This window comes from Myotis nattereri, assembly GCF_964212035.1.
Source record: "Myotis nattereri genome assembly, chromosome: 16".
NCBI lineage: Eukaryota > Metazoa > Chordata > Mammalia > Chiroptera > Vespertilionidae > Myotis > Myotis nattereri.
Genome location: NC_138091.1, coordinates 38,279,300 through 38,384,510, shown reverse-complemented (window position 1 = coordinate 38,384,510; position 105,211 = coordinate 38,279,300). Strand labels below are relative to the sequence as shown.

At 42.3% G+C, this 105,211-nt stretch overlaps 4 protein-coding genes across 6 annotated transcripts; 2 read left to right on the top strand and 2 right to left on the bottom strand.

Annotated features, from left to right (window-relative positions):
• Nucleotides 1–6,143: 6,143 nt before the first annotated feature.
• CEP95 (centrosomal protein 95) lies at nucleotides 6,144–44,374 on the bottom strand. The gene is made up of 20 exons (XM_081109060.1): nucleotides 43,995–44,374; nucleotides 42,433–42,561; nucleotides 40,934–41,041; nucleotides 36,972–37,082; nucleotides 35,117–35,222; nucleotides 33,777–33,892; nucleotides 28,072–28,203; nucleotides 23,613–23,806; nucleotides 21,774–21,886; nucleotides 21,449–21,581; nucleotides 20,428–20,578; nucleotides 16,742–16,881; nucleotides 15,041–15,127; nucleotides 13,864–13,993; nucleotides 12,647–12,816; nucleotides 12,461–12,535; nucleotides 11,217–11,369; nucleotides 9,283–9,429; nucleotides 8,927–8,998; nucleotides 6,144–6,479 (listed from the first exon to the last, which is right to left on the bottom strand). The coding sequence occupies exons 1-20, from the start codon at nucleotides 44,011–44,013 to the stop codon at nucleotides 6,303–6,305; spliced, it is 2,463 nt and encodes an 820-aa protein (XP_080965186.1). The 5' UTR covers nucleotides 44,014–44,374; the 3' UTR covers nucleotides 6,144–6,302.
• Nucleotides 44,093–51,523, top strand: DDX5 (DEAD-box helicase 5). Of its 3 annotated transcripts, none has more exons than XM_081109067.1 (14): nucleotides 44,093–44,267; nucleotides 44,903–45,089; nucleotides 46,328–46,493; nucleotides 46,842–46,938; nucleotides 47,023–47,156; nucleotides 47,262–47,327; nucleotides 47,543–47,684; nucleotides 47,768–47,928; nucleotides 48,032–48,204; nucleotides 48,561–48,671; nucleotides 48,915–48,976; nucleotides 49,069–49,128; nucleotides 50,379–50,603; nucleotides 50,818–51,523. In XM_081109067.1, the coding sequence occupies exons 2-14, from the start codon at nucleotides 45,046–45,048 to the stop codon at nucleotides 51,219–51,221; spliced, it is 1,845 nt and encodes a 614-aa protein (XP_080965193.1). In that variant the 5' UTR covers nucleotides 44,093–44,267; nucleotides 44,903–45,045; the 3' UTR covers nucleotides 51,222–51,523. The 3 variants fall into 3 exon arrangements, with proteins under 3 accessions (XP_080965193.1, XP_080965191.1, XP_080965192.1); XM_081109065.1 differs by lacking the exon at nucleotides 44,093–44,267 and adding an exon at nucleotides 44,479–44,622; XM_081109066.1 differs by lacking the exon at nucleotides 44,093–44,267 and having other exon boundaries at nucleotides 44,825–45,089.
• Nucleotides 51,524–54,161: 2,638 nt separating this feature from the next.
• On the top strand, nucleotides 54,162–68,800 carry POLG2 (DNA polymerase gamma 2, accessory subunit). The gene is made up of 8 exons (XM_081109068.1): nucleotides 54,162–54,810; nucleotides 61,333–61,459; nucleotides 61,570–61,675; nucleotides 62,414–62,587; nucleotides 63,463–63,603; nucleotides 65,143–65,223; nucleotides 66,400–66,500; nucleotides 68,599–68,800. Exons 1-8 carry the CDS (start codon nucleotides 54,249–54,251, stop codon nucleotides 68,762–68,764), a joined length of 1,458 nt encoding a protein of 485 aa, XP_080965194.1. The 5' UTR covers nucleotides 54,162–54,248; the 3' UTR covers nucleotides 68,765–68,800.
• Nucleotides 68,801–73,747: 4,947 nt separating this feature from the next.
• On the bottom strand, nucleotides 73,748–86,324 carry MILR1 (mast cell immunoglobulin like receptor 1). Its single transcript, XM_081109083.1, has 9 exons — nucleotides 85,986–86,324; nucleotides 84,243–84,512; nucleotides 82,699–82,977; nucleotides 81,036–81,143; nucleotides 78,140–78,229; nucleotides 77,173–77,226; nucleotides 76,986–77,045; nucleotides 76,284–76,364; nucleotides 73,748–74,689 (listed from the first exon to the last, which is right to left on the bottom strand). The coding sequence occupies exons 1-8, from the start codon at nucleotides 86,071–86,073 to the stop codon at nucleotides 76,312–76,314; spliced, it is 1,002 nt and encodes a 333-aa protein (XP_080965209.1). The 5' UTR covers nucleotides 86,074–86,324; the 3' UTR covers nucleotides 73,748–74,689; nucleotides 76,284–76,311.
• Between the last annotated feature and the right edge of the window lie 18,887 nt (nucleotides 86,325–105,211).

Below are 105,211 nucleotides of genomic sequence, written 5' to 3'. Positions count from 1 at the left end.
TAACTCCCCACCCCCTTTACTCAGAGCAGCTCCAGATTTTCTCCCTCATATATTGGAATTCCAAGTAAGCTTTCACAGGGGTAGGGGGAGGATAAAAGAAATAGAAACCTGCTTTTTAAAAAAAGTTGAAAACTACTTGTGTAGTTTCTAAAAATTTAAATTCATTGTATTCAGCCAAATTTGACTGCTACATGCAAACCTAGTCATAATCGTAACTGTGCTTTTGCTGGCCTTTTTCTTCCCACTTCGTGCTTTCCCTCTGCATTCTTGGCAGAACGGAAGGACATCCTGAAAGGCACAGAAAAGGTGTGTGTATTATTTGATAATCAGTCGCAGGTCCATCTCTCTCATATTACAGCACTAGTGCAGTGTCATTGTGCCTACTCTTAGAATCTTTCGGTAAAAGTTAAGTACATGAATACTTTAGAGAAATCATAGCTGATGGAGGCAGTGCTAATGAAATGCTACTGTCATAAAGTACAATATCAAGGAGGCAAACACCATCGCTTTCTCAGTGCCTTTTAAAATTTTATAAAAATGACTTAATAGAGCTTTAAATAAATAAATTACCCTAATAGTCTGTGGTATCACCAATGTAATTTATAAAAACATGATTTAGATTTCATTTTCAAAAGTATGTTACCTAATTATTTCCAAATAGGTGCTAAGCAAACAAAACCCTCCAATGTGTCCTTGAACCTTAGACTTGCACCTCATGTTTAATGTGAATATTTATTTCCACATGTCCCTCTTAACTGGGGTTTTTCCTAATCCTCTAGTGTTATTTCAGATATGTGCTGTTGTGTATCCGTGCATTGCCTTTCCATCATGAATTCTTAATTACGAACAGTGGTTACTTTGTAGAGCTCATATGCAGTACAGAGGTGAGTTTTATTTCAGAGGGTCTTATTTCTTGGTGTAAAGAGTTTTTAAATAGTGCTGTGTATAATGTACATCTTGTTTTGCACATAGTTTGTTGCCCTGAATGAGTTTTATTTTTATCGTCATTTTTTTCTTGTATTTACAATCCAGAGCACAAGTTTCCTTTCTTTTAAATACAATTTAATTTGCTTTATTTTACAACACTAAGTCTGCTTTGAACTTCTGGTGCATTGAGCTGATTGCATTGATGGGAGTTAGAGGTTGTCCAGCCATCTTTTCATTGACAGAGCAGCCTCCGCTTCTGTTTGTAAGCTGCAGCACCACACATGGGTGCCGTTTGTGGTGTTTAACCTTCTTCTGTTAGGGTGATGATTGTACCAAATGCTGAGTTGTTTTGTTTCTTGATGTAATTAGTTCACTTAATGTAATATTCTTCCTTCTCCCAAACTGACTTTAAAAACAAAGTTTTATCATTTTCATTGTATTTATTACAGAGTGTTTTAGCTTTGATATTCTTTGTATTTTCACTCAGTTGTTACATGAGCTTTATCAATAACATCTGTATAAATGGTTTTTAAAAATTAACTATGTATGTGCCCATGCCGAAGTTGAGCAATAAAATGAATGCTGTTTGCACTGTCACAGCATCAAAGTTTTTAAAGAAGATTGAGTTTATAATGAGTTGTTTTGAAAAAACTTGATTGGCTCTATGAAAGGTGACAGCATGTGAACCATAAAGTGAGAAGTTTAGGAAGTTTCACACACCTTCCTTAGTTGATGCCTCTGTCACTTTGGAGAGCTGGAGCTTCAGAGCGCTCAGGACCTCCTTTCCAGGTAAAGCAGGGAATGTGCCAATGGCATTTCTGCTGCCGTGGCCAATGGATTGGTCAGTAGTGGCTGTTGGGGGCAGGGTCATGTAGAGATGGATTTCTGAGGCCAATACAAGCTTATTGGGGAAGTGTTCCAGTCCAGCACCAATGTGCCAGGGCTCTGGAGGGCAGAGCTACAGTAGGGGCTTCACTTCCTACCCTGGTGTTGATCAGTAGAATCCTCAGAATGAAAAGAAGCCATGACTTTAAGGGTAATTATTCACAACTCTACATGGTAGTGGATGAAAGTCCAGCTTAAATATATGGGTGAGAAAAAGAATGGAGATGATGCTTTTTCATCCACAATGTAGTCTGTGTTGTCTCTCCACAGTAAAGGTCTGGGAAATACCGTGAAGTAGCAGCAGTATATTAAAGTTCCAAGAGTGGGCGTGCTGTCCATTTTTATCCTTTTGAAATTTATTTTTTGCTTTGACTCATATTACCACGTTTACTGTTTATTATCTAAAATTTGTAAAATTCATCCTAACCAAATTGGCTCAGTGGATAGAGCATTGGCCTGAGGAATGAAGGGTCCCAGGTTCGATTCTGGTTAAAAGCATATGCTCGGGTTGTGGGCTTGATCTCCTTTCCTCTCTGAAAGCAATAAAATACACACACACACACACACACATGTATGTGTGTATATATATATAAAATTTTAGTACATTAAGGAATTTAGTAGTATTATCTATACTAGAGACCCGGTGCATGAATTCGTGCATGGGTGGGGTCCCTTTGCCTGGCTGGCGTTCAGAGCTGATAGAGGCCATCTTGCCCAGTCCCCATGGGGGCTGGCCGGCGGGGGGAGGGACCGTGAGAGGTTGGCTGGCTGCAGCAGGTTGGCTGTGGGAGTGCACTGAGCACCAGAGGGCAGCTCCTGCGTTGAGTGTCTGCCCCCTGGTGGTCTGTGTGTGTCATAGAGACCCTTCAACTGGTTGACGGGTCGCTATGATGTGCACTGACCACCAGGGGGCAGACGCTCAACGCAGGAGCTGCCCCCTGGTGGTCGGTGCACTCCCACAGCGGGAGTGCCGCTCAGCTGACTGACGGGCACCAGACGCAGGGCTCACGGCTGGCTGCCACAGCCCGGAGACAGCAGCGGAGCTGCAGCGAGCCTACCAAACGGCAGCGGCAGCAGGTGCAGCGGGGCCAGGATGAGCAGGAGTGGCAGGCAGGAGCGGCAGGCGGCGTTGGACTGCTGGTTTCGGCCTGATCCCCGCAAGTCACGCCGAGGGACCACACCAGTGCACAAATCCGTGCATTAGGCTTCTTAGTCAGCTATAGATTACCCAAAAGTTTGATTTGACTAATATGTGATGTTTTTCTGTGTGGTGACCTGAAAGGTTTGTCCTTTCATTATAATGAAGGTTAACCTTGGCACCCACTGCATTTATTTGTCCTAAATACTTATAGTAGGAAATATACAACAGAACAAGAGCCTACTGACAGGATAGTTATACAGAAAAAGGGTTACAGTCCTACATTAATATTCTTAGCTAAATAGACAAAGCAGATTTTAAAGTTACATTGTATTAAAAGGTATTTGCCCTAAATGTGACTTGTTCTTCGTTCATTCAGCAGATAACTACTATGCTACTACTATGTGTCAAGCTCTGTACTAGCTTAGGATGGTTGTTAGAAGCTGAAGTTCAAACTTAGGTACTCACAAGTGTACAGCAAAGAAGTCCGACATGATAGGAGCACAGGATTAAATACCTTTCTTCAGCAAGGGCTCGAGTCCCAGGCTTGGTATTAAAACTGTTTTTGTTCTCCTACCTCCTGCCCTCATGATACTTCAGATCCTAGAGACACTGGTCTCCAGGACAGGTAGCTCCTTCCTTGTGTTCATGTTCATCATACAGTTGGCTGCATTTCCAAGGTAATGTGCTCAACTCTTGAATAGCATACCTCTTATGAATGTTTGGGTTGGGGTTTATCTAGGTTATCAATTAGTCTCTAATATGAGCTGTAAACCCTACTTCTGTCTCCCTTATGGTGAGTGTTTTATAAGTAAAAGAAGTGGAGAGGCAAATGCAGCAGCCCGTGGGGTAGGCAAGGGACCCTTCCAAGATGTTTTTCCTGCCTAAAGTGTTCATGAAGTTGTCTCACTTTCAGCCCCGGAATTGGGAGTGAAGATGGAGAGCACATCAGATTCAACCTTTCAGACCACTCACTCCCTCAAAGACAATGCTGGCATGGCCAGGTGGTGGAGAACCATCGAGACCAAAAAGGTATTTCTTTTAATTGAAGTGTAATTGAGATATTAGTGTCAGGTGTACAACATAATGTTTTGTATATATTCTGAAATGATCATCACAATAAGTCTAGTTAACACCCATCACCATACATAGTTGCAAATTTTTTTTGTGAAGGGAACTTTTATGCCATACAGTATTGTTAACAATGGTCTCCATTCTGTACATCACATAACTGGAAGTTTGGACCTTTTGATCTCTTTCACTAACCTCCCCAGCCCCTTCTGGCAACCATCAATCTGTTATTTGTATCTATGAGCTCAGTTTTTTTGTTTTCCACCTATATGTGAGATCATATGGTATTTGTCTTCTCTGACTTACTTCATTTAGCATAATGCCCTCAAGGTCCACCTTGTTATCATAAATGACAAAATTTCCTTTTTTCAAGGCTGCATAATATTCCATTGTATACATATACACCAGTTCTTCATTCATCTGCTGATGGACACTTGTTCCCATCTTGACTATTGTAAGTAATACTGCAGGGAACATGAGTGGGGTGTGTAGATATCTTTTCCAGTTAGTGTTTGTTTTCTTTAGATAAATACCCAGAGTGGAATTGCTAGGTAGTTCTATTTTGAATATTTTGAGGAACTTAATGTTTTCCATCCATTTACATTCCCACTAGTAGTGCACAGGGCTCCTTTTCCTCAATGCCCTCAACATTTATTTCTTATCTTTTTGGTAGCAGCCATTCTAATAATTGTGAGGTGATATCTCCTTGTGGCTTTGATTTGCATTTCCCAGATGAGTAGTGATGTTGAGCATCTTTTCATATACCTTTGGTCATCTTTATGTCTTCTTTGGAAAAATGTTAAGTTCCTCTGCCCATTTTTTAATAGGATTGATTTTTTGCTATTGAGTTGCATGAGTTCTCTATTATTTTGGATAGTAACCCCTTATCAGATATCTGATTTGCAAAATAACATTCTCTATTCCATAGGTGCCTTTTCATTTTGTTGGGTTTCCTTTGTTTTGCAGAAGCTGTTTAGTTTGATATAGTTCAACTTTTTCATTATGTTTTTGCGTCAAATCCAAAAAATCATTGTCAAGGAGTTTACCGCCTATGTTTTCTTTTAGTTTTATGTTCAAGTCTTTAACCCACTTTGAGTTAATTTTTGTGTATAGTGTAAGCTCTGCTGGTCCAGTGTCCTTCTTTCCCATTTTGCTATCCAGTTTGCCCAACATTTAAAGACTCTGTCCTTTCCCCATATTCTGGCTCACTTGTTATAAATTAATCGACCATATATGTGCGGGCTGTTCTGTTCCACTGACCATTGTTCATATGCTCATCACCTTATTTTTATTGATTTCAGAGGGGGAGAGATAGAAACATCAATGAGAAGAGAGAATCATTGATTGTCTGCCTCCTGCATGCCCCCTATTGGGGAATCGAGCTCACAACCCCAGCATGTGCCTTGACTGGAATCAAACCCAGGACCCTATAGTCTGCAGGCCAACGCTCTATCTACTGAGCCAAACCAGCTAGGGCGCCATGCTACTTTCTACATGCCCTAATGGGAATCTCTCTTCTCCCTTCCACTCCTTTCCTTATGTCCTCTGCCATTCCATGGCTTTGATCAGCAAAAGTCCCCACATCCTCAACTGCTCTGAAGCCTTCCTCCAGTTCTTGGCCTTCATTGAAGCCCTCTTCTCCATGAAAGACATCACCACAACTGGGTTCTTTTTTCTCATGTCCCCCACACTAGGGTTGGTGTACTCTGCTTGCTTCAAGTCCATTATGCCTCTTTCCTACCTGCCATCACTGATTTGCTTTTGAGACACACACGAGTTGGCCTTCCGCCTTGGCCTCTCCTCATGCTATCCTCTACCAACTGCTAGAAACCATATGCATAAATTCTCATCTTTTAGCCACCATGTGAAAAAGAATTGAACCTGTCTTTAAGGTTTACTCCTATGTCCCATCTCTGATGACAAGCTCACACTTCTCTTTTTTGAATTGGAGAGTTTTTTGGTCCTCAAGCACTTTTCCCCCCCTTTCTATTTTTGTTGACCCACAATAGGCTTCAGGAGCTGGCTGCTTAATCAAGGCTTGTTGATTGCTTTAGTACAAATGACTAATGAAGAATGTGTGCCTTTAAGGTTTTAGGTCATAAATTCAAGAGCAATATATTTTAAGAAAACAATTTTTATTTAAAACGTTACTTCATTAAAAGTATTGGAATGAATATGTAGACAAGACATTTAGAAATGATTCTTTTGGTTTAGTTTACTTACTCAATTCTAAGTCTGCCCTGGTCAAGTCTTCCAGACTTGGCCACTTATGGAAGTAGCCTCAGGGGAAGGGCCTTTTACTGTACTGAAAGGAAGCCAGGTGAAGCCGAGATTTGAAGCGCTCAGCTTCTAATTCCCGGAAGAAAGCATCTTCGTCGTTCTGCGTGATCATGTACTGCAGTTGTTGAATTTCCTTCTCCATCTTAGATCTCAGCTCCCTCTTCACCTTATATAATGTCTAAAAGAGAATTCATGTCATCCTGCTATTCAGAACATATAGCCAGGCCACCCTCGTCTATCTATTTTTATTCCCTCTCCAACTTCCACCTGATCAAACTCCTGCAATAATTTTAATAATTTAATATACAGAGGCCTTAGTAGGTAAAGTTAAAATCACAGGATAAATGTTTTGGACCATAGATGAACCTTCTTACTAGTATTCTCTCTGTTCCCCTTAAGGTGTAATATAATTTTTTTTTTACTTCTTAAAAGTGTAAATAAATGGGAGAAACTAAGATGGCGGCATAGATAAACACCGGGAAATAGTTGCCCCACACAACAATTGAAAATTAGCCCAAAGGACGGAGCAAACATCGTCCAAAACAACAGGAAGGCTGGCTGAGTGTAATTTCTACAACTAGAAGAAAAGAAAAGCACGCTGAGAGCCAGAGGAGCTGCGGAGGCTGAGTGCAGAGGTACGGCGGCGGCACCTGAGGACGCGGCTGTCTTTTTGAATCACAAGCTCCCGACTGCTCTGATCTCCGGTTCTGGGAAGTCTCTGGGGACTTAGGACTCATACTGGGAGAGGCGGCTCTCTCAGGCGGCAGCGGGCGAACTTGAGGGCCGCTTTCCCTCAGAGGTGCTTGCAGCCGTTACCGGGACACTGAGACGCGCGACTCCGGGCGCGGAGAATCAGCCATTGCTTCTTTCTCTGCCCTTTGTCTCCCTGAGACCCCGCCCCACCCAGGCTGCGGCAGAGGCTTTTGCATGTGAATGCCCCAGAACTTTGCAACCTGATAATTACCTAACTGCAGCCGGGCCAGCCAGACCCGGAACTTCCAAGAGAAGGCCCAAGGCCCCGCAGCGGCTTGCATTGCTTCACAGCTGAGCCTCTTCGTGGAGGCTCCGGCTGTGTGGCCTCAGGCAGGGGCTGAATTAGCACCTCCTTAGATCCAGGAGCCACTGTACCCAGTGGTCAGAGGGGGACCATTCTCCCACTTCAGACACAGCTGCTTCCCACAGCCAATTGGCCTGGAGGTCAATTCCTCCCAGTGATCCTACAACAACCGAGGCACCAAGAGTGCACCAAGAGTGTCCACCCCAGGTAACTGGGGAGGCTGAGCCACTGGGCCCTACAGGACACCTGGCGCGCAGGGCCACTCTATCAACACAGGGAAGCAGCCAAAATGCGGAGACAGAGAAACAGGTCACAATTGGCAGAAACGGAGGAGGCCAGACGACTGGATATAGAGTTCAAGGCCACGTTTATAAGGTTTGTCAAGAATTTTATGGAAACCGCCGATAACTTTAATGAATCCCTCAAGGAGTATGGTGAGACCATGGAGGTCATGAAAAAGGACCAATTAGAAATTATGCATACACTGACTGAAATAAAGAATACTTTACAGAGATCCAACAGCAGACAAGAGGATCCCAAGAATCAAGTCAAAGATTTGAAATGCAAAGAAACAAAAAATACCCAACCGAAAAAGAAAAAAGAAAAGAGATTCAAAAAATATGAAGATAGTGTAAGGAACCTCTGGGACAACTTCAAGCGTACCAACATCAGAATTATAGGGGTACCAGAAGGAGAGAGAGGGCAAGATATTGAAAACCTTTTTGAAGAAATAATGACAGAAAACTTCCCCCACCTGGTGAAAGAAATGGACTTACAAGTCCAGGAAGCGCAGAGAACCCCAAACAAAAGGAATCCAAAGAGGACCACACCAAGACACATCATAATTAAAATGCCAAGAGCAAAAGATAAAGAGAGAATCTTAAAAGCAGCAAGAGAAAGACAGTTACCTACAAGGGAGTACCCATCCGACTGTCAGCTGATTTCTCAACAGAAACCATGCAGGCCAGAAGAGAGTGGCAAGAAATATTCAAAGAGATGAATAGCAAGAACCTGCAACCAAGATTACTTTATCCAGCAAAGCTATCATTCAGAATGGAAGGTCAGATAAAGAGCTTCACGGATAAGAAAAAGCTAAAGGAGTTCATCACCACCAAACCAGCATTATATGAAATGCTGAAAGGTATTCTTTAAGAAGAGGAAGAAGAAAAAGGAACTCTCACCATTTGCCACAACATGGATGGAACTGGAGAGCGGATAAATACCACAAGATCTCACTTATTTGTGGAATATAATGAACAACATAAACTGATGAACAAGGACTGATCCAGAGACGGAGAGGCATTGATTGGACTGTCGGGCCTTGGAGGGAAGGTAGGGGAGGGTGGGGGCAAGGGGGAAAGATCAACCAAAGGACTTATATGCAAGCATATAGGCCTAACCAATGGACACAGACAACGGGGGGGGGGGGGGGGGGGGTGAGGGGGTGAGCGGGGAGAGGGGGGGTAGAGGGTACACATATGTAATATCTTAATCAATAAAAAATATTAAAAAAATATATATTAAAAAAAAAAGTGTAAATAAATGATTTCTATCCTGTTAATCATTACCTGGGTCTGGGATTTTTCTCTGGCTTTGAGTTCTTGATGTTCCTGTGATATGGCTTCTGCCAGCAATGAAAACTGTTTACAGGGAAGGAAAAAAAAATCAAATACTTTATTTGTAGTCTAAATATAACAGTTCTATATTTTTATTTTAATAGAAATAGGGCAATATAGAACCTGTACTTTAGTTAAGCACTAGCTTATTTAATCTTAAATTTCAATCTTGAAAATGGGTTAGTCTAACCTGTACAGTCACAAGTTGTGAATTAATACGTAGAGTCACTGTTCAGCAGACAGCAGACTTCTGACAGGGCAGTCAGTACTAAGCACGTGAGAGCGTAAGCAGGCAGCAGGAAGCCCACCTGGTCTTTGTAGTAGTTCTCCATCGAGTGCAGTTCATCCTGGTGCTGCTTCTTCTGTTCCTCTCGCTTTTCTCTGGCATAGTTTCTTAAGTCTCGTAATCTTTGCTTTTGAATTTGTAAGCCTTCTTCAAACAGTTTCTTAAATATCTGTCAGTTATTTAATCAGAAAAATTAAGTTATGCTGAACTTTTCATGGAGGAATATAATCATTTTACCCAAATAGAGGTATATACTCATTGTATTTCACACAGGTTTTTAAAAAAATATATTTTTATTGATTTCAGAGAGGAAGAGGAGGTAGAGAGAGAGAGAAACATAAATGATGAGAGAGAATCATGGATTGGCTGTCTCTTGCACACCTCCCACTGGGGATCAAGCCCTCAACTGAGATGTGCCCCTGCCCAGAATCAAACCCGGGACCCTTCAGCCCACAGGCCGACGCTCTATCCACTGAGCCAAACTAGCTAGGGCACAAATATTTTTTTAAGTAACAGATTTATTGAGACAATTCACATACCATAAAGTTCACCTTCTGAAGATGTATAATTCAGTAAGGTTTTTTATTATATTCATAGTTGTGCAACCATTAATTTCAGAACATTTTCGTCACTACAAAAAGAAACCCTACTCCCCATTCTGCCCTCCCCAGGCAACCACTAATCTACTTTCTATGTCTACAGATTGCCTACAGATTTGCCTATTTTGGGCATTTCATATAAATGGAATCATATACTATGTGACCTTTTGTATCTGGCTTCTTTCACTTAGCATGTCTTCAGGGTTCATCTAGATCATAGCATGTATCAATGTGTTACTCCTTTTTATTGCCAAAGTTTATTCTACTGTATGAATATCATATTCTGTTTAACCACTCATCAGCTGATAGCATTTAGGTTATTTCCTTTTTTTGGCTACTATAAGTAGTGCTTCTGCAAACACTTGTATATAAGTTATCTTTGTGGATAGATACCTAGGAGTGAAATTGCTGAGTGATTTGGTATGTCTATGTTAACCTTTTGAGGAATCCCCAGCCTGTTCCAAAGTCATTGTACCATTTTATAGCCCCACCAGCACTGCATGAGGGTTCCAAGTTCACATCCTTGCCAACACTTGTCTTTTTTATTTCAGCCATCTTAGTGGGTGTGCTGGTATGTCAGTGTGGTTTTGATTTATATTTCTGTTTTGACTAATGATGTTTCAGCATCTTTTCCTGGAGCCCAAAGATTCTTTATTGCTTTTAGAAAAGATATCTAAAGCAGCCATGTATATAGGGCATGAACTCCAAAGCAGAAACAAATGTTGCATCTACACTTGTGAATAACTGAGGGTGATGTTGATTAGCACATAACAGGCCACAGGAAAACAAATTGTTCAACAGATTTGAATATGCCCACTTTTCCTCCATTGATTAAAGAATTCTTGATCAAGAACTGGTTCTTAGAGCCATGTATGCATTAGCCAGCCATATTACCTTACTCAAGTCACTCAACCTCTCAAAGCCTTAATAGTATCTTCTAGAGCATTTTAGCTTGATTTGGATGAGACAGCAAATACTTTGTGGAAACATCTCAAAGCATATCTGCCCTATGTCTTTTCCTGATTTTATGTGCAAACCTAGGTCATCTAATCACATCTTAAGTTCCTGTCTTTGATAACATGCCCCCAAGCCCCTAAAGCCGTTTTATGGGAGAAGTACCTGTGTGCACAAGGTCAAAGGGAATTTGGATGAGGGCAGTGGAGACTGAGAAGAGACTGGGAGGTACTATTGGGTAATAACATGAGGTATGGCCAAGTCTGAACTCTCACAGCCAGCAGTTTAGGACTTGTATTTGAACGTTGGATTCAAACTGGGACAAGAGTTACAAACAAAGACGGTGGTCCTGAAAGGTAACAAAATTCACCTTAACAGGGTTAGCTAGAAAAGCCATACTTACCATTTCTTCTCGGGTCCTCATTCTCATCATTTTTGCACGCAACTGAACTCGATAATCATCATAATATTTTCGGGCTCGAACAATCTGCTGTCGACTTTCTTTTATTTTTGATTGGGTCAACTTCTGCCTATGAATGCAGTCCTTGAAGTCTTGCTGGGAAAGGGAGGGAAAGGGAAAGAGAAGTAAGGATAAGAGGAATACAGACTCCAGCATTCCCATCTGTCCCTCTCCGCACCACAGTGCCTTCCACCAGGCAGCCGGGGATGGAGGACCAGTGGCCTACTGCCTGAGCACAGTGTGAAAGACTCAGCCCCAGACGTCTTCTAGCCTTTGGCGGTTCATCACCTCAGTCCTGAGAACCGCCTCAGTGAGCCCCCTCCGCTGCAGAGAGGAGCAGAGACCTGGTGGAGCTGAGGATCCCATCTTCCCATTCCACACCCACATGCCAGCTTAGGAGCAGAAAAATGGCTCTCTTTCAAGCAAAATTTGAGTCACCAAGAGTATTTACATCAATACTAAGGAAATTAGGCAGTATCTTCTTACGAAGTAGTGAGGATGGAATGAGGTCATGTACATAAGCCCTTTAACTAGGTGTTCAGGTATCTGCTTCCTTTCCCTCATATCAAAGTACTACATGCAGTTCCTAAGATGGCTTCCCCTTCTTTTGAAATGTCTGGGATTATGGTTCTCATTGCTTATCTCTACATTCAGCCAGTGGTTTTTAAATCTTTCTCTGGCATATTGTCTCTGACCTCTGTCCTTTCCCTTCATTATACTCAACAGAGGATGATGTGCTGTGTACGATTCTCTATCCAAATTATAATGGAGGCTGATAAACTACCTCATCTCTATCTAGGACCTGAGAAGATGGGAGTAGACTAAAGAACTAGTTACAACGACGTGGTACCTCTAAGGGGCCGTGAAGGTAGGGACAGACCTGGATTAAAATCTCCACCTTGCTCCTTACTGATTATGGTGGGATCCAGGGCAAGTTAACATCTCAAAGCCTTGGGCTTTTCATTTCATAGAAAATGTGTCCATCTTGTTACAATAAAGACTAAATGAAACTATATTAGAAAGCACCTAGCAACTTCCCCACTATTCAGTTTTGGTTCAAGCCCCAGATGCTTCCACAGGCAAGTGTTCAAGGTAACAATCTGTGGGGCTACTGCCCAGCTGGTACAAATAAAGTAATTAATATAAGTTATAAATTCAAAGTTATACCCAACTTGCTCTTGACATACCAATCTCTTGTCATGTTCATATTCTTTCTTGACAAGTGCAGTAAGCAGGTCATGCCTTCTTAAGGCTTCTTCTATCTTTAAGTGAAACCAAAGGGAAGGAGGTTAATAATTCTGTTCACTAAATTTTCAGGGATAAGCTCTTTCCCTTTTTTGGTTATATTCCTACACTTAAAATTGACAGCTTACTTCATCCTGGAGTTTCTTCTTTGATCGATCTTCTCTATATGCATCTTTTTTGAGCTGTTCAATCTGTGCAATTTGCTGTTTCCACATTTTGCTTAGTGTTTGGCCAGAAACATGGAGAAATGGAAACTGCTCAAGCATCAGGGGCAGGAGACTGTGTTCATTTACTTTCACTGCAAGGTAAAAAGAAAACAAAACGACTCAATCTGAGAGACTTGCTGACAGCTTTTAATAAGAACTCTCATCCCACCTTCCTGATAGATCATGGTTCTCAACCTTCTGGCCCTTTAAATACAGTTCATGTTATGACCCAACTATAAAATTATTTTCGTTGCTACTTCATAACTGTAATGTTGCTACTGTTATGAATCGTAATGTAATTATCTGATATGCAGGATGGTCTTAGGCGACTCCTGTGAAAGGGTCGTTTGACCGCCAAAGGGGTCGCGACCCACAGGTTGAGAACCGCTATGATAGATCAAAGCTTACCTAAATGATGTGGTTCTGATCCTGAAAAGAACAATTCTAAAAGTATGTTATTACTTTTGCATCCCTTCTTTGATCAGAGTAAGCCAACTACTAGTACAAATGAAAATAAGCTCAACAGATCTGATTGATGACAAGCTGGTCTTGTGAAGTCCATCCTAACTGCTCAGCTGACTCGGCTGCCTTGGGTGGATGCTCTGTGTGTGGTCACACAGACTCCTCAGCCCTACTGGGAGGCAAAGAGTGTGTCTGATGGGATGTAGTTAGGCCAGCCGTCTTTGAAACCGCACCTTGGCATTTCATATAACCTCATTTTCCTTGTAACAGAACTCTAGCACTCACTGGCAGCAACTGTCAATATAACAGGAGCTGGACAGGCCATCTGCTTGCCTTGGCGCATCCCTCTGAGTCTACCAACTTCCCAGAAACAAAGAAAAGGCAGCCAGGATGAATGAGCAGAATAAAGCTAAAGCCGGAGCAGCAGGTAGTGAGTGGCCCTAGTATTCCTTAGAGTGGTTTATATCCTGGCACCAAAGATATTATTGAAGAGTTTTAAATAAATGCCTTATTGAAGAGTTTTATCTCTTTACAGAAATCTAGTGCATGGCAGTGATAAAAGAGGAAACTTTCTCCAACTAACTTGTGGATGTCAGTTTCAGTGCGTGTCCCTGAGATGTAGCACACACTTTTAAAGGATGCCAGTGTTCCACAAAGTACAATTTTGTGGTTCTTACTTGGAACTACTTTATTTGCTTTTGGCAAGCCACCTCTTGGACTTGGAGTTATGGTGTTTCTAGAGTAAATCTTCCAGGGTTGACTGTGTTTTGGAGTTCTTTTATGACCAGCTTCTCTGTATATTTTTTCCTTAAAAGCAGATACAAAACAGAATAGAAATAAGACAGAAGTCTAATAACTTGTTAATACATCATCTTAAATATTACATATTGACAAAAATAGCTAACTAATCTTGAGCCAAACCATTTTACTTTAGATTTCTAAAATCTGCTTAGTATTTATCTACTCTAAGTATAAAGAATCTTTTGACTTCCAGCATCCTCTGGAATTTGAAAAAGGATTGAATTTTTTTAAAATTTCAGTCGCCATATTCCCACACACTAAATACAACTAATAATGTTTTGATGTACTTGTTTCTTTTTAAATCTACATGGAAAAAGTTATCAAAGTTCCCAATGTTTAGTTGTAACCATATTGTATTTTATATCCTGTTTTATTTATTGAACATTTTAGCATAAGCATTTTTTCCATGCTTTCAGTTTCTATAACCATCCTTTTGAAAGGCGATGGAAACTGATGCTTTGGGTTTCTTCCCACCAGGTGTATAACAACTGAGATTTCCTGTCTTTTCTTACGTCCCTTTAACTTGTCAGCCTAGACCCGTGGTCGGCAAACTGCGGCTCACAAGCCACAAGCGGCTCTTTGGCCCCTTGAGTGTGGCTCTTCCTAAGCCTTAGGAGTACCCTAATAAAGTTAATAACAATGTACCTACCTATATAGTTTAAGTTTAAAAAATTTGGCTCTCAAAAGAAATTTCAATCGTCGTACTGTTGATATTTGGCTCTGTTGACTAATGAGTTTGCCGACCACTGGCCTAGACTATCTATTAGACCTTTGGTGAACTGCTAAGCAATAGGACCCCTTAAAAACTGAGGGAAGTTTTAGGCAGGAAGGAAAAATGCTCGTGTTCTCTGGTACCATGTCTTGCTATATTCAGCAACTTGGATACCCTATAAATAAGAGAAAAATCCCACATCATGAAATGAAATCCTGCCTTTTTCTAAGTAGAAGAGCTAATGCCCTGCTGGTTCTTTTTTCATATTAAAAAGTTCCTTTCTCTGTACTTTCCACTGATCTGATCAAATGGCATTTATTACAGTAGAGACTTTTACCCACTGTTTCCTCCTCATTTGTTTCTGGAGGTCCAATATTCTCTTGAACTTTATTTCTTCTTAGTTCCCTTTCAAATGCCTCAGTTAGTGCCTACACAGGAAAAGGCCATATGACATTTAGTTATAAAAAGACATACAAATGAAAATGAAGGAAGAAAATTCATCTAAGATCCTGCCATTGTATTCACTTCTTTAAAAAGTTCTTTTCATGATCTATATCACAAATATACATTATTTAATAGACATGTACTTGAGACATAAAATGAAATTCTACGTAATGTATTTTTTTGTTCTAATAGTTCTTGAAATTATTTTGATACTCCCTTGAGTGGAATTTACATGTTGAATTGAAGTTACATGCTATTGTAACTCATCTATATATCTATATAAAAGCCTAAGCCAGCAGTCGCCATCGGTGGTACATGAGGTCCGAAAGGTTGGCGACCACTGGCCTAAATGACCGTTACCACTGGACGGTAGGTATGATGCGCACTGACCACCAGGGGGTAGACGCTCAATGCAGGAGCTGCCCCCTGGTGGTCAGTGCCAATCTCTCCCGGCTGGCCAGCCCCCACTGGGACTGAGCAAGATAGCCCCGATCGTCGGCCAGGCTGAGGGACCCCACTGTGCACGAATTTGTGCACTGGGCCTCTAGTATGAATTATAAAATACCAGAGGCCTGGTGCACGAAATACATGCATGGATTTGGTCCCTAGGCCTGGCCAGCGATCAAAGCATGAGCGTCTGGCGTGGAAGGGCAGGTCTCAGCTGACCTCTGGGTCCTGGGCAAAACCTGGGCCCCCGGGCCTCCATGTGCCCTTCTCTGCCTTAGTTACAGCACCCAAGTCCCCATGGGGTGGGCAGCACACTCTCTCCCAGCTGGCCTTGCAGACTGGCTCCTGCGCAAACCCACGAGGTGCCCGATGGGCCCCTGCGGTCCTGGTGGCTATGGCCCAGCTCACCCAAAAGAGGCCGTGCGGGTGTGAGGTGTGAGAGTGAGAGTGAGCTCGGTGAACATCCGCATTCTTACTGCACCTCTGTCCCCGTCACCCCTGCCCCCAGGTAGCCTGCAAGAGGTCGCGGTGGGTCGCCAACTCCCACCATTTTCCACGCTGTCCCCTGGTGGTCAATGCACATCATAGCGAACGGTCAAACTCCCGGTAGGATGACCGCCCGAGGGGACAATTTGCATATTAGGCTTTCATTATATAGGAAACTATAGAAAACAACTTAAGCGTTCTAAATTTATATTACATTTCAAAATACCTACTCCATAGCAGAAAGTCTTCCTTGGTAATCATACATTCTCCTTGTTGAATCCTAACCACCTCCTCTCATTTCTGTCTTGGTTACTTTCATCCTATCTGTACCTCAAATGGCCTGTCACATTTAATCTACCTCAAATTCCGTTAATCTCTAAAGGTCTCTCTGAAACTATCAATCCTTACTGACCTACTCTTTCTTAATTTCCTTCAGTACTGGTCTATATCTGACAAGGTTAGTCTTCTTAAAATTTTGTGAGTACAAGTTTTATGCTCCCTAATGAGGGACATAAAAGCCATGTCACATAATTTCCTATCATCTACTTAGCTCAAGAATATTAAATGCATTTTAGCCTTTAATCAACAGCATGTTCACTGTAGCATCTGGCTGAGGGTAAATGGTACTGCCTGCTGTTCAATGGTAGTCAAGAGATGGAATATACCTTAGCTTGGAATCGGCGGATATCTGTTTCTTTTGGCTTTCTCTGCTTTTTTCTTTCCATATGGAACTGTTTGTTTTTGTTAACTGGAGATGGAGAGAGCGAATGAGATCTGTAGGGTGGCTTTCTAGGTGTGGAAAGTCCTACAACACAGAAGACATATACCATTAGTTCCTGACAATCAGAAATGTTAAATTGGAGACCAAATAGTTGATTTTCACCAAATTCAAAGGGAGTGGCTGTGACTGCTAAATGTACTCTAAGTGGACTCTCTCCTATGACTAATTTGTATTTGTATCTTTAGTCCTACCAAATAAACAGACAACTGCACATAAATGTGCACTGTCTCAAAGTACTTAGGTTCTCTACTCAACTTGGGGTTGAACATGGAGCAAAATGTGGGATGCCAGCTGTACACAAAAGCCGATAAAGCGCTCTTAGTGGTAGAGGAAGAAAGAAAATGTTTAGCCATCTGAGTTATGTCTGCTATCCTTTTACTTACCCAAATCTTATCCTTATAAAGCAGTGCACTTATCAGCAAAAGTTAACATATTTTAGCTTTTTCTAAGCAGTCCTGGTATTTCCTACTTAGCCATCTAGCCATCCTAATTCCACACTACCTACGATCTAACAAATCACTTCTCTTCACAAACCGTTTTATGTTCCATTGTTTATAGCTGTGCTTGGACATCTAACAGTTGTGAAGAGGGGGACTCTGTGCCTTTTTGGAAAAGGATCTCTTGGAATAATTCAATATAGTTCTAAGGTCAAGGAAATTAGTTTAATATATTTCTAAATAAAATTTCCCAGAGAAATCAAACTTCCCTGAACTTTTATTTTTCCTTTCACTCTTATTTCAAATCTTCTTAATTCATTTTGAATTCTGAGATATTAAGAAAAATTGAATTGCACAATCTATTTAAAATGATACTTTTAGGACATTTTACTACAGCCATAATGTAGTCTCCTTTAGAAACTGAACATCTAGCTAAAATAATATTTTAGCTTATAATGTTTTGAAAACTGACTACCATATGGATGTGTATAGTAAGAGAACATGTAGGTTACTGGGTTAGGGTTCTAGAGATTACCTGAGCCAAGTGTGAAGGAAGAGATACAATAATCACGAGAAGGAAAAAATATTCTTGGAGTAAAAAAAAAAAAAACCACACACATCAAAAAACAACAACTGAAAATGTTCAGGAAGTTTTAGATGAGAAGTACTGTTTCTAGAGAAAAAAGGATGGCCAAAGTAGATAAAAGGGAATGGAAAATATGCAGAATTCTAGTTGGTGGAAGACAATATAATTACTTGAATTTGAACAAACAGTAGGAAATATCTGCAAAAATGTGGCAAACTAGAAACTGTCATGCATTGCTGAGATGAATATAAACTGGTGCAATCACTTTGGAGGGAAATCTGGTAATGGTGCAAAAGTGTAAACCCCATGATCCAGTAATTCTAACAGATGTAGATCCTAGAGAAACTTGTTAAGGTTGTTCCCAGCAGAACTGTTTGTAGTTATGGAAACAATCCACATGTCCTACAATAGGGGAAATCGTGAGAAATATATACACAAACCCAAATGGGATAAATTGTATGACCTTAGTTACATAATAGTTAAAGTGAATTAACTGAATGTATAAGTATCAACATTGATTTCCAAAACAATGTTAACCAAAAAGGCAAGTTTCCAAATAATATATACAGTATCTATGTAAACTGTTTTAAAAAAATAAAACAATAACATATTTAGACAGGTAACACAGGCTATTAAAGTATAAACACAGGGTTAAAAGGGTTCCTGTTGAAGATGGCAGTATAGGAGTGACGTCAGCATCATTGTGGAGTAGGAAGACCCCTATGTATCTACCCTTAAATTTACAACTAATCAGACATCTATAACCCAACAAAGGTACTGTTTAACACTACCATGCCTGAGAGATCCACACATTGGTACATCTGAAGGTGGGTGTATTAGATAGAATGTATAGGGGAGGTAGAGTGGGGGTAAGGACAAGGATGATGCCTGCAGATGCAGTTCCCTGCTGCTGTGGCTTGCTAGACCCATGGCTCCAGCTAACACAACAGTGGTGACAGTGGTGTAGTAGGGGTGCCGCCCACACATTACAGCCTGGCAGAGGGTAAGAGGGCCAGAAGCAGTGTCTGTACCTGAGAATCTGCTCCCTCCCCCGACTGCAGTGGGCCGTGTAGCAGCAGTGGAGACATGTCTACAGCCTCTTGGCTACAGCACAATGGTGCCAAGCAGCCACAGGGAACCAGGTAGCGGTGTAGCAGGCTCGAAAACCCAGCCTATCCCCTCATGTCACATCTCCCCACCATGATGGCGATGTCTGGAGATCCAGGTGACTAAGACACAGCAGGGACACACACACAGTCACCCAGGTGGAGACTCCTACAACCACACAACCCCACAAACCACAACCCCAGAGGGTGCAAAGTAGCACACCTAAGAGAAAACAAAAACTTGTGCTATAGCACCACCTACTGGGGGGGAAAAAGAAAGATCTAATTATCAACCTGCTGAATTGTTAAAATCAAGACTGTACCTAAATAAAGGTGTTCACTACTTCAAATATGCCAGCAGAGGAATAACCCATCAAATACCATGAATAACCAAGGTCACAGGTAGCAGAAAGAAAATGGCAATTCTCCAGAAACCACAAAGTGATGGAACATTGTCATTTAAATGAGAGTTCAAGACAGTGTGGGTGCTGAGGACTTGGGGCCACAGTGCTGGGGGCTGGTTTGTTTGCTACTTTCACACATGTAGTAATGTAAAAGATATCTATATCTCCACGTGAAAAGTAGTAGTATTACAACAGCCAAGACATGCAAACAACCTAAGTGTCCACTGACAGATAAATGGATGAGGAATGCATATAAATGCAATGCAATGCTATATTATTCAACCATAAAAAAGAAGGAAATCCTGCCATTGTGGCAACATAGATGGGCATTGAGGGCATTATGCTGAATGAAATATGTCAGACAAAAAAGATAAATGCTGTATTTTCTCACTCGTATGTATAATCTAAAAAAACCCCACTCAGATACGGAGAACAGATTTGCAGGTGACAAAGGTGGGGGTTAGGAGTGGGCGAAATGTGTGGTGGAGGACAAAAGGTACAAACTTCCTGTTGTAAGTTCTGCGGATGTAATGTTCTTCATGGAGACTTTAGTTAAAAATACTGTATTGCATATTTGAAAGTTGCTAAGAGATTAGATCTTAAAGGTTATATATTAACTAAACTTGTGGAAATCATTTTGCAGTATATACACATATCAAATCATCAAGATGTACATCTTAAATTAATACAATGATATATGTCAATTATATCTCAATAAAACTGGAAAGAAAAAATAAAAACAGGAATAAGAAAAAAATATGCCAATTTTGAGAGTGGTTTCTTTGAGGGAAGGAAAAAGAATTGACTGTGGGAAGGACAGATAATGTATTTCAATTCTTACTTCAATGCAGAGGTGTAAAGTATAACTATTAACATCTGCTACTTCTAGATGGTGAAGATACAGGTATTTGATATTATTTTTTATCCTTTTTATATTTATGAACTATTTAAAACAAGAAAGCCAGTCATTATAAACCCATAGAAGTGCCTATGTGGTTCCCTAGCCTGTCCTCATCCTGCCCCTCTGGGATAGGTACCTGGCTTTCGCTTCTTTGGCCCACACTCAATGACGCCGTCACTGTGCTGGGACAGTGTCTCAAAATTTCCACTCTTCACCTCTTCATTTCCAGTATCTTCTTTGTGATGAGTCTTTTCTTTAATTCGATCACCCAGGGCACTTTTTAACATCTACCAATGAAATTCAACAGCTTTTCATTGATTTTAGCAGAAAGTAAGTTGGAAGGACAGGACAAACGCAACCTTTAGAAAGCTTCCTCTGATAATCAGGCACTAATAACAAGTTTTCAGATGTTTATGCATGTTTAATTTCTAAAGAGTGTATACCAGTGCTTTGGACTATTCAGTTTCAATAAACTTTAGAGTAATTCAATAAGGATTTAATACATTTATTCAATGATACCCCCAAACTATTATATTGTATTTTGTGAGAATCAGAGATCCATATAATTTTATTGACAAAAGGAAACTATATTACAGATGTATCAAAAGATAAATGATTTAGCTCAGCCAGTGTGGCTCAGTGGTTGAGTGTGGAGCTATGAACCAGGTCATGCACGGTTCAATTCCTGGTCAGGGCACATGCCCAGGTTGTGGGCTGGATCCCCGTTTGGGGCGGGGGAGGGGGGGATGGGGAGGGAGGGGGTGAGGGGGGGGCGGGGCGTGCAGGAGGCAGCCAATCAATGGTTCTCTCTCATCACTGATGTTTCTCTCTCTTTCCCTTTCCCTTCCTCTCTGACATCAATACAAATGTATTTAAAAACAAAGAAGATAAATGATTTCATGTAATTACTTATGTTAAGTGATTCGTTTTCATCAGAATTCAATAAAAATTTGGGTAAATCTGTACCAAATTTGGTTATATCATGAAAGGCTAGATTGTTTTTCATCTTATGTTCTGTCTTATTTAAGAACATTTTCACAGCAACTAAAACACAAGTAGCTTTCCAGCTTTTTAGCTTAGCTTTCACTTTCAATTATAAAATGACTTAAATGCTCACCAACTATGGCAATATCAATATAGATAAAAACAAGACTTGCCCAATCTAGTTCAGAGAGCCGTTGAGAGAGTTTCTCTGATACTGCATGTAATTCTTGTCCTGTTAACCTATCTTCTGGCTTCTGAGAGAAAGGTGAATCCCAGGATGATGAGACTGCAGCTTTGTTTTCATATCTGTAATAAAAATGACCATGGATATTTAGGTAGCCAAGTGTACATTACTTAGTTTAAAATAACTGTAATGTGTGCTTTAACAAATATTTCATACCGGTCTTCACAGCTAAATTTGGAGAGTATAGCCCTAACTTCAAACCCCTTTACCAGACTGTTTACAATCTGTGAACAATGAAGCTGCAGTAAGGTCACCTTTTTCCTTTAGGAAGCTTCCTGGTCCTAGGGCTTTGGACTTGAGTTGGACATGTTTCCTGTTTGTTATCTTCAGGCAATTTGGAAGTTAAGAAAACTCTATTATCTGGTTCCTATTAAAAACAAAAGAGAGTTGATTTGAAAAGCTATAAAGAAGACACACAAAAATAACATTTTGAGTGTGGGGGAAGGGGAGGATCTATTTCACAAAACTAGGTCCCTTTATTCTCCATGTTTTGCTTTTTTTAAAAAATTGAGATCCTCAATACTAAAAGAATGGAGCAATGTCTGTAAACTTGTACTCAGAGAAAAAGTGTGGCTCAGGGTGCCATTCAACTATAAAGGCAGGTGAGGTATTCGCAAATATGAAAATTCAGGGATTATGGCTAAACCTGAACAATGAAAAATGATCAAATCACAAGTGGAAAGTATTAAAGTCATTATCTTTCATATCAAGAAGTCAATATAAATTGTCCAAAATTGAAACAGTTAAAGACAAAACCTCTTAAAATATGAATGTAAATTCCTAGTATTTTAACAAGTTATTTCTTAACCTCAGAGGGAATCTTATGGAAAATATTTCTTGCGGTAAAGGAATATTTGATATTTAACAATGTCTTTAGTTTCACTTCAGTATCTTTTTCTTCTATTGAAGTTAAATTTAGTATTTTTTAGTAAATAACTATAATATTTTTATTTTAAAAACTTTTCTTTTTTAATGTATTTTATTGATTTTTTACAGAGAGGAAAGGAGAGGGATAGAGAGTTAAAAACATCGATGAGAGAGAAACATCCATCAGCTGCCTCCTGCACACTCCCTACTGGGGATGTGTCTGCAACCAAGGTACATGCCCTTGACTAGAATCGAACCTGGGACCCTTGAGTCCGCAGGCCGACCCTCTATCCACTGAGCCAAACCAGTTAGGGCTAAAAAACTTTTTAATTGAAGTTTAAGTGTCCCGCTCAACTGCCACTCAGGTCAAGAAATGGAGTATTACCAGCAACTCATAAGTCCTTTCACCACCACCCCCAAGCCTCTTCCAAATGCAATCATTGTCCTATGATTCCTTTTTTCTCTCTTTTCTTTCATCCACCCTCCTCTCTGAATAGATACATAGAATGTTTAAAATGATGGTTACCTAATGCTAATGATGGTCATTTTGTCTCTGTACTTTTTCTGTATTGTTTGACTTTTTCAAAATGAGAATATATCATTATTTATAAATTTACTCTTTGCATATACTTACCTGTTCTTATTTCTAGGAAGATAAAGGACAGGTTAACTCTTATGAAGAATTTTTTTTTTTTTAAAAATAAGAGTGGAAGCAAATAGGCCAAGATATTAATAGTAGTGCATGCTGGATAAAAGGACTATGGATAAAAGGTTTTTTTCACACCTTTTATACTTTTAAACATTTTAATTTACTTAATCAGGGACATACAATGTGGGTTCTGAAGCCAGAATACCTGAGTTCAAATCTTGGCTCTACAATTGCTGTGTGCCTGGGACAAGATACTAAAGCTCTATCAGCTTCCCCATGGGAAATAAAAATAATATCTACTCCCAGAGCTGTGTTGGGAAGAGTAAATTATTCACTATTTGTAAAAGTACCTAGAACTGTGCCTGGTACAAAGTAAAAGTGTTGGCTCTTATTATTTCCCTTTTTATACATTCATCCTGCCCCTATATTCCTAAAATAAGACCATTAGGAGTATGCAGAGGTAAAGTTTAAGAAGTACAGTGCTCTGATTAGTGTAATATCTTTGACTACTATTCTAGCAGAGACTTCTTTAAATCTATAGACATCTAACCAATTGAAAGCAAGCTTTTCTACTTACCACAAAAAATTCTGTGCCCTCTCCAGTAGAATTCATGGCAGGGGAGCAATGACTTGAATGCAAGTATTCTTTTCCTATGGGATAGGGTGCTCGAGGCTCTGAAGGCTGATAAGGTGGATGTAAAGGAATAGCTGATCGGATAGGCTCCCCTAGCTTCCTAGCACTTGGAGTCATTTCCACAGAAGGAATTTCTGCTAGTTGGATGAATTTAAGTGGATGTTAAAATGAAACTCTAAGAAATAAATCATCTTATATATACATATACCTATGTAAACATATTCATAATACTACTTAGAAATATATTTTAACTTGATTTTTTTAAAAAAGCACACAAAAAAACAAATCAGGGACTCATCCTCAGTAAACAAGTAGGGATCTAATTAAATTAGGAAGAATATAATTTTAATTATTATGATAAAAGTTTCCTGAAAAGTTATTTAAAAGCAATGAAAAACCAACTAAAAACCCTAAATAGCTTGAAGAATAATTATATAAATTATGGTTGTCCACATGTTATTAAGGCAGTCATTAACAATGGTTTTATGCAGTGGTTCTCAACCTTCCTAATGCCACGACCCTTTAATACAGTTCCTCATGTTGTGGTGACCCCCAACCATAAAATTATTATTTTTTAAATTTTTTATTTTATTTTAATTTTGTTTTATTTCTTAAAGTATTACAAAGAGTATTACACATGTCTCCTTTTTTTCCCCTCCTTGACATTTCCCCGGCCTCCCCTACCCCCCAGTGTCTTCTGTCCATTGGTTATTCTTATATGCATGAATACAAGTCCTTCGGTTGATCTCTTACCCCCCACAACCCTCTCCAGGCTTCCCACTGTAGTTTGACAGTCTGTTCAATGCTGCTCTGCCTTTGTATCTATTTTTGTTCATCAGTTTTTTTTGTTTTTGTTTTTTTGTTTTGTTTTGTTTTCTTTTTAAAATATATTTTATTGATTTTTTACAGAGAGGAAGGGAGAGAGATAGAGAGTTAGAAACATCGATGAGAGAGAAACATCGATCAGCTGCCTCCTGCACATCTCCTACTGGGGATGTGCCCGCAACCCAGGTACATGCCCTTGACTGGAATCGAACCTGGGACCCTTCAGTCCGCAGACCGACGCTCTATCCACTGAGCCAAACCGGTTTTGGCTGTTCATCAGTTTATAATGGTTTTTATTATCCATAAATGAGTGAGATCATGTGGTATTTTTCTCGGCTTCCCAGGGGCTGTTGCAGCCTCGCAGGGGCTGTCTCTGTCTCACAGGGGCCGTCTCGGCCTCACGGGGGCCGTCATGGCCTCACAGGGACTGTCTCAGTCTCATGGGGGCCGTCTCAGCAACACGAAGTTTGGCGTTCTGTCTTTTGTTGGGCAGCTCCTTGCTGGACAAAATCTCCAGGCGTTCTTGCTGGCTGAATTTCTGGTATGCTTGCTTGGATTTTGTTTTCTACTAAGTGCACAGACTGCTTGTCTGCCGTCTCCCGGCGTCCCATGTGAGACTGGATCTGGTGGACCTGTTTGTGCGTTTGCTGGTATAGCGGTTCCATGTTGCCGGCCCAGCCGGGTCCGGTTCCGGCTTCCTCCGAACCTGATTCTGCTTCTTGAGTGTGTCCCTTATAGGTGCGAGGAGTTGAAATCTGCAGTTTGTTGGGTTAAACTGCAAAAGCGCATGTGGTTCCTTTTGTGCCACTGGCACAGTTTGGGCGGTGATGTAAATTGAGTAGGGCAGGGTCTCAGGGAAATCACCAGGGTGGAGCAAACAGCAATGGCGTTTCCGCTACTCCTTGCCTCTCTGCGACTCCACGTCTCCGAGTCCCTGAGTGCTGGCGAGCAGCTCTGTGAGAAAGCCGCCCTTGCTTTCTGACCCACTGCAAGGCCGTTCCGCCTCTCCCCGTAGGGGTCTGAGACCTCAGAATCCCGCCCCAAACAAGCTCAGTGGATTCGAGAGTTTGTAACCCCTTCCGATTGAAAAAAAGCTGCTTCTTGAGTGTGTCCCTTATGGATGCGAGGAGTTGAAATCTGCAGTTTGTTGGGTTATGCTGTAAAAGCGCCAGTGGTTCCTTTTGTGCCTCTGGCACAGCTTGGCAGGGATGTAAATTGAGTAGGGCGGGGTCTCAGGGAGTCACCAGGGCAGAGCAAACAGCAAAGGAGTCTCTGCGACTCCTCGCCTCTTCGCGACTCATGTCTCCATGTCCCTGCCGGCAAGCAGCTCCGCGAGAAAGCCACTCTTGCTTTCCGACCCACTGCAAGGCCGTCCCGCCTCTCCCCATAGGGGTCTGGGACCTCAGAATCCCGCCCCAAACAAGCTCATTGGATTCAAGAGTTTGTAACCCCTTTTGATTGAAAAAAACCGCGCATCCAGTTGCAGCCCGCCTGGCGCGCGACTCCGTACCTCTGTTCTTGGCGCCTCTGCATATCCTACTCAGTCTCAATGCTCTTCTTTCTTTCCTTCCAGTTGTAGAACTTCCACTGGGCCAGCTTTCCCATGGTTCTGAATGATAGCTGTTTTGTCTTATAGTTGGTATTTTCAATGTTGTGGGAGGCAGCACGCACAGGTCTGTACTTTACGCCGCCATCTTGGTTCTACTCCATAAAATTATTTTCATTGCTAAGTGTAATTTTGCTACTGTTATGAATCGTTATGTAAATATCTGATATGCAGGATGTATTTTCATTGTTACAAATTGAACATAATTAAAGCATAGTGATTAATCACAAAAACAATATGTAATTATCTATGTGTTTTCCGATGGTCTTAGGCGACTCTGTGAAAGGGTCATTCGACCCCCAAAGGGGTTGCAACCCACAGGTTGAGAACCACTCGTTTTATGTAATATTAACCACATGAAAATCCCAGATATAACAATAAGAAACACTATTTTTCAAGTTACTATATTTTGTCATTCACTAATAATTTGAAGACTACCACCTGATAAACTAATATATCAGGGACTCTTACTGTCTTAAAGTCTTTGAGAAGAGAGGACTTAGATTATAAAATAGTGGATGCAAAATGTATGCCCAAAGACCATCTTAAAAAGAAATCAGAGCTCATACTTAATAGCGAACATTCTATATAATAATCTATATAATAAAAGGCTAATATGCAAATAGACCGAATGGCGAAACAACCGAACAACCAGTCGCTATGATGTGTGCTGACCATCAGGGGGCATGTGTGGAAGATGGCGGGCAACAGCTGCGGTGGGATAGTGGAGCAGATGAGCAGGGGCATCAGACCAAGGCAGGGCACCGGTTGCTGTCATTGGAGTGAACCTCTAGTGGTTACTGAAAATTCTTTGCTCCCACGTGCCATAGTCCTGCCTGGTGCTTGCACCTGCTGCCGGCGCCTGGCGCCGGTCCCGATTGCTTGGCGCTGTCAGCAGGTGTGAGCGGCAGCTGGCGGCCCCGCTCACCCCTCAGGACTTCTCCACCTCCCCCTGCTCCCGAGGGGCAATCGGGGCTAGCAGCTGCCTCTTGCACCCGCTGCCAGCAACAGCCCTGCTCGCACCCACTGCCGGTCCCCAGCACCGGTCCCAATCGCTCAGCGCCATCAGCAGGTATGAGCAGCTGCTGCCGGCCCTGATTGCCCCTTAGGGCTTCTCCACCTCCCCCTGTTCCTGAGGGGCAATTGGGGCAGCAGGCACTGCTCGCACTCATTGACGGCGCCGGCCCCCCATGCTCACACCGCTGCTGGCGCTGGCCCCAATCACTCTGTGCTGTCAGTGGATATGAGTGGGGCTGGCACCATCAGCACATGGGAATGGCAGCAGCGGGACCGAGGCTGCTGGCAGAGAGGGGACTGGAGCCTGTGGCAGGAGGGGCCAGGCAGCGATGCGGAGGATGGGCTGAGACCCACCCCTGTGCTCACTGTAGCCTCACGGCCCATAGTTCCTTTCAAGGTGGACGAATTTGTGCACTGGTCCCCTAGTCCTATATAATAAAAGGCTAATGTGAAAATAGACTGAAGGACGGAATGACCGGTCACTATGATGCACACTGACCACTAAGGGGCAGACGCTCAATGTAAGAGCTGCCCCCTGGTGGTCAGTATGCTCCCCCGGGGGGCGGGGGGGGGGGCGGAGGGGGCACCGCTCAACCAGAAGCTGGGCTCATGGCTGGCGAGCGCAGAGGCAGTGGCAGGAGCCTCTCCCTCCTCTGTGGCAGTGCTAAGGATGTCCAAATGCCAAGCGGGCCTAAGCCATCAGTTGGACATCCCCCGAGGGCTCCCAGACTGCAAGAGGGCACAGACCAGGCTGAAGGACCCCCCCGAGTGCACGATTTTCATGCACCAGGCCTCTAATTTACAAATAAGATCATGTAAAACCCAAAAGAACTGCATGCATAACGTGTAGAGCAACAAAAGTAAAAGGGCTAATAGCAACAGCATTGTCCCAGGAACTAATTATTATCTCCAACTCATAGAAATTGTCCAAGAACTAATAACATTACTACTCACTGTCTTTAAGAAAGTATGTCTTACTCTTGGACAAAAAACTGGGTGAGAGAGGGTTGAACACTTCTTCACGTGACTTAGAACATGGTACAGTTGAGGACTGTTCAGAATGCATTCTGTTAGGACCTTGGGTACCTAGAAAATATTAAAGGTACATTTTTAAAATTGTGAATGTCATACTGAAACAAGCATTTTGTACCCAGAAGATAAAAAAAATCTCAGGAATGACATAATCATCATAGAACCATGTTGGTGTGATTGCTCAAAATAACGATTACTTTTAATGACTATCAGATAGCAAGAAGTAGTTCTGTAGCCCAGAATCATGTATACAACTTGAAAGGTAAGTTTTACACAATGTTTCATTAGTTTGCTTTATAAAAATATATGCCAGAGTTGTAGAAATGCTGACTGTTGTGTAGGTATAGCTCTGAGCTACGAGTCTTGGCTGATACCATTATCAAAGATTTATAGATCAAGCAAATTATCCACTTTGCTCCTTTATAAATCTTCCATACACAAACTTTGCATAAATGAAGTGGATTCATGACTTCTCCTCTCCTGACTTTTTAATCCCTTTTTCAATTTTTATTTTTAAAATTATTTAAATTTTTAATGTTGACACTATTGTAGTTATCTCCTTTCCCCCCTTATTTGTTCCACTTATTTATGCATTCATTGGCTGATCCATGTATGTGCCCTGACTGGGATTGAAGCCAAAACCTTGGTTCCAAGTTACTGAGCTACCCGGCCAGGGTCTCTGTGCATTTAAAAAATATATATATTTTTTATTGATTTCAGAGAGGGAGAAACATCAATGATGAGAATCATTGATTGGCTGCCTCTTGCATGCCCCTCACTGGGGATCGAGCCCCACCACCTGGGCATGTGCCCTTGACCAGAAATGAACCCAGGACCCTTCAGTCTGCAGGGTGACGATCTACTCACTGAGCCAAACTGGCTAGAGCTGTGCATTTTTTAAAAAAATATTTTTTAAATTAATTTCAGAGAGAAAGGGAGAGAGAGATAGAAACACCAATGATGAGAATCATTGATCAGCTGCTTCCTGCACGCCCACACTTGGGATCGAGCCTGCACCTGGGCATGTGCCCTTGACCAGAATCAAACCTGGGACCCTTTAGTTCACAGGCTGATGCTCTATCCACACTGAACCAAACCAACTGGGGCAGCTGTGCATTTTTTAATTGGAATTTTGTTGTTACGTTGTAGTAGTTCTTTGTATATTTTGAATTTTTTTTGTTAATTCTCATCTGAGGATATACTTCCATTGATTTTTAGGGAGAGTGGAAGAGATAGGGAAAGACAAAGAGAAGCATCCAATTTGAGAGACACACATTGATTGGTTGCCTTCTGCATGAGCCCTGACCAGGGCCCGGGCCAGGGAGGAGCCTGCAACCAATGTACATGTCCTTGACTGGAATTGAAACCGGACCCTTCAGTTGGCAACCCGACACTCTATCCACTGAGTCAAACTGGCGAAGGCTGTATATTTTGAATATTAATTCTTATTGGATCTGCCATTGGTGAATATATTCTCATATTCAGTAGGTTATCTTTTCGTTTTGTAGGTGGTTTCCTTTACTGTTCAAAAATTTAGTTTGATGTAGTCTCACTTTTTTTTCTTTTATTTCCCTTGTTTAAGGAGAGGTATACAAAAAAATATTACTAAGAGCATTATCAGTTACTGCTTGTTTACTTCTAGGAGTTTTAGTTTCAGGTCTTAGATTTAAGTCTTTAATTCATTTTGAGTTTATATTCTGGTATATGGTGTAAGTAAGTGGTCTAGTTTGTTTTTGCTTGTCCAGTTTTCCCAATGCCATTCATTGAAGACACTGTCATTGTATATTCTTGCCTCCTTTTTCATAGATTAATTGATGATATAGGTGCGGGTTTATTTCTGGGCTCTTTATTTTTCCATTGATCTATGTGTCTGTTTTTATGTGAGTACTATATTGTTTTACTATGGCCTTGTAGTATAGTTTGTTATCAGGGAGCATGATATGATACCTCCAACTTTTCTTTTTCAAGATTGCTGTGGTGCCCTAACCAGTTTGGCTCAGCAGATAGAGCATCGGCCTGTGAACTTAAGGGTCCCAGGTTCGATTCCGGTCAGGGGCATGTGCCTTGGTTGCAGGCGCATCCCCGGGGGGGGGGGGGGTGCAAGAGGCAGCTGATCGATGTTTCTTTCTCATCGATGTTTCTAGCTCTCTATCCCTCTCCCCTCCTCTCTGTAGAGAATCAATAAAATATATTTAAAAAAAAAAAAGGTTGCTGTGGTTATTTTGAGGTCTTTAGTGGTTCCTTATAAATTTTAGGATTATTTGTTCTAGTTCTGTGAAAAATGCCATTGGTATTTTGATAGGGATTGTAGTGAATCTATAGATTGCTTTGGGTAGTGTGGACATTTAAACAATCTTAATTCTTCCTATCCATGAGCATAGTATATCCTTCATTTATTTGTATCTCCTTTAACAGATAACAAGCGAAATCTTATAATTTTCTAAGTACAGGTCTTTTACCTTGGTTGAATTTATTCCTAGGGTTCTCATTTTATTTTATGCAATTATAAATGGGATTGTTTTCTCTCTCTGGTAGTTCGTTATTAGTAAATAAAAATGCAACTAATCCCCTGGCTGGGTGGCTCAGTTGGTTGGGGATCCTCCCATACATGAAAGGGTTGTGGGTTTGACCCCCAGTTTGGATGTGTATAGGAGGCAACTTACCCATGTTTCTCTTTCACATTGATGTTTTTCTTTCTCTCGCTCTTCTACTCTCTCTAAAAAGATCAATAAATATATCCTTGGCAAGGATTTAAAAAAATGCAACTTATTTCTGATTATTAATTTTGTAACATGCTACTTTATTGAATTCATTTATCAAATCTAATAGGTGTTTTGTTTAAATATTTAGGGTTCTCTAGATATAGTATCCTATCATCTACAGATCATGAGTTTTACTTCTCCTGTCCTATTTCGATGCCTTTTATTCCTTTTTCTTGTCTGACTGCTATGGCTAGGATTTCCAAAACAAAGGAAAATGCTGTTAACTTTTCACCATTGAGTATGATGTTAGCTGTGACTCTGTCATGGCTCTTATAATGTTGAGGTATGTTCTCTCTATTCTCACTTTGCTGAGTTTTTAACACAAATGCTTTATGTTGTCAAATGCTTAATCTGAATCTATTGATTTGATCATGATTTTTATCCTTTGTTTACATGGCATATCACTTTAATAGATTTATGGTATCACAGGAAAAAATCCCATTTGATCATGGTGTATCTTATTAACATAATGATGAATTCATTTTGCTGATATTTTGTTAGGGATTTTTGCATTATGTTCACAGTAATACTGTGATATCTATATACATACATATTTTATAATGTCTTTATCTAGTTTTGGAATTAGAGTAATAGTGGTCTTGTAAAATGAGCTTGAGAGCCTTTTTTTTTTTATTCCAAAAACTCCTTTTCAATTTTTTGGAATAGTTTGTGAAGGATAATGGTTAATAGTTTGAATGTTTGGTAAATTCACCTGTGATACCATCTGGTTCAGAACTTTTGTTTGTTGGGAGTTTTTGATTACTGATTTGATTTTATTGGTAATTAGTCTGTTCAGATTTTCTGTTTCTTCTCATTTTAGTCTTAAAAAGTGGAATGTCTCTAAAAATTTACCCATTTCTCCCAGTTGTCCAATTTGTTGGCATATAACTAATTATTCTAGTATTTTCTTATAATCCTTTGTATTTCTGTGCTGCCAGGTATCACTTCTCTTGCATTTCAGATTTTATTTATTTGGGTTCTCTCCTTTTCTTGATGAGTTTGCTTAAAGGTTTATTGTTTTTATCTTTTCAAACAATCAGCTCTTGGTTTCACTGATTGTTTGTACTGTTTTTTTAGACTCTATTTTATTTGCACTATGATCTTTATTATTTCCTTCCTCCTACTCACTTTGGTTTTGTTTGCTCTCCTTTTTCTAGTTTCTTTAGGTGTAAGGAATTAAGATTGTTTATTTGAGATTTTTCTTGTTTGTTGAGGTAGCCCTGTATTACTATGAATTTCCCTCTCGGAACTGCTTTGGCTGCATCCCATAGATTTTTGGGTCACGTTTTCATGTCGTAAGGTATCTTTTGATGTTTTCCTCAATCTTATTGTTAACCCATTCATTTAGTAGCATGCTATTTTGCCTTCATCCATTTGTTTTTCAGTTTTCTTCTTGTAGTTGATTTCTAGTTTCATACCATCATGATTGGAGAAGATGGCTGATAGGATTTGAATTTTCTTAAATTGAGATTTGTTTTGTGGCTTAACATGCGGTCTATCCTGGGAAATGTTCCATATGCATTTTAAAAGAATATATATTCTGCTGGTTTTGACTGAAATGTTCTAAAAATATCATTTAAATCTATCTGTTTTAATGTGTACTTTAAGGCCAGTTTCCTTGTTAATTTTCTGTTTAGATGATCTACTCATTGATGTTAACGTGATGTTAAAGTTTCTTATACTATAACTGTATTACTGCCTATGTCTCCTTTTATGTCTGTCAATATTTGCTTTATATATTTAGATGCTCCTATGTTGGGTATGTAAATGTTTACAAGGATTATATCCCCTTGTTGGATTTATCCCTTTATCATTATGAAATGTCCTTCTTTACTGAGTGAATGTGATATGGCTACTGTTCTTGGAACTTACAGTTAATATAATAGAAAAACTCAAAGTTAATATGCAAAGTGAAAATGGTGTTACCACCAAGCCTGGCCTGTGTTGCTTAGTGGTTGAGCATCAACTTATGAACCTGGAGGTCATGGTTTGATTCCTGATCAGGGCACTTGCCCGGTTGTGGGCTTGATCCCCAGTAGGGAGCATGCAGGAGGCAGACAATTAATGATTCTCTCTAATAATTTGTGTTTCTCTCTCTCTCTCTCTCTCCCTCTCTCCCTCTCTCCCTCTCTCTCTCTCTAAAATGAATAAAAACACATTTAAAAAAATTATAAAATGGTGTTACCAAAATAAGGTGGGAGCTATACTGAGGGTTAAAAAGCCTCAGAGCCTGAGGCAGGTCAGGGAGAGACTCAATTTTGTATGGTGAGTTTTCCAGGAATAGAAAGGAAGAGCATCTCTGCAGGAGAAACAATATAATGTCAGAGAAGAGCATGGCAATCAAGTGGACAGCACAGGGAATTGGGATGGTTGGAGGAGAGTAAGGAGAAAGGCTCAAAATGGGCTTGAAAGATATTCAGGTTTATTGTATATAAGCAGTAGATTGTAGGATATGTGTGGCCTGAAGCCTGAGAGAAAAACTGCCACTGGATGTACAGTCCTGTTGGTTGAAACCATGAAAAAAAAGAGTCACCCAGTTCAGGAAACTATACTTAAGGGGTATCCTGAGTGTGACTAGATTGTTAAGCTGCATCTATAATTCCATTCCCATGGCATCAAGTCCCACATATTACAGGACAAACTTGCATTCACCTTATTTGCCCATGTGCCTATGATTCCCACTTCATTAATTTCAGAGAACTGTTCATATTTAGTGGGTAATCGTGGTATTCAGGGATTTCAATTCTTAAGTCCAGTTAGGGCTCTCTATATTCTCAACTTTAAACACTTCTAAATATAATTATTTACATTTTAACAGTTGTATGCTGAATAACAATAACTTATATTTAAAGTTTAACTACTCACCATTACTTCTTAGAGAAAAGGTGTGTGCTGTGTCTCCAAGTCTAATTATTTCACCAGTTGATTCTACTTCATCTCCATCCCAAGAAGGGTCCAAAGCCTCAGATGACCAGGAACACCTGAAAGAGTTCCCTTAATTACTCAGGGCCCAGCCTGACCATAGAGGGCCCCTCCCATGAGAACCCCAAGAGCTGCTTCAAGCAGCCTTGCCTGTGAGTATTCAGATTGCTTATTGCTATATACAGAAAGAGAAAGACACTCCCTTCTATCACTTATCACTTCTTGATATTTATCTGAGAATCAGATATTTAAAAGAAAGTAATATTATAATGTTCAACATCTAGTTAGCAGAAGTACAATCAAGCCTGTAATAATTATTTTCTCTATGAAAGTAGCACAAATTTTAAACTCTAATATTGGTCAGTGATATTGGTACACGAGGGTTCAGTAACCCAGCACTTTCATCCTGCTAGTGGGTGTATAATCAGTCATGACCTTTTGGGAAAGCAATTTAACAACTTTTGACAGCCTTGTAGCATTTATACTCTTTGACTCTGAATGCAACTTAAAGATATTGGGAGGGAAGGGGAAGAAAGAATAAACAAAGGTACAGATCACATTTAAAAAATATAAACACATGCCTGGGTTGCGGGCTCCATCCTTGGTTGGTGCGTGGGGGGCAGTCAATCAATGTTGCACTCTCACATCAATGTTTTTTTCCTCTCCCCCCCACACCCAATCAATCGACTATTCTTTAAAATATATATATAAAATTAAAAAGAAAAGACACACAGTAACAGCCACCTCCACTTTAGAGAAGTGGTTTAGTAAATTATGATACACCCGTAAGAATGGTATGTTATCACAGTGATTAAACATGATTATAAAGAGTTTAATAACTTGGAAAAAGACTTGATATGCTAATTTTAAAATGCAGGAAACAAAATTATATAAACAATATAACTAAATAAAAAAACATAATAAGGAAGACTGAAGTATAACAAAATGTTAAAGTAGCTATTTATTCTAAATGGTAGATTTCTTTCTTTTTTTTTATTTCTCTTCTTTTTGCAAGGGATGTAAGCTACTTTGAAGGTGGTGGAAAAATTAAAAATTAAGTAGGTAGTTAATGCTGAGAATTAAGCACTGTATATAGCTCAAGGTTCTTAAAACTCCCTCAGAGAGGTTTAAAAGTTAGTAAAATTTTCACATTAGCTTTGTGTGTGTGTGTGTGTGTATGTTTTTTGTTGTTTTTTTTTTCTGGTATACTGTGTACAATTTTAATTCTTAGGAGAAGGAAAAAGTGTAACTTGTAATGATTAAATTCAGACATTGAGTGGTACCTCCCAGAAGAAACTCTTTTCCATGATGATTTGGATTCTTTGATACTTTCTGACTCTTCCAAAGGTTCTTCTCCATGGGATTCTTTAAAACCCTCTCCAGTTTCACCTGTTTAGAATAGATAAAAACAATACCAAAAACCCCACACACAAAACCCCAAGTTAATATACTACTGTTTCTATACAGGAGTGGGTAAAGGTAAGAACAGTAAGGCACCCTCAACTCTTCCTGGTAAACTGGGCTCTTGCAAAAGGGGAATTTGAAAGCACCAAATCATCACCTATAATGAGAATGTATTATCTGGGTAACAAAGAAACAATACAAGTATTGTTGGTTTTTGTGTTGTTGTTTTTTTTTTTAATTTTCACTGATTTCAGAGAGGAAGGGAAAAGGAGAGAGAGAAAGAAACATCAATGATGAGAGAGAATCAATGATAGGATGCATCCTGCACACCCGCTACTGAGTATCAAGCCTACAACCTGGGCATGTGCCTTTGACCGGAATTGAACTTGGGACCCCTCAGTCCAAAGGCTGACACTCCATCCACTGAACCAAATCAGCTAGGGCACAAGTAGTGTTTTAAAGCAGGGTCTAGCCAGTCGTGGGCAAACTTCGGCTGTTCTATCTGGCCCGCGGAGCCGAAAGAGCGGAGGGTTCTCTTGCTCTCCCCTCCGCTCCTTCACCAGCAGCAGTGTTAACATGGCAACGTCGGGAAACACGGCCGCAGCTCCTTCTTCTGAGTCCAGTTTAAGAACCCATTGTGGCCCTCGAGTCAAAAAGTTTGCCGACCCCTGCTGGTCTGGCTTAGTGAATAGAGCGTCAGCCCTTGGACTGAAGGGTCCTGGGTTTGATTTCGGTTCAGGGCACGTACCTTAGTTGCAGGTTTCCTGGCCCTGGATGGGGTGTGTGCAGGAGGCAACTAATCGATGTGTCTCTCTCACACAGATGTTTTTCTTTCCTTCTCCCTTGCGCTTTTTCTAAAAATCAATGGAAAAATATCCTTGGGTGAGGATTAACAACAACAAAAAAAGGTGGGTCTACAGTTGTATTAGCAATGTTCTATTATTTAAGTTAGGTAGCAGATTTATTTATTATTATTATTATTATACTTCTCTATCTGTAAGGGATGTCTGAGGCAAGATGACTAGGGTGTGGCTTCAGAAAAAAAATGACTGTGTCAGCCTACCTTAAGCTCTAAGAGTGAGACCACATCAAGTCTTGGATAATATTTTCCTTAGGACTATCAACCTTTTTTCTACCCCAACATACATGAGGAATACACTTTCACTAAAGGCATTAACTCACCAGGGGAGGGATTCAGGAGGTACGTGGGTGAAACGTCCTATGATTCAGATCTACCCCTCTGTATTTACCAAGCAACATTTTAATAACATTACGTAACAATCATTGTGCATTTATTCTGAGCTAGGCTTGGTGCTAAACCATTTATGCATATCTATTTACTTAACCTTCTTTACAACTGTAAGTGAATTTCAGATGAGAAAACAGGCTTAGAGAGCTTCAGTCATACAGTGAATGGCACTTAGCCCATGGTCTGCCTTCAAATACCTTTTTAATCATTGGTAAGTGAAATGCTAGCTCAGGTACCGAAGAAGCTGCTCTGCACACCAGATGTGACTAATGTTAATAAAGACTTATTTCCCATCATTAACTGGTGTTTTGAGGAATCTGGTCAGCTATAGATAATACTGCCATATAAACCTAGACCTGCAAAGGTAACAAATCAGACTTTAGAAAACACTGTCCAACTAAGGTACTACTACATGGGGAGGCCCAAATATAAAAGGCAAAAAGGGACATAATAAAACTAAACCAAATTTCTGTTCTTAAACTTACTTTTCTCGTGAGATGCTTCGCTGATGTGTTCTGTAAGATACTCCAGCAATCCATCAAATATTTCTAGGAGATTCTTAATAGATTCTTTATCTCCTTTCATTATATTTTCTCCTGGACACAGAATACAGAGCTATTACAAAATTTAACCAAGAAATCAAAAGCCTCATAATTTTGAAATGGATATACCACTATGAAAATATTGTTCAAGATACAAGGGTTATAAACCAAATCTGGAGGAACAATGTAATACTATTGGCCCTGAACAACACAGATTTGAACTGCATGGATCCACTTACACAGATTTTTTTCCCCCAATAAATATACAGTCAGCCCGCTGTATCCTCGGGTTTTGCATCTGTGAATTTAACCAAACCCAGTTTGAAAACAGTATTTTCTATCTGTGGTTGGGAATCTGCATATGTGGAGTGCTAACTTAAGTTACATCTGAATTTTTGACTGCGCAAGGATTGGCACTCCTAACCCCTGTGTTGCTCAAGGATTACTGTATTAAAAACATCAATTTCCTGATACCTGATTATATCTGAAGAAACAAAGAGGGTAGGTTTCAATATGGTGTTTGATAATTCATTGGCATATTCCCTCCTTTATCAAGAAGCAAAAAATGCACTTAAGAAAACATGCTCAGATAACATTTATACCAAAGTATAAAACAGCTAAGCAGAACTTTATTTAGCTGGTGAAAAAAAAAAATGACAGAACACTGTTTCAGATTGTGGAATCCTTCCAGATAGCAGTTTTTTTGGAAGATAATAGCAATAAAGAAATATAAAAAGAAAACAATAAAAAAAATGTGTTGGGATACTTTAATCAGATTTCCTAATTTTTTCAAATATGTTAATTCCTATTCATTGTATATAGATCATATCTTTTTTTTTTAATTAAAAACTGTAAATGGGCCCTGGCTGGTGTGGCTCAGTGGTAGAGAGTTGGCATGCACACCACTGAAGGGCGGAGGGTTCAATTCAGGGTCAAATGTATATACCTGGGTTGCCGATTTATCCCAGGCCCCAGTCAGGATGCTTGCTGGAGGCGATTGATTGATGTGTCTGTCTCACATCAATGCTTCTCTCTCTCTTTCTCTACCCCACCCCTTCCACTCTCTAAAAATCAATGGAAAAAATATCCTCAGGTGGGAATTACCAAAAAAACAAAACAAAAACAAACTATCAATGGACCCTGGTAGTGTGGCTCAGTTGGTTTGAGCCTCATCTCCGTACAACATAAACCAAAGGTGGTAGGTTTGATTACTGGTTAGGGTTGATGTTGCTCTTTCTGAAATCAATAAAAACAAACAACAAACCGCCAATGGCTCCCAACATATAAAACACTTTTTAAAATCAATCAATCTATCTATCTATCTATCTATCTATCTATCTATCTATCTATCTATCATTCTATCTATCTATCTATCTATCTATCTATCTATCTATCTACACACACACACACACATATATATTAGAAGCCTGGTGCACGAAAATCAGTGCACTGGGCGGGGTGGGGGGTCCTCCGCCTGGCCTGCCCCCTCTCATAGTCTGGGAGCCCTCAGGGGTTGTCCCATGGGGAGTGGGCCTAAACTGCAGTCTGGCCTCCCTCTGCGGGAGGCAACCAGCCGATCAGGGGAAGGCCATGCCCCCATCATGCCTCTGCTACAGCCACTGCCAGCTAACGTGGCTTGCCTGAACCTTGGCCCGGCCCTCGTTGTCTGAGCCTCGGGCCCGCAGTGGCAGCCGCCATCCGCAGCCTGCCTGAGCCTTGGACCAGCCTTGGCAGCAGCAGCTGCCATCTGCAGCTTGCCTGAGCCTCGGGCCCTCCCAGCGGCAGCCGCTATCCGTGGCCTGCCTGAGCCTTGGGCAGCCGCTGCAGCTTTGTCGGGAAGGATGTCCGGAAGAAGTCTGCCTTAATTAGCATATTACCTTTTTATTAGTGTGTGTGTGTGTGTGTGTGTGTGTATTGCTTTCAGAGAGAGGGATCATTGATTGGCTGCCTCCTGCACGCCCCCTACTGGAGATCAAACCTGCAACCCAGGCATGTGCACTTTACCGGAATCGAACCCAGGGCCCTTCAGTCCGCAGACTGGCGCTCTATCCACTGAGCCAAACCAGCTAGGACTGTAAAACCCTTTTTAATCTCACCTCTCCAGCTTCATCTCCCACCACATCCACTTTATGCCCAGAAGTTAATCTTGAAATAGTACCTAGCACACCACCTGGCCCATAATAGATTTTTAATAAAAGTTAAATTGGAAATGTTGACAAGAAACGGGTTTCTTAAAGCATGGAAACTTGGACGTGTTAAATGTCCCCTAAGATAGACTCCGGTCAACATCAGGTATGGACAGACTTAACTCTTGAGACACTCAAGAGGGAGATCAAGCCTGGCCTTCTCATGCGCTCACAGCAGCATGAAGAAGCAGAGTGGAAATTTGATATTTGAGAGAATCTATCTGTTTATAACTTTTGTTATGATGCAAAACAAACCAGAAACTTAATGTTTTGCAATACTGCTAGTCAAACAATGTTTGACAGATTTTTGTGTGTTTAAAACAACTAAACAGAAATCTTACAGCTTTATGTTTTTCTGGCTTAACAAGATACACAGGTATACCCAAGGGCATACTTAGGACTTCACAGTTTCCAGGAAGGGGAGTATACTCTGCCAACCCAGCAACTACGACTGCCTGCCAGAATCCAGTAATTCATGGAAACTGATTTAAACAAAACCCAAGGAGTAAAAAGCTGCTTTGCAGTCTACTGGAGGAGGTAAGCAGTTCTGCAACTTTTCATGGGGTGGGTATGAGTTATCAGGGGAAGTTCTACAATAAAAAAAGTTCTGTAAGCGACACAGCTTTGCTATATAGTATGTTTAAAAAGCACAAATACTAGAAATTGCCCTGCTCTAGTGATAAAGCAATTCTGAGTTGCAAAAGAACAGGGAAACAAACCCCAGGATTATCCCTCAAAATATAATAAATTATTTCCAAACTAATTTACCACATTTACTCACCTGTATTCAAAAACTTTAGTATTTTTACAAAAATTTGTTCTTGTCAATATCAAATTAAGAGATGTAAATGACATAACCTGATTACCATTTATCTCCTTTAACTACTGTCAAAGAATAGATCAACAATATAAACCTTCTCTTAGCACTTTAAATATAGTTTCAAGTCTCCAAGATACCCTGTTTGTTAGCTGGAAATAATTTACTCTATTTAAGAGAAAGGTTCAAGAACAACTTACAATTTCATTTATTTTGAATAGGTAACATATTCACGCTTCAAAATTTAAAAAATATAAAAAACACACAATGAAAAGTTTCATTCCTCCCTTGTCCTGGAGCCCTTTAGTTCCTCTTATTGGAGGCAAACAGTATCATGGGTTTCTTGTATATGCTTCTAGAGAGTCCTTCTGCATGAAATCAACTGCATATACGTATGTTGTCCCTACCTTTGTATTTACAAATAACAGCATACTCTATATATTGTCATTGTAACTACACCACATTTTTCTCACACTCTACTGGAGATTATTTCACTAACATGGAACACTGTACATAGAGAGCATAATAATTACCTGCAAAGTAGTTCCCTCTATGGAGCTACCATAATTTACTTAACCTGTTGCCATTAATGGACATCTAAGGGTTTCTTAGCTACTACAAACAAGCAGCATTGGAAGCTTTAAAATAAAAAAATTAAAAAATAACACTTCAAACTACCAGCTAGGACTATGGACCCAGATAAATTATAAACTCAATGTCTGACTGTCCTGGAAAAGCTCTCAAGGGTGGCTGCCTTAACTATACCCAGTCAGCTGTCTTGGCTCATTCTTGCTGTCTGGTATATATCATAAGCTTACTCATTTTGCTAAACAATGTCTAGGGTTCTAAACAAGTTATGTTAGTAGAATGCAAAATTATCTGATGGTTAAGTATACACCAACCTGTTATATGAGACAAGCTGACCTGCAGGTAATCCAAGGCCAAAGAATCAATTACTGCTTGTACATTGTGAGCTTCATCCTCTTGACTCCTGGGACAAGTTATGACGTCTGGGGGGAGGAGAGGGGAGAGGGAGAAAGCTACATGACTTTGCATCTATGAAGGTCCACATTTTCATCTGTCTCTGATTAGGCTTCTAAATAAGCTCACCTACCACAAAAGTAAGCTCTGCCCCAAATAAAACAGGTTTTTAAAAGTACAGGTAAAGTTAATAGAGCATACGTCAATTCCACACAGAATCTTTATTGGTTGATTATTTATTGATTGAATATAGTTTAGTAAATATATGAACACAAGAGGCCCAGGGCATGAAATTCGTGCATGGGTAGGGTCCCTAGGCCTGGCTGGCAATCAGGGCCAATTGGGGCCTTCCTTCTCCTGGCTGCTGGCTGGGCCTTCCTTCGTTCCGCGCCACCCCCTGGTGGTCAGTGCACATCATAGTGAGCAGTTGAACTCCCAAGGGAACAATTTGCATATTAGCCTTATATTATATAGGATGCTCTACGTTAAGCACCATGCTAAAAAAAGATAAAGAGGTCCCTAAATTCAAGGAGATGCTATAATCTATAATAATAAAAGGATAATATGCTAATTAGACTGGGCGTCCTTCCTGACGAAGCTGGGCTGGAGGGAAGCTGGATCGGGTCCCAGGTGCCTGCCGGCGGCCGGAGGAGAGAGCCCGGGTCCTGGAGGGAAGCCAGTGCTGGCAGCTGGGGGAAGGAAGGCCTACTCTTGCACGAATTTTCATGCATCGGGCCTCTAGTATGATAATAAGCGAGGCAATACATGAGGGTGAGACTTGAACCAATAATCATAGGCTCCTTTCAACGAGAGAAAAAAACCCCACAACAGGTGTGAAAGGAGGCTTACTGAATGTCCAAGGATATAGTACAAATACCAATTCTTATCCATAATATTGGTTAAGAGAGAACCTGACAAATATCTAAGTTCCACTCAATTTTAGAATCTCTTAAGGTACATTTACAGAAAAGGTGTGACTTTCACAGAGCATTTAGCATAATTAAACAGATCTGAACAAGGCTGTTATTATGGCTTGGTCTCATAAGGTATCATTACAGAAATAAATGCAATAATTTAGAAGAAATAACATGTACACAAAGAGAAAACTCAAGGTTTTATAAATACTATAGGCTCTAACCAAAGGCACTAGAAACTTCTGGCTCAAAATACAAACATTATTACTTCCACTTTTTAAAAAAATATATGTTATTGATTTTTTACAAAGAGGAAAGGAGAGGGATAGAGAGTTAGAAACATCGATCAGCTGCCTCCTGAACACCCCCTATTGGGGATGTGTCCACAACCAAGGTACATGCCCTTGACGGGAATTGAACCTGGGACCCTTCAGTCAGCAGGCCGATGGTCTATCCACTGAGCCAAACCAGTGAGGGCTATTACTCCCACTTTTTAGTATCCTTACCTGGTACCTTTTCTCCCAAAATGGATTGATAAAGAGCAATAAAGACATTAGCATCACAATCTTCTAGTTCATGTATCCTCAGATGTATGTGACATTTCAGGAGAAGGTTATTGGCAACTGTTACCCACTCTGTTGGGAAAGATAAGGGAAAGTTCAGCTTTAAATACCACTAGAAAAAGTCATACATTTTTAAAACACTAATCTTCACAAAACTGTCAAAGAATAGGAATTGAACTCTGTATAAGAAATTTGATTATGACAGAATTTCAAAGACCCTCCAAGGCATTATTTTTTAATGCTTTGGAATGTCTTCCAGACTGCTATAATTTCAGTGCAGTCAAAAATATGATGCAAATCCAATATTCACTGTTTGGAACCTAAAATCTTGTTATTTACAGTAGTTCCTATTTTACAAGCCATACTTCAGTGTGTTTTTTTTATTTAGAACATGTTTACAAGTAAATAGGAATATTATGTCCCAAACAAGACGGGTTAATGATATTGAGGCTACTAGAAACTAATTAATGGATGTTGTTTCAAATTCCCAATAGCATTAGTCATAGTTTTATCCAATTATCTTGTGCAAGACAGAATTTCTCTGGTGCCCAAATAGGTAGTGATTAACTTAGGCTAAGTACTGGAGTAACGACACCAATATTAGTGCATTTGTTAGTTTTTCTTATATTTGGTTATATTAAATAAAATATGGAAAATACACACCCAAAGTCCGTAAATTCAGAATTAGCATATTGCCAATACTGTTTACATTTCCTGTGCACCCCCCTCTCCCCCCACTCATATTGTTGGAATTTGCAAAGTTATTTCAAAGGTTTCTCGACCAAGGTAGTTTAAAAACCTTGAAATGTGTTCCCTGAAGTGATTGGTGATTAAAGGGAAAGTTGTTTTATTCTGTATTCGATTACCTTCAGTATGTTCCAGACATGTGTGTGACTGTGTGTTAGACACACATTATCTCCCTCCCTCCCGTGCCCGTTTCTCACATAGGACCAACCATGGCAACTGGTTTGAACGCTGTCCGGGAGAAAAGGATGAAAGCGTCCTAGACAACCGAACCAAGTCGCTTTCCAGAGCGGTGCCAGACAGAGACGGTAATCCCATAGGGCACGAAAGAGAAAACCCACAACCATCCACGTTGGCAGGGGCGCCTACAGATCTGTCTTGTACGTGCCATTCCTTGTAAGCTCAGACGCAGGCACGACCTCTGTCCGCACAATCAAGAGCAGAGGTGCTTGACAGCGGCCAGATTCCGCAGAGAAATACGAGTCCGGGGCAGAAACTTTCCGCCTGCTTTTTGCAGCCAGGATGCGGGTGTACCACGGGTCTCCTCTCCCCCGATCCCCAAATCGCACTCCCCGGCCTTCCCTCGGACAGAGAGCTGGGCTGAGAGACCCTATGCAGAGAACACGCCCACCACGACGGGAGATCGTCCCGAGCCAGACCCAGTAGAGCTGGCCGGAGGTGTCCATAGAAAGCGGGCAGGGGCGTCCGGGGCCTGGGAAGGCTTTAGTCCACACAAACCCGGACTCCAGACCGAGACTCACCAGCCTCTGAGCCCGCCATGTCGCGGAGGCCGGTCGCCGCCGGGATCCGAGCTGGGCGCGCGAGGGACGGTGTCCGGGAAGGGTCGCACGGCGCCCACACAGAAACGAGAGGAGGGGAAGGAGAGGAGGGGTGAGAGAGGGAGGAACGGTAAAACGACTTCTCGCTGCTGATTGGTCTTCAAAGCACTTCCTCTCGCCGCGCGCGCCGAGGCGGCGGTTTGGGGGCCTTAGATACTATTCTCCTCGGACGAGATCGAGCTGAGGGATTCTCAGGTGGGTGGGTTTGACGGGGCGGGTCACCAACAGCCCCTGGTGGTCTCCCCGCGGCATTAGCGCGGCTTTAGCTCTGCATTAGCGGGAACTTCCGGTCAGCTTTTCGTTTTGTATTCCTCCGCCGACTCCAACTGAGGAAATAGTGCGGCCCTCTCACCCGGTGGGCGGGGCATCCACGTGACAATACGGGCTCCGCCTTCTCGTCGCATTTGGTTCTGGGCGTCAAGGCTCTTTGGAGACGTAAACAACTCCGAGGAGGCGGAGTGGGTTGTCTTGCGTTGGCCATTTTATCGCCTGGGTTGGACCTGAAAAAGGGTGGTGTGGCGTCCTCGAGGTGTGGAAAGACGAGAAAAAGGTGCAGTCAAGAGAGTGCCGACTGAGGCATCGCGGTGGTGGGTGGGCCCAGGCAAGAAGGGGCAAAAAAACGGGCGAATCTGAGGGAGGGGCTGCGGGGGGAGGGGCGAGAACATGGCGGATTCCGGAACGCCGGCGGGCGTTGCGGCCTCTGCGCAGGGGCGGGGTGATTAGGTCATAGAGCGGTTCCCAGCATCCTCTGCGGCCGAGGAGGCGGTCCAGCCTATAAAACCGGCTGCCGGGACGCGGCCGGCACCTCATTCATTTCCACCGGCCTGTAGGCGAGCAGCTCCGGCTCCTATCATCGCCGTCCTTCCGCCGCTGCCGCCCCCGCAAGGCTTCGCTATCGCCGAAGCCGCCTCCAGCGACTCGTCGCACCCGATTCTCTCCACTTCGTTCCCCGCCAACCGCAATCATTGACGCCATGTCGGGCTATTCGAGTGACCGGGACCGCGGCCGGGATCGAGGGTGAGTGTGGGAACAGATCTGTCAGGCCCGGCGGGTGGGGGATGGGAGACCGATGAGGTAATGAGGGGTGGGCAGCGACGGGAACCTATTTTTCAACCTAATTTTTGGGCCTCATCCGTCGAAGGATTGCGCCATTTCGATATTTGCCCAAAGCTGACTGAAAAATTTTTCTGTTAACGGCCGTCGACTTCGCCTTTAGTTTGGGAGGGGCCTTTGGGGCCTCGGCGATGAGGCCGCTGTGGAGAGAATTCGGAGGAACGTATTGCAAAGGGAGGGAGACGCGACGCTTCGAGGCGGGCGAAGTCGCCGCTGCTAGGTGCTACTTTCGAGAGACGTTTTAGGGGCCCCGGGAATTCTGTGGGAGCGGAGAGGGCCGCCTCCGAAGCCATGAGTGCGGCGGGGGCAGGACGGGGGCCAGCGCCACGGGATTCGGCCATGTGGCGGGGCCGCGGGTACAAAATGCCGCTGCCGGACATGGCGGCGCCTTTGTTACCCCGCCCGGCGGAGGAGCTCAAAATGGCAGCGGCGAGAAAATGTGGCGCAGAGAGAAATGCGAGACAAAGGGGGAAGCGCCGCCCCAGCGGGAACGCCGCCCGGCCGACTCCGCCCGGGCCGCGACTCCTCCCCCGGTAGTCGCCGGCTCCTCCTTCTCTCTCTCTCTCTCTCTCTTTTTTTTTTTTTGTTATATAATTTTGCTACCGGGATCGGGAGCCCTTCCGCGGGATTCCCCTAGTCGATTGGCTTCCCCAAGTGTCCCAGAGACCCCCGCCGTCCACGTTCTGCTGTCCTTGACTGTTCTGGCCCGTTATTCATGAAAACCAAGGCTTCTTGGCTTGAAAACAGCTGGTAAAGAATATCACCGCTAAGCTCTTCCCGTCTTGTATTGTCTCCCAGATACTTAATTCTCGAGCTCGTGGGAAAGACTGGTAGCCACAAGCTGTAGTCTATCCGTGTAATCTAAGCTTTTGGCCTTTGGGCAGCCAGTTTCCGACCTGAGAAATCCTGGGCTATTGACTTGGCTTCTGTAGTGTGTACTTCAGACAAGGGGAAATGAAACCTGGGGTGCTAATTGTTTGCAGAATGGTCATCACTAACGACAGGGCTCTCTCACACGACTACAAGTCTTTTATTGATCTTTAGGGTGTGCCGAGCGGATGGTAGGTTGGTGTGTATACACATTGCTATGTAGACATTTGAAAGCATTAGGTTTTCTTGGTTTGTTTTGTTTTTAATTTCAGGTTTGGTGCACCTCGATTTGGAGGAAGTAGGGCAGGGCCTCTATCAGGAAAGAAGTTTGGAAACCCTGGGGAGAAACTAGTTAAAAAGAAGTGGAATCTTGATGAGCTGCCTAAATTTGAGAAGAATTTTTACCAAGAACACCCTGATTTGGCCAGGCGCACAGCGGTGAGTAATTTCATGTAGCTTCATCAAGCTTACCTAAAAAATAACATAGTAAATCAAAATCAGTAAAGAAATGTCTTCCAAATGACCAAATTGTTGGAAATTCATGCTAATTTGTTGGGGAAGAAGTGTTACTCACTTTTGGAAACAGATGGCTTTGAATTTTTTCTACTTAGGATGATTGAGTATAACATAATAGGTGCTTTGTGTGTCAAATGAGGTTTTCATATGTGGATCCAGATTTAAAATGGCCCTGTTGAAGTATCTAATTTATATACTTAGGGGTTTACTAGTTGCATATTTAAGTTAGGGGAACTGTCATAAGATTTAACTAAATTGTTTGTTTTGTAGCAAGAGGTAGAGACATACAGAAGAAGCAAGGAAATTACAGTTAGAGGACACAACTGCCCAAAGCCAGTTCTGAATTTTTATGAAGCAAACTTCCCTGGTAAGTGCTAGTTTTGAGTTTTCTTCCTTTTTAAAAACCTTTCTCTTGGCAATACTAACTTTTCTAAATTGCTACTAATTGCAGCAAACATCATGGATGTGATTGCAAGACAGAACTTTACTGAACCCACTGCTATTCAAGCTCAGGGATGGCCAGTTGCCCTAAGTGGATTGGATATGGTTGGAGTAGCACAGACTGGATCTGGGAAAACATTGTCTGTAAGTTTGGAGAACTTTTGAGATATTTGGAAGGAATGGATTGGGAATCAAAAGAAACCAGAAGTATTTTAACATACCTTCTGTTCTCTGTTACCCCTTAAATAGTATTTGCTGCCTGCCATTGTCCACATCAATCATCAGCCGTTCCTAGAGAGAGGTGATGGGCCTATTGTAAGTATATTTTTTTCTTTCAATTTTTGGCCAGAAGTTTAGTGTGGAGATCTTGTAGAATATATAACAAAGGACACAATTTGTGGTTTTATGTACAGATACTAATTATCTTACTTGATTTAGTTGGATATTGTCATCTGTTGGTATAACAATTAGTTTAAAAGTAGGCTCCAGGATTCTGCTAAAAGCTGCTTTTACTTCTTGTTCCTCTTCAGTGCTTGGTGCTGGCACCAACTCGGGAACTGGCCCAGCAGGTGCAGCAAGTGGCTGCTGAATACTGTAGAGCATGCCGATTGAAGTCTACTTGCATCTATGGTGGTGCTCCCAAGGGACCACAAATACGAGATTTGGAGAGAGGCACGTAACAAAAAACAAGATTCTTTTTGTCACTTGATGCTATGAAAAGTTCTAGATGTCTTAGTCTCTGTGTTTCATTGAAGGTGTGGAAATCTGTATTGCAACACCTGGAAGACTGATTGACTTTTTAGAGTGTGGAAAAACAAATCTGAGAAGAACCACCTACCTTGTCCTTGATGAAGCAGATAGAATGCTTGATATGGGTTTCGAACCCCAAATAAGAAAGATTGTGGATCAGATAAGAGTAAGTGCCCAAACATATATTTCTTCAAACTTAGCTCTAAGTTTATTCTTAGAGTACAAGATTGGTTTTTGTTTGTTTGTTCTTCTAATTCAAAATTCTTTAGCCTGACAGGCAAACCCTAATGTGGAGTGCAACTTGGCCAAAAGAAGTAAGACAGCTTGCTGAAGATTTCCTGAAAGACTATATTCATATAAACATTGGTGCACTGGAACTGAGTGCAAACCACAACATTCTTCAGATTGTGGATGTGTGTCATGATGTAGAAAAGGATGAAAAGTAAGTTATGTCTTACATAAAAACAAATGCTGTGTAAATTTAGTTCCTGTTTTATAGGTTATCTTAAAGTGACTTTCAGGTGGGTGTAACCTGGATATGTTAATTTAAAACTAGCCTGTCAGTCTTTCTAAAAATCATTGCTTGCTTTATTCAGATAATTGGCAATCACTACAGAATTCCTGTAGGACATGGAACTCAAGTGTCCTGTGGTTTATTTAAGGGCAAAGGGTATAATTGCTTGATAAGTGATTACTAATCAGGTGTCTCCCTTTTTATTTGTAGCGATTTACATTGACCATAAATTCATGGTCACACCATGGACTTTTAAAATTGACCACTTTTTTTTTTCTTTCAAGACTTATTCGTCTGATGGAAGAGATCATGAGTGAGAAGGAGAATAAAACCATTGTCTTTGTTGAAACCAAAAGAAGATGTGATGAACTGACTAGAAAAATGAGGAGAGACGGGTATGTGGGCTTCCTCCATTGGAGCAGATGTATTAGAGCTGAGTTTAGGGGAAGGACAAACTTAGATCAGGAGTGATGGATTTGAGTTTTGTGGATGGGAATCATCTTGTAGGTAAAACTATAACGTTATTTCAGGTGAAATTGGAGGGATCTGTGACCCCCAAAATGGCTAGGTGTTAAACTAAAATCTATCAGGTTTTACTGTATATGTGAGTCCACTAATATAATTTCTCTCTAATTTAGGTGGCCTGCCATGGGTATTCATGGTGACAAGAGTCAACAGGAACGTGATTGGGTTCTAAATGGTAAGGATTTCAAATGAAGGTCCCCTCCCCACACCTAGGATTTTTCTCAGATTAATGATCATATATATATATATATATACCTTGTTTTGCAGAATTCAAACATGGAAAAGCTCCTATTCTGATTGCTACAGATGTGGCTTCCAGAGGGCTAGGTTAGTACAAACTCGAATTCATGGCTTAGTTTTCTGGAAGATCTCCATACAATTTTTAAAGAAAGTTTATTGCTTTCTTTAACCTCTGCATTTTTCTAAGTTTTTTTTTCATATAAAGGTGCAGTCTTTGTGGCAAGGCCTAGGCATGACAATCGGAGGACTCGAGGGGGATGGAGGACTAGTGATCGGCTGGCTGCTTCCAGTCGATTAGAGAGGTGAAAACTGAAAGTGTGCCAGTAATCTTCAAAAGGCAGAACATACCACCTCTGCCGCATAAACTGTTCTCTCCGGGGGAAAAAAAATGGAAGTTATCCTCACAGTTCACTGCCGTGGTATTTCTTCTGTCCCATGCTTTGCATGACTGCCATGGTACTGCATTGTTTCAGACTGTTTACTGTGATCTGTGAGTCTTTGAGTTTCAGTGAGTTTGCTGAAATGTCGAAGAAATATTTCCAAACTTCAATGTTCAATGACATTTTTGTTCAAGTTTGAAATGGAGAGAGCAGCTTTAAAAGGTACTAAAAGCCTTTTACAAATTGGTGAGTACTGGCACATGAGCCTCTAGAGCAGGAACAACTTCCCACACTTAGTCAGTGGGAAAATAAAACAATGCTTTGAAAGTTCCTCCCTCACCTACACAGTAGTCGTCATGTCGAGACCTGCCAGAGAGAGAGACATTCTCAAGTGAATCCTGGCTTCTTGGAAGTGCTTGCCTAGACGAGACACAGTGCATAAAAACAACTTTTTGGGGACAGGTATGTTTTTCTTGCAGCTGCAGTTGTAAGGTCTTGGCAAGACAAGCAGTGTGGCCAGAATTTTGAACTTCTGATGAGTGTGTAATGCAAAGGACCATGTACATTTTTGTTTAAAGGTCCTCAAAATGAGCACATGAAGAGGTTGCTGTGAACCTTTAAGTGGCCCTACTGCACAGAAGCATTCAGATGTCACTTGATGACCTATACGGGGACTTACTGATTTGGGGATGTGTTAGGGAATACACATCCTTTTGACAGGTGCTATCATTGGGTGGGCAATAACACACAGATGAAGTGTGCTTTTTTTTTTTCTCCTTTTTTCCCCCTGCCCAACCTCAATGGTATTCCTTCAGGGAACGGATAACCATTTTAACTATTTTTTGCAGCCCGTACCTTCTTGGGAATACAAATGTCTAACTTTTTATTTTTGGTCTGGCTGTTGTGGTGTGCAAAACTCCATACATTGCTATTTTGCCACACTGCAACACCTTACAGATGTGGAAGATGTGAAATTTGTCATCAATTATGACTACCCTAACTCCTCAGAGGATTATATTCATCGAATTGGAAGAACTGCTCGCAGTACCAAAACAGGCACAGCATACACTTTCTTTACACCTAATAATATAAAGCAAGTGAGCGACCTTATCTCTGTGCTTCGTGAAGCTAATCAAGCAATTAATCCCAAGTTGCTTCAGTTGGTTGAAGACAGAGGTTCAGGTAAGACTATAATCTTCAATAAGAAATGTTGGTGGTTTTGTATTTCATAATTGTCTACAAACCCATTTTTAAAAGGGATTGGCAGGTGAGTGAAACGGGTATGACACAAGTAGAAAGTGATCCTCATCTATAGTGAGAGGTACCTAATTCCTTCTGTGTTAGAAATTATTTGTGCCATAGAAATAATCAGCTTGCAATTATTTTTTCTTAACAGGTCGTTCCAGGGGTAGAGGAGGCATGAAGGATGACCGTCGGGACAGATACTCTGCAGGCAAAAGGGGTGGATTTAATACCTTTAGAGACAGGGAAAATTATGACAGGGGTTACTCTAGTCTGCTTAAGAGAGATTTTGGGGCAAAGACCCAGAATGGTGTTTACAGTGCTGCAAATTACACCAATGGGAGCTTTGGAAGTAATTTTGTGTCTGCTGGTATACAGACCAGTTTTAGGACTGGTAATCCAACAGGGACTTACCAGAATGGTTATGATAGCACTCAGCAATATGGAAGTAATGTTCCAAATATGCACAATGGTATGAACCAACAGGCATATGCATATCCTGCTACTGCAGCTGCACCTATGATTGGTTATCCAATGCCAACAGGATATTCTCAATAAGACTTTAGAAGTATATGTAAATGTCTGTTTTTCATAATTGCTCTTTATATTGTGTGTTATCAGACAAGATAGTTATTTAAGAAACATGGGAAATGCAGAAATGACTGCAGTGCAGCAGTAATTATGGTGCACTTTTTCGCTATTTAAGTTGGATATTTCTCTACATTCCTGAAACAATTTTTAGGTTTTTTTTGTACTAGAAAATGCAGGCAGTGTTTTCACAAAGTAAATGTACAGTGATTTGAAATACAATGAATGAAGGCAATGCATGGCCTTCCAATAAAAAATATTTGAAGACTGAATTAAGTGGAAATTGTACTTTATTTTACATATATAATGTCATGTAAAACTGCTTAGGTGGTCTGTTGGTTTTGTGTTGTTTTTTGTTTTTTTAAATAAAAAACTATCAATTTAGTTTGGGGAAGTGGGGAGATCAGAAAGCCTTTGAAGTCATCTATTTATATTGCAAGAATTAAAATGAGATTTAGGTTAATTTATAATTATAGGCTAAATTGTGTAATGGCATTCTGTCAGTACCTCCCAACATAATAAGGTGAGTCATTTAGTAGCCTAATTGTTTGAATGGTGAAATGAGATATTAAAGTAGATAGGAAATAATCAACTAACTGTATTGCCCCACCTTCACACTGGTTAGTGTGGGAACATAGATGACTGTTCCTTTGGCAAAATTTATTTAATAGCTCCAAAAACTTAACTTTTTTGAAGATCATATTCATGCTCTTGTCTATTGTGAATTACTAGAATGTTGAGCAAAGCTAAGACCACCTTTAAAGATAAGGTTGGCAGGAGCTGTTTTAATTTGTTTTCTTAGTGCAGATTCTAGTCTTCACAGGCTCCCAGGGACTCTTAATTGCAGTCACACTGGGGAGTCATTGAATGTCTTTCCAATAATCCAGGGAACTCTACAGCACTTCAAACTAAGGTCTATTCATCTTTGAACACACAAAAAAAATCCTTATCAAAATTAATGGTTAACCAAGAGGAAGTAACATAACCAAAAGCACAGTGACTATAGTACAAGTCTTGTTAGTGTCAACATGGGTTTATTGCTAGAAAGATCCAGGAACTAGCTCTAGATTTAACTTCAGCTCACCAATATTTGTTTCACTAATAACTAGAAGTAGGTCTGATTGTCTACCCAGAAAGTGGTATATATGTTCTTTTTGCCAGGAGAGAAGTCTTAAGACATTTAAATTCTGATAATTAAACTGAGGCTTTAATTGGTGTTAATGCCTTATCTCTGAAATAGTTTGTGGAGGGGGAGGGAAGTATTTTTAGGACTAATACATTGAAAACTGATAAACCTTTAACAGTTTTCAATAGCATGGTAGGTCAAATTTGTAATGACAATTCATAAGCTTTCAGGGTAGGTTGGAATTAACATATTTTACTGTTTAATGTCTACTGTGGGCCTTTAAATTTGTAAACACTTAATTGAAATGATTGTGGGGCTGTGGGAAACATTTATCTATTTACCTTTGAAGTAAATTTTAAAAGACAGTCCACTTTTTAGCATGTGTGTTGTGTCCAGCCTGTGGTTGTCTTTAATAAATGTTTTTTTTTTCTCCCCATTCTCTCTCTGATTTATTTGCGTATAGGCCTCTTTGGTGCGTTTCTTGAGTGTGGGAAACGTACATTAATAGTGCCCAGCTTTGCAGTTAATGTAATTGCTTCCTACCAATCGTTTTCATTTTCTAGTTTCTCTTTTTATAAACTTGCACACTTACTGTATGGAATGATAGTCTGAGGTCCTACAACACTATTGCGATGAAAAATTTTAGCTGTTCTATATTACTGTTAATTGCTAAGCTGTTACCCTTCTCCACAAACTGCCCCTCCTGGTTAGCTTAGTGGAACCTAGTAAATTTTACATGAATTCATTTTTCAAGGTTTTCCTAACCAAACTTGAAGGGAACCTGGAGGACGGGAATCATGGGTTTGGGGATGAGCCATTTTCACCTTTTACACTTTTTGGGCAATTTTCTTAAGGGCTTTTACTGTTAAAATGGAGATTGTAAAATTAACAGGCCTGCTAGGCAATCCTGGATCTCTGTTTTAAACTGGTGGTCAAGTTTTATTTATTGCATGTTTTGATGAAACCTAAAAGGAACTTCTGGAAGAGCAACTTATTATAGGTTCTCAGCTGTAGGAACACATTCACATGCAGACTTACTTAAAACATTGCGGAGTCCCTCAGCAGGTTAAGGTTCCCAAGTGGTGCAGATGGTACTAGCCCGGCACTGCCCTTTGAGACAGTAAAGTGACCCCACCTCTTCCAAGTTACAACCCCATTCACATCCAGGAGAGAACTGCTCTGACGGGTAGGCACGCTGGTAGTGCATTTGGAAGACCTGGGTTTCTAAACCACCATAAAGGACTAAGACTTAAAAAATGGGAACCAACGTATATTTTCGTTAGCACTTAGATGTTCTTCACATAACCTCAATCTTAAGTATTTTTACGTCTGATGCGCAAGAGAATGGAGAAGGAAAGTGAAGCTGATGGTAGCAGTGGCTACCGCACGACAGTGAAAAGCAGATGGGAATGCCCTTTATCTGTGATGAGGACATGAAAACACTGGCTGGGCCCTAACTGGTTTGGCTCAGTGGATAGAGCATCGGCCTGCAGACTGAAGGGTCCCAGGTTCGATTCTGGTCAAGGGCATGTACTTTGGTTGCGGGCACATCCCCAGTAGGGAGTGTGCAGGAGGCGGCTGAATCGATGTTTCTAGCGCTCTACCCCTCTACCTTCCTCTCCTTAAAAAATCAATAAAATACATTAAAAAAAGCACTGGCTGGGGGACCTGGCTTGACGAGGGGAGAAGGGCCTGTCGCCCTGGGCGGCTGCGGCTGCGGCCGCGGCCGGGACCCTGACGTGCTTCCGTGGGCGGGGCCAGCTGCACGCAAGCTCACTTCCGACGCGGCTGCGAAGTTCCGGGTTCTTATGGTTGCGGCTGTTTGTAGGGGTTGCTAGCTAATAGACTGTGTACTTTAACTGCCGAGGGCGATGCGCTCTGGGGCAGTCGTCAGGGCCGGCCAGAAAGCCTGCAGATGCCTGTTGTCTGGTTTTGGGGGTCGAGTAGATGGGGGCCAGCCAGAGCGGTTGACGGAAGGGAGTAGCCTCCTTGGAGAGCCCCCGAGGTCGCCCGCGGAGCTGCCTGGGGGGAGCGAACCAAGAGAAGCCCCCGAGTCTGGAGAGGGGAGCGAAGCGCTGGTAGAGATCTGTCAGAGAAGGCATTTCCTCAATGGCACCCAGCGGCGGGTTAGCCGAGATTCTCTCCTGAGCGGGTGCCACGCCGGCTTTGGCCCCTTGGGCTTAGAGTTGCGGAAGAACTTGGTGGCAGAATGGTGGTCCTCCGTGGTGGTGTTCAGGGAACAGGTCTTTCCGGTAGACGCCCTCCACCATGAATCGGGCCCTTCGCTGCCCGGGGACAATGCCTTCAGGTTAGTTTCCGCAGAAACTCTACGCGAAATCCTGCAAGACAAAGAACTGAGTAAGGAACAGCTAGTAGCATTTCTTGAGAACTTATTAAAAACTTCTGGGAAACTACGGGAGAACCTCCTTCACGGTATGCTTCATGATTTCATGCTTCAAAATAGGTGTCGGGGTGGAAAGGCAATCTCGCGCGACTCTGCGAATTGCAGCTGGCCCTTTACTCACGTGGAAAGGAGATTATGTGGTTCTCACTTTTTGAGGTAGTTGGGTGTATTGACAGTGCTTCTGCGCTGGAGAAAACTGGCCATGTAATCTTTACTGTTACTTAAAGAATCTGACCGAAGGACCAACCTGGTAATGCTCTTCATTTCACAGAGCAACCCCTATAATTTTAGAGTTAATTGAGCAGCCCTAGAATTAGGACCTAAATTAAAGCCTGTATTTCAATCATTTGTTCATCGTTACTAAAATGCTTGTAGATACGTCCACAGTCACCCTTCAGTTTCACACAAAATCAAAACTCATTTTTCTAGAGCAAAAAGAAAATGCCCTTCCCTGGTTTTTCTGATCTACAATCTGTTGTTTCGAGAGTCATGTAGGCAAAACAGGGCTAATCAAGCTTTACAAGTGACTTTTGAGTGGATACACAAACTTTTAGAGGACCATTTGCCTTTAAAGTCAAACAGAACGTGATTGCAGAGATGCTGAAAACAAAACAACTCGGGTTCTTTATAGGACCAACTTGCAGCCACAGCATCTCATCTTTGCAAAATGCTATCCTTGCCATTTTTCATTAAGTGGTACTATAAAGTAATTTAAAATAACCAATGTCCATGGTTCTCTGAAAATCAGTACCTACATTATAAATTGTTAAAGATTTCCTTAAGGGAATGAATCAAATGGAAACAAACGAATAAGTGTGATAATTTTTATTTACACTACTTTATTCCATGGTTTTATTTTGGGGGAGTTAAACCACTGCTCATTACCATGCCCTCTCCCCCAATCAATCTTTTCTTCCTTATTAGAAAATGAAACTTAGCTCTCTTAGATGCCCACCCATCAAAGCATCTATGTTGTGTCAGACTTTTTGTTGCCTGTAGGAAACTTAATCCATCTATTTGCCAAATCCTTTGGTTATCTAGTGTTAGAGTTACCCGGTTTGCCCTTGCTTTCTATTTCCAATAACCTTTTTGTTTTGTTTTCTTTTAATATATTGATTTCAGAGAAGGAGAGAGAGAGAGAGAGAGACAGAAACATCAATGATGAGAGAGAATCATTGATTGGCTGCCTCCTGCATGTCCCCCACTGGGGATCCAGCCGGCAACCCTGGAATTGCCCTGTGCATGGGCCCTGACCAGGAATTGAACCTTGACCTTCTGGTTCATAGGTCGATGCTCAACCACTGAGTCACACTGGCTGGGCACCCTTTCTTACTTTATGATTGGTTTTTTAAAATTCTTGGCCATTGTGTCTTCAAATATTTTTACTCATTCTCTTCTGCCTTTCTGTGATAATTACCATATTTTAGTTAAACACAATCCCATTTTAAAGTCCATGTCCAGTAACTCACAATTTTCTGTTTCTACTATCTGTTTTTCTCTGGGCTTTTGGTCATTTGGACTTTCCTGATATTCTAGGTTAAGTTGTGAAAAATGGTAGAGATAAATTGAAGCTTTGAGTGGTGTTTTCTTCCTTCTGGAAGGTTTTACTTCTTTTTCTTTTGGCAGGCAGCTAGAGTGGGAACATATCCTCTTAATAACAATCCAGGATTAAGTTTATTTGGAGGCTGGGCTGTCTTTTCAGTCATCTCTACCTCTAGAGCAGCGGTTCTCAACCTTCCTAATGCCACGACCCTTTAATACAGTTCCTCATGTTGTGGTGACCTCCAACCATAAAATTATTTTCGTTGCTACTTCATAACTGTAATTTTGCTACTGTTATGAATCGTAATGTAAATATCTGATATGCAGGATGTATTTTCATTGTTACAAATTGAACATAATTAAAGCATAGTGATTAATCACAAAAACAATAATTATATATGTGTTTTCCGATGGTCTTAGACAACCCCTGTGAAAGGGTTGTTCGATCCCCAAAGGGGTCGCAACCCACAGATTGGTGACTCACAGGTTGAGAACCGCTGCTTTAGAGTGTAGTGTCCCTAGTGAAAGTTGTGGGTATTTACCAGGGCCCCTCCTTGATGAACCAGGAACTATAATTTTCTATATATACTAGAGGCCCGGTGCACAAAAATTTGTGCACCCCTCAGCCCGGCCTGTGCCCTCTCGCAGTCTGGGACCCCTCGGGAGATAACGACCTGCTGGCTTAGGCCTGCTCCCAGGTGGCAGAGGGCAGGCCCAATCCCTAGGTGCAGCCCCTGGTCGGGCTCAGAGCAGGGCCGATTGGGGAATTGGGGCATCGCCCCCTGTCATGCACAGAGCAGGGCGGATTGGGAGGTTGCGATGCCACCCCCAGTCACGCTCAGGGTAGGGCCGATTGGGGGGTTGGGGCACCGCCCCCTGTCACACTCAAGGCAGGGTCGATAGGGAGGTTGCAGCGCCACCCCCTGACATGCACAGAGCAGGGCCAATCCGGGGGTTGGGGCACTGCCCCCTGTCATGAACAGAGCAGGGTGGATAGGGAGGTTGTGGCCCCACCCCCTGTCACACACAGAGCCGCAGGGCAATCAGGGGGTTTGGGCGCTGCCCCCTGTCACGCTGATCCCGTTGCCGGGAGGCCACTCGGCTCTGCTGATCCCGGTGCTGGGAGGCATATTACCCTTTTACTATATAGGATAGAGGCCTGGTGCATGGGTGCGGCTGGCTGGTTTGCCCTGAAGGATGTTCTGGATCAGGGTGGGGGTCCCCACTGGGGTGCCTGGCCAGCCTGGGTGAGGGGATGATGGCTGTTTGCAGCTGGTCACACACCATTCAGGGTGGGGTCCCCACTGGGGTGCTTGGCCAACCTGGGTGAGGGGATGATGGCTGTTTGCAGCTGGTCACACACCCTTCAGTGTTGGGGTCCCCACTGGGGTGCCTGGCCAGCCTGGGTGAGAGGCTGAGGGCTGTTTTCAGGCTGGCGGGTGACGGAAGCTCCCAACCGCTCCTTTCTTTTTTTTAAAATTCTGGGCCAGCTTTAGCTCTGAGGCTCCAGCTCTTAGGCCTCCTCTGCTAAAAGTAGGTAATCGGAACAGTGTATAACTCCAGCTCTGAATCCAGTTCTGAGATCCCAGCTCACTGAAAGCTGGTTTCTGGGGGTTTTTTTTAGCTTCTATATTTGTTAAAATGTTTCAAACTGCAGGCTCAGAGGCCAGCAAGGCAGGCGGGAAACGTTGCAGTCCTCCGTCACTGAAGCAAGGAAGCCTTATATTAGTTTCAAGCTGCCTGGCTGCCGGCCGCCATCTTGGCTGACAGTTAATTTGCATATCACCCTGATTAGCCAATGGGAAGGGTAGCGGTCGTACGCCAATTACCATGTTTCTCTTTTATTAGATTAGATTAGAGGCCTGGTGCATGACATTCATGCACTGGGGGGTGGGGGTGGGGGTTTCCCAGCCTGGCCTGCGCCCTCTCACAGTCCAGGACCCCTCTGGGGATGTCCACCTACCGGCTTAGGCCCGCTCCTTGGCTTAGTGGTCCTTAGCGCTGCTGCAGAGGTGGGAGAGGCTCCCACCACCACCTCTGCGTTTGCCAGCTGTGAGCCTGGTTTTGGCTGAGCAGAGCTACCCCTGTGGGAGCGCACTGACCACTAGGGGGCAGCGCCTGCGTTGAGTGTCTGCTCCCTGGTGGTCAGTGCGCATCATAGCAACTGGTCATTCTGCTGTTTGGTTGATTTGCATGTTACCCTTTTATTATATAGGATATATATATATATTTCAGAGAGGAAGGGAGAGGGAGAGAGAGAGAAACATCAGTGATGAGGGAGAATCATTGACCGGCTGCCTCCTGCACATCCCCTATTGGGATTGAGCCCACAACCTGGGCATGTGCCCTTGACCAGAATTGAACCCGGGACCCTTGAGTTTACTCTATCCACTGAACCAAACTGGCTAGGGCAGGAACTGTAATTTTTGTACTTTCCAATCACATAAAATGTCAGGAAGTTTTGCTCAGCTCTGCTACTTGAGAATTGGAAAAGTAGCACTGAAAGGGAAAATATGCCCTTCCCTTTTCTCCAAAATTTGGACCCTCACGTCCTTACTGCCTTGATAGTTCTCCTGTGTCTTTTTAAAAATATGTATATTTTTATTGATTTCAAAGAGGAAGGGAGAGGGAGAGAGATAGAAACATCAATAATGAGAGAAAATCATTGATCGGTTGCCTCTTGCATGCCCCTCACTGGGGATTGAGCCTGCAACCTGGGCATGTGCCCTTGACTGGAATCAAACCCGGGACCCTTCAATCCACAGGTCAATGCTCTAGCCACTGAGCCAAACCACCTAAGGTGTTCTCCCGTGTCTTTAAACAGATTTTTTTTTAAATATATTTTACTGATTTTTTACAGAGAGGAAGGGAGAGAGATACAGAGTTAGAAACATCGATGAGAGAGGAACATCGATCAGCTGCCTCCTGCACATCTCCCACTGGGGATGTGCCCACAACCCAGGTACATGCCCTTGACCGGAATCGAACCTGGGACCCTTCAGTCTGCAGGCCAATGCTCTATCCACTGAGCCAAACCGGTTTCGGCCAGATTTCTTTTTTTTTTTTAAGTTTCTGGACCAGCTATCAACAAGCTAGTGGGAATCTCAAGTAACTTTTGAACACATTCCTGTCATTTAGTGGGATATAACCTTTTATATAACTAGCATAGACAACTACAAAGAAATTTTGAACTTAGGTTTACTCTAAATAGGAATGTTGGAATTGTAACTGAGGATATTTCATATATATTATGGGATAAAGCAAATAGATTAATGTTCTTAGAAACCAGGATTTTCTCAGTAATAGAAAAGAGATGCAAATATAAAAGAAAAAAAAGGAAAAAATATAAGACGAATACATTTTTTAATGTTAAATTTGAATTGGCAATATCAGTATGAACTCAGGATAAAAAAAAAATTTCCTAACTTTCTTCATTGAAAGGGCCTAGAAGCAATGACAATAGCAATGAGTACACCTAGTACCCAACGTTTGGTTTCTAAAGGAAACCAGTGCTTGGAGAAATGGCTGATTCCAGGTCCAGGGCAGGGAAAATACAAGGTGAGTTTGGGACATTTTATGGTGCTAGAAAGCAAGGCATTACTTGAAGACTTGTGGGATCATGTCAAAAGGACACATGCTGGCTTGAAGGAGACTCTCTCCCACTGGCTAAATTTGGGACAAATTGAACATGAAAGTAAATATTGATGGTAATGGATCATAACACATTAAATAAAATTTAAAATAATTAAACCATAGTGTTAACGAAAGAAATAAATGATTGAGGTTGCTGTTGGAGGGAAAAGTAGAGAAAATTAATGTTTTTACTAGTACACAAACTGTGCAATAAATGTAGAAGGAAAGATTGATTAGAAAAATCACCATGTGCCCTAACTGGTTTGGCTCAGTGGATAGAGCGTCAGCCTGCGGACTGAAAGGTCCCAGGTTCGATTCCGGTCAAGGGCATGTGCCTTGGTTGCAGGCACATCCCCAGTAGGAGTTGTGCAAGAGGCACCTGATCGATGTTTCTCTCTCATCGATGTTTCTAACTCTCTATCCCCTCTCCCTTCTTCTCTGTAAAAAAAATCAATAAAATATATAAAAATAAAATAACAAATAAATGAGTTATTTTTTTTAAAAAAAGAAAAATCACCATGGTATGATTTTATAATCCCTAAAGGTATAATTGATTCAAGCAAGGATCATTAGTGGATTCTAAAATATAGGTGGAAGATTGTGGGGGAGCAGGGTTTTGTTAGGAAATGGATTACCTTAATCAAGTAATCACATTTGTTTCATTAATAGGATAATTTGATATTTTGTTCCTCCTGTTAAGATGCACTAAGACATTCACATCGACTACGTAGTATTATTTCTGCTAAAAATAATTAACCCAAATTAAATCATAAGGAAGCAGTCAGACAAATCTCTAATGTGAGATAATCTATGACTGGCTTGGACTCAAAAGTCAATGTCATTAAAAGCAAAGTTAGAGAGGGAGGAGTCAGGGGAAATGTTCTAGATTCAAAGAGATTAAAGAGATGTGGTCAAAATGGTGTTTGAACCTTACGGAGAAAGAGAACAGCAATAAATGACATGGGTGATAATTGGACAAAATAAGGATATTGACCATATGTTAGATGAAATTATGGTATGATTAATTTTATGGTGTAATGGTAACAGAAAATTAGGAGATGAATGCTGAAATGTTTTTGGGGTGAACAAAAAAAGTGGCAAAATGTTGGTAATGGGTGAATGTCAGTAAAAAGTTTACAGATATTTGTTTATTGTACTATTTCAACTTCCTTGTAGACTTGAAAATCTTCAAACTGAAAAGTTGGGGGAAAGCTACCTAAAATTAAGTGGTAATTAAGATCTGCCTTAATAAATAGCTCCATGCTACTTGTACTGTTGTGTTAGCATTAATATATTATTAATTTGCCTGTGAATTGACCAAAATGATTTGGGTTTATAGAATAATTTTATATGATGATTGATTTACCTTTTGACAGGGGCCTTGGAGCACTATGTTAATTGCCTGGATCTGGTAAACAAGAGGCTGCCTTATGGCCTCGCTCAGATTGGAGTGTGTTTTCATCCTGCTTCTGATACTAAGCAGACATCTAATGGTGTTAAAAGGTACAGAAAAATGACTTGTGTTTAAATAGTCAAGAATCAGTCATTTTCACTTTGAGATAGATTATATAATTTTCAAATAAGTAACTATTTGATATTTCTGATATTCAAAGAATCGGTGAGACGACGGAAGCTTCACTGGTATGGTTTACTTCAGCAAGAACTGCCAGCCAGTGGCTTGATTTCTGGTTACGTCATCGACTCCTATGGTGGAGAAAGGTACTACAGTAATCACCCTTAATTCAATAGTTAATAAGTATGTTGTCTTAATGTGTCAGAGGTAATATTTCTCTTTAATAAATGAAAAATTTTGATGGAGCTATATTATATTTATAAGATACAGCTATACTAAATCAACAAATACAAATAAAAAACTCTAATGATTTTCATTGTTCCATATAACAAAGTTACTTTGGTAAAGACATCTGTTAATATTTCTCTCTTGCTCAGAAGCCTTTGTTGATAAGCTTTTACATTCAAGGTAAAGTTCACATTCCTCACCTGGCATTCCTGGCTGGTATGAATTTGACCCTTGTCTGCTCATACGGCTTTAACTTTTGTTCCCTATCTCCACGAACTCTCCATATTAGTCAAAATGGTTCTATAAATTTGTAATCAAGTTTTAGTATACGCTGAAGACGAAAGAGTTGAAGTAAGCATTTTTGTCTCCCCATTTCTCCAACTCTTAAAATCCCCAAACACCTACCTAAATTAAGTGGAATAATCACAAACAGTCAAGCTCTTTACAAAAGGATAAGTATAGTATGTGATACTTCTTCATCTCAGTTCTTGGTTGCCTTCCAACATGAACATATATATGATCATCAACAGTTTTTCTCTGTAGTTTTGATTTGAGCTTGACCATTTTTATTCAGCTGCTGCATAATAGCCTTAAGCAACTTACTTTTCAACACTTACTGTAATAAGTTAATAAGACAAATGAACTTTCTTTTTCAGTTTGCTGTGAGTCCATCTAACTTCAGCAGCAGTGACTGTCAGGATGAAGAGGGACGAAAAGGAAACAAACTTTACTACAATTTTCCCTGGGGAAAGGAGTCAATAGAAACCCTGTGGAATCTAGGAGATCAGGAACTTTTACACATGTATCCTGGAAACGTGTCTCAATTACATGTATGTATTACCTTGAACTCGTAATGTATCCTTTACCCAGATTCTCTGTGATCATTTTTGGACCATTTGAATGAAAATAAGCTGCAGACATGTGCACATGATCTCTTAATACTTCAGTATGTATTTCTCGAGTGGAAGGACACTCGCCTATGTAACCACAGTGCAACCATCAAAATGAGGAAAGTACTGGTAAGAGTAATTCAGGATTACCATCCCATCAGAGAACCCTTCAAATGTAACCGATTATTCCAGTATGCCCTTTATAGGTCCTGGACCTTATCAAGTCACATACTTCATACAGTTGTGTATCTTTATAGTCTTCAAATGAATAACTCCTTGTGTCTTTCCTTATCTCTCATGATCTTGATGTTCTTGAAGAGTACAGGCCAGTTCCTTTGTAGGATGTTCTTTAGTTTGAGTTTTTTTCATGTTTCTTCAGCCACAGAAATGGTGCTGCCCAGCCCATTCATTATATCATAGAAGGCTTGTGATATAAATTGGTTATTGGCGATATTAACTTTTATCACTTGGTTAACATGTTGCTAGATGTTGCTATGCATGCTGGGTTTCTCCAATGTAAAGTTGTATTTATTAATTGATAAGTAATTAATAAGTCTTTTGTGGGCAGGTACTTAAAGACTATTTGCTTTTCACAAAATTTTGACCAACCAGTTGCAGCTTCTATTGATGATTCTTGCCCAAATCAATTATTACCACAAAGGATTGCCAAATGGTGATTTTAAAATAATTAATGTTATCATTTTTTCTAGATTTATTGGTCAATTTATGTTCTGATTTTGTAAGTCTAAAATGTGTAATTTTAAAAGATAGCTCTGCTAAATGATACTTTGGTTTTGTTCTACTTTTCTGTGAAGGGCCGAGATGGACGAAAAAATGTGGTTCCTTCTGTCTTATCTATAAATGGAGATCTGGACCGAGGCATGCTGGCTTACCTCTACGATTCTTTCCAGCTAACAGAGAACTCCTTTACAAGAAAGAAAAATCTTCATAGAAAGGTGCTTTTGATATTTCAGAGATAGACTTGGGAAACAAAAAAATATATGTTTCCCTCCTTTTTTCAAGGTTAATGTGCTTGGTTTCTAACATAAAGTCTGAAAAATAAAATTTTCTTTAGTGCAAGTAATTTGAGTATTTTTCAGTGTTGTTGTTTTTTTATTTTTATTTTTTTTAAATCTGGCTGCAGGAATAATAAGCAGGTGCTCACAGAATAGAACAAGACATTTCTATTGGGTAATTCCAAAGGCATTTCTGTTTCATCTTAGGGAACTAGACAGCTATCTCTGATTTTTAGCCTCTAAGCCTTTCCATTGGTAGCTCCCATTTGCCTCAGAAGCTGAGTGTTAAGTAAGAGTAAATAAGACAGACAAGGTCAAAACTGTGGTGTTCACCTCTGCTTCTGGTCTGATCCCGAGTGGCTGATCACTGCATCATAGGGATTAGATATGGGCCTGGGTTAAGGGAAAGGCTTATTTTAGGACAAACAATTTTTTTTTTTGGGGGGGGGGAGGTGAGGGAATCAAATCAAGAGGCAGGAGGGGTTAATGCTATAGGAAAGAAATTACTATGTAGGAAAGGAAAGAAATTACTAAAGAGTAAGATTTGGGGAGTCAGTGGGGGAAAAAAGAACATCTGTAATACTTTCAATAATAAAGATGAATTTTTTTTTAAGAAGTAAAATTTTGGAACAGGAAGAATCAAGACAGAATCAAGAGTATAGGTGGAGGGATTTGAAAAGGAGTTATTTGAAACAGGGAGGAAAGAAATGATGGTATAGATATAAATAGGCTACCAGGACTGGTTAGCCTTTGCAGGAAGTTTTATTCATACACTGTATTTTCTTAGGGAATTAGGAGGCAAGTATTTGCTTAAAATGTGGAGGAGTAGGGATTTAAGTGGCAAGAGTTTAGAATAGTCATATTCTCCTTGAATGTGAAAGGCAGCTGTCCCAAATCAAAAGTTTTAACATGTTGAGTGTTCAACTGGATTTGGAAACTGAGTTTGTAGCACCACTCTGTGTAGTTAAGTGATTGATTATGCAGTGCTCGGTTAACCTATGGCCATAAGTCAAATTATGAAACTGCTCTGGGGGATGGGATTTATAGGGTGTCTGTAGCATACAAACAAGGTGGATCCTTTTTCTTATACCCCACATCAAACCACCAGCAAAACCTATTTGACTTTGCCTTCAAAATATATCCTGAATCTGACCATTTCTTCCCACCTCCACTCTTTCTAAGTGGTAAGTCCATATGGCCCCAGCTGAGTGGGAAAACGATGCCAGGAGGCATTTTGACTGACAAAAAATAGAGTTGTCAGGAAAATGGGAGAGTATCAGGCGAACTCATTTCTGCAGAACATCTGGAGAAATCCATGAGCAGCTGGATATACACAAATGAAGACATTGTTACAGGTTTTTGTGCGGCCCCAGCTAGCTTCCATTTTCACACAGAAAATTTTACTGTTTAAGAAGCCCATGTTTGTTAGTGCTTGTATTTTAAGATGTATTGTTCTCCCACCCCTTTCATTTGCTTTAGGTACTTAAGCTTCACCCTTGTCTAGCCCCTATTAAGGTTGCTTTGGATATGGGAAAAGGCCCAACAGTGGAACTAAGACAGGTGGGTTAAATGAGTTCTGATGTCATTATTTTAATTATAACCATTATTTCAAGTAAATGAGTTTGCCATTTAGAATTTTATTTTGATCTACTTTTTAAAAAATTATTTTTCTTCAAGTAGGACACTTTTGATTGTCACAGTGGGGAAGGGGTGCTACTGGAATCGATCTAATGGAGGCCAGGGTTGCTTCTAAACATATTATGTCAGCAGAGCCAAATGGGAGAAATCCTACTCTAATGTTTTAGCTCTAGATTGTTAAGGGTGTTTAAAAAGCACACATACAAAAACAACACTTTTTTTTTGTTAATCCTCATGGGAGGATATTTTTTTCCCCGTTTTTTTTTTTCAGGGAGGGTGAAAGGGAGAGAGGAAGAAAGAAACATTGATGTGAGAGAGAGACATTGACTGGTTGCCTCCTGAACCCACAACCCAGGTATATGCCCTTGACCGGAAATTGAACAGGAGACCTTTGGGTGCTTGGCCGACGCTCCAACCACTAAATAACACTGGCCAGGGCAGGGGCGTTTAAAATTTTGCTTCATTTTGCTTCACCATTGCTTGTTAAGAAAACAGTAAATTTACTATGTCATTGACTCATTATTATGTGTGTATTTTCAGTCAGGCTTTTGTCTCCAGCATTCCACTGTAACTAATCAATCCTCTTTTCTTTTCGAAGCATTTTCTTTAGTTTGCTCCAAGAATACTGCTCTCGAAGTTGTTCTCATTCTTCTCTGGTGGCTTCTCCTTAGTTTCCCTCTCCTGGCTCTTTTTTCTCTTGCTGACATGATAGTAAAAACTTTCGGACTCAGTTTCTCAACTCAAATGACTTTAGAGTGGACATAGATAGCCCTTTGGACTTATGTTTTTCTCTGACAAAACCTGTTTTGGTTTTATTTGTGTTTTGAATGATGATGATAAAAATTCTTATATTTGGTATAAAATTTTCTCTCAGAAGATTTGCATTTAATATTCATCTTTGCAGTGCTTAATTTCTTTATTTTCAGAGAAAGTATACAATTTTAAGTGTACAATATGTAAATTATAAGCAATATTATCACATAATTAAAGGAATTTATGCCCATTTTTAAGATTGAAAAAGGTGACTTGTGGTTTCAAAAAAATAGAGTAATCACTCTAGCTACTTTTATTTCTTTCATATTTGAATTTTTTTTCCAGGTTTGTCAAGGGCTGTTTAATGAATTACTAGAAAGTGGAATTTCTGTGTGGCCTGGTTATTTGGAAACTGCACAATCCTCATTGGAACAACTTTATTCAAAGTAAGAATTGTCTTCCTTTCGATAAAACAGTATTTTTTTCAGAGTTGTTTTTTTTAGATGTTTCTTCTTTATTTTATGAGTAACAGATCTCTCTTCTAAACATTTCTTTATATAATGTAACTTGAAAGTATTCCTAATTTTCCCATTTACCGAACCACATGCCCATAGTTAATTGCTACAGCAGGAAACACTCTTCATCAGGCATACTTGAGTACATACCATGTGCAACTTCAAGACTTAATGTCATGAAGTATGTATACCTGAGTTTATCAATTTACCAGGATTGGAATTATGTACATTGGATGCATTTATTGAATAGAGTGCCTTTCCCTTACTGGAGTTGTGGTTTATTTTGAGGTTGAGTGGAAAATAATTCCATCCCGGAGGACAGAAAACTAGTCTCCTCAGTGATTGGCATCTCTGTTTACCTGGTCGCTCAAGATTAAAACCCGGGTGTCATCCTTAGCTCCTCCCCCTTCCTTATTCTCCACATCCATTTTGTCACTAAATGTTGCTCCCTGCTTCTTTTTTTTTTCTTTTTAAATATATTTTATTGATTTTTTACAGAGAGGAAGGGAGAGAGATAGAGAGTTAGAAACATCGATGAGAGAGAAACATCGATCAGCCGCCTCCTGCACATCTCCTACCGGGGATGTGCCCGCAACCCAGGTACATGCCCTTGACCGGAATCGAACCTAGGACCTTTCAGTCCCCAGGCCGACGCTCTATCCACTGAGCCAAACCGGTTTCGGCCTCCCTGCTTCTTAGATACATTTCAAATCCACATCTCTCCATCTTCACTGCTACTACCCAAGTGAAGGTCACCAATATCTCTTGCCTGGATTATTGAAGTAATATCCTAATTGACCTTCCTGTCTCTAGTTTTAAAACTTCTGTTTTTTAATAAAGGAATTCATTCTTTCTTCTGGATTTATTTTGTGATTTTATGTAGCTTTTTTTTTTTTTTAAATATATATTTTATTAATTTTTTACAGAGAGGAAGGGAGAGAGATAGAGAGTTAGAAACATCGATGAGAGAGAAACATCGATCAGCTGCCTCCTGCACATCTCCTACTGGGGATGTGTCCCCAACCCAGGTATATGCCCTTGGCCGGAATCGAACCTGGGATCTCGCAGTCCGCAGGCCGACGCTCTATCCATTGAGCCAAACCGGTTTCGGCTATGTAGCTTTTTGTGTTGAATACATACCTTTTGGGTGAAAAGTTGTCAAACTTTGTGTTTTTCTCCTTAGTTCTCTAATAATTGGTTAAAATACACCTTTCAGATGATGTAAAAAGAAAAGTAGGTTGTTATGGGTAAGATAAACCAAAGCGAAGGGATGGTATTTAAACTTTTCAGCCCTCTCGGTTCTAGAATCATATCCTTTGAGTCATGTGGACGTTATCAAATTATAGTTTTTCTTGATACAGTAAAGGCTTTATTGTTTTAGGATATTTTTATCCAAATATTTATTAAGCACTTAGTGTGTTTTCTGTACTTTGATATAGCAATAAAAAAGGCAGAGAAGTTTCCTGTTCTTATGCAGCTTATATTCTAGTGGGATAAAATAGACAGTAAACAAGTAAATAGATAAATAAGGTAATGTTGATAAGAGTCTAACAGAGCAAAGAAACAGTGAGATAGTGTGACTGGCTAAAAAGCTACTAGCCTACAAAGTTACATATCAAGCATTATTTTGGTATGATATATTGTGCACTGGACTTTTATTATGGTAGCATTATAAGAGACTTTCATCTAAAACAATTTTCTTGGACTGCATTAAAGTACCAAAAGGCGGAGGTTATTCTGAGGTTTACCCATAATATCACCCCAAATGGTATTTTGATTATTTCTCAGATTTTCTTTTCTTTTCATGACTTTTCAGCTATTACAATAAGTCAGAAACTTTCTGAAAATTTTACTTTGAATGCAGTTCAGAAACTTGAAAAAGGTGGTTTTGGTCTAGCCCTCCAGCCTTGCTTTGAGTTTCGTGACCCTGAAAGTAGCATGGGTTCTAAAGTATTTAAAGCTGCTAATGTGGTACACTTACAATTTATGTTTGTGTGCATGTATTTTGTTTAACTACCTTTTTTCTTAGATATGATGAAATGAGTATCCTCTTCACAGTTTTGATTACTGATGCTACTTTGGAGAATGGATTAATACATCTGAGAAGTAGAGACACCACTATGAAGGAAATGATGCATATATCCAAAGTAAAAGACTTTTTAACCAAGTATATATCATCAGCTAAGAATGTATAAATTTCAATATTGGTGTAATAAATGTTTGTGTTTTTTAATTTGGGTGTCATATTAATTTATTGAAATTGGTTGTTAGCTCTCTTATCCTATAGATTCATTCTCTCTCTCTCTCTCTCTCTCTCTCTCTCTCTCTCTCTCTCTCTTTCTCTCTCTCAGAATTGGATTATTATCGGGTTTTTTACTGTTTCGATTTTATTTATTACATCCCCAGGATGTAGTTTATTTAACCTGTTCCTCTAGGTTGGAAATTGAATCCAGCGGCTTGATTAGCTTTTAAGTTCAATTTTTGTGGCAAGATTATTTAGGTTGTTGTGATCGCCCATCAGGAGTCATTAATGTCTGGTTGTTTCTTTTTTTCTTTTTTTTTTAATTGATTTTTTTTACTGAGAGGAAGAGAGAGGGATAGCGAGTTAGAAACATCGATGAGAAACATCGATTCAGCTGCCTCTTGCACATCCCCTACTGGGGATGTGCCCGCACCCAGGTACATGCCCTTGACCGGAATCGAACCTGGGACCCTTGAATCTGCAGGCCGGCGCTCTATCTGCTGAGCCAAACCAGTTAGGGCTGGTTGTTTCTTTTGAGGGGATGCTAGCAGTCATTGATCAATGTCTAGATCAGTCAGTTCATTAGAGATGGCAAAGTGGTGATATTCTGATTCTGTCTTCTTCTTTTGTTGGCTAGAATCCTATTTAATAAAAGGCTGTTATGCAAATTGACCGAATGGCGGAATGACTGGTCATTCTGACATGCACTGATCACCAGGGGGCAGATGCTCAATGCAGGAGCTGCCCCCTGGTGATCAGTGTGCTCCCACAGGGGGAGCGCTGCTCAGCCAGAAGCCCTGAGCCAGGCTCACAGCTGGCGAGTGCAGTGGCGGTGGCGGGAGCCTCTCCCGCTTCTGCAGCAGCACCAAGGACATCCCCCAAGGGCTCCTGAACTGCGATAGGGTGCAGGACGCAGGCCAGGCTGAGGAACCTCCCAAGTGCACGAATCCCGTGTACCGGGCCTCTAGTCCTATATAATAAAAGGCTAATATGCAAATTGTCCCTACGGGTGGGAGTTCATCCTTCCTGGGAGTTAGATGTGTGGTGACCACCAGGGGGCAGTGCGGAACATGGTGGATGTCGGCAACACAGTGCTGGCAGTGGAGGTGCTGCCGCCCCGATGAGAGCGGGACTGGGGCAGATCGGTGGAGCAGGTGAGCGGGTGGTGCCAGGCCAAGGTTGGTGCGAAGGGAGGCCCCGGCTGGCAGGCAGCAGCGGCAGCTGCTAGGGACCGTAACCATGCACGAATTTTGTGCACTGGGCCTCTAGTAATTCTATAAAGGAGAATGTTTCATCTACTGTTTGCTTAGACTGCAGCGGTTCTCAACCTGTGGGTCGCAACCCCTTTGGGGGTTGAATGACCCTTTCACAGGGGTCGCCTAAGACCATCAGAAAACACATATATAATTACATATTGTTTTTGTGATTAATCACTATGCTTTAATTATGTTCAATTTGTAACAATGAAATTGGGGGTCACCCCAACATGAGGAACTGTAATAAAGGGTCGCGGCATTAGGAAGGTTGAGAACCACTGGCTTAGAGGTATGGAAAAGGTTTGGGATAAATGCTGGATTCATCACCTTTAAAGTTAATTTCTTGGATGCTAAATTGGATGCCTTTTCAGTGTTTAGAGCTAGCAAACACATTGTGTGTGTGTGTGTGTGTGTGTGTGTGTGTATTTCCCCACAAATGAAAAAATTAATGAATTCACACTGATATTTTCTTTCTTTTTTTTTTTAATCCTCACCCAAGGATATTTTTCCATTGATTTTTAGAGAGAGTTGAAGAGAGAAGGAAAGACAGAAATATCGATGTGAGAGAAACACCTTGATTGGTTGCCTCCTGCACATGCCCCAACCAGGGAGGAGCCTGCAACCACAGTATGTGCTCTTGACCGGAATCGAACCCGGGACCCTTTGGTCCACAGGCCGGCGCTCTATCCACTGAGCCAAAACGGCTAAGGCCACACTGATATTTTCAATTTAAATTCAGGATTGCAAAATGTGTGTGTTTTTTAATCAACTTTATTAATATAATTTACATAGAATAAATTGACCTATTTTAAAGGTACAAATACAGGTTTTGAGAAATGTGTATCCACCACCATAATGACAATATAGAACATTTTCATCACTGAGAAAAAGTCCCTTCGTGCCCCTTTAGCACTTTAGGGTTTTTACTTAACTCTTCTATCATACGTTGTATCTCCTCTCATGACAAGAATCCCAGTTCTCAAGAATGTTGAGGATACTGGAATGCCATGCCATGCTCATTTGCTTTGTCTCATAGTAATCACAGCAGTCTCAGAATTGAAAGACCAATATTACCATCATATGTCTATCTAAAATTTTCAATTTTATTTTTGTAGTTTGAGGTTCAATACTTTGTTTTAATGTAACTATGAGAAACTTAAAAGTTTATTTTTTACAAGTGATTTTTCTGAAGAAAATCTTAGTTCTCCCCAAAGGTACTTTTATTCAGATACTTTGTCTTAGGGACTTTAGCCTTCACAGGAGGATTGTATTCATGGTGTCTGATCATAGAATGCTATATCAGGCAACATAGAACCCCTTTGGAAAATAGTGTGGCTCTAGTCAGTTTGGCTCAGTGGCGAGCATCGGCCTGCAAACTGAAAGGTCCCAGGTTTGATTCCAGTCAAGGGCACATGCCCGGGTTGTGGGCTCGATCCCCAGTAGGGGACTTGCAGGAGGCAGCCAATTCAATTCATGATTCTTTCTCATCATGGATGTTTCTATCTCTCTCTCCCTCTTCTTCCTCTCTGAAATCAATACAAATATTTTTTTTTAAAAAAAAGAAAAATCTGTCTCTATCATTTTATTTGCATTCCAAATAAAATTAATAAAGATGAATATTAAAATCCAACAATGCTCTAATTAAAAGTTAAAAAAAAAGAAAGAAAATAGTGTGGCTTTGTCTGCTTATACTGGAGATAAACATACCTCATGACCCATTCGTATGTATATTCAACATGATTGCATGCACATGGGAACCAGGAGACATGCAATAAGAGTAGTCATAGCCTCATTTTTTATCTTTTTTAAAAAATATATCTTTTTATTGATTTCAGAGAGGGGAGAGGGAGAGAGAGAGAGAAACATCAATGATGAGAGAGAATCATTGATCAGCTGCCTTCTGCACGCCCCCTACTGGGGATTGAACCCGAAACCCAGGCATGTACCCTGATGAGGAATCAAACTGTGACTTCCTGATTCACAGGTCAACGCTCAACCACTGAGCCACGCCAAGCAGGCATAGCCCCATTATTTGTAACAGCCTCAAACTCACAATCACCTAAATATCCCATAAAAGAGTAGTAGTTAAGTTGGGGAGGTGAGGTTGTGATTGGGAAGAGACCTGCCAAGGGTTTCTGGGATGCTGGGGACATTTCATCACTAGTATTCACTTGATATAATTTATTAAACTGCATATATATTTTTATTCATCTCCTTATAATGTGTGCTGTAATTCACAACAAAAAATATTGAAAAGATTGGTGGATTTGTAAAAGAATCAAAGTGAAACTTCTGGACATGGAAAAAAGTAGGTACTGAAATGAAAATCCAGTAGGTTCTCCTCTTCCTTTTCTTCTTCACTTCCTACACAATTCAATCCAGAAGCCATGGTGGGTGGCACATGGCAGGGGTTGCTGATGTCTGTGCAGGGCTGAGGTGGAGCTGGGGGAGGAGAGGGTTTTGAGGATTACATGAGGATAAGTACAGGAAGCACTGAAGTACCTGGAACCTGCTACATGCTCAACACATGATCGTTATTGTCCTTATAGTTGTTTGAGAGATGGCATAACAGCCGCCTCTGTGCCCTGTGTCACATCCTCTGGGCCTCACCTCTTACTCCAGCTGCATCTGCGACTTCACTCACTTTGTGTTTCATGCTTCAAATGTATAACACATACCACTCATTTTCTGCCCTGGGGCTTCCCAGTGTCCTGGGTGAGACACTAATGGAAGACTGCTTGGAATGCCCACATGCATAGCCCAGAAGTCAGGCCGGGGGGCGGGGGTAGTGGGTGCCTCACCTCCTGGGGTGGCCCTCAGCCAATGGATACATGCTTCTCACTATGTTCCTCAAGTGGACAATTCTGAGAGACACCTTTTTCATTCCTCAGCAGGTTCCAGTGGGATCAAGCCCCAGTGGCCCACAGCAGTGCTCAACACATCAATACATCCTTGGACTGGCTTTTCCTCCAGTCCCTCATGCCTGTTTCCTCACAAATAAATTATTTGCCCGAAAGGTCTTTTTAAAAAATATATTTTTATTGATTTTTATAGATCAAGGAAGGGAGAGAAACATTGATACGAGAGGGAAACATCGATTACATGCCTCCTACACACCCCCTACCGAGGATTGAGCCCACAACTGGGGCATGTGCCCTGACTGGGAATCGAACCAGCAACCTCTTCATCCTTGGGATAATGCTTAAGCAACTGAGCAATACTGGCCAGGGCTTGCCAGAAGATCTTATCTCAGGCTCTGCCTTCAGGGCTAGCCCAGGATAAGACAGGGTATTAGAAGGTCCTAGAAATCAGCCCTGGGAAAGGGAATTACTTCCTGGATGGAAGTAAGGGGAGTGGTGATAACCCTTATACACCATAGCTTCATACTTACTAAGATTTTCCACTGCAGAAGTAGATAGTGAGCACTAGGTTATGCAATAGTTCTAGCACTTGGAAGACACAGGGCAATGATAATTATATGGATGGTGGTGTTGGTTGGCTTTACTAACTGCTTTAGAAGCTTTGCAAGGAGAAAATGAGAGGCTATTGATAGTTTGAGGGCAAGCTGTGGAACCCAGCAGCATTCTGCACTTCAAGACCTTGGGAGGTCTAGATAGGACCAAATCCAGTTACCAGTATGGTCACTCATTTGCTAGTCCCTCCCTACCCTTTTTTTTATTGTCTAAAGTTTTAGATATGTCTCCTCCTCCCCCGATTGACTCCCCCCCCACCCCAAGCCATTCCCACCCAGGGCAAGCCCCCACCGCCCCAGTGTCTGTCCATTGGTTATGTTAATAATATGCATGCATCCAAGTCCTTTTGTTGCTCTCTAACTCCCCACCTCCCCTGCCATTTGTCTCTGGATTTATTTTTGTTCATCACATTATGTTGATCATTATATCCCACATATAAGTGAGATCATGTGATATTTATCTTTCTCTGACTGGCTTATTTCGCTTAGCATAATGCTCTCCAGTTCCATCCATGCTGTTGCAAATGGTAAAAGTTCCTTCTTTTTTATAGTGGCATAGTATTCCATTGTGTAGATGTAGCCCCTCCCTACCCTTTGTGTTGCCTTCTTTTCCTTCCCTGTTTCTCTCTCCCTGAACTCTCCTGCTTCCTGGGATCACCTCCCATATAAACAACTTGCACCCAAGCCTTGTCTCAGCTCTGCTTCAGGAAGGAGCTCAGGTTAAGACGTGAAGAAGCCTGAATTGACTCTCACAGAAGCTCCATGACATAGGTGTTATTTCTCTCTCATTTGTCCCCTATAGTGGGCTGAATAGTGACTCCCCAAAAACATATGTCCAAGTCCTAACTCCTGGAACCTGTGAATGTCACCTTATTTGGAAAAAGTGTTTGCAGATGAAATTAGGTTAAGGATTTTAAGATGAGGTCATTCTGGATTATCCAAGTGGTTCCTAAATCTTGTGACCAGTTTTTCTATAAGAGAATCGCAGAGGCCACGTGAAGACAGAGGAAGAGATTGGAGTGATGCTGCCACGAACCAAGAACCACCAGGAACCACCAGATACGGAGAGGCAGGCAAGGATTCTCCCGTACAGCTTTGGAGGGAGTGTGGGCCTGCTGACACCTTGATTTTGGATTTCTGGCCTCCAGAACTGTGAGAAAAAAATTTCTGTTTTAATTCACCAGTTAATGATAATTGGTTACCACAGTCCTAGAAAACTAATCCATTCTTCTCCACCAACTCAACTCTGGGCTGTTCTCTCCACAGAGCACTGATTGGATATGCAACACATATAGGCATGCCTTTGACATTAGCTCAGTCTTGAGGACTGAGAAAATCCCTGAAAAATCAATATAAATATTTTTTCAGCCTAACCGGGTGTGGCTCAGCGGTTGAGCCTTGACCCAAGAACCAAGAGGTCACTGGTTTGATTTTGGTCAGGGCATATGTCCGGATGGGGGCTCAATCCCCAGTAAGGGCATGTAGGAGGCAGCTAATCAATGATTTTCTCTCATCACTGATGTTTCTATCTCTCCCTCTCTGAAATAAATAAAAATATAAATAAAAATTTTTGCAGCCTCTGAGAATTTGAGAACAAGTTTCAATGGCAGTGAGTAACAAGCGCGTACTTGTTAAGTAATCTTGCCTGCCTCTCATGGTGACTGCAGGCACTGTTTTCCTCAGACACATTTTCAAGGTCACTGTTTTTTGTTTTAGAATTCAGACCTTTGTGTTTTTGCTATAATGGGCACGGGGCCAGGGAATCCAGAAGGATGACCATAATGTTTTCAGGATGCATTTATGAAAAGCACAGTGGCCTAACAGTTATTCTTTTTTAAGTGATGTGGAAATGGGGAGAACAGTTCATGCCTAAAAATAGCAAAAGCATTTAAGAACTGTCACCAGTCAGGATCCCACCTGACAAAGCTGTTGTCTGATGACAAGATTGGCAGTACCTGAATGTGCCACAGGGATAGTGTTTAATCATAAAAATCAGTGATTCACTGTAGGTAACCAGGAGAGACATTTTTTTTTTTGTCCATGGGCCATGCCTATATGCATACAGGGTCCTTGGTTGATTACCTCCCACCCACTCCCCCTCCCCCACCTTCCCTCCGAGATTCCGCACTCTGTTCCAGTCTTGGAGTCTCTGGATCCACTCCGTGCATCAGTTTATTTTGTTACTGAGATTCCACATATGAGTGAGATCATGGGATATCTTTCTCTGACTGACTTATTTCACTTAGCATAATACTCCAGGAGAGACATTTAAAAAAAAAATTGATTTCAGAGAGGGAGAGATAGAAATATCAATGAGAGAGAATCATTAATCGGCTGTCTCCTACATGCCCTCTACTGGGGATCGAGCCCACAACCTGGTCATGTGCTCTGACTGGAATTAAACCGTGACCTCCTGATTCATAGGTGGAGGCTCATTTGCTGAGCCACACCAGCTGGGCAAGAGAGATGTTTTAAAGTGTCAATCAAGCCCAGCCGGTGTGGCTCAGTGGTTGAACATCAACCTATTAACTAGAGGTCATGGTTCAATTCCTGGTCAGGGCAAATGCCTGGATTGTGGGCTCAATCCCCAGTGCGGAGGCAGCTGATCAATGATTCTCTCTCATCATTGATGTTTCTATATGTCTCCCTCTCCTTTCCTCTCTGAAACCAATACAAACATATTTAAAGTGTCAATCAAGTTTGCTTTTTCTTCATGTAAATCAGCTTTGTAAAAATTATCTTACCCTGAGATGTCGTTTGTATCTTTAAATTTCATAAGCTGAGTTTAGCATAGACACATCCAGTTTTATTATCATTATGGGCTTCTGAAATATCAAAGAAGAAATGATTTAGTAAAATTAGAATATACACCCATAGAGTCGCTTAAATTTTTTTATTTTAGTAGCAAGGTGAAATGACAAACAAGTATTAACTTTTTTTCCTGGACTATATCAAGTAAATTTTTATTTAAAAATAAAATTATTTTTCAATTACAGTTTACATTTAATATTATTTTGTACTAAGTTCAGGTATATAGCACAGTGGTTAGATAATCATATACTTTACATCATGTTCTCCTGATATTTCTAGTAGCCACCTGACACCAGACATAGTTATTATAATATTACTGTCTCTATTCTCTATGCTGTACTTTACATCTGCATGACTATTTTGTAACTACCAATCTGTACTTCTTAATCCCTTCACCTTTTTCAAGTAATTTGTTATTGAAAATGGGTTGGAAGTGCCCCTGCATCCTCCTCTCGATGTTTATGTGATACTCTCCCTGTCCCATCGTTCCCTGATACTGATTACTCTTGGTCTCCTGGGCGTGCATGTGGTCCCCACCCACCCCGTTTTTGGGCTCCTAGAGTCCTGGAATATGGTGGCCTCACAGGGACCATTGTCTCATTCAATAGTATCTCTTATCCCAAACTGTGGCTCACCTGGTGTCACCTCCAGGAACATGGGGGTGGCATAATGCATCTCATGAGAATGTTCAGTTTCTGGGCAAAAGACAAGAAACAGAGTTATTGGGCCTACAAATGGAGTCTCTGGTCACCTGAGGGCAGTGGCTCAGCTAGCTGACCTCGCAATGGCATGTAGCCTCTGGACTTTGCAGAGCATGCTTACCATCTTGGGCTGTGGACACACACTGTCTTGGTTCTAAGCCTGGCACAGGCCCATCTGTAAAATGGGAACGACATAAATTGGGAGTTAGGGCTGTTTATGTTGCACAGGGCAGGTACATTGCTTAGCACTGTGCCTGGAACATGGCTGGCGCTCAGTCAGTGTTGACTGGATTTGTTCTTGTTGGCCAAGGCTGTGGGTCTTTTTACCGTAAAGCAGTGTATGATGGCTGCTTTGAGAGGTGATCATAGCCCAGTCAGTGTGGCTCAATTGGTTGACCATCGCCCCATGCACCAAGAGGTACCAGTTCAATTCCAGGTCAGGGCTAAGTTCCCAGTAGGGGGCCTACAGGAGGCAGCAAATCAATGTTTCTATCTCTCTCCCTCTCCCTTCCTCTCTCTCTAAAATCAATTAAAAAAAAAAAAGTGCCTAGCCACGTGGCTCAGTGGTTGAGCATTGACCTGTGAAACAGGAGGTAATGGTTTGATTCCCGGTTGGGGCACCTGCCTGGGTTGCAGGCTCAATCCCCAGTGTGGGGGCGTGCAGAAGGCAGCCAATCAATGATTCATTCTCATCCTTGATGTTTTTTTTTCTCTCTCTCTCTCCCTCTCCTTCCCTTTCTGAAATATGTATATATTTAAAAAGTGATCATAAAGGGATTTGGGGCACAGTGAAGATCATTCCAAACTATATAAAAAAATTTCCGAGGTATGTTGTTAAGTGGAAAAAAAATCAAGATGTAGAATAGCCTCTGTGTGACATGCTGCCATTTCTGCCATGTGTTTAGATGTCAGCATACGCATAGACTATCTGTAGAAAGATTTTAAAAACTGGTTATTGTCCCTGGAAAGTGGGACTGGGCATCAGGGGTGGGAAGGAAACATTGTACCTGTGTGTCTGTATGACCTTAAAAATATAAGATGAAAACCAAACAATCAAACCAATGAAAATACCCCAAAAGTTATCTTACCTGCTTGATTTTCATGGACATTTGCATATATTCCAACTTCTATGGGTGTATTTCCATAGTCTCTGGGTGCCTTATCTCTCATAGCTTTTCCTGTGTAAATTGTGCAGAATTAATTAAATTAAACCAATTCAGCCACATTTTTCTGATCTCCTCTGCCAAGGAGTAGAATTCCCCAAAGTTCTGAAACAAAGAATGAGCTGCTCCAATGGCCTTGTTATCTATTAAAGGAAAAATGTGGACTCAGCAAGGTGTCCATTGTACCTGCTTTCCCAAGCCAAGAACCCTCCTGATTTATTCTCCCAGCTCAGCAAGTGACATCCTTTGCCTATCAGATTATGCTTGAGATGGCCAGAGACACATTTTCTTACTTTTTAAAAAAATATATATATTTTATTGATTTTTTTACAGAGAGGAAGGGAGAGGGATAGAGAGTTAGAAACTCTAACTTCCAGAGAGAAACATCGATTAGCTGCCTCCTGCACACCCCCTACTGGGAATGTGCCTGCAACCAAGGTACATGCCCTTGACCCGAATCGAACCTGGGACCCCTCAGTCCTCAGGCCGACGCTCTATCCACTGAGTCAAACCAGTTAGGGCCACATTTTCTTTCCTTCGCTGAAAAGCACAGTCTGTCAAAAGCTTTGTAATATCTGCAGGAGATAGTAAATTACCCAGCTGAGTTCTCTTTAGCTGAGGCCAGTACTCAAAGAATATTAATTCCACTTTTGCAAATCTCTAGGCTTTTTTGTAAGAAGGGAGACAGGTTTTAAAAATGTATGAGATGTCTGCCTTGGCTGGATGGTTCAGTTGGTTGGAGTGTCGTGTATGGGAGGCAACTGATCGATATTTCTCTCTCACATCAGTGTTTTTTTCCCCTCTCTCTCTCCCTAAAAAAACATATCCTCCGGTGAGGAGAAAACACACACATATGAGATGTGTGTGTAAAAAAGAAAAAAAAATGTATGAGGTGTATACATTTTGACATCTGTTTGTTAATATGTATATATTTTTAAAATATATATATTTTTCATTGATTTCAGAGAGGAAAGGAGAGAGAGAGAGATAGAAACATCAATGATGAGAGAGAGTCATTGATAAGCTGCCTCCTGTACACCCCCTATTGGGGATCGAGCCCGTAACCCGGGCATGTGCCCTTGACCAGAATTGAACCAGGGGCCCTTCAGTCCACAGGCCGACGCTCTATCCACTGAGCCAAACCGGCTGGGGCTTGACATCTATTTTCAAGTTTCATACCAACTGAGTCCCTGACTTCTCTGAATTATAATCCAGAGGTGGAGGAGGCGCTGGAGCCTAACATTTATTGCTTAGTTCTCTCCCCAGTTGTGACAGTTTCTCCCGTGACCCCATTCTACAGGTCAGAATGCTGGGGCTCAGGCAGGTTCACTGGTGGGTGCCAGTGCTGAGACACAAAGTGTCTTTTGTGCAGATCTCCATATTCCTCTACACTTGTGTGCCCAATGAAAAGGCCATTTTGAAATCTTAACTAGAGTTAGCCATAAGGCGAGGGATTGACACAGCACTTAAGGTGGAGCAGAGAGGAAGGCTGCTCGTGTTTGTCTTCATGTACTGGGTGTCCTCCGAGCGGCTGAAAAATACAGGACAAAGCTTTTGCCTTTGAGGAGCTGGCAATCAGGACCGCTCCATCATTTGCAGGGCTCAGGGCAAAGTAAAAATGTGAGGCCTCTTGTTAAAAATTATTAATATTTATATACTTATGTTCATAGCACACTATTCATGATAGCCCAAAGGTGGAATAACCCAAGAGCACAACCTGGATGAGCCTTGAGGACATTATGCTAAGTGACATAAACTAGTGATAAAAGGACAGATTCTCTATGATTCCATTTATATATAAGGTCCTCCCTAGAGTAGACAAGCAGAATGGTAGTGGCCCAGGACTAGGAGGAGGGGGAAGTGACTGGTGAGTTAGTGTTTGATGGGGGCAGAGTTTCAATTTTACAAGATGAGAAAAGTGCGGGGGATAGATGGTGGTGATGGTTGCACAACAATGAGAATACTCGATGCCTCTGAACTGTATACTTAACCTGATTAAGATGGTACATTTTATGGTCTTATATATTTTACCACAATTTAAAAAGTAATTTTGTTGAGCTGGTGTCCCTCAGTGGTTGAGTGTCGACCTATGAACCAGGTCACAGTTTGATTCCCGGTCAGGACATATGACTGGGTTACAGATTTGATCCCCAATAGTGGGTGTGCAGGAGGCAGCCAATTAATGATTCTGTATCATCACTGTTGTTTCTATCTCTCTCTTCCTCTCTGAAATCAATAAAAATACATATTTTAAAATATATTTTATTGACTTTTTACAGAGAGGAAGGGAGAGGGATAGAATTAGAAACATCGATGAGAGACAAACATCTGATCAGCTGCCTCCTGCACACCACCCCCGCCCCCCCCCCCCCCACCACCACTGGGGATGTGCCCACAACCAAGGTACATGCCCTTGACTGGAATCAAACCTGGGACTTTTCAGTCTGCAGGCCAACGCTCTAGCCACTAAGCCAAACCGGTTAAGGCAAAAATACATATATTTTTAAAAAGTAATTTTAAAAAGTAAAAAGAAAAGTATTAAGTATTTCAATCCAGTGACAGCCAAGGAGCATTAAACCAAGTGTGGGGCTCTTCTTAGCCCAGACCTTGTGTGACTACACAGGGCCCACACGGGTGAGCAATCTAAATAAGAAAAGCGCTTACCCAATAACCACAGCAAGTCTGTTTCATTTGCCTTTCCCCTTTCTCAGCTTTTTCTTCTCTTTTTATTTCTTCACATCCATTTCTGGTTCCTCTTTCCCTTCCTCCTCACCTTCTCCCCTGCGGCCTGTATCCAGAACCCATGGAAAACAGAACTTACTGGCTTTGTATTTCTGTTGTATCCAAAATGCCAGAAGTAGGATTATGATTAGCATCAGTAATAACAGCGGAAGCAGTAGCGGCAGGCAGAGTGGACAGCTTTCTCCACCTGGAGGAAGACAGCATTCACCAGTCAGTGCACAGCTTTCTTTCCCAATGACAGTGGACTGTGAATTGTTCTGGAAAGGGCGATCGCGGCTGTCTCCCGTGGTAACCCATGTATTGTGCACCTTATCCCTGCACTGCTGTGGACACCTGCAACTCCCAGTGAAGTTCTTAAAGTCATGACCAAGTGCATTTTCCACAGGGGTCACACAAGGAGACAACACAGTATTTAACAGACCAAATCGTGGCTACAATGTTAGGGTCATAAGCTTCAGAATGGCCTGGTCACTTATTGGACAAAGCCCTTAGTCATGTTGGCGTAATTTACAGCACCCAAACAGCTACCATTTATTATTAACTACATGTCAGACACTGAGTTAAGCACTTTACAGGCATTGCCTTATTTGTCTTATTAGTATCACTCCCATTTTACAAATGAGTAGAGTAAGGCTCAGAAAGGGTTAAGTGACTTTCTAAGGTCACACAGCTAGTAGACAGAAATGCTGTGATTTGTGGGCAAAAGCCTGCTTCTGGGTTCTGACTCCCACAGTCTGCCTCACATTTTAGGACTTAAGGCTACTAGCGTGTGGGCTCTTCTGAGGATGAGGCTGCGTGGAGTGTTAATGCCCAAGTGTGCCTATTGCCTTTGCTAACCTAACTTTTGGCCGGGTTTGAATCTAGAATAATCAGGCTCCTTGGAGTTCTGTACTGGAACATGGCAGCATGGGTGAGAGCCAGCCCCAGTTCCAGCCTAACCCCCTTCCCACCCAGGCTCTGACCTGCACCCTAAGGGACCTAGCATGCATGTGGACCCCGGCCTGCATGTCCAAAAGCCATTCACACCCCCCACAAGCTGCTCCCTTAGCTTGCGTCCAGGAATGCTCACATCCTCACTGTGGCCCACCCTTGGGAGACTGAACTGGGAAAGAGACTTGCGCGGGCCCTGTGGGTGGGTTCTGATCTGATTGGGTAGGGAATTTGGACCCAGGTACTAAGAGTGTGGTGTAAAAAAGTGGGGATAGAGGGTCCAGGTGGGCATATTCCCATGGCCCCCTGGACTCCTCAGCCTGTGGGAATGTGCATGGCCAAGATGCACCAGAGCAGTACCCTCCAAAACCCAGGGAAGGGACAGGAGCCCCTCTTGCCCCAAGCCAAGGGTGGCACTGAAAGTCTAGACTCATCAAGTGTTAGCAGTGGGGCAATAAACAGCCAAGTAGGCGTTAGAAGTCACTGAAAAAGCAAAAGAAAAGAGACCTGGCAGCTCCAAGAGAGATGCAAATTCTAGTGTGATTGCTCAGAACCTGGGCAGTGGAAGGTCAAGGCAAGAAGCAGGGTCCAGTCAGGAAGTCTCATTGCAAGGTCCCTTCCTGCTACAGTGTCTAGGCTTTTCTATGACTTTTTTTGTTGTGTTTTTATGGCAGAAAGCAATCCCATTACAGTTCATATGGACCCTACCAAAGGAAAAGCACTTGGAAGCAGGTGGCCAAAGTGGGAAATGGACAGGCAGAAGTTTCTGGAAGCAAATCCAGACCTGTTGAAAGAGCTCAGGTAGTCCTTACTTGTTGAAGGCATGGTGGCGGGAACACTGTATCTTGTGTTGTCAGGCAGGCTGTTTTTAGCTTCACAACGATACTCTTTCCCTTCTCCAGTGTTGCTCTTGGTTAAATTAAATTCAGCAGGCTCCCTTACATGCTTGGAAATAACTGGTGATAGGGCAATGCCTTCTTCAAAGAAAGTATAATTGATGGGCAGAGAACCGTTGAAGGAGATGCAGTGTAGTGTTATATAAAGGTTTGTCTGTTTTTGAACAATTTTCAGCACTGGAGTGGTCACTGGGTCTAGAAAAATGAAAGTGCATGTTACAGGGGTAAGCAGATTGGGTTCACTCACTCAGTCCACAAATGTGGATCGAACCCCTACGCTATTCCCCAATGTGGTCCCAGGGATGAATGACACCCTTCTTGAGAAGTCAAGAAGCTTGCAACCAGTGGGAAAGGCCAATGACCACTCTATCATTAGATGGTTAAAACGGTTATAATCTAAGAAGCTAAGAACCACTGGCCGAGAGCAGAAGCGTCCAGTAGAACTTTCAGTAATGATGGAAATGTTCTATGTCTGTATTGTCTAATATGGCAGCCACCTGTGGCTACTGAACACTTGAAATGTGACTAAGGAGACTGAGGAACTAAGTTTTTTATTCCATATAATTTTAATTAATTAGAATTTAAATTTGAATAGCCATGTGTGACTAATGGCTACCATAATGGAGAGCATAGATCTAGAGAACCACTCAAAGATTTGACCAGTATCAGGGCATCTATGTTTAGAAGAATCCAGGTTCACTGTACATGTATTACCTGGAAACCCTCTCTCCAAGGAGTTTATTATCAAGGTCACCTTCATAGAGGAGCCCATTAATGCTAGGTTGTGAGAGGCTTAGGGTGGGAAGATGGGAGAGAAAAATATAGAAGTAGTAAGATGTAGTTGGGCAGGAAGAACATGGGCTGATGGGGCACCTGGTGGTTGGTCATTGCAAAGGGAAGAGGTGGGCCAAGCCTAGGGCTTTGGAGACCCTTGTTACCAGGCCCAACACTGATTCTCAGACTTCTCACTCGAATCTGCAGAGAAAAAGCATTTTTGCCTACCGGATGGGAATCTGAGAGTAAAGCCTCTAGAAAAGATTTCAACAATTTTCCAAATTGTTGAAGTAAGGCTTTTTGTCTTAGATAACCAGCCTATTATTATCTGAAATAGCCCAAAAGTCTTTGGGAGGAAAGTGAAATGGAATTGTCCTATTTAATAGAAGGCTAATATGCATATTGTCCCCTCTACTGGGAGTTCAATTGGGAGGCGGGGCCAGCTGGCCAACCGCCTATGGCCCCTCCTCTCTCCAGCCCTGCCCAATTGCCCCAATTGGGGAGGGCCGGCCAGACCCCACCTGTGCATGAATTCATGCACCAGGCCTCTAGTTAAGAATAAAGATCTCAGTGACATACTTTTCAGGCTCTCGAGTGAGTGCTTGCAAGGGGAACAGAGAGTCCATTGTAGAATAGGAAAGGGTCCTACATGTCACAGGGTCCCATGGAATGAGTGCTCTACTTACCCATAATTGTGAAGTTGAACTTGCGACTGTATGTTGAACAGTTGGAAACTTTGGCTTTGCATTGGTAGGGCCCCGAATCACGGGCTTCTGAGATGCTTAGGTTAAAAATCACAGGTTTTCCTTTGCTATCCTGGGTTCCCATGTGATCCTTATCCCGAAACAAAGAATAGGTGATTTGTAGTGATTTGTTCTGGTGGGAACAACTTAGAGATACATTTTGACCCTTCCTGACTATATTCGTTTTTGATTGCAAACGAGGAGAAATGAATTCTGGAAAACAAAATAACACAAGAGAAAGTTCTTGTTAATGTCCCTTGGTAATAATCGTCTGGCCACATTTTGTGGATCAAAGTGGTGAAGATAATGTTCTTGGCAAACTTTCCTAAGGGGGCGTTTCTTGCCTACACAGCCTGGCTGATCAGTGTGTGAGGAAGCCTCAGGGCCTACAGAGGCCCCTTTTTGTGCTTGCTATCTCTCTGGCCAGTATGAGCCTGAAGTGGACCCGCTAAAGCAGCGGTTCTCAACCTGTGGGTCGCGACCCACTTGGCGGTCGAACGACCCTTTCACAGGGGTCGCCTAAGACCATCCTGCATATCAGATATTTACATTACGATTCATACCAGTAGCAACATTACAGTTATGAAGTAGCAACGAAAATAATTTTATGGTTGGTTCACAACATTAGGAACTGTATTTAAAGGGCCAGAAGGTTGAGAACCACTGCAGAGACTGGCTATGCTGACTTAGGAATATTAAAGTTCTAGGTTCTATGACCAACCATTATGTCTGGTAGCTTGTTTTGTCCATTATTTATTTTATTTTATTTTTTATTTTTTTTCCATTATTTATTTTAAAGTTCTTATTTTGGGAAATAAGGACTTTAAAATAATAGTAGAGAAGAGAGTACAATGATCCCCCATGGGCCTGTCACCCAGCTTCAATAATGATCAACTCATGGTCCATCCTGTTTCATCTGCCTCTCACCCCTTTCCATTATTTTAAAGAAAATCCCAGACCGCATGTTATTGCACCCATACATTTCAGTATTGAGAAAGAGAAAAACAGCCCCTGACAGTAGGGGACTGGCTTGGCTAGGAACTGACCTGTCACTCACAGCTAGAATACCAATACCAAACAAGGCCACTCACTCTATGACCATGCTGGATTAAGACAAAAACAAGACAACACTATAACCATGTCTGGACACAGATCAGAATTATTAACATACCCAATTATATCATTATTCCCACTTTCTAATTGGATCCAATCCAGAGTAGAGGCTGCTGCTTTGAATCTTCCTCCAAACCACCTAACACAGATCTAAATCTTATCATAAGACCTTTCTATCACCCTCCTGCTGAGCCATCCCATGATTTTATTGGTATACATTTTCTCCCAAAACCCAGCTTTGTTCAACTACATGTGTATCCTTGGTGATCTTTGGCTAGAGGATGTTGGTAGTTTGTATGGCTAAAAGATAAGGACTCTTTTGTTAACATAACAATTACCGTTATCACTCCTAACAATTCACAATAATTTATCTCTGCGTCTCAGAAAAGATACTCCAACCCCCTCCCTAAAATCACTTCATTTTAAACAGCAGGTAATAGAAAAGACTTTGCTCTGGTTATTCATCTAAAAGCATAGAAAAACTTATTCATGAAAGATCATGTTTAAAGCTGACCATCCACTGTTTTGGTGAAGACGGTTTTAGTACAAGAGAGAGAAGTAAATGAAACTTACTGTTTGTTTTTTTCATTGTCTCACAATCCAGTTCTGCTTTTAGAGTCAAAAGAGAGAAAAGAAACACAAAAAAACTCTTTTTCCACATCACAGTTTGGTTTTGAGATGCAGGCCTTAGATGTGACAGAAGAAAAATGCCCTAGTCTTCATATGGCTCCGAATTCTCCCGAATGAAATTGAAGAAGAGGCCAAAGGAGGTGTGGTGGCACCATAGTGGTGAGTCACTTAGAGAACTTCCTTCTTTTAGACCAAGTTATAGAGATCGCAGTTGTCTGCATAAGCTTGGCGTAATACGACTGGTTGGCTTGTCCAACATGTGTTCCTCAATGATTCTTGTAAGAAGAGAGAGATGTAGGAGGTTGCGCTAACTCAGGTTGGACGGGAAGTTGAACTGTGTGTGTGTGTGTGTGTGTGTGTGTGTGTGGCGGGGGTGGGGGGCGGGTGGTGGTGGTGGTAAAAATATGACTACTGTGTTGTCTTTGTGAAAACCCACCTGATCATCTCTCTGTGGATTTGGCCTGTATCAAAAGGAACTTAATGGAAGTTTGCTTTAGTCTTGGGAAACAAGTATTGACTATCTAGAGCAGACATACACAAGCATGGCATGATTTTGTGAAATGTAGATTCCTAGGCCCTATTCCACACTTACTGGGGATGAAACCTGGGACTCTGAATTTTAACAAGGACCCCAGCGGTCTCAGAGTCTCTAACTTACATCCCAGAATGCACTGTGGTTCACTTCTACCTGATCCAGAATTCTCCGGGCTCTGTGAAGTGTACACAGATAAAACCACATATTCCGGTGTCCCCACTCTGAAGCGAGGCCTGGGAAGTGCTGAGGGGCTTCCCAAGTGGAGGGAACTGTGCCGGGGCCGCTTGGGTTTCTGATTCTTGTTGCCACCCTGGGTTGGCCTTGTAGGTCTCGCACGTTCCTGTGGCCAGGTGGCCTCTCTGTGGGGAAACCGGGCCCCTGCCCGGGCATGGGTTGTTCTAGGACAGGGGTGGGGAACGTCCAGCCCGAGGGCTACATAAGACCCGCAAAATCATTTGGTCTGGCCCTTCCGAGGTATTAGGGGTAAGTTAATTACATGTTTGACCAAATATAGCAGGCTAATGTTTAAGTTGATCATTTTGTATGGCTTGTGAATGATGTTATAAATATCCAAATGACCCTTGGCAGAAAAAAGGTTTCCCACCCCTGCTCTAGGACATTATCCAACCTCTACTATCAACTATGGTGATCATTCATTCCCAGTCCCGCACCTAGCCACCACTGGGGTCTGAACGGAGCCAGGGCCAGCTGCTGCCACTCCTACTTCTTCCCTAGCTGCCACTACTGTCTGGAAGCAGATCCTCTTATGTAGCCCTCAGTTTGCAAAAGGCCCTAATTCCCTTCTGACAGTCAACTCTCCTACTGGGCACCAACTCTCCTAAGAAAGACGGCACTCAGTGGCTGATGGTGATTTCCACATTGTGATATTATTGGCAATTTCTTTCACTAAAGGAAGGGAAAGAACCCCACAAATTTGATCTCCGGTAAGATGACCCTGGGAATGCCAGAGTTTCTGCTAAGGGAGTTGGAGGTTTTGTTCTTGAGACTTTACCAACCCGCATCTCATCCATCCGTGCCTGGGCAGAGCGTGGGGCTGGGCCCCTGAGAGCCATGGTGCCTGGGAAGACTGGGGGCCTTTCAGAAAAGCTGACGTGGCTGGGGCCTTTGTGTATGTGGAACATTTCAGCTGGGGCAGGAAGCTTGCAGACCACAACTTAGACACAAGTATAGCAGCAGAAACCAGAGGAAGTGCTACTTACAGCTGTTAGTAAACGTTGCTAGGAGCACTGTAGTGAGGCCCCAGGAAAAGGGACATACCTTGTCAGAAGTTACACAATAAACCAGAAGTGACAGCTGAAATGGAAAAAAACAAAGTTCGTAAATGGACGGGGCACATTCCTGGAGGCCCATATCATACCAAATCCACATTGTCGTGGTCCATTGTAACTCACCATATTGGTAAGATTGGTAATAACAATAAATATAGTCATACAAACAGGAAAGGTACTATATTCCTTCCTGTTGTGTAAGCCTTACACTGATCTTGCATTGTCTTTCTGTAATACCTATCATTTTAATCCCTGTAAAACTGCTATGAGGTATTATTATTATTATTATTATTTTAAAATATATTTTTATTGATTTCAGAGGGGAAAGGAGAGGGAGAGAAAGAGAGATAGAAACATCAATGATGAGAGAGAATCATTGATTGGCTGCTCCGGCACGCCCCCCACTGGGGATCAAGCCCACAACCCGGGCAAGTGCCCTTGACCAGAATCTAACTCAGGACCTTTCAGTCCGCAGGACAACGCTCTATCCACTCCAGTGGTTGGCAAACTGCGGCTTGGCAAACCACGGCTCGCGAGCCACATGCGGCTCTTTGGCCCCTTGAGCGTGGCTCTTCCACAAAATACTGAGTTCTGCGCATGGGCCACAAAGTTTCAATCGCACTGTATGTGTGTGCCCGCACGTGGTATTTTGTGGAAGAGCCACACTCAAGGGGCCAAAGAGCCGCATGTGGCTCGCGAGCCGCGTTTTGCCGACCACGGCAAACCAAACCAGCTAGGGCCAGAGGTATTAAAATATTTAACAACCAGTATATATATATATATATATATATATATGTGTGTGTGTGTGTGTGTGTGTATATGTGTATATATATATATATAACTTAATGCATGGATCAAAAAAATTTTAATATATTCCATCACCACTCCTTGTCTTTAGAAAACTAAACCATCTTTCTCTCCTCCCCTATCCATGGTCACTGAGGGGGACACGGGTCCATTTGCAACAGAAAATGTACTTTAGCACATTACAACCTTTATATTCTTGGAAGAAATTTGAAGTGGCTTCTACCACACCAGTGAACACCCAAATCCCTGCATTCATATCCAGAGCTGGCTTGTGTAGACCTAGAATCTTCCCTCTACAGCAGTGGTTCTCAACCTTCTGGCCCTTTAAATACAGTTCCTCATGTTGTGACCCAACCATAAAATTATTTTCGTTGCTACTTCATAACTGTAATGTTGCTACTGTTATGAATCATAATGTAAATATCTGATATGCAGGATGGTCTTAGGCGACCCCTGTGAAAGGGTCGTTCGACCGCCAAAGGGGTCGTGACCCACAGGTTGAGAACCGCTGCTCTATATCGACAGAGGTGCAAAGATAGGCATAAGCCATCCATGCAGCTTTGCTTATAATCATGAAAAACTGCAAAGTGCCCATCAATTGGGAACTAGTAATTTGAATTATGGGAGCCCTTACAATGGGACATTTTTTGACATCTGTGCTTTTTGATAAAAAGCTTTTTTGAGATATAATTCATATGCCATAAAATTTAAAGTATATAGTTCAGTGTTTTTTAGTAACCATTAACACAATCTAGTTTTAGAACAATTTTATTTACCCGAAAAGAAATTCCACACATGATGAGATATTTTGAAGCCATTTAAAAAAAAATGAGGAAGCCCAGCTGGTGTGGCTCAGTGGTTGAGCATCAAACTATGAACCAGGGGGTCACTGTTCAATTCCTGGTCAAGGCACATGCCTGGGTTGCAGGTTCGATCCCCAGTGTGGGTTGTGCAGGAGGCAGTGATCAATGATTCTCTCTCATCATTGATGTTTCTATCTCTTCCTCTCCCTTCCTCTCTGAAATCAATAAAAAAAATTTTTTTAAGAATAAAAACACAAAAAAATGAAGTGGTTCTCTGTATTTAAGTGAAAATATACTATGATATGCAAAAAACAAAAAACAAAAACATAGCCCTAGCCGGTTTGGCTCAGTGGATAGAACGTCGGCCTGCAGACTGAAAAGTCCCGGGTTCGATTCCAGTCAGGGGCGTGTATCTTGGTTGCAGGCACATCCCCAGTAGGAGGTGTGCAGGAGGCAGCTGATTGATGTTTCTCTCTCACTGATGTTTCTAACTCTCTATGTCTCTCCCTTCCTCTCTGTAAAAAATCAATAAAATATATTAAAAAAAACACAGCATGTTGCTGAAAATATATAATACACAGCCCATTTATTTATAAAGTGTGTGTATACACACATAAATATATAGAGATGTTTATGTATTTGTTCATTTATTTGTGTATGTATATATATCTGGAGAAATAAATGGGGAAGTTTTCAATATTTTATACTATTTTCATATACTTTTTTTTACATTGATAGTATGTTCCTGCTGTAAATTATAACTTCAAGGTGACGTAAATAATGGGGACATCCAAAGCTGATAAAGAGGTGTTTAAAAGAAGCTGCTGTTGCTAAAACAAATTTTAAAGAAAAAATGGTTTTTAACCTTCTAACCTTCCATTAGATGGCGCTGTTGCTGTATTTCTGTAGTTTCAAATGAGCTTGAAAAGGAACCCACCAGCCCATTTTTTCTGCCTGTAAAGACTTTATTTTTGCTTGCTTTTTTTTTTTTTAAGTCACTTAAAAAAAAAAAAGATGAAAGCTTTTTGGGGATCTGCAGTCTGTCTCTATAGAGTTGAGGAAGGCTGCATTTTTAAGCAGAGAGATTCAGCTGTTATACAACTTAGTTTATTTATTTTTTAAAATATATTTTGTATTGATTTCAGAGAGGAAGGGAGAGGGAGAGGGAGATAGAAACATCAGTGATGAGAGAGAGTCATTGATAGGCTGCCTCCTGCAGGCCCCACACTGGGGATCGAGCCTGCAATCTGGGCCTGTGCCTAGACGGGGAATTGAACCGTGACCTCCTGGTTCATAGGTTGATGCTCAACCACTGAGCCACAATTTAGTTTAAAATCAAGGTATTTACATAAAGAGTTTGGTTTCACTTTTTCAAGCGAAACCACAGAGGAGACTGGCTGCCTAGGGTGGTGTGGTTTGTCTTCTGCCATTGGAGTGGCGTTGGTTTTGCAGGTATGTGGAATATTTGAATCTCTTGGTGTTTACAGCCCACAGGGATAACCCAGCTGGGGCCTAGCAGTGAGGGTGGGGACCCTTTCCAGGCCCAGCCAGGGCAAGGCAGCAGGCTGGGAGGTGCTCTCAGGAGATCAGAAGGGCCCATTCAAGTACGCTGCTGCGTGCTCCACTGGCAAAATGCTGGTTCTTAGCTACCTGGGTTCAGTCTTGAAATATTTAGTGAAGTGTCAAGGTGCCTAGCCCTGTGTCTGTTGTATAAATGGTAGCTGTTGAAAACAGCTGTCCATGAATTCAGAGTTCATTTGACGTGTTCATTCAGTGTTCATATTGCTGAACACTCGCAGAGGGCTGAAGCATCTCCATCTGAAGATATGCATGGAAGATGGCCCTGCTTTAGGAAAATTAATTCATTAGCAGCTGATGTTTACTGACCACTAACCATGTGCTAGAGTTTTCTAAGTGCTTTATGTGTGTTAACATCTAATCCTCGCAAATGCAATAAGGCAGATACTACCACTCTCCCCATCTTGCCTATGAGAAAGCGGAGGCCCAGAGAGGTTAAGTCAGTCCCTCAAGGGCACACAGCTAGGGTGGGCCTAGAGGAGCCTTTTCTTACCACTACTCTGTGCTCACCGTATGGTGTGGCAAGGTGCCTGAACCACTGGGAAGGAGGGGCCAGGCATCTCCCTCGGGGAGTTAACGGATCAAAGAGTCAGGGAACAGTATTCCAAACAGAGGGAACAGCATATGAAAAGACATGAGAACATGGCACGATGAAGAGTGACCAATGCGGCTTAGAACAAATAACATTTCAGAGCATTAAAAAAAATATCCTGGAATTTTCCTTAGGAAAAAAGTCTGATTTTGGCAAGAGAGAGTCTCAGATGAGAGCCCTGAAGACCTTCAGTAGTGGCTTGTGGCAACCATCTCTACTTGATGAGTTGTTTCTGGCCAATCACTGTCCCTCACCTGGTCAGTTCTGCCATTAAATACCCATGCTGTGGAGCACAATGTAAGTTAATGAAATGGAATAATGTAGGTGGCATACACTGTATAAGAGCTTTAAAGTCAGCAGATGGCCACCCAAGTATGACACAGTGCTGGGCCCACCCAGACGCCCAGGCACCTGTGCCCGATTTATACCTTTAAGAGTAGCCGGAACCCCTCTCCTCCCGCTCTCAGTGGCCAGGGATTTTCAGTATTGATTTCCATCTGGCAGAGGCCTCCTCGTTCTTCCTCTACCTGTGGTTCTGGAGGGTCAGCCTGGAGAGGTGCCAGGCGCCTAACCAGCTCTGGAGTGAGGAATGTGTTTGCAGCAGAGGGAAAAGTCCTCCTGCCGACGCTCTGCTCTGTCGCTGGCTTCCTGCGGATTGATCACCATGGAAACCCAGCTCCCTTCCTCTCTGCCGCTGGCTGGTTGGGGGCACACATTGTCATTGTTGATGCCTTTGCTGCACAGATCAGAAGTTCCTTCCTCTTTCCTGTTGCAGAAATGCCACAGTCACTACTGTCGTCTGTCCTGGAACTGCAGCTCACACCTGAAGAGCCTGAGCTTGGGAAAAACAGTCTCATTTGATTCCCCAGGGGCCCTGGAGGCCTTCAGGGAAGCGGGAGGCCTGAGAACAATGCTGGTGTGAGAACAATGGCTGAACTGGGGGCCGCTCTTCCCCTTCCCTGGGCTCTCCTCGCCACATTTTTAAAATGGCTTTCTAGGCAGGCGCAGGTAATACTGTGTTAGCTTTTGTGGCCAAAGCCTTCCATGCAGGCAGGGCAGATGCGATTCCAGGCAGGGCATCACAGAGCCCCCTTCCTCCGCGTGTGCCTACCCCCCTGTGGAGCCCCCAAGAGAAATCCCTTCTTGGAGCGTCAGCCTTACAGATGGAGGGCACGTGTGGATACGGGAGAGGGGAGCTGCAGGTGGAATTGAGATGCCAGTGGAAGGGAGATTGGTGTTCGGAGCACAGTGCACTCCTGCATCATCAGTCACTTCCTCATTCACAGGAGTTTCAGGTGTTCTCAGCTGGAGGCAGGAGAGAGCTGAGGCTGCTGGATTTGGTGCTGGATTTGGCCCAGCATTCAGGACATTCTTTAGAGGCCAGTGCCTGCATCAGATACCTGTCCTGACTAGGTATCAAACCTGCAACCTTGGTGCATCAGGATGATGCTCTAACCAGCTGAGCTACCTGGCCCTCCTTTGTCCTGTTATAGCCATACCCACTTCCTTCCCTGTCCTCATTCCCAACCTCTGGAAACTGCTAATCTGTCCTCCATGTCTAAAATGTTGTTATTTCCAAAATGTGTTGTAAATAGAATCATATTTGGGGGGTTGGCCTTTTTGCTCAGCAAGCATATTTCCCTGGAGTCTCACCAAGATGTTGCATGCATCTGTTGCTCCTTCCTTTTTATTGCTGAGGAATATTCCATGGCATGGATGAACCACAGTGTGCTGAACCATTCGGCCATTGGAGGACATCTGGGCTGCTTCCCTTCCAGTTTTCCAAGAAAGCTGGAAGGACAAATAAAGCCTTGTCACCATTCAGATCCAGATTTTAGTGTGAACATAACGTTTTGTGAGTGTTTTTTTAAAAATTTATTTGGGGGAACTGGTCCAATTTTACAAACAGCTCTAATTAAAGCAGATCCTTGAGGTTTGTGAGGGATTCATTTGGAGACCTCCATGTGTTCTCACATCCTCAATATTAGAAACTAGTAGCCCGGTGCATGAAATTCGTGCACTGGGGTGTGTGTGTGTGGGGGAAGGGGCCCCTCAGTCTGGCCTTCACCCTCTCCAATCTGAGACCCCTCAGGGAATGTCCAACTACCTGTTTGTGCCCACACTTTTAACAGATAACAGCTCCATTGTTGTTTCTTTCTTATGCTTAAAACCATTGGAATTAGTAGGTATTCAAAGTGTGTATACATTTTGGGGGGACACCCTGTATATCTCTAGTCAGTGGTAAAAGAAACCAACAGCAGATTTGGAACCCCCAGACAGGGAACCTCACTCACTCCCCACATGTCTCCCCACTTCACTTTCCATCTTCGTGGGCAGCAGGAGAATCAACATTTTCTCTCATTAATTCGGAAAAGCACGTTCTGTCACCTGCTGCCTGGCAGGAGTGCGCTAGGCCCCCCCCAAGCAAGCGAGGCTCAGTCAGGGCAGCCTTCGCTCATGGGTGCTGGCACCCAAAGTGCACATTCCTCCTCTACAGTCGCCCCGACTATCCCACTGTTTCACTGAGAGGACGGAATTCCTCTCCACCTCTGGGTTCTTGTTCTTGAACGCTGACCGAAGGCACCTCAGCGAGGGCCGCCCGTGCCCACCAGGTGTGTCTGTCTGCACCTGCTCCTGCCTCAGCACCTGCATTAACCCCCCAGAGGTGATCTCATAGCTGCACTGGCCTCCGTGGGAACAGGGCATCACCACTCTGCCCTCTCACTGTCATCTCACAGGCGCCCACCCTCAGCACCCAGAACACCCAGACACTCTCCAAAGGACGTGAGCGCATCAGAGGGGATGTGTGCACATCCTGTGGGGGTGTTAGGCATGCTGGGTTGATAGAAGTGCGGTGGACAGGCGGGGGGAACTTGTGCACGCCTTGGTTTGCAACTGTTGCAGGTGTGGGTGACAGTGTGCTGGGGGATATTCGCACGCCAGGGGGGTATATGCACACCAGAGGCCTCTGGCTTTGCAGATCCGCAAACCCCTGTGGTGCGGCCAGGAGGATGTCAGTCTGGCCCACCACAGTGGCTGTCCCTGCGATCCTGCACCTTCTGGGCCAGGAGGCGGATCTTGCACAGCCACTCCTGGGCACTGATGGCCTGCAGGCACTACTTCAGCTCAGCCTGCAAGCTCCGCTTGGCGCACTCACAGCTGTCACCACCGCCATGTGGGGAGTACAGGCCACCCTCCGCCGGCCTGCCTCCCCTGTCCAGAGACTCTCTGTGCTGCTCACCTACCCAGAGTGACTGGGGCTGGGCGGAAGCCAGGCATCCTGCCCTGCCCAACCCTGGCCGATCTGCCCCTGTGCGAGCTGCCGCCCCGCCGGGAAGGGTCATGGATCCAGGTCCCGGGACCGCGGACAGCCTCAAGCACTGCCCCCCCACCTGGCAGGGTCACAGATCCGGGTCCCAGACCGCGGACAGCCTTGCCTGCTGCCGCCTGCCTTCAGTATGCAAATTAGCTGCCATCTTGTTGCTTCAAGGGTGGGGGTCCCCATTGGGGTGCCTGGCCAGCCTGGATGAGGGAATGATGGCTGTTTGCAATTGGTCACACCCCCTTCAGGGTGGGAGTCCCCACTGGGGTGCCTGGCCAGTCTGGGTGAGGGGCTGAGGGCCATTTTCAGGCTGGCAGGCGACTGAAGCTCCCAACCTCTCCTTTTTTTCTTTTTTTTTTTAATTCTGGGATTTATTTACCTTCTATGGCTGTCACTGGAGCTGAGAGCCGGCTTTAGCTCTGAGGCTCGGCTCCAGCTCTGAGACCTCGGCTGCTGAAAGCAGGCACTGGGTTTGCTTGGGTTCTATAATTGAAACACTGTTGCGGTCCTGCTGGCTGAAGCCCGGCTGGCTGAAAACAGGTTTCTGGAGTTTGTTTAGGTTCTATAATTGCAACATTGTTTCTTAGAGTGCAAGCTCCCAGCCCAGCAGCGGCAGGCGGGGAACCTTGGCTTCCTCCATCACTGGAGCAAGCAAGGCTCCTGTTCACTTCAGCTGCCTGGCTGCCGGCCGCCATCTTGGTTGGTAGTTAATTTGCATATCCTGCTGATTAGCCAATGGGAAGGGTGATGGGGTTATGGTCAATTTGCATCTTTCTCTTTTATTAGATAGGATGTTTGTACAGATTCTTGGCTTGGTCCTAACTCACACAAATCTCAGGTCTGCTAGAAGCACCATTTCCTGTGCATATTCTCATGACCAGCTTGGCTGCTTTTCATATTTGGATGTATCTAGTGCAGCAGTTCTCAACCTGTGGGTTGCAACCCCTTTGGGGGTCAAACGACCCTTTCACAGGGGTCGCCTAAGACCATTGGAAAACACATATATAATTACATATTGTTTTTGTGATTAATCACTATGCTTTAATTATGTTCAATTTGTAACAATGAAATTGGGAATCACCACAACATGAGGAACTGTATTAAAGGGTCACAACATTAGGAAGGTTGAGAAACACTGATCTAGTCATTCTAATTGTGTTTAAATCAGATAATGAAGCTGTAAAGAACAGGAAACATTAAGACAGTTGTATAGAACAAATTGAAGGATGACGTCCGAGAATAACCTTGGTGAATAAATACTTCATATTCTGTGTACTTCAACTTTTTCAGATTTTGACCCCGTCAGTCTTTGTTCTGAGCCAAAGATTTTCCTATTGTGGGGCAATCAAAATGTTTTTCTTCTAGAGATGCTGTGCAAAAACTTAAGGGCTCAGCGCTAGAGTTGGGCAGCCAGGGCTCCAATGAACTTACCACTGAAACTAGCTGTGGGGCCTGGGGCAAGTGTACTAACCTCTCTGAGGGTCTTGTTTCTCTCCTGTACAATGAGGATACATGTGGTTCCTAGGATCCAATGAGGCATTGGAAAACACTGAATGCTCCATCCACATGGGAAACACTGAATGCTCCATACATTTCAGCAGCAACCCCACTGAGACAACACAGCCCTTCGAGGAAGGTGGTTTGAGGGGGGCTGCGAGGGAAGCATTGTATCACACTTTCCAGAGAAAATCAAGTTCCCGCTGACCCTTACAACGTCAGCCAGTATGTCTCACTCTGTCACGCTCACTCCCAGATGGGCTCCTTTCTTCCTCTGTTCTGTGTCCCATCCGTGGCGTGTATCATTCTTCTGCCCTTGAGTCCCCGGGATGAAGACTGTGAGCACTTGGGCCGCATTTTGTTTTCCTTCTCGTTTTCTTGGTCCCTGTCACACTTGCTATTCGGTTGGTCAGTGGATGTGCTCAGGCTTCCACGAAGGGGAATGCCATCTGGTTGGTCCTTCATGAGCTCCACAAACAAAGTCATGGCTCTTCTCAGCATCAAACCAGAACCGTGATCCCAGCCCACAATAAACAGGGCTACTAATTACCTCTGCAATGACTGATGACAACGGTCTCTTTCCCTTTTCTTTTAAAAATATATTTTATTGATTTTAGAGAGGGAGAGAGAGATAGAAACATCAATGATAAGAATCATTCATTGGCTGCCTCCTGCACACCCCCTACTGGGGATCGAGCCCACAACCCAGGCATGTGCCCTTGGTCGGAATCGAACCTGGGTCCCTTCAGTCCATAGGCTGATGCTCTATCCATTGAGCCAAACCAGCTAAGGCCCCCTTTTCTTTTATCTTCAACTCTGGCGATCACTTCATCCCCAGGAACATTTCTCTGACTCATGGCTTTGGTTTAGACTAAGATTTGCCTCCTTAGCAGCTTCATCAATAAGGTGAAGAGATGTTCGGTAGCCACAGGTTTCCCCTGGAGAGAGAAGGAGTGGCCTGTGTGGGGCTGGCATCCTCAGGAACTGGCGTGTCCACTCGCCTCTTGCCAACATTGGCTCAAAGGAGACGCCACAGATGTTTCTGGAAACATCTCCCTCTCCCTTGGCTGCCTTTAAAAACCTTCACAGAACTTTGCCTCACCTGCTGTGTTGCAAAGTTCTAACTGAAATATAGGGTGTCCCCCCCAAAATGTATACACACACTTTGAATAATTATAAAGGCAGTATTTAATAAAATATATTTAATTTTCAAAATTGAGCTATCCCCTATTAAAGTGTGTATACATTTTTGGGACACCCTGTATACCTCTCTATCATTTCTCCCCCAAAATAGAAAAAAAATGTCCAATTCCTCTTTCACATAAAAACAACTGTGGCTCAGTTGGATGAGCATCGTCCTATGAACCATGAGGTGCTGGTTCAATTCCTGGTCAGGACACATGCCTGGCTTGTGGGCTCAATTCCCAGTAGGGGGCGTGCAGGAGGCAGCTGATCGATGTTTCTCTTTTATTGATGTTTCTATCTCTCTCTTCCTCTCCCTTCCTCTCTCTGAAATAAATGAAAACATGTTTTAAAAAAATACAATGTAATTATTTAAAGATAATTATCACATTGCCCCCAAATCTTAACATTCCCACTTCCTTCAAATGCTCCTCTTAGGATATGGTTTGAAGGTCCCTGCTTCAGCATTTTCATCTCTGGTCCACCTGCTTTGGGGTGTCACATCTTCTCTGCCCCCAGAATCAAGCATGTATGACAAAATGCAGTGGCACTGTCTCCTCCCCTCTTCTGAACTCTTTACTTCCTTTAATGCTGCCAACACTGATGGGGCCACACCCTTTCAAACTCACCAGTCTCCCACGCATTCTACTGTTCAGTAGCGTCTCCCTCATCCTCTATCTGTAGGTCAGTGTTGAGGAACTAAGATTAGGAACTTGATTTTCTATTTGTATATATGTTGGCCCATTGCTTCCTTTGACTGCCGATTCTGTCATTTGGCCTCTTCCCTACCCCTCTCAGTGCTGTGTCATTAGTAATTCAATCATCGTGTTTTCAGCTAAAAGTGTCAACCAAGAGAGGGAGGAAGACAGAATCACGTGGCACTCCACTAGAGAGCTCCTTTGAACGAACCCTGATCCAAACTCTTTTGGGCCCCGTTGGTGTGGCTCAGTGGTTGAGTGTCGACCTATGAACCAGGAGGTCATGGTTCAATTCCCACTCAGAGCACATGACCCGGTTGGGGGCTCGATCCCCAGTGTGGGGCGTGTAGGAGGCAGCTGATCTATGATTCTCTCTCATCGTTGACGTTTCCATCTCTCTTTCTCTCTCCCTTCCTCTCTGAAATCAATTAAAATATATTTTTAAAAAAGAACTCTATAATTGTCCTACAAATGACAGGTGCCACATACTCCTCCGTGAAGACCCCAGGGCAGGCTTGGTTATATGTCTTTCTGAAATCCAGAAACTCTGTATCTGCAGTATTTGACTGTTTTAACAACCTAGTAACCCTGACAACAGTTGAAACCTAGTTAACTTGTCCTGACGTATTGTTAGAAGATCCTTGCTGGTTTCTGGTCATCTCTGCTTCCGGTCTGGTAGCTGCAAGTGTCCTCTACCAAAACCTGTAAGAGTTCTGCTCTGGTCGGTTCTGGCTATTGGCTGCTAGGCCCCCATCCCGCTGAGCACCCCTTCTCCTGGCCCCACTGCTTCAAACCCCAGGTCTCATCTAGTCTTGAGTTCCTGGCCTGATCCCTCCTTCTTGGGCACAACCCTCATAGGCAGCCCTTGTCAGGCCTGGCCCACACTCCCCAGTCTCTTCCTTTCTGTAAACTCCAACCATAGAGGCCTGGGCCCTCTCCATAATTGTTTTCAGCGAAGACTTTATTGAAGTTCTGCACACTGTGGGCCGTGACTCACTAGGAAAAGATTGTAGGGGATGCTTAGACACACATAAAGTTTTACATACCTAATAAATAATCTGTTGGAGGTTTTTTTGTTTGTTTTTTTTTCCTGTTGGAGTTTTGTAGAGGATGAGTATGGAGGCCCCTGTGATCTATGGTTTTGGAATTCTCTACCCCCCCCCCTCCCCCCTTTTCTTCAGCTCAGGACATTTTCTGGACTTCAGGCTAGATACTAGAAAAGGCAAGGTTGCTCCACACACCTCCATCACCCGGAGGCCCAGGAATAGCACCTACTGGCTTGGTCCAAAAAGCTGGAAGGAGAAGCCTCTTAGGTAAGAGCCATTGTTTCCTTTCAAAGCAGAAAACAGATGGATCGGTTGAGAGCAGAGAAGAAGGTGCCCTCACGGCCCCCAGCCTCTGCTTCCTTCTCAGCATCTCCGGCCAGATTTCCTTTTCAAACTGAGGTGACAGCTCATCATGATAAGAAAGGTCACCCCTTCTGCTGGCCTCACGAAAGCCAGTTGGACACGGACAAAGCTAATCACTCGCTAGACTGAGAACCAATCCGGTGAGTTGTGTTTTATGTATTTTAAAGCATTTTTCTCTTGTAAATTCCCAGAGCCTATGTGCGTAAGTGGGGAGGCCCTAGAGGGGTGATGGGAACAGCAGCTGTCAGCCAACATTCGGTCTCTTACTTTCTGTGTTTTCTGCTACTCTTCCTCAATCCCTAATATTAAAGTATTCAGGGAAGGACGGATACCTAAAGCCCAAAGCTTGAGGCTTAAGAAAGCCAGTTGGATAAATGGCTGCTACCTTCTCCTGGGCCACCAGGTGAGGCTCGGGGACTCATAGAGGCGGGAGTCTCCAGGCACTGATGGGTGATGTGAGGGATGGGGGCATTGTTGCTGTTGGTAAGTCCCATGAAAAAGGGGACGAGGCTCTATTAAACATGATTTTAAGTTATAGACATTGAACTTAAAGTGATCCCGGCACATGGGCAGCTGCCAAGTCCCACCTGCCCCTGGGAATAAAGGGGTTCAGAGCTCAGACACTGAAGAGCCTTGGGGCTCAGGCTGCTCACAGTAAATGTCTTTTGGGAAGGACTTTTAAAAATTAAATGTATTGGAGTGACATTGGTTAATATGATCATATAGGTTTCAAGCGTACATGTCTATGATACATGATCTGTATATTGCATTGTGTTCCCACCACCCAAAGTCAAATCATCTTCCATCACCATATATTTGTCCCCTTTTACCCTTTCTGCCCTCTTTCTTTTTTCCATTACTATTTATCCCCCCTATACCCTCCTTCACCTCCACCCACCCCCTCCCCCTGACAATCACCACACTGTTGTCCATGTCCATGAGTTCTTTCTCTCTTTTCTCTTTTTTTGCTCAATCCCTTTATCCCCCAACAGCCCCCCACCCCACTCTGAGCTGTCAGCCTGCTCTCCATCTATGAGTCTGTCTCTGTTTTGCTTGTTAGTTCAGTTCATTAGATTGCACATTGCTCACAGTCAAATTCAACCTTATTGTGGGTAAATAGTTTGAGGGGGGGCTGACCAGAGAATCTCATTAGTGTTCCCTAGATTGTTGTTGAGTACACTTAGCATTTGCTCAACAACCTGTTTTAAAACAAACTCTGGCCTGGCCAGAGTGGCTCAGGGGTTGAGTGCCGACCTATGAACCAGGAGGTCACGGTTCAATTCCCAGTCAGGGCACATGCCTGGGTTGCAGGCTCAATCCTAGTAGGGGGCGTGCAGGAGGCAGCTGATCAATGATTCTCTCTGATTATTGATGTTTTTATCTCTCCCCCTTTCCCTTCCTCTCTCAAATCAATAAAAATATATTTTAAAAAACGATAATATACCTCATTAATAAAAAACACAAAAAAAGAAAAATAAACTATGAATCGAAACCTGAGGATAAGCTGGAAACTGCCTGTACTTTAAACCTAAGTCACTTTTTGTACCTAAAATTCATTTTGTTGATCTTTAGTTAAACCACAACCATTCTCCACCCCCTTCCCACCCTCACCCCCCACTTCCCCAGGAGTTTTTTCTGGCAGGGTAATGTCTCTAAGAACTCATGATAAGCCAATTAGGGTTTCCTCTTATTTTAGTAAAGTTTATTCATCTTGGATAGAAAGGTCAGGAAAGGGAGAGCAAGGACCAAAAATTATTCTATTGCTTTTGGTTGTTGTTATTATTATTATAATTACTGTTGCTATGACAGTATCAAGAGTAGTCACTATCTAATGGATGTGTGGATTGCCAGTACTTCTGGGTTTATCCACATGAGGAATCTTCATATCGTTGTGGAGGGGGTGGAGAGAATGATAGTAGAGTAAGCAGATTTGTAGCTTGCTGAACATTTATATCAAAAGAATTTTGATTGAGGTCAGCTTGGGGCAAGTCTCTGGTAGAGAGCCATAGGTCTCGATCATTATTTCTCCTATTGAATATTTTTATTAATGACTTGGATGAGGATTCTGGTGATCTTCTGATAAAATCTGTGGATGAGTCAAAGCTGAGAGGGAGAAGTCTGAGGATAGAATCAATTGTCAAGAGAATGGATAAAGGCTCTGCCCTGGAGGCCAATCTTTATTTTTAAATTAAATATGTTTTTATTGATTTCAGAGAGGAAGGGAGAGGGAGAGAGAGAGAAAGAAACATCAATGAGAGAGAGAACCATTGAAACAGAACCAGTGATCGCCTGCCTCCTGCACGCCTCACATTGGGGATCGAGCCCACAACCTGAACCAGGAATTGAACCGTGACCTCCTGGCTTAGAGGTCGGCACCAAACTATTGAGCCAGGCCAGCCAGACTGGAAGTCAATCTCTTTATCCGCCTTAAACTGAGGAGGAAAGCTAGAGGGCAGCACCCAGGTGGGCACTGAATTGGGGCTTTGAGGTTCTCCGCTGGAGCTCAGTAAGACAGCAGAGTTTCCAGAGCAGCAGTTCAGATGGGGCAGGCTGGGCCCCAAACCAGACCCACAACTATTGCTATTAATATTCTTATTTTCATTGTTTTTATATTCCCATTGTACTCTGCTGATTAAATGTCTTTCAAATGCCAGCTCTCCTTTGATCTTCATAACAAGAGTAAAATAGGTAGAGTGAGCATATTATTCCCATTTTATAGGCGAGGAAAGTGCACCTCAAGACACTGACATTATTAAACTGCAGAGAAGGGTCTGGAACCCCGTCTTCTGATCTGCGTGTTAATTCACCAGATGGGCAGCTACAGGCTGGAGGAAATGGCTGACATCTTATTTCCTATCACCTTGGTCCTGAGATAGATGGGAGGTCAGCTGTGCATGGTGCCTGTAGCTGCCTGGCAAGACCGCTGCCTGTCTCCCCACCCTTCCTCCCTGACCCCACCCCAGCTTCTCAGAAAAAACACTTCCTGAGGTTTATTCTAGCAGGCAGCTTTTTCATGCAGCAAGAACTGATGTGATTTGGGTTTGCATGACGTTCCTGGTATTTGAAAGCAGAAGCACAGCATGTACAAACCATTCTGTCCTCCTTCAGTCCCTTTAGCCAAAAAGGGGAGAAGGGGGCAAGCACTCCTAGGAAAATAGGGTCTTGGGCCAGTTGGTCATGCCTGGTGAGCACAGCTGGGACCACCATCCTGGCAATGTATAAGTCAGTGACTTGATTAGTTACCAAAGAACTAAAATAGTTGTGGGGGACCTTTTTTCCTGACTAAGGAATTCACTACGGAAAGGGGAAGGAAAGGGGAAGATATGTAAAGGTCGTGCACATATAAAAAGACACTGAGTTTACACTTTTTAAAAAGGTGAAATCGGGCCCTGACTGGTTTGGTTCAGTGGATAGAGCATCGGCCTTCGGACTGAAGGGTCCTGGGTTCAATTCTGGTCAAAGACACATGCCCGCGTTTTGGGCTCGATCCGCAGTAAGGAGCCTGCAGGAGGCAGCCGACCAATGATTCTCTCTCATTATTAATGTTTCTCTCTCTCTCTCCCTCTCCCTTCCTCTTTGAAATCAATAAAAATATATTAAAAAAATAAATATGTACAGTTTACTGTATATCAATGATACCTCAATAAAGATGTTAAAACTTTCAACTTCTTATTACAATTTTAAAAGATAATTAAAAAAAGTAGTAGTTTCATAATTTAAAACAAAAAAGTAGGAAAGATTTACAATGAAAGGGTGCCAACTGCCCAGTTCCCACCACCTGTCCCCTCACCACAGATAACAGGAATTATTTGTATTGCTATAGACTTTCCAAAAATTAATGTTTACCTTTACTGATTGTAAAATATCTTCATCTTTAGTAAACAGCAAGTCAAAGGTTTACATACCCGTAGAGGGGCAGGTAAGCCCTAGGAGAGCCTGCTACTTATGCTAGGCACTGAAAGAACACATGATGATCTTTTTTACCTATTTCTGAATTTCAGATACTTTTTATTGTTATCTATCTGTTCATATCCTTTGCCCATTTTTCTATTGTATTGTTTTTTAAAAATATATATTTTATTGATTTTTTACAGAGAGGAAGGAAGAGGGATAGAGTTAGAAACATCAATGAGAGAGAAACATTGATCAGCTGCCTCCTGCACACACCCTGCTGGGGATGTGCCCGAAACCAAGGTACATGCCCTTGACCAGAATCGAACCTTGCTGGGGTCCAACCCCAGCAGGTCCAGGGGTCCCCAAAGGTGTGGACGGAGTCGGCAAAAAAGGAATGACACGGAGGCAGCGTTCAGTTGATCAGCAGCCTAGCCAGGATCTCTAGCCAAGTTCTGGTCAGGATCTCCAGCCAAGTTCTGGTTAGGATCTCCCGCCTGGTTCTGTGTCCATGTTCTCTTGCTAGGTTCTTGAGCCAGGTTCTCCAGGTTCTCCAGCCAGGTTCTGTAGCCACGTTCCCTCGCTAGGTTCTCCAGCTAGGTTCGGTCACCAGGTTCTAGTCAGGTTCTCTTGCCATGTTCTATCCAGGTTCTGTAGCCAGGTTCTGTCTCTAGGTTCTTCAGCCAGGTTCTCTCTCTAGGTTCTGTGTCCTGTTGTCTTGTTACATCTGTATTTATACCAGTTGATTCCAATCCTATCAATCTCTATTCCAAAGGTTAGGGCATTTCTCATCTCCATTCCAGGGAGTAAAGATTATGTAGCTTAAGTGTGATTGTTCCTGGTTAAAGTGATTAACTACCCGCCTGGCACTTAGTTAAGGGGTTTTATCCCCTCCCTAACTTCAGGGAAAAATCCCTACCTGGGGAAACAACCTTTCTCAGAGAGGTGACCTTGGTTAAAACACATAGCGCTAAGAACAGTATGCCATATACGCCAGGTCCCTTGAAACATATGTTGTGCAGATGTTTCTTTCCTGCAGCAACTGTGTTAAGCAGCAAGGATGGACCGGCTTCCAGCAGAACCTGGGACCCTTCAGTCCACAGGCTGATGCTCTATCCACTGAGCCAAACTGGCCAGGGCTCTATTGTATTGTTGATCTTTTTCTTATTTTATCTCTTTTTTTAAAAAATATTTTTTCTTGATTTTTGAGAGCTTTATACATATTAGAAAGATTTACTCTTTGTTTAGGATGTGAGTTGCAAATATATTTTCCAGTTTTCCTCTTGACTAAATTTTTTTTTTTTTGGCAAAGCAGACTTTTCATGGAATATAATTTAACAGTCTTTTCTTTTATGGTTTCTGGATTTTTAAGTCATAGTTAAACCAGCCTTTACCATTCCAAGATTTTGAGGAATTCTTTCATGTTTTCTTCTAGAACTTTTATGGTTTCCTTTGTACCTTTAGATGGTTGGTCCATTTGGAACTTATTCTGGTGCATGATATAAGTTGTAGGATATAGTTTTTCTGCTTTTCTTTTAAAACACTGACATTTATTTTTGAAATAAA

Coding starts and splice junctions, on each gene's coding strand:
- MILR1 (XM_081109083.1), bottom strand. CDS start 86,073: ATGTGGAAAAAGAGTTTTTTTGTGTTTCTTTTCTCTCTTTTGACTCTA. Junction 77,227..78,139: donor TGTCCATGAAAATCAAGCAG/GTAAGATAACTT, acceptor CCCATTTTACAG/ATGGGCCTGTGCCAGGCTTA. Junction 77,046..77,172: donor TGTGTCCACAGCCCAAGATG/GTAAGCATGCTC, acceptor TCTTTTGCCCAG/AAACTGAACATTCTCATGAG.
- CEP95 (XM_081109060.1), bottom strand. Junction 33,893..35,116: donor AAAAGAGTTTCTTCTGGGAG/GTACCACTCAAT, acceptor GAACTCTTTCAG/GTGTTCCTGGTCATCTGAGG. Junction 6,480..8,926: donor GAGAAAAATCCCAGACCCAG/GTAATGATTAAC, acceptor ATTCTCTTTTAG/ACATTATATAAGGTGAAGAG.
- POLG2 (XM_081109068.1), top strand. CDS start 54,249: ATGCGCTCTGGGGCAGTCGTCAGGGCCGGCCAGAAAGCCTGCAGATGC. Junction 54,811..61,332: donor ACGGGAGAACCTCCTTCACG/GTATGCTTCATG, acceptor ACCTTTTGACAG/GGGCCTTGGAGCACTATGTT. Junction 65,224..66,399: donor CAACAGTGGAACTAAGACAG/GTGGGTTAAATG, acceptor TTTTTTTTCCAG/GTTTGTCAAGGGCTGTTTAA.
- DDX5 (XM_081109067.1), top strand. CDS start 45,046: ATGTCGGGCTATTCGAGTGACCGGGACCGCGGCCGGGATCGAGG. Junction 48,205..48,560: donor GATGTAGAAAAGGATGAAAA/GTAAGTTATGTC, acceptor TTTTCTTTCAAG/ACTTATTCGTCTGATGGAAG. Junction 48,977..49,068: donor ACGTGATTGGGTTCTAAATG/GTAAGGATTTCA, acceptor CTTGTTTTGCAG/AATTCAAACATGGAAAAGCT.